General features: G+C 49.1%; 2 protein-coding genes across 4 annotated transcripts; one reads left to right on the top strand and one right to left on the bottom strand.

The window, feature by feature from the left end:
* Window positions 1-13488: 13488 nt before the first annotated feature.
* On the bottom strand, window positions 13489-46477 carry HEMK1 (HemK methyltransferase 1, mitochondrial release factors N(5)-glutamine). Of its 2 annotated transcripts, XM_088461430.1 has the most exons (13): window positions 46241-46477; window positions 46037-46147; window positions 42589-42792; window positions 35684-35775; window positions 34902-34995; window positions 32625-32747; window positions 32068-32132; window positions 30709-30758; window positions 29623-29728; window positions 29443-29538; window positions 29231-29344; window positions 16820-16897; window positions 13489-15314 (listed from the first exon to the last, which is right to left on the bottom strand). In XM_088461430.1, the coding sequence occupies exons 2-12, from the start codon at window positions 46091-46093 to the stop codon at window positions 16867-16869; spliced, it is 1032 nt and encodes a 343-aa protein (XP_088317556.1). In that variant the 5' UTR covers window positions 46094-46147; window positions 46241-46477; the 3' UTR covers window positions 13489-15314; window positions 16820-16866. The 2 variants fall into 2 exon arrangements, with proteins under 2 accessions (XP_088317556.1, XP_088317557.1); XM_088461431.1 differs by lacking the exon at window positions 46037-46147.
* CUNH3orf18 (chromosome unknown C3orf18 homolog) lies at window positions 43159-72448 on the top strand. Of its 2 annotated transcripts, none has more exons than XM_088461433.1 (5): window positions 43159-43215; window positions 57413-57639; window positions 58882-58907; window positions 60599-60716; window positions 69630-72448. In XM_088461433.1, exons 2-5 carry the CDS (start codon window positions 57466-57468, stop codon window positions 69708-69710), a joined length of 399 nt encoding a protein of 132 aa, XP_088317559.1. In that variant the 5' UTR covers window positions 43159-43215; window positions 57413-57465; the 3' UTR covers window positions 69711-72448. The 2 variants fall into 2 exon arrangements, with proteins under 2 accessions (XP_088317559.1, XP_088317558.1); XM_088461432.1 differs by lacking the exon at window positions 43159-43215 and adding an exon at window positions 46784-47008.
* The last annotated feature ends 62627 nt before the right edge of the window (window positions 72449-135075 follow it).

Below are 135075 nucleotides of genomic sequence, written 5' to 3'. Positions count from 1 at the left end.
GCACGCTCGTATAGCCTGTGGGTGGTGACCCACAGCTATACGAGCGTCCAGGAGGACGCTCCATGAAAATGGAGCCCGGCCCTCATTCAGAGCGTGCGCTCTGCTCAGAGCGTACGGCTCTGAATGAGAGCCATAATACTATATAATAACCAGCTTTACCCTGTAATGTATACAGCACATTAGTAGCACACAGTATATACAATACTATACAATATCCAACATTACCCTGTAAGGTATACAGCGCATTTATATCACACTGTATATATAATAACTAGTTACCCTGTGCATTAGTAGCACACTATACATACACTACATAATATCCAACATTACCCTGTGATGTATACAGTACATTAGTAGCACACAGTACATAAAGTATAATACTATATAATAACCATTGTTACCCTGAAGTATACAGTGCATTAGTAGAATAGAGTATATATATATAATACTGTATAATAACCAGCAATACCCAGTGATGTACACAGTATATATAATAACCAGCAATACCCAGTGATGTACACAGTATATATAATAACCAGCAATACCCAGTGATGTACACAGTATATATAATAACCAGCAATACCCAGTAATGTACACAGTATATATAATAACCAGCATTACCCAGTGATGTACACAGTATATATAATAACCAGCAGCACAGAAAGGAGACAATGGCCCTGATTCCATTAAAATGGAGCGTCCTCCTGGACGCTCGTATAGCTGTGGGTGACCACCCACAGCATATACGAGCGTCCAAAAAGATGGTCGCGATGGTCTTGACCATCGCACTTGCGACGGAAACCCTGCGGTAGGGTTTCCCAGCCACAAGCCCTGGAGTGATTTTGGCTCTATCAGAGCCAAAATCACTCCCACTGACATCACTAGTGATGGGAACGCCTCCGTCTGGCCGCCACGCCCACCAAAGGGGACGTGCTGTCAGTCACCATCGTCAGCACGCCCCCTTTGGTGCGAGACCCGGAGCGACAGCTTGGCTGTCGCAGTCCGGGTCTCGCGCATGCGCACGACGGACTCACCCTCCACCATACTACACCCCCCCCTCTCTCTCTCACCCTCCACCATACTGACCCCCACTCTCTCTCTCACCCTCCACCATACTGACCCCCACTCTCTCTCTCACCCTCCACCATACTGACCACCACTCTCTCTCTCACCCTCCACCATACTGACCACCACTCTCTCTCTCACCCTCCACCATACTGACCCCCCCTCTCTCTCACCCTCCACCATACTGACCCCCACTCTCTCTCTCACCCTCCACCATACTGACCACCACTCTCTCTCTCACCCTCCACCATACTGACCCCCACTCTCTCTCTCACCCTCCACCATACTGACCACCACTCTCTCTCTCACCCTCCACCATACTGACCCCCCCTCTCTCTCACCCTCCACCATACTGACCCCCCCCTTCACCATACTACACCCCCCCCTCTCTCTCTCACCCTCCACCATACTGACCCCCTCTCTCTCTCTTTCACCCTCCACCATACTGACCCCCACTCTCTCACCCTCCACGATACTGACCCCCACTCTCTCTCACCCTCCACCATCCTGACCCCCCCTCTCTCTCACACCCTTCACCATCCTGCCCCCTCTCTCTCTCTCCCCTCCACCATCCTGCCCCCCCTCTCTCTCTCACCCTCCTGCCCCCCTCTCTCTCCCCCTCCACCATCCTGCCCCCTCTCGCTCACCCTCCACCATCCTGCCCCCCTCTCTCACCCTCTACCATCCTGCCCCCCTTTCTCTCCCCCCTACACCATCTTGCCCCCCTCTCTCTCCCCCCTCCACCATCCTGCCCCCCTTTCTCTCTCCCCCCTCCACCATCCTGCCCCCTTTCTCTCCCCACTCCACCATCTTGCCCCCCTCTCTCCCCCTCCACCATCTTGCCCCCCTCTCTCTCCACCATCCTGCCCCCCCCCTCTCTCTCACCCTCCTCCCTCAATCTCTCACCATCCTGCCCCCCCTCTCTCTCTCCCCTCCACCATTCTGCCCCCCTCTCTCTCCCCCTCTCTCACCCCTCCACTCTCCTACCCCCCTCTCTCTCACCATCCTGCCCCCCTCTCTCCACCATCCTGCCCCCCATTCTCTCCCCCTCCACCATCTTGCCCCCCCTCCTGCCCCCCTTTCTCTCTCCCCCCTCCTGCCCCCTTTCTCTCCTCCCTCCACCATCTTGCCCCCCCCTCTCTCTCCCCCCTCCACCATCCTGTCCCCCCTCTCTCACCCTCCTCCCTCAATCTCTCTCACCCTCCTGCCCCCTCTCTCTCTCTCACCCTCCTGCCCCCCTCCACCATCCTGCCCCCCTTTCTCTCCCCCCTCCACCATCCTGCCCCCCTTTCTCTCCCCCCTCCACCATCCTGCCCCCCTTTCTCTCCCCCCTCCACCATCTTGCCCCCCCTCTCTCTCCCCCTTCCACCATCCTGCCCCCCTCTCTCTCTCCCCTCCACCATCCTGCCCCCCTTTCTCTCCCCCCTCCACCATCTTGCCCCCCTCCTACCCCCCCGCTCTCTCACCCTGCCCCCTCTCTCTCCCCCTCCACCATCCTACCCCACCTCCACTCTCCTACCCCCCTCTCTCTCACCATCCTGCCCCCCTCTCTCACCCTCCACCATCCTGCCCCCCTCTCTCACCCTCTACCATCCTGCCCCCTCCCTCATCCTGCCCCCCTTTCTCTCTCTCCCCTCCACCATCCTGTCCCCCTTTCTCTCCCCCTCCACCATCTTGCACCCCTCCCTCCCTCCACCATCCTGCCCCTCCTACCCCCTCTGTCTCCCCCTTCACCATCGTGCCTCCCTTTCTCTCCCCCCTCCACCATCCCGCCCCCCTTTCTCTCCCCCCTCCACCATCTTGCCCCCCTCTCTCTCACCCCTCCACCATCCTGCCCCCCCTCCCTCTCTCACCATCCTGCCCCCCTTCTCTCTCACCCTCCACCATCCTGCCCCCCTCTCTCACCCCTCCACTCTCCTACCCCCCTCTCTCACCATCCTGCCCCCTCTCTCTCCCCCTTCCACCATCCTGCCCCCCCTCTCTCTCTCCCCACTCCACCATCTTGCCCCCCTCTCTCTCACCCTCCCCCCTCCTGCCCCTCCACTCTCTTACCCCCCTCTCTCACCCTCCCCCCTCTCTCTCACCCCTCCACTCTCCTACCCCCCTCTCTCTCACCATCCTGCCCCCCTCTCTCTCCCCCCTCCTGCCCCCCTTTCTCTCCCCCCTCCACCATCCTGCCCCCCTTTCTCTCTCCCCCTCCTGCCCCCTTTCTCTCCTCCCTCCACCATCTTGCCCCCCCTCTCTCTCACCCTCCCTCAATCTCTCTCACCATCCTGCCTCCCTCTCCCCCCTCCACCATCTTGCCCCCCTCTCTCTCTCCGCCCTCCTGCCCCCCCTCTCCCCTCCTGCCCCCCTTTCTCTCTCCCCTCCACCATCCTGCCCCCCTTTCTCTCCCCCTCCACCATCTTGCACCCCTCCCACCCTCCCCCATCCTGCCCCCCCTCTCTCACCCTCCTCCCACAATCTCACCCCCCTCTCTCTCACCCTCCACCATCCTGCCCCCTCTATCTCCCCCTCCACCATCCTGCCCCCCTTTCTCTCCCCCCTCCACCATCCTGCCCCCCCCCTCTCTCACCATCCTCCCTCTCTCAACCCCCTCTCACCATCCTGCCTCCCCTCTCTCACCCCTCCACTCTCCTACCCCCCTCTCTCACCATCCTGCCCCCTCTCTCTTGCCCCCCTCTCTCCCCCCTCCACCATCCTGCCCCCCTCTCTCTCCCCACTCCACCATCTTGCCCCCTCTCTCTCTCACCATCCTGCCCCTCCCCCCTCCTGCCCCCCCTCTCTCTCACCCCTCCACTCCTACCCCCCTCTCTCTCACCCCTCCACTCCTACCCCCCTCTCTCTCACCCTCCTCCCTCTCACCCCCCCTCTCTCTCACCCCCCTCTCTCTTCCCCCTCCACCACCCTGCCCCCCCCCCTCTCTCTCTCTCTCCCTTCTCTGGAACTGGTCCCTTTCTAAGAAAACGCTGATAAAGCCGGGGGCGGGGCCTGGGTGGAGCTGCCAGCCAATCACCGCGCTCCCAGCTCCCGCTTCCCAGGAAGTGTGGAAATTCCCCGCAGTGTCCGAGTTCCCGGGAACTTGGGAAGTGACTGATGAGTGATACAATGTGGCGGCGGCAGCAGCAGCGCGGAGGGGGCCCGGCCCGGCCCCAGGGCGGTGTATCTCCGGGGAGCTGCACTGTACCGTCACCCGCCCGCAGTACTGCAGCGCTCCCGGGCACTGTGTGATACAATGTGGCGGTGACACTATGCCGTCACCCGCAGTACTGCAGCGCTCCCGGGTCCTGTCCAACAACATCCAGCCGGGAAGAGACTGATGATATTTACCTGCTGCTCTATACGATGACACACGGGTTATGGCTAATCATAATATTCATACATCGGAGCATGACATGGGGTTGATGATGGGGGGAGGACTTTTCCTATGCACACTAGCAGGGGCGCTAACAGGGTATTTGAAGGCCCCATAGAAAAAGTTTGTTATGACCCCCTATGTACCACCCACCAATGGTGAAAATGGATGGGACATCGAAAGAAAACATTGGAAGTACCAATGTTTTAAACATTAGTTAGAAAACATTGGCCCTCATTCAGAGCCGTACGCTCTGAGCAGAGCGCACGCTCTGAATGAGGGCCGGGCTCCATGAAAATGGAGCGTCCTTCTGGATGCTCGTATAGCTGTGGGTCACCACCCACAGGCTATACGAGCGTGCATTTTGATGGCCGCGATGGTCGAGACCATCGCGACCATCGAAATTGCGAGCCGGAGCCTGCGGTTGAGGTTTTCAACCGCAAGCTTCGGAGTGATTTTGGCTCTGACATCACTAGTGATGTCAGTGGGCCGGCTTTTGACGGGAGGCGTTCCCGTGGGAACGCCCCCGTCAGGGAGGCACGCCTACCAAAGGGGGCGTGCTGTCAATCAACATTGACAGCACGCCCCCTTTGATCGGACACAACGAGCGAAGGACTTTCCTTCGCTCGTCGCGTCTGGCGCATGCGCACAACGGAGCTCCCTCCGTCGTGCGCATGCTCAGTCCAGAACATCGACCCACTTGCGAGCGGACAGCACTAACATCTGGCAGCACTTACCGCTGCACACCGCCTCCCTGCTTATCACATATGCACTAACATCTCGCAGCACTTACCGCCGGACGCCGCCTCCCTGCTTATTACATATGCACTAACATCTGGCAGCACTTACCGCCGGACACCGCCTCCCTGCTGATCGCATATGCACTAACATCTGGCAGCACTTACCGCTGCACACCGCCTCCCTGCTTATCACATATGCACTAACATCTCGCAGCACTTACCGCCGGACACCGCCTCCCTGCTGATCCCATATGCACTAACATCTGGCAGCACTTACCGCCGGACACCGCCTCCCTGCTGATCCCATATGCACTAACATCTGGCAGCACTTACCGCCGGACACCGCCTCCCTGCTGATCACATATGCACTAACATCTGGCAGCACTTACCGCTGTACACCGCCTCCCTGCTTATCACATATGCACTAACATCTCGCAGCACTTACTGCAAGACACCGCCTCCCTGCTGATCACATATGCACTAACATCTCGCAGCACTTACCGCCGGACACCGCCTCCCTGCTGATCGCATATGTACTAACATCTCACAGCACTTACCGCCGGACGCCGCCTCCCTGCTGATCGCATATGCACTAACATCTGGCAGCACTTACCGCCGGACGCCGCCTCCCTGCTGATCGCATATGCACTAACATCTGGCAGCACTTACCGCCGGACGCCGCCTCCCTGCTGATCGCATATGCACTAACATCTGGCAGCACTTACCGCCGGACACCGCCTCCCTGCTGATCGCATATGCACTAACATCTCGCAGCACTTACCGCCGGACACCGCCTCCCTGCTGATCGCATATGCACTAACATATGCGATCAGTAGCACAAAGAACAGCTCTTCCGATCAGAGCTGTCCTTTGCGATCTGCCCTGCGCCGTGGACCGTTGCGGGTTTATGACCCGGGAGTCCATCTGCGCAGAGCAGCGCGATGCGGTAGAAGCCCATAGGCTTCTATAGGGTAACGCCAGCAAACGTTGGCGTTACCCTCCACATCGAAGCCCGGTGGCCAGGAGATTGATGCATACGGAAAAGGCGGTAAACGGGTTTTACCGCATTTTCCGTTTAGTGCATCCCGGCCCAAAACTTAAAAATTCACTAAAACTTCTGAAATCATTCTTATGTTATATTTATTTGATGGAGGGTAACAGTATATAGAGTTCAGCGGTTCATAAATAACAACAGCGGAACTCAGAGGATTTATAAAGGATGAAAAACTCCTTTATAAGGTCGGTAAAACCGATGATCATCCCTGTTATCTGAATGACTGGCCCGTGAGCCAATCAGAAAGTGGGGGCAGGGCTTTGTGTGTGCCAGGAGGCGGAGCTATGCTCAGAGTTCCGGCACCTTAAAAAAATAAAAAAAAATCGGTAATGCTTTGACATCGATGGGGGAGAACAATCTGGTTCTCCCCCATCGATGTCAGAGCATTTGACATCGGCCATAAACCATTGATGATTCTGAATCATCGATGGCCATCCGTAATCCTAGCAGCACATAAGCAGCCTGTGACTCACTGAGAGCAGGACCAGTGGCAGTGAGCTGGGGGCGGAGCTATGCTATGTGCTGCTGCTGATTGGCTGTCCAGAATGTCTTTCAGTCTGCCCCCAGCAGCATGTACGTACACAGCCGTGTGTATTTAAATGTCAGCATCACACGCAGTAACTGCAGCTGCCATACAGAGTTAAATAAAAATTGGAAAACATCGGGAGAAATCTAGCGATGGTGAGGGAAACATTGGATCCTCACCATTGCAGGGTTAACATCAAATATTGGAACCATCTGACCGAAACATCAAATGAATCCCATCCCTATAATTAACACATGTAACTTTGACAAGGAAGATGAGCCCCATAGCAGCTGCACCCCTTGCACCAATGGTAGTTATGCCCATGCACACCAGGCTGGGGGAGAGTGATCAGATTACCCCTGACTCTCCCTATAAAAAGACAAATAATCGGGCAGTCGCCATTTGTAGAAAATTGCTGTCATTACATATAGTGTACCATGTATAAAGGTGTTACTATATGGACCTTTATCAAGTTCCCAGCAGAGGGCCTGATTCATTACGGATCGCAACTGCGATTATTCACGCAATCGGACAATATCACAGTGTGCGATATGGACTGCGATTGCAGTGACCACACAGACCCATCGCAGAGTGATAGAAAGTGCCATTTGTGGGAGGGGACATGCAGGCGTGACTGCGTTTGTACGCAGATGCATGGATAGCAGTATGTAAAGGTAATGATAGGTGGCGGCACTGTACTTTGACTTCTTGGAAATGCCCAGATCTGCATCAGTTGGAATCTTACATCTCTTGAATCAGACTGAACACTGACTAGACTGCTTATGGCAAAGCGACGTGAATTACCGGCGTTGAACGGAGCATGACAGTGGGTGCCCCACGGTTAGGGCATTCCATTTCTGAAGTTGTGCGGACATTCAACATTCCTCGTTTTACGATGTCACGTGTGTACCCAGAATACCTCATGTAAGGCATTACCACCCACTGTGGACAGCGCAGTGGGCGATCACGGGTGCTTAATGACCGTGACCTGCGCGACGTCTGTCCAGAATTGTCTGGTAACACAGACAAGTGACACTGGCTCAAATCACATCCACATACAATGCAGGAGGTGCCAGCCGCATATCCAGCAGCTCAGTGCTGCGTTCTTTACCTTCCATGGAATATGGGAGCAGAAGACCCACCAGAGTGCCTGTGTTAATAGTACGACACCGGATGCAGCGCCTCACCTGGGCTTGTGATATCGCTAATTTGACCAAAGTAGGACTGGCGACATGTGGCGTGGTCTGTTGAGTCACAGTTCCGGTTGTTTCGGGCTGACGGTAGGGTTAGGGTGTGGTGCAGACCCCCAGTTGTCAATAAGGCACCGTGCAGGCTGGTGGTGGCTCCATAATGGTGTGGTGTGTGTTTACGTGGCATGGGTTGGGTCCGCTGGTCCGCCTGATCACATCATTCACTGGTAACCACTACATCCCTTGATGACCATGTACAGCCCTTCAAGGACTTCAAGTACCCTCGCAACGATGGAATATTCCGGCAGGATAATGTACCGTGTCATCTACTTCAAGTTGTCCAGAACTGGTTCAAGAAGCATTCTGGAGAGTTCCGACGAATGGTGTGGCCGTCTCGTTCACCCGACATGAACCCAATCGGGCATTTATGGGACTTGGTGGAGAGGTCCATTCGCACCTACAAATATCAGGGAGCTGTGGGAAGCTATCCAGACTCTGTGAGAAGCTATCCAGACTCTGTGAAAAGCTATCCAGACTCTGTGGGAAGCTATCCAGACTCTGTGGGAAGCTATCCAGACTCTGTGGGAAGCTATCCAGACTCTGTGGGAAGCTATCCAGACTCTGTGGGAAGCTATCCAGACTCTGTGGGAAGCTATCCGGACTCTGTGGGAAGCTATCCGGACTCTGTGGGAAGCTATCCGGACTCTGTGGGAAGCTATCCGGACTCTGTGGGAAGCTATCCGGACTCTGTGGGAAGCTATCAGGACTCTGTGGGAAGCTATCCAGACTGCATGGGTTCAGCATCTCCCAGAGGTTTTCCGTCCACTTTCCGTCAACGTTGAGTTGCTGAACTTCGCCGGGCTAGAGGCACCTATGCAATGACTTTTGGCACTGCAGTGTACAATCATTCATGTGTCAGTATGGTCTCTCTGGGGTTTGCGGAGATTCAGCGGTGAAAAATATCTTGTTTCATTTTCTAACAAAGGAACCCAAAAATTATCTCTATTTACAAAATGCCCTACAGATGCCGTGTGCTCACTGTGACTGACCGCGTATAAAATATAGTATTTTGTTCCTCTCCACTACCGACAACCCGCCAATAACTAGTAAAATAACGTTACCGTAACGTTATTTGTAGTCTGCAGGACGCCAGTGTACACGAAGCTGGCGAGTGCGGGCAGCGCTGTAAAACGGTCCTGGGGTAGTCACAGCCAAGCTTAGGGACATTTTGGTTACCTGAAAGTAGGGATGTGCAGGCTCGGATTTACTCGGTTCTTTTCGCCACTTTACCGCAAATTCGGATTTATTATATTGGCTATCCAAAACACATGATAGGCGATAGCCAATAAAATGCCGTTTTGAGATCCGAGTAAAACCGAGCCTGCACATCCCTACCTGAAAGCAATATGTTGTTGCCGGGTGTGGTACAAAACTATCAACATTCAGTATACTGACACAGTCATTATGTCGACATACAGTGTCAACATTCTACTGTGATAGCCCTAATGATACCCTAAACCTGTGATGTCAATATTGTGAGTCTTGACATTCTCAATGTCTACATAATGACCATGTCAACACGTTCACGGTCGACATGACATCTCGATGATGCCTACACGTGTGCTCCAGATGTACATACCTAACACTGCATGTCCTTGTTTGAGTACATAAATATAACTGAGCTATGACACGTTGGATAAGTACAAATCCTCTGCACAGGAAAACAGCGCAAAAAGGGAATGAAATCTATCATACACAGTACTGAGATAACTCGGCCTTGAGCATGAAGCTGACAATCTACAAAGCATCACCAGAGCTCATGGAGACTAGGATTCTGGAGCAGCGGTGATATCCCTGGAGACAGAGGCATTATGTGTATACACATGATGTAACCGGCGTATCTATATATAAGACATGAGAGAGGTGATGTGCAGGGTTTATTATTCTAGGGGCCGTCTGACAATTCCTGTTCTCATCACTCATTTCCGGATTCCTGGAAAGATCTCTCAGCACTAGAGGACTTTGTCACTGCGGCTTCTAGGAATCGACAATAGTACACAATTCTCTGATGGCAGAAGGGAGCGGGAGATACGGGAGGGGAATGGAGGAAGGGGAAAAGGTCTCTTGTAGAAATTATATTTATTGTTTAGTAGCTGTATAATGACCAGAGCTTTTATATGAGAAGTTGACGTCTCCAAGGATATATAGTGGTGTTACTGTTGTCAGGATGGCGCTTTGTTTAGCAGCAGCCCCTATAGTAGCAGGTATCAGGGGGCCGTGCTGTCATACACAGAGGATCAGCCGTAGCCCCCCCCCCCCCCCCCCCCCCACATTGATTATCATGGCACCTGATGAGCGGTGGGATATATTAGGCAGTAAGTGAACACTCAGCTCTTGAAGTCGATGTGTCGGTAGCAGGAACAATGGGCAGTGTAAGGATCTGAGTGACTATGACACACACACATATATATATGTATATACACACACACACACACACACACACACAATAGCTGGGTGTAAGGATCTGAATGACTATGACAAAGGTCACATGGTGACGGCGGGGTCAGATAGTCTCCATAACGGCAGCTCTTGTGGGGTGTTCCCGGTATGCAGTGCTTAGCACCTACCAAAACTGCTCCAAGGAAGGACACCCGGTGACCGGGACATGGGCACCCAAGGCTCAGTGATGTGTGAGGGGAGGGAAGACTATCCCGTATGGTCCTATCCCACAGAGGAGCTCCTGTAACACATATTGCTGGGAAATGTAATGCCGGCTATGATAGAGAGGTGACAGAACACGCAGAGCATCGCAGCTTGCCGAGTATGGGGCTGCTAAGCTGCAGACTGGTCACAGTGCCCATGCTGACCCCTTGTCCACCCCGAAAGCACCTACAATCGGGCATGTGAGTGTCAGAACTGGGCCATGGCGCAATGGAAGAACGTGGCCTGGTCTGATGAATCACGTTTTTTCTTACCTCATGTGGACGGCTGGGTGCGTGTGCGTCAGTTACCTGGGGAGGAGATGGCAGCAGGATGCACTATGGGAGGACGGCAGCTGGCGGAGGCAGTGTGATGCTCTTGGCAATGTTCTGCTGGGAAACCCCGGGTCCTGGCATTCATGTGGGTGTTACTGTGACACGTACCAGCTACCTAACCATTGTAGCAGACCACGTACCCCCCCTACATGGCAGCGCTATTCCCTGATGGCCGCGGCCTCTCAGCAGGATAATGCACCCGGCTGTCACACTGTAGATATTGCTCAGGAATGGATGAGGAACATGACAAAGATCAAGGTGTTGACTTGGCCTCCAGAGTCCCCAGATCTCAGTCTGATGGAGCATCTGTAGGACGTGCTGGAAAAGCGAATCCGAGCCATGAGGCCCCAACTCACACCTCACAGGACTTATAGGATCTGCTGCTAGCGTCTTGGTGTCAGATACCACAGGACACCTTCAGAGGTCTTGTGGAATCCATGCCTCGATGGGTTAGAGCTGCTTTGGAGGAACGAGGAGTACTTACACAATATCATGTAGGTGGTTTTAATGTTACGGCTGATTTTATATATATTATATACACTGAAGTGCCAAAAGTTATGGGATAGATGCCTAGTTTCATGTAGGACCCTCTCTAGGCCAGCGAATTGCAGGATTGATTCCACAAGTGGATGGAAGACCTCTGGGGAGACGTTGAACCCATGCCGTCTGGATAGCTTCCCACAGCTTCCTGCTATTTGTAGGTGCAGGATCTTGGGTGCGAATGGACCTCTCCACCACTTTCCATAAAGGCTCGATTGGGTTCATGTCGGACGAACGTAGCGGCCACACCATTCATCGGAACTCTCCAGGATGCTCCTCGAACCAATTCTGTACAACGTGGGACCGATGACACGGCACATTATCCTGAAGGGTTGCATATGGTCATCAAGCAATGCAACATGGCCGATACCGGTCAATGACGTGTTCAGGCAGACCCAGCCCATGCCACGTGAACACATTATGGAACCATCACCAGCCTGCACGGTGCCTTATTGACCGCTGGGGTCCATGGCCTCATGGGGTCTGCGCCACTCCCTAACTCTTCCATCAGCCCGAAACATCTGGAACCGTGACTCATCAGACCACGTCACATGTATCCAATCCTCCAGGGTACAATTAGCTACGTCACAAGCCCAGGTGAGGCGCTGAGTTCGGTGTCGTCGTGGTAACAGGGGCAGTCTGGTGGATCTTCTACTCCCATTTCACACCCTTTTCGAACTCCGATAATTCACTTCGCCTTGTAATGAGCAGTATACCCGGTGTTCAAACAGACTCACAAGATGTCAGATTACAACTAATGCAGGTCTGGGCATTTCCAATATGTCACAGTACAGTGATGCCACCTACCATTACCCTCATATACTGCTATCTTATGACTTTTGGCACTTTAATGTAAATATATATATATAAAAATAGATGGGTACAGCGCCAATATTTGTAAATTTATGATACAAAAATCGAATAATTTGAAATTAGATAGCACCTCGACCTATAAATATTTTATGTATCAGCTCTGGGTAAATAGGAAAATACTAGTGCAAGTATTTAGAAAACAAATAAGACAGAATTTGAATTGACCCTTAAGCGACAGGTATGCTCAGTAAAATAAAATAAATATTATTGCCATGTAAATAATACGTAGATCAGCAAGTGAATATAAAGTGTTTTGTGCAATCACAATAAATTAATAACGTGCAATAAATAACTTATCAGATAAACAATAGTGTTATGTAAAATGAATAAGTGCTTGTGCGTTACCAATATATATATATATTTATATATATAAATATGTAAACAATTAACGTTCTGTGAAATAGATAATATTGGCCCTGATTCAGAGCCGCTCGTTAGCGGCAGTACGCTCGTTCCGAGCGATGTTCGCACATCTGCGCATGCGTACGGTTTTTATTACGCATGCGCGAACCAGTCAGTGCGGCCGAAAATCGTTTGTACGCTATATAGCGAGTGCCTGCTATTTTGAGTGACAGAATGAGGCGTATGTGGGTGGTAACAGGGGAAGGTGCTTGAAAACAGGGAGTGGAGATCAGAACGCAGGCGTGCTTAAAGGTCAAAACGGGCGTTTTATGGGTGTGCATAATTAATACAGCAGCGTCATCGACCACGTCAGTTGGGTGTCTTTTAGCCAGAACTGCTCGCAATATAGCGGTTGAAAAAACCAACCCCAAGAATAGTGAGCAGTTCATACGCTGTTCGATGTACTCGATTAATCTAATAAATAGCGGACATGACGTATGGTGCGAGCGGCCAGGGGGCGTTTTTATCAAATAAACGAGCGTATGTTTTGCTCGCTCGTTCAGACTTAGAGGTGTGAACAGACCGCAATTAGCGAACGGTTCATTTGAATAGCCACCCCTTGTTTTAGAACGAACGACCGCAAATAGCGAGCGGCTCTGAATGAGGGCCATAGTCCTGTAAACTTAAGTCAATAGGAACAAAAAGTGCCAATGCAATGGAATAAATATAAAAGATTTATTTACTAAAATAAAGAATAAAGACGCCCATAGTTAGGCAGAGTTCCTAACCAACATATGAATCATCATACAAGTAAAAATCACTGTTACCTCATGAACTTTGAAGAAAACTAACTTTTCCATACACTCAGATAAGCTGCTATTATTTACAACTTGCTCATTCCTCTTCTAACTATTTCTACTGTACCTTGATTTACTTTTATTTATTTATTTATTACCAGTTATTTATATAGCGCACACATATTCCGCAGCGCTTTACAGAGAATATCTTACCATTCACATCTGTCCCTGCCCCAGTGGAGCTTACAATCTATATTCCCTACCACATGCTTGCAAACATACACACTATGGCCAATTTTTTGAGGGAAGCCAATTAACCTACCAGTATATATTTTTGGAGTGTGGGAGGAAACCGGAGTACACGGAGGAAACCCACGCAAGCACAGGGAGAATATACAAACTCCACACAGTTAGGGCCGTGGTGGGAATCAAACCCATGACCTCAGTGCTGTGAGGCAGTAACGCTAACCATTACACCGTCTGTGCTGCCCATTTATGATGGTAAAGGAGTAGAGGAACCTGTTATCAGACATCTTTGTGATTTTTAACACAGTTTACTTACAATTCGCATTCCCGCTGAGCTGTTTTAGCGTGGCGCCGCACCAGGCCCGATTTCTAAAGGGCAGAATGCGCCATGCCCTCTTGGCGAAGCCCCGCTAATCCAGCCTCCGGGTACCGTCCCCCACCTGCGGGTCGCAGTTTGCCGTGGGTGGGGAAAATAGCGGTGCAGCGGTCACCGCCGGTGAATCTATTCACTGAGATAGGAGCCATTCTGCGCGCGCAGGAGCGACACTTTCTGAACACTATATAATCCGCTATAAAATGACTGATTGGATCCCCCTGAATAGCCGAGGGTTAATAGAGCACGTTTCCTGTTACAGTATAAAACAACATTTACTAAAGTGAGAGTTTTTAGAAGAGATGTTGCCCATAGCAACCAATCAGAGTCTAGCTATTATCTTCTAGAAGGTACTAGATAAATGTTACGTAGAATCTGATTGGTTGCTATGAGCAACAAAAAAACAACAGAAAGGACTGCGCTTTCTTCTTCACCTGAGAGCGTTGCCGAATAATTAGATATATAAATATATTAAATATGTAAAAAGACACACAATATATTAATGCTGCTGTCCAAAAAAGTCAGAGGTCACCTGAGAGAAGTATAAAACAATAAGGATAAACAGCGCAAAATGCTGTGTGTAAAGTAAAGCACAAAGGTGATATATATATATATAAAACAGGACATTTATTCACATGAATCAATACTTTACCTCACAATAAAAACAGATAAAAAAAATAAGATCTGATATTAAAGAGGTATATAATATAAAGTCCTGGCAATGAGTATATGGTCAATTCTGGCGTCCAATGAAACAAAAGTACATTATATACACAAGTCCCAATGCTGGAAATATATGGTGAACTTCGCTGGAAAGATGGGTATAATGAGCTGGACCTGCAGGTAGGTATAATCAGGTGCGTTACCGTATCCAGGTCCGGCAGGTGAATGACACCATTGGGACTGATCTAAGCGGCACACAAGAATTGGACGCCCGGGGAATCCACCAGATGCTGTTTGGCGCCCCGGCCAGCTCCTATACAGCAGCTTGGTGCAAGATTTTTTAATGTGATTTGCTTCACTTAAATCGTCACCGCTCGGCTCCCTTTTGTCACAGATGAATGGTTCCTATACCTACATCTTCCACAACCAATGCTGCATAGGATAGTGATAGCCTCATCAAGATCCGTCCATTGGTTCAAGAGATAAGAGATTGGCTCCAACGAACACGCGGACCCCTAAAATCAGGGGGGAGGGAGAGAGAGAGAACTGTGGTATAATGTGACCTGGGGGCACTACAGTGTGTATAACACATTTGTGGTCTTGGCAGTGTGTGCACATGACATTTGTTATAACAGCAGCAGCATATATCTTCCTGACAACTGTATTATTAGGAGCCCCCCCACATATTGCAAGGGAATGTAGAAAGTATACTGCTAAATAACTTGCTACAAAACAAACATAACCCACAGGTACTGAGAGGGGCGGTGCCGCGGAACGCAGGTCACAGGTGCCGCGGATCGCAGGTCACAGGTGCCGCGGATCGCAGGTCACAGGTGCGCCGCGGAACGCAGGTCACAGGTGCGCCGCGGAACGCAGGTCACAGGTGCGCCGCGGAACGCAGGTCACAGGTGCGCCGCGGAACGCAGGTCACAGGTGCGCCGCGGAACGCAGGTCACAGGTGCGCCGCGGAACGCAGGTCACAGGTGCGCCGCGGAACGCAGGTCACAGGTGCGCCGCGGAACGCAGGTCACAGGTGCGCCGCGGAACGCAGGTCACAGGCGCCGCGGAACGCAGGTCACAGGCGCCGCGGATTGCAGGCCACAGGTGCTGCAGAGGCCCATGCTGGAGACGGCCACATCTGGAGGAGACAAGTACATCACAAATCATACATCATACATCACACATAGAACTAAGACAAATCCCCATAAATCACAGAAATATAACACAGTACGCAGGGTGGATGGTGAGAGTGAGAGGGAACATTATCCTGCCGTATACACTGACACATGTAAGTAGAGGAGGCATCTGCAGATGGGGAATGTGCTGCGAAGTGCAATGTCCTGCAGGAACAGGTTTTATAATACTTGGACAAAGAAATCCTCCTCATGTAACTGAATCGTTCATGACCAACCGCGCATACGCCGGTGCCCGCCATTTATCACAACACAGCACCGCCCAGGTTCTAACTCTTATCACCTTGCCCTGGAGACATGACACCCGGATTGTGGTGCAGAATGGACCAACACAAGGACAAGGGATATCCCAAAAAGACAGATTCCAGGACAGAGATATCCGAAGCCCAGGACAGTCCCATAGGAGGCGACAGAATGATCCCAGACCCACAGCTAGCGGCCCTCCCTTACCCTCAGTACACCCTGTATACAATCAGACTCGTCTGTATCCGGCACAGGATGTGGAATCTTTAGCCCCACTCCTCATCAGACACTACCCCAAATCCACTTCCCATTTAAGCCTAAGGGAGGGTATTGGGTATAACAGAGGGACATGGACATATAGGATAGAGATAGCTACACTGGAGCCAACGTTAGGGAGAAGCTTCAAATTGCTTTATAGGGGCTATAAAAGTTACTAGTGACGACCAAACTTCCCGTGCAAAGGAATTGTAATAATTATTGAGATACAGGCACCAGAGAGAAGTAACACACGTCATTCGTCATGGGATTAATACAGTAACGTGGGGAAGTGACCAGCATGTGACACAATCATAAGACAGCTGTACCTAAGGTATGAGGCACCGCTGTGACTGGGTCCTGGCCTCTCCCGGGATCATCGTCTCCGTATGTGAAGAAACCTCGACCTGAAGACAACAGATTATTCCGAAATCAGACAAATGCAACAGGTGCAGCAGCTACACCCCGGGTGTGATAAATAGATGCCACGTACAGATAGACACATAGCAGTTACACATGGGGGTGTGATAAATGGATGCCACGTACAGATAGTGACACACATAGCAGTTACACATGGGGGTGAGATAAATAGATACCACGTACAGATAGACACACATAGCAGTTACACATGGGGGTGTGATAAATAGATACCACGTACAGATAGTGACACACATAGCAGTTACACATGGGGGTGTGATAAATAGATACCACGTACAGATAGTGACACACATAGCAGTTACACATGGGGGTGTGATAAATGGATGCCACGTACAGATAGTGACACACATAGCAGTTACACATGGGGGTGTGATAAATGGATGCCACGTACAGATAGTGGCACACGTCAGTTACACACGGGTGGTGATAAATAGATGTCACATACAGATAAAGGGCACACAGCAGTTACACATGGGGGGGGTGATAAATAGATGCTACGTACAGATAGTGACACTCAGCAGTTACACATGGGGGGGTGATAAATAGATGCTACGTACAGATAGTGACACTCAGCAGTTACACATGGGGGGGTGATAAATAGATGCTACGTACAGATAGTGACACTCAGCAGCTACACATGGGGGGGGGGTGATAAATAGATGCCACGTACAGATAGTGACACTCAGCAGTTACACACAGGGGTGTGATAAATAGATGCCACGTACAGATAGTGACACAGCAGTTACACATGGGGGGGTGATAAATAGATGCCACGTACAGATAGTGACACACAGCAGTTACACATGGGGGGGTGATAAATAGATGCCACGTACAGACAGTGACACTCAGCAGGTACACATGGGGGGGTGATAAATGCTACGTACAGATAGTGACACACACACAGCAGTTACACATGGGGGGGTGATAAATAGATGCTACGTATAGATAGTGACACTCAGCAGGTACACATGGGGGGGGTGATAAATAGATGCCACGTACAGATAGTGACACACAGCAGTTACACACAGGGGTGTGATAAATAGATGCCACGTATAGATAGTGACACATAGCAGTTACACCCCGGGGTGTGATAAATAGATGCCACGTACAGATTGTGACACACAGGGGTGTGATAAATAGATGCTACGTACAGATAGTGACACTCAGCAGTTACACATTGCGGGGTGATAAATAGATGCTACGTACAGATAGTGACACAGAGCAGTTACACATCAGGGTGTGATAAATAGATGCCACGTACAGATAGTGACACACATAGCAGTTACACATGGGGGTGTGATAAATAGATGCTACGTATAGATAGTGACACATAGCAGTTACACATCAGGGTGTGATAAATAGATGCCACGTACAGATAGTGACACACATAGCAGTTACACATGGGGGTGTGATAAATAGATGCCACGTACAGATAGTGGCACATAGCAGTTACACATGGGGGGGTGATAAATAGATGCCACGTACAGACAGTGACACATAGCAGTTACACATCAGGGTGTGATAAATAGATGCCACGTACAGCTAGTGACACAGCAGTTACACATGGGGGGGGGGTGATAAATAGATGTCACATACAGATAGTGACACTCAGCAGTTACACATGGGGGGGTGATAAATAGATGCTACGTATAGATAGTGACACTCAGCAGGTACACATGGGGGGGGGTGATAAATAGATGCCACGTACAGATAGTGACACACAGCAGTTACACACAGGGGTGTGATAAATAGATGCCACGTATAGATAGTGAGTCGTGACACATAGCAGTTACACCCCGGGGTGTGATAAATAGGTGCCACGTACAGATAGTGACACACAGCAGTTACACACAGGGGTGTGATAAATAGATGCTACGTACAGATAGTGACACTCAGCAGTTACACATTGGGGGGTGATAAATAGATGCTACGTACAGATAGTGACACATAGCAGTTACACATCAGGGTGTGATAAAACAAGAGATATGGTAAGAACTTACCTTTGTTATCTCTGTTTCTACGAAGTCCATAGGGTCCACAGGGTTGACCTTGGGGTATAGGTTGGGAACCAAATCCGGGCACCACGCAGTTAAAGCTTTTAGCTCCCAGGATGCACTGGGTCCACTCTCCCTATAACCCCACCCCCAAGCCAGAGGCACCTCAGTTTGTAAGTAGCCAAAGGCCGGAGGAGGAGAGAAAAAGAGAGAGAAAACTGGAACACTCAATAACCATACTCACCGAAATGGGAGACGGAAAACCGGTGACCAGCCACACAGCCCATATGAAGCCAGGTGCGTCAGGGCGGGCGCCCTGTGGACCCTATGGACTTCGTAGAAACAGAGATAACAAAGGTAAGTTCTTACCATATCTCTTGTTTTCTACTTCAGGGTCCATAGGGGGTCCACAGGGTTGACCTTGGGGATGTCCCAAAGCAGTTCAACCAAGGGTGGGGACGCTCCTGTGCTGAGAGGAGAATCCGTCGCCAAAAAGGAAGCATCCTGAGAGGCAAAGGAAACCAATGCCTAGAACCTTAAAAAGGTGTGGACAGAAGACCACGTGGCCACCTAGTAAGGCAAAACAGCCGAGGTGCCACAGCGAGCCGCACACGAGGGTCACATGGCCCGAGAAAAAACAAGCATCAACAACAGGAAGGCCTACCCATGGGTAGGCCCCTGAGGAAGACCTACGAGGCCATCCAAGTCAACATTTGGTTATAGGCCGGCCATCCTTTCCTGTGAAAACCAGAAATCTCAGACCACCAATAAGGAGTCCGATTTCCGTAAGGAACCTGAACGGATCACATAAATCCAAAGAGGCCAGACCACAGTCAATGAGGCCACACCAGCCGAGAGGACTGGGGACAGAATGGCCGTACCATAAGTTCCAGAATAATATGGAACCTGAAAACCACTAAGAAGAAACACAGGGCGAGAGCAACTCCCACCCTGACATGATGCCCTCCAGAAGAGGGAGCTACATGAGAACGCTCCCAATTCAGACACTCTCCTGGTTGATATAAACACCCTGAGAGAAAGAGAGAGCCTAAGCAATAGACCATGTAATGGCTATCACAACCAGCGGTTCCATTGACTGTCCCCGGAGGTAACGAAGAACCACTACTTACTCCCAAGGAGTCCCTAGGGAGGACAAATGGAGGCATAATCAAGAAAACACTCCAAAGGATGAACTGGATACCAGAGTGAAGCAATTCCATATCTTAACCATACTGACAGTGTAGAGATCCGCACTGTCAGGAAGACCAGGCCAAGTGTGAAACCCAAGCCAGCCGGAAGGAATGCCAGAATATCTGGAAATCCTGGACACCGGAGGATTGTATCGACAGGTACAATACCATAAGATTTATGGCTGCCACAGTTTGTGGTAGGTCCCAGCAAAAGCTGATCCATGTGCTCTAATCATTCCAACGATGACAAAGCCAGGGAAGCCGTAAGACCACTGTAAGGACACAGTCAAAGACAAACGACCCAGGTCCAAGGCAAAACCAAGGACCCTGAGACAACAGGTCCGGGCAGTGAAGCATCAGGGATGGAGCATCGATGTAGAGACTCCGAAGATCCAAGTACCCCTGACATCTGGGGCAAGCAGGAACCACCAGCAGGAAAGCATCTCCGTCTCGATTGAAAACACTTCCAAAGACCTCGAGGAAGAAGGGAGACCGGAGAACACAGGTACACAAAGTGGAAGGACCACTTCACCGACAAAGAGTCGCTGAAGTTTGCTTCAGAATCCCCAGAGCTGAACTGTAACACCCTAGTGTGATAAAGTCAGAAGGCCATGAGGGTCACCTCAGGGGGGCCCCCCCTGCTCACCAGGAGATGAAACCTCTCTTGGGGAAGAGACTAGTCCCCGGGATGCACGTCGTGACGGCTGAGGACTCCCGCTTCCCAATGGAGAGCTCCTGAAATGAACGCTGCCGAGATGGTCGGGAGGAGACCCTCGGACTATGTCCGAATATGTGACATACCTGTCATTGCCACCCAACGAACAGTGTTGCTAAAAAGGAAGCCACTGTCCTGACTCTGTCGGACTGAACCTTTTCAGGTTCACCGGGAAACAAGAGTTATGCCAGAGTAAGTTAATTGACAGGGTGGAATCGACAGACGTCCAACTGCACTGAAAAGGATTCGGTCCAGACACTGTCCCTAGCAAAGAAAACCCTGGACGAGATGGCCATAGCCACCCGGACAGGGACCGACTTGCCTCCGGAGAGAGCATCATCGTTTGAACAGTTATCCGACAGAAAAAACTCATTCCATCTGGAGATGAGCCAATTATGGAAAGGCCTGGAATGGAACTGAGCCCATTCCACCATGCATCCCAGAGTGTAAAGACATCTGTCGACTGCGCAGACAACCATGTACTCCTAATGGAAGAGAGGAGATTCCGTCTTACGCCAGAAGAATTCTCAGATTCTGAGAACCCAGCAGGGATCCTAGATGAAGAATACCCAGAGAGGGATGCAGGGAGGACTCTTTCCCCGTTGATTAAACGTCTGCACCCTGAAGAAGCCACAGTCATCCTGACCTGGCCGTAAAGTACCCCGGTGATCCCGCTAAGAGCAGGAGGCCGTCCAGGTACAGGAGCATTGGGATATACTGAACAGAAGAACTGTCAGAAAATCCAAAACGCTGGTAAACCCCTGTGGGGCTGAGGACAGTCCCAACAGGCAGAGCCCGAAAAATTGTAAGTGTTGCTGTGATACAGCAAACCTCAGCCCATGCTGAGGAAAGGTCTCTGTAAGTACCCGTAGGCACGCGTCCTGTATATCCAGTGATACCCTAAAGTCCCCAGGTTCCAAACATCGTATGATGGAGCATAGGGATTTCCTCCTGAGCCCAGGTAGCTTTAGGAACTGGTTCAGGGAATTGAGACAGAGAACAGGCCAAAGAGGACCATTCAGCCACCGCACCAGAAAGAAAACAGAACAACCAGTCCCTCACTGAGATAGTGGGGATGGCCCAATTAGCTCCGCTTACCGCAACAACTGCATAGCTTTCTGGATCTGTAAGGCCCTTGTAAAGAGGGCGTACCCTCCTACCCACGTAGCCGCGGCAACTTGACACTAATACCGGGCGAACTGAGAAAATCGGTATCTCCCAGTTGTAGGCCTGTCCCGTCAGACTGAAGAGATATCCGTAGGTTCAGAAGCAGGATCGGCTGGCAGTCCAGGCCTGCTCGGTACTGGATATGTCGGCCCTTGTAGATGCCGACAGTCTACGAAGAAACAGACCTTTAGGCTGACCGAGAGGACAAAAAAGACTTAACAGACTTAGTCTGAGGCCTTGTAGTGTGCATAGCTGAAAGCGGTAAACTTGTCGTTAGTAATACTGCCAATGTTACTACAATCTTGTCAAGGTCAGGACCAAACAATATCAACCCTAAAGATGGTATCTGCACCTCTGCATTCTCAGAGCGCAGCCATAGGGTATTACGGAGGATACAGTCGCAGCCGGAACTCTGAAAGTTAGGAGACTGGTATCCAATATAGGCATGTCCACCTATGACAACTGCATATATTACATGAGCGACCAAATACATTTGAACCCCCGACGTGTTGGAGGGGAAAAAACGTTACAAATGCATCAACCCAATATGCAATAGTATTAACCAACCATGCTATAGCCATGGTAGGATGGGTAACAACTCCCGAAAGCAAGTATACTGATTTCAGGCAGAGTTACCACCTACGGATCCGAAGAATCCGACCACGCAGGAATGGGAGGCGTAGTAACGTCTGTAATCAGACGAGTAACACGCCCATCCCCCCCAGGAGGGGCTCGTGATGCCCTCAGGGAATTTGGGACAGGAGGCCAAACACTGTTGTAACACCTCCTATCTGGCAACAGCCAGAGTCCCGCTATGCGATCCACCCGCTAGTCAGCAACAGGTAACCCGAAGGCACGCAATACTGAGGGTGTATGATACAGGTGCAGGTCAACATTCACTCTAACCAGAATGGACCTGCTACCAGCCCTAAAGCAGGGATAATAATACCTGAAATAGGCTTCCCCCCGTGTAAGAGGGAAAGAGCCCCGAACAGTACCCAGTTCACGGCAGAGCCAACTGGGAAGTAACCACAGGGCGTCAACCACGCCAATTAGCGTTTCGTAGAAAACGACATCCACCCAGGGTGGCTGTTGTGGTAATCCCTGCAAGGGGAATGACAGACTATTGTGGCACCAGGGGGAATTCATATACTGCAAAAAACCCCTGCAGGGAGCGGTAGTCTGTGTCACAGGGGAAGAGTGCAAGAAGCTGCGAGATACCCTGAGATGAAAAGGGCAGTATGGTGAAGTAACCCCAAGTGAGGTACAACAATGGGGCCCGCCCGGCGATCCGCAATTGAGAGGATCCCGAGAAAACAAACCGCCCAAGGGGGTCGTGAAAGAGGCCGGCACCAGATGACGCCACATACAGAACCCTTTATGAGTCAAATCCTCCGCACTAACACCTGCAGCACATGACTTGCAGGATAGTAAAAATGGGTGCAGTATAACGCTCTATCTCCTGGTCAGACATATCTGACCCATCTTGGCGGAAATATTAAGCAGCACTATACTGGTCCTGACTGATGCCAAAAATAGCTGCAGGGACCCATTTTCAGCGTATGCAACACACAGTTCCATCTAAAATATGGCAACGTGCAGCACGCAACAGTATGTGACAAACCACACAAATATTAACAAGTATATAAATGTGAGGTCTCAGAACCACCCTAAGTACAGCTGTATTAGGGCAGATAAAGAAAAGGGATAGATATACACTGACAGGTGAGAGAATAAAGTACAGTCAGCACTAGCATAAGTCACATACAATGCAGATATATACATATATACATAAACATGTCATATAATATACTGCACTATTACACTGCATTCAACTGCCCAGATTCAGTGTCTGGGAAGGCTACAGCGCTGTGTACACTGACCTGATGGTGAGGTACGCAGGGGGACTGGACTCACTGCCATCTCCAGAGATTTCTGCTGCACCACAGAGATAAAATGGCCGCTGGAGACCTCAGAAGAAGCGTGGCCCGCGGAGGAAGCAGCTCAGCGACGCCAGACTATGGATACTGAAAGGCGCGCTGAGCTGAGGGGAGGAGCCGCTGTAACAGGGAAGGCTGCCTCCCCTGGCCGGCTATTAACCCCCGGGACGCCGGCTCCCTGCACCGATCGTTAAGTCCCTGGTGGTCTAGTGGACACACGGGGTATGGGGGGCCCGCCGCCACTGCCGGCGCCTCCGGTCTGTCCCCTGAGACCGGAGGCACAGGACTGCATTTGAAATGCGCGGATCACCGCAAGCGGTGATCCGCGACCTTACCTGCTCCCCGTGGATCCGGCAGCAGTCCTGGGCGCCCGCAGAGTCCGGCTAGTACAGACTCTGGGGTCCCGCTGAGATCCCCAGATCTGTACTGGCGTCTCAGCGCCAGCGGGGTGACGGAGCGGCAGCTTAGACGTCCTATGGACAGTCCGACGCTGCCGCTCTGAAGAGTCCAAAGTCTATGAAAAAACTTTGTCCCTAAAAAAATAAAATAAGCTTAGGGGCTGCTAATCAGCTCCCCCTGCGCTAACGGTGACCCGACTCCGGCCGGGCACCAACTTAAACTGAGGTGCCTCTGGCTTGGGGGTGGGGTTATAGGGAGAGTGGACCCAGTGCATCCTGGGAGCTAAAAGCTTTAACTGCGTGGTGCCCGGATTTGGTTCCCAACCTATACCCCAAGGTCAACCCTGTGGACCCCCTATGGACCCTGAAGTAGAAATAGATGCCACGTACAGATAGTGACACACATAGCAGTTACACATGGGGGTGTGATAAATAGATGCCACGTACAGATAGTGGCACATAGCACTTACACATGGGGGGGTGATAAATAGATGCCACGTACAGACAGTGACACATAGCAGTTACACATCAGGGTGTGATAAATAGATGCCACGTACAGATAGTAATACACAGCAGTTACACACAGGGGTGTGATAAATAGATACCACGTACAGATAGTGACACACATAGCAGTTACACATGGGGGTGTGATAAATGGATGCCACGTACAGATAGTGGCACACGTCAGTTACACATGGGGGGGTGATAAATAGATGTCACATACAGATAAAGGGCACATAGCAGTTACACACGGGGGGGGTGATAAATACATGCCACGTACAGATAGTGGCACATAGCAGTTACACACAAGGGGGTAATAAATAGATGCCACGTACAGATAGTGACACACATAGCAGTTACACATGGGGGTGTGATAAATAGATGCCACGTACAGATAGTGGCACATAGCAGTTACACATGGGGGTGTGATAAATAGATGCCACGTACAGATAGTGACACATAGCAGTTACACATGGGGGTGTGATAAATAGATGCCACGTACAGATAGTGGCACATAGCAGTTACACATGGGGGGGTGATAAATAGATGCTACGTACAGACAGTGACACATAGCAGTTACACATCAGGGTGTGATAAATAGATGCCACGTACAGATAGTGACACACACAGCAGTTACACATCAGGGTGTGATAAATAGATGCCACGTACAGATAGTGACACACAGCAGTTACACATTGGGGGGTAATAAATAGATGCTACGTACAGATAGTAACACTCAGCAGTTACACATGGGGGGGTGATAAATAGATGCTACGTACAGATAGTGACACACAGCAGTTACACATTCGGGGGGTGATAAATAGATGCTACGTACAGATAGTGACACTCAGCAGTTACACATGGGGGGGTGATAAATAGATGCCACGTACAGATAGTGACACACAGCAGTTACACATTGGGGTGTGATAAATAGATGCCACGTACAGATAGTGACACTCAGCAGTTACACATGGGGGGGTGATAAATAGATGCTACGTACAGATAGTGACACTCAGCAGTTACACATGGGGGTGCGTGATAAATAGATGCTACGTACAGATAGTGACACTCAGCAGTTACACATGGGGGGGTGATAAATAGATGCCACGTACAGATAGTGACACTCAGCAGTTACACATGGGGGGGTGATAAATAGATGCTACGTACAGATAGTGGCACTCAGCAGTTACACACAGGGGTGAGATAAATAGATGCTACACACAGATAGTGACACACAGCAGTTACACACAGGGGTGAGATAAATAGATGCCACGTACAGATAGTGACACACAGCAGTTACAAACAGGGGTGAGATAAATAGATGCTACGTACAGATAGTGACACTCAGCAGTTACACACAGGGGTGAGATAAATAGATGCTACATACAGATAGTGACACACAGGGGTGAGATAAATAGATGCCACGTATAGATAGTGACACACAGCAGTTACAAACAGGGGTGAGATAAATAGATGCTACGTACAGATAGTGACACATGGGGGGTGATAAATAGATGCCACGTACAGATAGTGACACTCAGCAGTTACACATGGGGGGGTGATAAATAGATGTCACGTACAGATAGTGACACACAGCAGTTACACATGGGGGGTGATAAATAGATGCTACGTACAGATAGTGACACTCAGCAGTTACACATGGGGGGGTGATAAATAGATGCCACGTACAGATAGTGACACTCAGCAGTTACACATGGGGGGGTGATAAATAGATGCCACGTACAGATAGTGACACACAGCAGTTACACATGGGGGGTGATAAATAGATGCTACATACAGATAGTGACACTCAGCAGGTACACATGGGGGGGTGATAAATAGATGCTACGTACAGATAGTGACACACAGAAGTTACACATGGGGGGTGATAAATAGATGCTACGTACAGATAGTGACACACAGAAGTTACACATGGGGGGTGATAAATAGATGCTACATACAGATAGTGACACTCAGCAGGTACACATGGGGGGGTGATAAATAGATGCCACGTACAGACAGTGACGCTCAGCAGTTACACATTGGGGGGTGATAAATAGATGCCACGTACAGATAGTGACACAGCAGTTATACTCAGGGGGTGATAAATAGATGCCACGTACAGATAGTGACACACAGCAGTTACACATGGGGGGTGATAAATAGATGCTACATACAGATAGTGACACTCAGCAGGTACACATGGGGGGGTGATAAATAGATGCCACGTACAGACAGTGACGCTCAGCAGTTACACATTGGGGGGTGATAAATAGATGCCACATACAGATAGTGACACACAGCAGTTACACATGGGAGGGGTGATAAATAGATGCCACGTACAGATAGTGACACTCAGCAGGTACACATGGGGGGGAGTGATAAATAGATGCCACGTACAGTGACACTCAGCAGTTACACATTGGGGGGGTGATAAATAGATGCTACGTACAGATAGTGACACACAGCAGGTACACATTGGGGGGGGTGATAAATAGATGCCACGTACAGACTGTGACACTCAGCAGTTACACATTGGGGGGGGTGATAAATAGATGCCACGTACAGATAGTGACACACAGCAGTTATACACAGGGGGGTGATAAATAGATGCCACGTACAGATAGTGACACACAGCAGGTACACATGGGGGGGGGTGATAAATAGATGCCACGTACAGATAGTGACACTCAGCAGTTACACATTGGGGGGGGTGATAAATAGATGCCACGTACAGACAGTGACACTCAGCAGTTACACATTGGGGGGGGTGATAAATAGATGCCACGTACAGATAGTGACACACAGCAGTTATACACAGGGGGGTGATAAATAGATGCCACGTACAGATAGTGACACACAGCAGTTACACATTGGGGGGGGTGATAAATAGATGCCACGTACAGATAGTGACACACAGCAGTTATACACGGGGGTGATAAATAGATGCCACGTACAGACAGTGACACTCAGCAGTTACACATTGGGGGGGGTGATAAATAGATGCCACGTACAGATAGTGACACACAGCAGTTACACATGGGGGGTAATAAATAGATGCCACGTACAGACAGTGACGCTCAGCAGTTACACATTGGGGGGTGATAAATAGATGCCACGTACAGACAGTGACACTCAGCAGTTACACACAGGGGTGTGATAAATAGATGCTACATACAGATAGTGACACTCAGCAGGTACACATGGGGGGGTGATAAATAGATGCCACGTACAGACAGTGACACTCAGCAGTTACACATGGGGGGGTGATAAATAGATGCCACGTACAGATAGTGACACACAGCAGTTACACATGGGAGGGGTGATAAATAGATGCCACGTACAGATAGTGACACTCAGCAGGTACACATGGGGGGGGAGTGATAAATAGATGCCACGTACAGTGACACTCAGCAGTTACACATTGGGGGGGTGATAAATAGATGCTACGTACAGATAGTGACATACAGCAGGTACACATGGGGGGGTGATAAATAGATGCCACGTACAGACAGTGACACTCAGCAGTTACACATGGGGGGGTGATAAATAGATGCCACGTACAGATAGTGACACACAGCAGTTACACATGGGAGGGGTGATAAATAGATGCCACGTACAGATAGTGACACTCAGCAGGTACACATGGGGGGGAGTGATAAATAGATGCCACGTACAGTGACACTCAGCAGTTACACATTGGGGGGGTGATAAATAGATGCTACGTACAGATAGTGACACTCAGCAGTTACACATGGGGGGGTGATAAATAGATGCCACGTACAGATAGTGACACTCAGCAGTTACACATTGGGGGGGGTGATAAATAGATGCCACGTACAGACAGTGACACTCAGCAGTTACACATTGGGGGGGGGTGATAAATAGATGCCACGTACAGACAGTGACACTCAGCAGTTACACATTGGGGGGGGTGATAAATAGATGCCACGTACAGACAGTGACACTCAGCAGTTACACATTGGGGGGGTGATAAATAGATGCCACGTACAGACAGTGACACATAGCAGTTACACATTGGGGGGGGGGTGATAAATAGATGCCACGTACAGATAGTGACACTCAGCAGTTACACATTGGGGGGGGTGATAAATAGATGCCACGTACAGACAGTGACACTCAGCAGTTACACATTGGGGGGGGTGATAAATAGATGCCACGTACAGATAGTGACACACAGCAGGTACACATTGGGGGGGGGTGATAAATAGATGCCACGTACAGATAGTGACACTCAGCAGTTACACATTGGGGGGGGTGATAAATAGATGCCACATACAGATAGTGACACACAGCAGTTATTTACAAGTATGTACATTTATTGCAACCTGTATGAGTTTTCCAGTGTCTGATGACAGTATTAGATACACACTTACTTGCCACAAAAGTCCCTGACACTATTGAGAAGCTGTAGCTGTTCCTCGGGGTGGTTACGCAGCCACGCATCCACCATGTCAGGGTGTCTTGGGTCCACCTCCAGGAAGATGTCCCTGTAAGTTGAGGAAAACAAGATGAGACCTAGAACCTCAATATCTTCTCCTCGCCTGCAGTGAGAACAGTTTGGGTGCATCACTGTAATGTCTCCTACCCATTAGGCATTAACAGGTGAGGTGCAAGTCTCAGGACCCCCTTAATAACATCCATCCCATCAGGACCCCCATCTAATGCTGAATGATCTTCATACCTAGGACCAAGAAGAGATTTGAGTTATTGCACAATATTACCCATCACGGTTACTGCAACAATCTCTATATTGTCGTCGCTTTACCTGAGGATCTCCGGCTCCAGCTGTGACAGATCAGCTGTAAATATGTAAGGGGGGTTACTGACCACCACATCTACGGGACCCAGTTCTAGGAGGCGCTCCGGGGGATCTGTGTGACGAAAGTCAGCGAGACAGCCGGAAAAGACGTTACAGAGAGGAAGAGAGCAGGTTATACTGTGCCAAACATACTGTAGCCAAAATTCGACCATATCTCACACAAGACACTGCAAAAACTCTAATCCATGCACTCATTATTTCCCGCATAGACTATTGCAATAGTCTCCTTACTGGTCCTCCCAAAACCAGACTCTTGCCACTACAATCCATTATGAATGCAGCTGCGAGGCTGATCTTCCTCGACAAACGTTCATTGTCTGCTGATCCACTGTCATCAGTCCCTCCATTGGTTACCGGTCTTCTACCGTATTCAATATAAAATACTTACACTCACACATAAGGCCATTAACCAAACCACACCAACATACATCTCTTCACTCATCTCAAAATATCTCCCAACCAGACCTCTCCGCTCTACACAAAAGCTGCGTCTCTCATCCCCACGCATTACTTGCTCCCATTGACGGTTGCAGGACTTTTTCCAGGCTGCACCCACCCTGTGGAATGCCCTCCCATGCACAATAAGACTTTCTTCTAGTCTCCAAACCTTCAAGCATTCCCTGAAAACCCACCTCTTCAGATCAGATTCCAGAACCGCCCACATAACCTTCATAGCTTCCCTATCTAATTACATCACCTCTCACAGTCCACACATAACCTCACACATAGTCTTTCATTCACATCATCCTGACCCTAGGCCAACTTTCCTGTGTGACTGGATCATACATCTCACCAAAGAACCTCTGCAATCTGGATGGACCAAAATACAATATATAGTACCTATCCTTGTGTATCACACCTATTTCCCTATATATTGTAAGCTTGCGAACAGGGCCCTCTAATCTTTTATGTCTGTCTCTTGCTACCCAGTCTTGTTCTATTAATGTTGTTTCAAATTGTAAGGCGCAACGGAATATGCTGCGCTATATAAGAACCTGTTCATAAATAAATAAGAGAGACTTTAAGTCTTACCCGATAATATGTCGTGCTGCAAAATATGAATCCGATGCTGAAGACCAAGTCTGAGGGTAGGACAAGAAGTTAGGATCGTGTAGACTAAGTATGGCCTGGCTTCATTATAGACAGCTAATGCACCATTTCCTCTAATACATCTTCATAGCACTAACTGGCTGCTTTGTGGTTCTCCATATAATAACTGGCTGCTTTGTGGTTCTCCATATAATAACTGGCTGCTTTGTGGTTCTCCATATAATAACTGGCTGCTTTGTGGTTCTCCATATAATAACTGGCTGCTTTGTGGTTCCCCATATAATAATATCAGGCTGCTTTGTGGTTCCCCATATAATAATAACAGGCTGCTTTGTGGTTCCCCATATAATAATAACAGGCTGCTTTGTGGTTTCCCATATAATAATATCAGGCTGCTTTGTGGTTCCCCATATAATAATATCAGGCTGCTTTGTGGTTCCCCATATAATAATAACAGGCTGCTTTGTGGTTCCCCATATAATAATAACAGGCTGCTTTGTGGTTCCCCATATAATAATAACAGGCTGCTTTGTGGTTTCCCATATAATAACAGGTTACTTCGTGGCTCTCCATATAATAGGCTGCTTTGTGGTACTCCATAAAATATCAGGCTGCTTTGTGGCTCTCCATATAATAATAACCCCTGCATTTTGGTTCTCCATATAATATTAATCGGCTGCTTTGTGGAACTCCATATAATAATAACAGGCTGCTTTGTGCCTCTCCATATAAATAATAACCGGCTGATTTGTGGCTCTCCATATAATAATAACCGGCTGATTTGTGACTATCCATATAATAACCGGCTGATTTGTGGCTATCCATATAATAACCGGCTGATTTGTGTCTGTCCATATAATAATAACCGGCTGATTTGTGGCTATCCATATAATAACCGGCTGATTTGTGTCTCTCCATATAATAACCGGCTGATTGCTCTCCAAATAATAATAACCAGCTGATTTGTGTCTCTCCATATAATAATAACCGGCTGATTTGTGTCTCTCCATATAATAATAACCGGCTGATTGCTCTCCATTAAATAATAACCAGCTGATTTGTGGCTCTCCATATAATAACAACAACCGGCTGCTTTGTGGCTCCCCATATAATAATAATCAGCTGCTTTGTGGTTCCCGATCTAATAATAACAGGATGTTTTATGGTTCCCTATATAATAACAGGCTGCTTTGTGGCTCCCCATATAATAATAATCAGCTGCTTTGTGGTTCCCGATCTAATAATAACAGGATGTTTTATGGTTCCCTATATAATAACAGGCTGCTTTGTGGCTCCCCATATAATAATTACTGGCCGGTTTGTGGTTACACAGTCACTCACCTCTCTGCGTTATCCCGGGTCAGCTTCACAGCAGCTTCCGTCTTATCAATGGCAATGACACGCGCCTAGAATACAGACATGGGACGCTATTCATATGAGCGGGGTGTACGGGCAGGTTCCCTGGCAATGCCATCCTCCCCTCTCTCCCATACACACCTGGGATCTACAGGGGACATCTCAGGGTTTATTTATGAAGTGTCGGGTTGTAAAAAGCGACATCTGTTCCTGTTAATGCCAGATATTTAACAGGTCAGTGCTGTTACTAGCCGTGTCTTGCTAGTAAAGTCACTGTCCTTTTAGATATCGGGCACAAACAGGAACAGAAGTGATGGGTTTTACAACCCGACACTATGTAAATAAACCCCCCCATCTCTACTAGCGAGACAATGATGAATATACCGCTGTCCTGGAGATTTTGCTACTTTCTGAATATGGCTCTTCATTTTTACCGCTATGGTGGAGAGGACTCTGTTGATAAATAGGTGTTTCCTATCTTCCCAGGCAGCTCTTAGGGGCATATTTACTAAAGTAAGACAGGCAGCGGCACGCGGTCATACCTGGGGGGTGCTCCGGAGTAGCGCCAAAGATACAGCTCCTGATCCACAGCCAACCTCTAGTATCGCGGCCTCTGCAGAACGGCGCAGCTCTGCGCAATCAGCCGCAACCAATCCCACCAGTTCCTGAATAGGACACACAAGGGGCTCATGGTCAGGCATTGACATGAATCTGGTTGTTACAATGGTTAGATTGGAAAGAATACAGCAGAATTAGGGGGGAATTCAATTATAGCAGCTGTAAATTACCGCGGTCTTATTCCCCGAGACTATTCACTTAGCCCCAAGCCAGCTCGCAGACTGCAGTTATGGGGGTCTGAAAAGAAATCCCTGGTAAATGGCCTGTTAACGGGGGCCGCGACTATGTGTTAACGGCCGTTACCAGGGTAATTTAACGGGTGAGAAAAAAGGCTCTAAGTTAACAGCCCCAGACGTTAAAGCCCCAGGCTACAACCCTTTGTCACACCCGTTAAATTAACGGGGATAACTGAATCCCCCCCATAGTGTTACTAAAAGTTGACATTAATAGTTTCCAGGGTGGATGTTTTCCTTTGTGTGTTAAGTGAGGACAGTTTGGGTGGTCACTGTAAGACAATCAGTAACTCGGTTGTGATGATGTCATCGCTGTGACTGGAACGAACTTTGCACGGATTGCATCACACGTCCGTACATTGTGTGTACCACAAGGTACTATGGGCCGGATTCAGGTTACTCAGTAAGTCGGCAAAATCACGCAGCCCGTGCCAATGAAGCTGCCTTCGAGGAAGCATCCAATGGCTTCGGTACGCCCAGAAACGCCATCATTTTCTGGAACGCTCCCTGTCGACGCCCCCATGTCAATCACTGCAGCTTTTGGGGAACTGCGACCGACGTCACATGACCAGATATGCACGTGCACAGGTCATTAAAGGTCAGAGATTTACGTATCTCTGAATCAGGCGCTTTGCACCAAAATATTGTCCCTCTGAAGTACTCGGGGGCGCCAGCTGCTCTTAAACTGGACTAACCCTAAACTAAAGACAAATACCCCCAAAACAAACTCAATTTAATATATATATATTTTTTTATAGCCATCTATCAATACAGATATAAAGATATATATTCTACCTAATACTTCAGTGGTTCTCAAACTCGGTCCTCAATACCCCCCACACAGTTCATGTTTTCCAGGTTACCTAGCAGGTGCACAGGTGTATTCATTACTCACTGACATATTTTATAAGATCGACAGGTGGAGTCCTTATTTCACCAGTGATTCTGTGAGGAGACCTGGAAAACATGTACTGTTTGGGGTCCTGAGGATCGAGTTTGAGAACCTGTGTACTACTTTATGTACCAAGAGTTCCTCACACCAGGGACTAGAACAGTGCTTCCCAAACCCGGTCCTCAAGGCACACTAACAGTCCAGGTTTTAAGGATATCCCAGCTTGAGTACAGGAGGCTTAATTAGTACCTCAATCAATCTGATTTACCCTGTGTGCTCAAGTATGGATATCCTGAAACCTGGACTGCTAGGGTGTCTTGAGGACCGGGTTGGGGAACCTCTGGATAGACAATTTTTGGAACTTAAAAACGATGCAGAGAACATCCAATGTCGCGGGTGCACTGAACACATTTATGGAGCTGAGAAGAGGCGCATCATTGCTGAATACAAACGCCGATAAAGGTGGAGTTTTAACTTGAATTATCGTCAGGAATCGTAGCCTGACGGACGGAATTCCATACACACTACATTTCCAGACCGATAATTTACCCTCGGTGTGCAGCACTCCTCGTATCGGGACCCCAGGCCACTGGGATTGGTCCGATGGTCTAGCAAAAATCAGATAGACCACATCCCGCAAAGGAATAAGTATAATATTTACAAGTTGTATATGACACTCGATGTCCTATAATATATTATAATGCTTAATGGCGTCAGCTCCTGGTGTTGCGCACCTATCTGCCAGTGACGGTTGGCAAGTTCTGCTCGCACCTCCACAGACTGACAGCAGAATCTACTGAGGGTAACGCGCTGAAGATCCCGGAACGGGTCTCTTTGACTTCCGCGCTTAATTGAATCAGCCCCATAATACTACGTAATAATTATACTGTTTTCACTGGTTGCGATTTAGCGTCTTCTGCGTCAGTTTATGCAGCAGAATCTGATCCGCAGGCAGCTGACGCGGCTCCTGATCCCTGCAGTGTTGTCTATCCCGCGAGTTATACGCCGAGAACACCCAGATGATGGCCTGCACTCTCCGAGTAAGGTAACATATCTCCTGTACCACCTTCTCTTACCTCGGTCTCCGGCCGGGGGATGAACACGGGAGGCCTCATGTGTAACGTCATGTCCAAGAAATCCCACTCTCCAATAATGTACTGAACAGGGACCCTGTAACGGGCAGGGGGGGGGGGGGGGATAGCATTACTGTACAGTGGTAGAATCATGTATTAACCCCTGATAGACAAGAACACATCTATCATATTTTTTCTGATTTGGAAACTGCGCCGGGGGCTCAAAATATAAACCCCAGACATGGGCGTAATTTCACTACTCAGGTGTCAGCGAAGTGGCAGGACGGCAGAACGTGGAACCCTCCTGTGCATGTCACATGGCAGATGGTGACTCGGTGGTTACATACCCAGGGGGCAGATGGTGACTCGGTGGTTACATACCCAGGGGGCAGATGGTGACTCGGTGGTTACATACCCAGGGGGCAGATGGTGACTCGGTGGTTACATACCCAGGGGGCAGATGGTGACTCGGTGGTTACATACCCAGGGGGCAGATGGTGACTCAGTGGTTACATACCCAGGGGGCAGATGGTGACTCGGTGGTTACATACCCAGGGGGCAGATGGTGACTCGGTGGTTACATACCCAGGGGGCAGATGGTGACTCGGTGGTTACATACCCAGGGGGCAGATGGTGACTCGGTGGTTACATGCCCCAGCACACGGGCAGGGAACCTTGTTATTCTGTCGCCCCTTATGGCACTGTCACACACAGTCACCGGGTAAGAAAGGAGCGAGCATTTACAGCGCTGTGTCACTGCCCTGTGTGGCCGGGAGTGTAATTACCTTCTAAGGCGCTCCTGTGCCATTCTCTCTATGAGTGTCAGCTCTTCTGCCGAGATGTGAGAACGGGCCATGTGCGAAGTCATGCTGTGAAACTGTGGGTGACATAAAGAACAACACAAGAGCCATTTAGGTGGTCGGGGGGGAACATATTCATTATAGTACACAGCACAACAGCTCTATACTTTATATATATATATATATTACTCAGCGCCACGCCGGGAGGGAATCTCATATTGTGCTCTGCACAGCGCTGTTCACTGCCCCATCTCTCCGACAAGCATGACATTGCAGAGCACAGCGCAGCCTCCATCTCTCTGACAAGCATGACACTGCAGAGCACAGCGCAGTCTCCATCTCTCCGACAAGCATGACATTGCAGAGCACAGCGCACCGCCTCCATCTCTCCGACAAGCATGACATTGCAGAGCACACTGCCGCCATCTCTCCAACAAGCATGACATTGCAGAGCACAGTGCCTCCATCTCTCTGACAAGCATGACATTGCAGAGCACAGCGCCTCCATCTCTCTGACAAGCATGACATTGCAGAGCACACTGCCTCCATCCCTCTGACAAGCATGACATTGCAGAGCACAGCGCAGCCTCCATCTCTCCGACAAGCATGACATTGCAGAGCACACTGCCTCCATCCCTCTGACAAGCATGACATTGCAGAGCACAGCGCAGCCTCCATCTCTCCGACAAGCATGACATTGCAGAGCACACTGCCTCCATCTCTCCGACAAGCATGACATTGCAGAGCACGCTGCTACCATCTCTCCGACAAGCATGACATTGCATAGCACTCTGCCTCCATCTCTCCGACAAGCATGACATTGCAGAGCACAGCGCCTCCATCTCTCTGACAAGCATGACATTGCAGAGCACAGTGCAGTCTCCATCTCTCTGACAAGCATGACATTGCAGAGCACACTGCCCCCATCTCTCTGACAAGCATGACATTGCAGAGCACACTGCCTCCATCTCTCCGACAAGCATGACATTGCAGAGCACAGCGCAGTCTCCATCTCTCCGACAAGCATGACATTGCAAAGCACACTGCTCCCATCTCTCCGACAAGCATGACATTGCAGAGCACACTGCCTCCATCTCTCCGACAAGCATGACATTGCAGAGCACAGCCCAGTCTCCATCTCTCCGACAAGCATGACATTGCAGAGCACACTGCCTCCATCTCTCCGACAAGCATGACATTGCAGAGCACAGTGCCCCATCTCTCCGACAAGCATGATATTGCAGAGCAAACTGCCCCCATCTCTCTGACAAGCATGACATTGCAGAGCACAGTGCCTCCATCTCTCCGACAAGCATGACATTGCAGAGCACACTGCCCCCATCTATCTGACAAGCATGACATTGCAGAGCACACTGCCCCCATCTCTCCGACAAGCATGACATTGCAGAGCACAGCACCTCCATCTCTCTGACAAGCATGACATTGCAGAGTACACTGCCTCCATCTCTCCGACAAGCATGACATTGCAGAGCACACTGCCTCCATCTCTCTGACAAGCATGACATTGCAGAGCACAGTGCAGTCTCCATCTCTCTGACAAGCATGACATTGCAGAGCACACTGCCCCCATCTCTCTGACAAGCATGACATTGCAGAGCACACTGCCTCCATCTCTCCGACAAGCATGACATTGCAGAGCACACTGCCTCCATCTCTCTGACAAGCATGACATTGCAGAGCACACTGCCTCCATCTCTCCGACAAGCATGACATTGCAGAGCACACTGCCTCCATCTCTCCGACAAGCATGACATTGCAGAGCACAGCGCACTGCCTCCATCTCTGACAAGCATGACATTGCAGAGCACAGCGCACACTGCCTCCATCTCTCCGACAAGCATGACATTGCAGAGCACAGCGCAGCCTCCATCTCTCCGACAAGCATGACATTGCAGAGCACACTGCCTCCATCTCTCCGACAAGCATGACATTGCAGAGCACAGTGCCCCCATCTCTCCGAAAAGCATGACATTGCACAGCACACTGCCCCCATCTCTCTGACAAGCATGACATTGCAGAGCGTACTGCTCCCATCTCTCCGACAAGCATGACATTGCAGAGCACACTGCTCCCATCTCTCCGACAAGCATGACTTTGCAGAGCACACTGCCCCATCTCTCCGACAAGCATGACATTGCAGAGCACAGCGCAGTCTCCATCTCTCCGACAAGCATGACATTGCAGAGCACAGCGCAGCCTCCATCTCTCCGACAAGCATGACATTGCAGAGCACACTGCCTCCATCTCTCCGACAAGCATGACATTGCAATGCACACTGCCTCCATCTCTCCGACAAGCATGACATTGCAGAGCACAGCGCACTGCCTCCATCTCTGACAAGCATAACATTGCAGAGCACAGCGCAGTCTCCATCTCTCCGACAAGCATGACATTGCAGAGCACAGCGCAGCCTCCATCTCTCCGACAAGCATGACATTGCAGAGCACACTGCCTCCATCTCTCCGACAAGCATGACATTGCAGAGCACAGTGCCCCCATCTCTCCGACAAGCATGACATTGCAGAGCACACTGCCCCCATCTCTCCGACAAGCATGACATTGCAGAGCACAGTGCCTCCATCTCTCCGACAAGCATGACATTGCAGAGCACAGTGCCCCCATCTCTCCGACAAGCATGACATTGCAGAGCACACTGGCCCCATCTCTCTGACAAGCATGACATTGCAGAGCGTACTGCTCCCATCTCTCCGACAAGCATTACATTGCAGAGCACACTGCTCCCATCTCTCCGACAAGCATGACATTGCAGAGCACAGCGCAGCCTCCATCTCTCTGACAAGCATGACATTGCAGAGCACAGCGCAGCCTCCATCTCTCCGACAAGCATGACATTGCAGAGCACACTGCCTCCATCTCTCCGACAAGCATGACATTGCAGAGCACACTGCTCCCATCTCTCCGACAAGCATGACATTGCAGAGCACACTGCTCCCATCTCTCCGACAAGCATGACATTGCAGAGCACAGCGCAGCCTCCATCTCTCTGACAAGCATGACATTGCAGAGCACAGTGCCCCATCTCTCTGACAAGCATGACATTGCAGAGCACACTGCTCCCATCTCTCCAACAAGCATGACATTGCAGAGCACAGCGCAGCCTCCATCTCTCCGACAAGCATGACATTGCAGAGCACACTGCCTCCATCTCTCCGACAAGCATGACACTGCAGAGCACACTGCCCCCATCTCTCTGACAAGCATGACATTGCAGAGCACAGTGCCCCATCTCTCTGACAAGCATGACATTGCAGAGCACACTGCCTCCATCTCTCCGACAAGCATGACATTGCAGAGCACAGCGCAGCCTCCATCTCTCCGACAAGTATGACATTGCAGAGCACACTGCCTCCATCTCTCCGACAAGCATGACATTGCAGAGCACACTGCTCCCATCTCTCCGACAAGCATGACATTGCAGAGCACACTGCTCCCATCTCTCCGACAAGCATGACATTGCAGAGCACAGCGCAGACTCCATCTCTCTGACAAGCATGACATTGCAGAGCACAGTGCCCCATCTCTCTGACAAGCATGACATTGCAGAGCACACTGCTCCCATCTCTCCGACAAGCATGACATTGCAGAGCACACTGCCCCATCTCTCTGACAAGCATGACATTGCAGAGCACAGTGCCCCATCTCTCCGACAAGCATGACATTGCAGAGCACAGCGCACTGCCTCCATCTCTGACAAGCATAACATTGCAGAGCACAGCGCAGTCTCCATCTCTCCGACAAGCATGACATTGCAGAGCACAGCGCAGCCTCCATCTCTCCGACAAGCATGACATTGCAGAGCACACTGCCTCCATCTCTCCGACAAGCATGACATTGCAGAGCACAGTGCCCCCATCTCTCCGACAAGCATGACATTGCAGAGCACACTGCCCCCATCTCTCCGACAAGCATGACATTGCAGAGCACAGTGCCTCCATCTCTCCGACAAGCATGACATTGCAGAGCACAGTGCCCCCATCTCTCCGACAAGCATGACATTGCAGAGCACACTGGCCCCATCTCTCTGACAAGCATGACATTGCAGAGCGTACTGCTCCCATCTCTCCGACAAGCATTACATTGCAGAGCACACTGCTCCCATCTCCGACAAGCATGACATTGCAGAGCACAGCGCAGCCTCCATCTCTCTGACAAGCATGACATTGCAGAGCACAGCGCAGCCTCCATCTCTCCGACAAGCATGACATTGCAGAGCACACTGCCTCCATCTCTCCGACAAGCATGACATTGCAGAGCACACTGCTCCCATCTCTCCGACAAGCATGACATTGCAGAGCACACTGCTCCCATCTCTCCGACAAGCATGACATTGCAGAGCACAGCGCAGCCTCCATCTCTCTGACAAGCATGACATTGCAGAGCACAGTGCCCCATCTCTCTGACAAGCATGACATTGCAGAGCACACTGCTCCCATCTCTCCAACAAGCATGACATTGCAGAGCACAGCGCAGCCTCCATCTCTCCGACAAGCATGACATTGCAGAGCACACTGCCTCCATCTCTCCGACAAGCATGACACTGCAGAGCACACTGCCCCCATCTCTCTGACAAGCATGACATTGCAGAGCACAGTGCCCCATCTCTCTGACAAGCATGACATTGCAGAGCACACTGCCTCCATCTCTCCGACAAGCATGACATTGCAGAGCACAGCGCAGCCTCCATCTCTCCGACAAGTATGACATTGCAGAGCACACTGCCTCCATCTCTCCGACAAGCATGACATTGCAGAGCACACTGCTCCCATCTCTCCGACAAGCATGACATTGCAGAGCACACTGCTCCCATCTCTCCGACAAGCATGACATTGCAGAGCACAGCGCAGACTCCATCTCTCTGACAAGCATGACATTGCAGAGCACAGTGCCCCATCTCTCTGACAAGCATGACATTGCAGAGCACACTGCTCCCATCTCTCCGACAAGCATGACATTGCAGAGCACACTGCCCCATCTCTCTGACAAGCATGACATTGCAGAGCACAGTGCCCCATCTCTCCGACAAGCATGATATTGCAGAGCACACTGCCCCCATCTCTCCGACAAGCATGACATTGCAGAGCACACTGCTCCCATCTCTCCGACAAGCATGACACTGCAGAGCACAGTGCCCCCATCTCTCCAACAAGCATGACATTGCAGAGCACACTGCCTCCATCTCTCCGACAAGCATGACATTGCAGAGCACACTGCCCCATCTCTCCGACAAGCATGACATTGCAGAGCACAGCGCAGTCTCCAACTCTCTGACAAGCATGACATTGCAGAGCACAGTGCCCCATCTCTCTGACAAGCATGACATTGCAGAGCACAGCGCAGCCTCCATCTCTCTGACAAGCATGACATTGCAGAGCACAGCGCAGCCTCCATCTCTCTGACAAGCATGACATTGCAGAGCACACTGCCTCCATCTCTCCGACAAGCATGACATTGCAGAGCACACTGCTCCCATCTCTCCGACAAGCATGACATTGCAGAGCACAGCGCAGCCTCCATCTCTCTGACAAGCATGACATTGCAGAGCACAGTGCCCCATCTCTCTGACAAGCATGACATTGCAGAGCACACTGCTCCCATCTCTCCAACAAGCATGACATTGCAGAGCACAGCGCAGCCTCCATCTCTCCGACAAGCATGACATTGCAGAGCACACTGCCTCCATCTCTCCGACAAGCATGACATTGCAGAGCACACTGCCCCCATCTCTCTGACAAGCATGACATTGCAGAGCACACTGCCTCCATCTCTCCGACAAGCATGACATTGCAGAGCACAGCGCAGCCTCCATCTCTCCGACAAGCATGACATTGCAGAGCACACTGCCTCCATCTCTCCGACAAGCATGACATTGCAGAGCACACTGCTCCCATCTCTCCGACAAGCATGACATTGCAGAGCACACTGCTCCCATCTCTCCGACAAGCATGACATTGCAGAGCACAGCGCACTGCCTCCATCTCTCTGACAAGCATGACATTGCAGAGCACAGCGCAGTCTCCATCTCTCTGACAAGCATGACATTGCAGAGCACAGTGCCCCATCTCTCTGACAAGCATGACATTGCAGAGCACAGTGCCCCATCTCTCTGACAAGCATGACATTGCAGAGCACAGTGCCCCATCTCTCTGACAAGAATGACATTGCAGAGCACAGTGCACTGTCTCCATCTCTCTGACAAGCATGACATTGCAGAGCACAGCGCACTGCCTCCATCTGTCTGACAAGCATGACATTGCAGAGCACAGCGCACCGTCTCCATCTCTCTGACAAGCATGACACTGCAGAGCACAGCGCACTGCCCCCATCTCTCTGACAAGCATGACATTGCAGAGCACAGTGCCCCCATCTCTCTGACAAGCATGACATTGCAGAGCACAGCGCACCGTCTCCATCTCTCTGACAAGCATGACATTGCAGAGCACAGCGCACTGCCTCCATCTCTCCGATAAGCATGACATTGCACTGCCTCCATCTCTCCGACAAGCATGACATTGCAGAGCACAGCGCACTGCCTCCATCTCTCTGACAAGCATGACATTGCAGAGCACAGCGCAGTCTCCATCTCTCTGACAAGCATGACATTGCAGAGCACAGTGCACTGTCTCCATCTCTCTGACAAGCATGACATTGCAGAGCACAGCGCACTGTCTCCATCTCTCTGACAAGCATGACATTGCAGAGCACACTGCACCCATCTCTCTGACAAGCATGACATTGCAGAGCACAGCGCACTGCCTCCATCTCTCTAACAAGCATGGAATTGCAGAGCACAGCGCACCCTCTCCATCTCTCTAACAAGCATGGCATTGCGGAGCATGGTGTATACTTACAGTCTTGGCTCCGAGTGCATGAGCTATAAGTATCTCGCTGGATTCGACAGGCTCTGGGATTCCATGATCCTGAAAGACTTTCTGCCAATGCAAAGCTAGGTGCTCCGCAGTAACTGCTCCAGCTGCCATCCTTCTGCAGAGCTCTGGAGCGCGGGCGGCTTTGGGAAAGAGTCGGCGCAGGATATGAGGTAAAATCGCCATGGCCTGTAACAAAAGGCACAAAGCAGACTCAGAGGAATCACCTTAGATAGATGGAGATAATAAGGAGGTAACAGGTCAGGGCCCGGGGCCTCAGAGACTGAGCAATGTTCAAGGCTGTTTGCAGAATGGAAATACAGAGGGAAATCCCTAAACGGAGGAGGATGGGGATGAGCTGCAGGAGCTATGACGATGACTATTTTGGCCTTTAGTGTCTCTCAAACCACCTATTAGTAAGAAATAATGACAGGTCCGTGGCTTTTAGCACTTCTTGGCTTTTCAGCCTATCAGAAATGACAGATCAGTCACATGGGATCACGTAACCTAAAGTGACCCAGAGTCCGGAAAAGTTTTCAACTCTTTATTGCAGCCATTTTACCTCACCATTTCCAGGAATACCGGGCGGGGACGTGCGCACATCGTTACCAGGTACTTTATAAATATGTAATCAGTAAAAAAAAAAATCTGACAATTTAATGAGAAGTGACAGATGAGATTTTTACTGACTCATTATTATGTAATACCGGTTTTGTGTGTACTATTATAATGTCAGGAGAAGGGCAGGTTTTTACCTACTGACAGATGAACCCTCAGAGACATTTACAGAAAATCATCCAGGAATCAGGAGTCCACACTAATGGCGGGTATCCACTAGGCGATTTTGACAGGTGATTGCACAATAATGACGGCGTTATCGTGCAATCGCCCACAAATAGGGCATGTAAATGACAAAAACGACCAGCGATGCGCATGCCCGCTGGTCGTTTTTGACACCCATCATCCCCGTACATGCTGGTCAACCTGACGTTCCCGTCAGGTTCAGCATGTGCGGGGATGATGGATGCGCCTGGACTAAATGAGTGACCGTACAATGTAGGCACATCACTAGATATACAAACGAGAGCATGACTGCAATGTCGTAATCGTGCTCTCGTTTGTACGTCTATAAGTGGATACGCGGGATTACACGCATTTGTACCTCACTCGTGGATTACTGCACTGCTCTCTACCCGGGTCTTCCAGCCAATAACGTGCACTATGAATGGACATTGAAAGCTGATGGTTGGTAATCATCAACGTTCCCAACTCAATGGAAATGGTTTTTAATTTGATACATGGATTGCAGTGGTTACTAAAACAGACAAATCTCAGGTGCACAACTCCTAATTATTAATAATATATATAAATGCAATAACATTTTGCAGTGAATAGAGGTTTTTAGCATAATCATGGCCAAGGTTATGGGCCTACTCACCATATCCAGGTAACCTCTTTCGGGTAGGTCCCTAACATATTAAGGTTCAAATCCAGAGCGCAGGACCCCCCAAAACTGGCCCAGCCAAGCTGCCCCAGGGCACAAGTAATGTGCTTTATTGCACTTCTGAGGGAAAGGAGACGCCCACATTCTGGACTAGCACCCTACCTTATTGGTGTAAAAGCATGTAGTATGGTAATGTATATGCACACTGTATTAGGCACAATTCTAGGTAAGTCCTACAGGTTATATACTGTAGTGCAATTTTGGTTCATTTTTGGGGTGTGGGTCCCCCTGGATTGCGTTGGTTAATCTGTCTCAGGGCACCGCATTATAACACATTTTCCTTTATAACACATTTTAACCCTTCACTGTGTGTTTAATATACATGTACTTCACTTTTTTATTTTCATTCTTTATATGCAGCTGTAGCTGCTCCTAACTATCTCTTTACACTGCACTTTTCTTACTATGGCGGTGCCCTGGGGCGGCTTGGCTGGGCTAGTTTTGGGGGGTCCTGCGCTCTGGATTTGAACCCTAGTATGTTAGGGACCTACCCGAAAGAGGTTACCTGGATATGGTGGGTAGGCCCATAACCTTGGCCATGATTATGCTAAAAACCTCTATTGATTGCAACATTTTATTGCATTTATATATTATCAATAATTTGTAGTTGTGCACCTGAGATTTGTCTGTTTCTGTGCCTGCAATTAGTCTCATCAGGTAGCACCTCCCATTATATATATAGTCAGGGTGTGCAGTCCAGAAATCTTTCCCATATATTGCAGTGGTTACTACTATTACATGCTTATGGAGCGTACACACGGTCAGATTTGTCAGATGAACGACTGAACGATTTGGACGATTTGAACGATTTTTGACTGCATTAAAATGAATGGAATCGTCCAAGTCTGACTGCAAACCCATCAGATGTCAGATATCGTTATCTGACAAACGGGAACGCGCATCGTTGATCGTCCATCGTTCAGGCATGTCAGATATGAACGATTTTCCATCAGATATGAACGACTGAACGATTTTTAAATCGTTATCGTCCATATCTGAAGAAAAAATCTGATCGTGTGTATGCACCATTAGTAGTAGATGGCTATCCAATGTGTATAACATCAATACAGCCTCAGACACCCCAAAGTGGTGTCCACAGAACAGTACCATTGTGCATGCACAAATGTATGGAGTCGATTACGCACTTGCACACAATAACCCTCAATGCTTACCTTGCAATGGCTGTACGCCATTGCAAGGTTTGTTGGGATGGTGGCACCGCCATCACTATTGGATGGCCATCCCTAACTGTTTCCTTACCAGCCCGTTCCTGTCGCCTATCACCCATTCTCTACTCCATTCATTGACTCCCTATAATCTATTTCATGACTGGCGTACTGATTTTTATAGCCCACATAACCAGGGCCTAAGGTACCGTAGGAAGCTTCTGATCCCTTACTGCCCCGGCTCGCTTACTGCCATCTGCAGATGAAGGGCCATTAGTGATACCGAGAGTCTCCCTTACTCATACTTGCCTACTTTCCTGTAATGGCCGGGAGCCTCCCGAAAATCGAGGGGTGCTCCTGGCACCCCGGGAGATTGGGCACGTCTCCTGGCCAGCTCCCCGCCGCCGAGCGTCTGCTTCCCCCTTGTAAGTAGGCGGTCTGAGGGAGCCGATGACGTGATTCGCGCTGAATCGGGTAATCTTGACCCCGTCCCTGGCTGCACAATGCCGGTAATCTCGCCATTGTGTGGTGGAGGCGTTGGCTCGATGAAGCAATCGCACAGTCAAGCTCCTGATCTGCCACAAAATTAGTGCCACGAACCCCCCTGCTATGCCGATCTGACCGCCTCCCCCCGAAGTATGCGCTAACTTCATATGGGGGATGAGCTTTTAGCTTTCCAGCTCCGTCTGTCTGGAAGTCGCTTCCCCGCGCCGTACCAGAGGCCTCCGCTCCAGAGACCTTCAAAAACAGACGCAGGACTAACCTGGGTGCTCACACGTTTCGCCAATGCCACTTTTTCCCCTTTCTGTAGTCTGTTCATTGAAACTTTAATTATTTTGGGGGAAAAATGAGCAAATATAAAGCACTTTGAGACCTAGTGGGAGAAAAATTATACAAAAATTACATTATTATTATTTCTATCCCCAGTGACTCTCAGATAACATCATATAACATGTGCTGCTCCTACCTGGCACCAGAGGGGTTAATCATAGAGCGTTTAAAGGTCACAGGACAGCGCACTTCCGGTGTCCCGCAGCAACAGACACAGGTAACTTTAGTTCCTAACTAGAACACAGGCTTATAGCCCCTTCATCTCAGGGTAGTATCTCAGGTAGTTCTGTAGGTCCTCATGCTAAACACACGTGTATGTCCCAATACTGTCATATGATGAGCGGTAAATATGAAGGCACAATCTGATTTTCAGCCAATTAAGGGATAGAGCGTCACTTCCGTCTCCAGTACCGGAGCCATTTTGGATGCGTCAGTTGGCTGTTCCGCAATGAAGGTGGTCTTCCCCAGAATGCCCTGCGATCAGCCTCACCTCTGAGTCACTGATGAATGAATAGTCTTCGCCTGCTCACAGCTTTCAGCTGTGCCGGTGCTGTGCGGCAGGCGCATGCGCAGAGGCGAGGTGACTCTCCCGGCGCCATCTTCCCGCCTCTCTGCCTGCTGAGTGACAGCTGTGGGAGCCAATCACACGGAGGCACGGGCTGACAGTGGGTGTGGCTGAGCATCCAAGCAGCAGCGCAGGAGGGACCCTGATCCCTGGGAGTCTGCTCGTTGCCTGGGCAATTCTCTGGCCCTGGGGCAGATACAGCAGCGTTGGCACCTCAGGGCAGAACCACAGTTGAGCGGGGCTGGGTCAAGTACAGGCTGCCTGTGGCCCACCACCTGTTGTGGCACTACAAATCCCAGCATACCATGTACGCCTGGGAGAGGCACTTCTGGTGGACAGGTTGGTATGGATGGAGTGACATGTGGTGAGCATGGCATTACATGTTAGCCCATATTACATGTATGTACATATGTAACATAGGCTTGGTAAGTGTGCCCAGTGGGTATGTGGTTAGTGCATGAAGATTTCCACCCACAATGTATCATTATACTGTAATCCTGTATCCAGCAGGGATGTCACAATGTATCATTATACTGTAATGCTGTATCCAGCAGGGATGTCACAATGTATCATTATACTGTAATGCTGTATCCAGCAGGGATGTCACAATGTATCATTATACTGTAATGCTGTATCCAGCAGGGATGTCACAATGTATCATTATACTGTAATGCTGTATCCAGCAGGGATGTCACAATGTATCATTATACTGTAATGCTGTATCCAGCAGGGATGTCACAATGTATCATTATACTGTAATCCTGTATCCAGCAGGGATGTCACAATGTATCATTATACTGTAATCCTGTATCCAGCAGGGATGTCACAATGTATCATTATACTGTAATGCTGTATCCAGCAGGGATGTCACAATGTATCATTATACTGTAATGCTGTATCCAGCAGGGATGTCACAATGTATCATTATACTGTAATCCTGTATCCAGCAGGGATGTCACAATGTATCATTATACTGTAATGCTGTATCCAGCAGGGATGTCACAATGTATCATTATACTGTAATCCTGTATCCAGCAGGGATGTCACAATGTATCATTATACTGTAATGCTGTATCCAGCAGGGATGTCACAATGTATCATTATACTGTAATGCTGTATCCAGCAGGGATGTCACAATGTATCATTATACTGTAATCCTGTATCCAGCAGGGATGTCACAATGTATCATTATACTGTAATCCTGTATCCAGCAGGGATGTCACAATGTATCATTATACTGTAATCCTGTATCCAGCAGGGATGTCACAATGTATCATTATACTGTAATGCTGTATCCAGCAGGGATGTCACAATGTATCATTATACTGTAATCCTGTATCCAGCAGGGATGTCACAATGTATCATTATACTGTAATGCTGTATCCAGCAGGGATGTCACAATGTATCATTATACTGTAATGCTGTATCCAGCAGGGATGTCACAATGTATCATTATACTGTAATCCTGTATCCAGCAGGGATGTCACAATGTATCATTATACTGTAATGCTGTATCCAGCAGGGATGTCACAATGTATCATTATACTGTAATCCTGTATCCAGCAGGGATGTCACAATGTATCATTATACTGTAATGCTGTATCCAGCAGGGATGTCACAATGTATCATTATACTGTAATGCTGTATCCAGCAGGGATGTCACAATGTATCATTATACTGTAATGCTGTATCCAGCAGGGATGTCACAATGTATCATTATACTGTAATCCTGTATCCAGCAGGGATGTCACAATGTATCATTATACTGTAATCCTGCATCCAGCAGGGATGTCACAATGTATCATTATACTGTAATGCTGCATCCAGCAGGGATGTCACAATGTATCATTATACTGTAATGCTGTATCCAGCAGGGATGTCACAATGTATCATTATACTGTAATCCTGTATCCAGCAGGGATGTCACAATGTATCATTATACTGTAATCCTGTATCCAGCAGGGATGTCACAATGTATCATTATACTGTAATGCTGTATCCAGCAGGGATGTCACAATGTATCATTATACTGTAATGCTGTATCCAGCAGGGATGTCACAATGTATCATTATACTGTAATCCTGTATCCAGCAGGGATGTCACAATGTATCATTATACTGTAATGCTGTATCCAGCAGGGATGTCACAATGTATCATTATACTGTAATCCTGTATCCAGCAGGGATGTCACAATGTATCATTATACTGTAATGCTGTATCCAGCAGGGATGTCACAATGTATCATTATACTGTAATGCTGTATCCAGCAGGGATGTCACAATGTATCATTATACTGTAATGCTGTATCCAGCAGGGATGTCACAATGTATCATTATACTGTAATCCTGTATCCAGCAGGGATGTCACAATGTATCATTATACTGTAATCCTGCATCCAGCAGGGATGTCACAATGTATCATTATACTGTAATGCTGTATCCAGCAGGGATGTCACAATGTATCATTATACTGTAATGCTGTATCCAGCAGGGATGTCACAATGTATCATTATACTGTAATGCTGTATCCAGCAGGGATGTCACAATGTATCATTATACTGTAATCCTGTATCCAGCAGGGATGTCACAATGTATCATTATACTGTAATCCTGTATCCAGCAGGGATGTCACAATGTATCATTATACTGTAATGCTGTATCCAGCAGGGATGTCACAATGTATCATTATACTGTAATGCTGCATCCAGCAGGGATGTCACAATGTATCATTATACTGTAATCCTGTATCCAGCAGGGATGTCACAATGTATCATTATACTGTAATGCTGTATCCAGCAGGGATGTCACAATGTATCATTATACTGTAATGCTGTATCCAGCAGGGATGTCACAATGTATCATTATACTGTAATCCTGTATCCAGCAGGGATGTCACAATGTATCATTATACTGTAATCCTGTATCCAGCAGGGATGTCACAATGTATCATTATACTGTAATGCTGTATCCAGCAGGGATGTCACAATGTATCATTATACTGTAATGCTGTATCCAGCAGGGATGTCACAATGTATCATTATACTGTAATGCTGTATCCAGCAGGGATGTCACAATGTATCATTATACTGTAATGCTGTATCCAGCAGGGATGTCACAATGTATCATTATACTGTAATGCTGTATCCAGCAGGGATGTCACAATGTATCATTATACTGTAATGCTGTATCCAGCAGGGATGTCACAATGTATCATTATACTGTAATGCTGTATCCAGCAGGGATGTCACAATGTATCATTATACTGTAATGCTGTATCCAGCAGGGATGTCACAATGTATCATTATACTGTAATGCTGTATCCAGCAGGGATGTCACAATGTATCATTATACTGTAATCCTGTATCCAGCAGGGATGTCACAATGTATCATTATACTGTAATCCTGTATCCAGCAGGGATGTCACAATGTATCATTATACTGTAATCCTGTATCCAGCAGGGATGTCACAATGTATCATTATACTGTAATGCTGTATCCAGCAGGGATGTCACAATGTATCATTATACTGTAATCCTGTATCCAGCAGGGATGTCACAATGTATCATTATACTGTAATGCTGTATCCAGCAGGGATGTCACAATGTATCATTATACTGTAATGCTGTATCCAGCAGGGATGTCACAATGTATCATTATACTGTAATGCTGTATCCAGCAGGGATGTCACAATGTATCATTATACTGTAATGCTGTATCCAGCAGGGATGTCACAATGTATCATTATACTGTAATCCTGTATCCAGCAGGGATGTCACAATGTATCATTATACTGTAATCCTGTATCCAGCAGGGATGTCACAATGTATCATTATACTGTAATGCTGCATCCAGCAGGGATGTCACAATGTATCATTATACTGTAATGCTGCATCCAGCAGGGATGTCACAATGTATCATTATACTGTAATGCTGCATCCAGCAGGGATGTCACAATGTATCATTATACTGTAATGCTGCATCCAGCAGGGATGTCACAATGTTTCATTATACTGTAATGCTGTATCCAACAGGGATGTCACAATGTATCATTATACTGTAATCCTGTATCCAGCAGGGATGTCACAATGTATCATTATACTGTAATCCTGTATCCAGCAGGGATGTCACAATGTATCATTATACTGTAATCCTGTATCCAGCAGGGATGTCACAATGTATCATTATACTGTAATGCTGTATCCAGCAGGGATGTCACAATGTATCATTATACTGTAATCCTGTATCCAGCAGGGATGTCACAATGTATCATTATACTGTAATCCTGTATCCAGCAGGGATGTCACAATGTATCATTATACTGTAATGCTGTATCCAGCAGGGATGTCACAATGTATCATTATACTGTAATGCTGTATCCAGCAGGTAACAAGGTGACTTGTGAATAAGTAAGTAAGTGGTGTTTTCCTGCAGGTTTTTCTTAATACATTTAAGTGTCAGAAAAGAGATAAATGTGTCTCAGGGACGTCACAATGTATCAGCAGCGCAGAGATAAATGTGTATCAGGGACGTCACAATGTATCAGCAGTGCAGAGATAAATGTGTCTCTGGGACGCCACAATGTATCAGCAGCGCAGAGATAAATGTGTATCAGCAGCGCAGAGATAAATGTGTCTCTGGGACGTCACAATGTATCAGCAGCACAGAGATAAATGTGTATCAGGGACGTCACAGTGTATCAGCAGCGCAGAGATAAATGTGTCTCTGGGACGTCACAGTGTATCAGCAGCAAAGAGATAAATGTGTCTCAGGGACGTCACAGTGTATCAGCAGCGCAGAGATAAATGTGTCTCAGGGACGTCACAGTGTATCAGCAGCAAAGAGATAAATGTGTCTCAGGGACGTCACAGTGTATCAGCAGCGCAGAGATAAATGTGTCTCTGGGACGTCACAGTGTATCAGCAGCGCAGAGATAAATGTGTATCAGGGACGTCACAATGTATCAGCAGCGCAGAGATAAATGTGCCTCTGGGACGTCACAGTGTATCAGCAGCGCAGAGATAAATGTGTCTCTGGGACGTCACAGTGTATCAGCAGCGCAGAGTTAAATGTGTATCAGGGACGTCACAATGTATCAGCAGCGCAGAGATAAATGTGTCTCTGGGACGTCACAGTGTATCAGCAGCGCAGAGATAAATGTGTCTCTGGGACGCCACAATGTATCAGCAGCGCAGAGATAAATGTGTATCAGCAGCGCAGAGATAAATGTGTCTCTGGGACGTCACAATGTATCAGCAGCACAGAGATAAATGTGTATCAGGGACGTCACAATGTATCAGCAGCACAGAGATAAATGTGCCTCTGGGACGTCACAGTGTATCAGCAGCGCAGAGATAAATGTGTCTCTGGGACGTCACAATGTATCAGCAGCGCAGAGATAAATGTGTCTCTGGGACGCCACAATGTATCAGCAGCGCAGAGATAAATGTGTATCAGCAGCGCAGAGATAAATGTGTCTCAGGGACGTCACAGTGTATCAGCAGCGCAGAGATAAATGTGCCTCTGGGACGTCACAATGTATCAGCAGCGCAGAGATAAATGTTTATCAGGGACGTCACAGTGTATCAGCAGCGCAGAGATAAATGTGTCTCTGGGAAGTCACAATGTATCAGCAGCGCAGAGATAAATGTGTATCAGGGACGTCACAGTGTATCAGCAGCAAAGAGATAAATGTGTCTCAGGGACGTCACAGTGTATCAGCAGCGCAGAGATAAATGTGTATCAGGGACGTCACAGTGTATCAGCAGCGCAGAGATAAATGTGTCTCTGGGACGTCACAATGTATCAGCAGCGCAGAGATAAATGTGTCTCTGGGACGTCACAGTGTATCAGCAGCGCAGAGATAAATGTGTCTCTGGGACGTCACAATGTATCAGCAGCGCAGAGACATTGTGACGTCCCAGAGACACATTTATTTCTGCACTGCTGATACATTGTGACGTCCCAGAGACACATTTATCTCTGCGCTGCTGATACATTGTGACGTCCCAGAGACACATTTATATCAGCAGCGCAGAGATAAATGTGTGTCAGGGACATCACAGTGTATCAGCAGCGCAGAGATAAATGTGTATCAGGGACGTCACAGTGTATCAGCAGCGCAGAGATAAATGTGTCTCAGGGACGTCACAATGTATCAGCAGCGCAGAGATAAATGTGTCTCAGGGACGTCACAATGTATCAGCAGCACAGAGATAAATGTGTCTCTGGGACGTCACAATGTATCAGCAGCGCAGAGATAAATGTGTATCAGGGACGTCACAGTGTATCAGCAGCGCAGAGTTAAATGTGTCTCAGGGACGTCACAGTGTATCAGCAGCGCAGAGATAAATGTGTCTCTGGGACGTCACAATGTATCAGCAGCGCAGAGATAAATGTGTATCAGCAGCGCAGAGATAAATGTGTATCAGGGACGTCACAATGTATCAGCAGCGCAGAGATATATGTGTATCAGGGACGTCACAGTGTATCAGCAGCGCAGAGATAAATGTGTCTCTGGGACGTCACAATGTATCAGCAGCGCAGAGATAAATGTGTATCAGGGACGTCACAATGTATCAGCAGCGCAGAGATAAATGTGTATCAGGGACGTCACAGTGTATCAGCAGCGCAGAGATAAATGTGTCTCTGGGACGCCACAATGTATCAGCAGCGCAGAGATAAATGTGTATCAGCAGCGCAGAGATAAATGTGTCTCTGGGACGTCACAATGTATCAGCAGCACAGAGATAAATGTGTATCAGGGACGTCACAATGTATCAGCAGCACAGAGATAAATGTGCCTCTGGGACGTCACAGTGTATCAGCAGCGCAGAGATAAATGTGTCTCTGGGACGTCACAATGTATCAGCAGCGCAGAGATAAATGTGTCTCTGGGACGCCACAATGTATCAGCAGCGCAGAGATAAATGTGTATCAGCAGCGCAGAGATAAATGTGTCTCAGGGACGTCACAGTGTATCAGCAGCGCAGAGATAAATGTGCCTCTGGGACGTCACAATGTATCAGCAGCGCAGAGATAAATGTTTATCAGGGACGTCACAGTGTATCAGCAGCGCAGAGATAAATGTGTCTCTGGGAAGTCACAATGTATCAGCAGCGCAGAGATAAATGTGTATCAGGGACGTCACAGTGTATCAGCAGCAAAGAGATAAATGTGTCTCAGGGACGTCACAGTGTATCAGCAGCGCAGAGATAAATGTGTATCAGGGACGTCACAGTGTATCAGCAGCGCAGAGATAAATGTGTCTCTGGGACGTCACAATGTATCAGCAGCGCAGAGATAAATGTGTCTCTGGGACGTCACAGTGTATCAGCAGCGCAGAGATAAATGTGTCTCTGGGACGTCACAATGTATCAGCAGCGCAGAGACATTGTGACGTCCCAGAGACACATTTATTTCTGCACTGCTGATACATTGTGACGTCCCAGAGACACATTTATCTCTGCGCTGCTGATACATTGTGACGTCCCAGAGACACATTTATATCAGCAGCGCAGAGATAAATGTGTGTCAGGGACATCACAGTGTATCAGCAGCGCAGAGATAAATGTGTATCAGGGACGTCACAGTGTATCAGCAGCGCAGAGATAAATGTGTCTCAGGGACGTCACAATGTATCAGCAGCGCAGAGATAAATGTGTCTCAGGGACGTCACAATGTATCAGCAGCACAGAGATAAATGTGTCTCTGGGACGTCACAATGTATCAGCAGCGCAGAGATAAATGTGTATCAGGGACGTCACAGTGTATCAGCAGCGCAGAGTTAAATGTGTATCAGGGACGTCACAATGTATCAGCAGCGCAGAGATAAATGTGTATCAGGGACGTCACAGTGTATCAGCAGCGCAGAGATAAATGTGTATCAGGGACGTCACAATGTATGAGCAGCGCAAAGATAAATGTGTCTCTGGGACGTCACAGTGTATCAGCAGCGCAGAGATAAATGTGTCTCTGGGACGTCACAATGTATCAGCAGCGCAGAGATAAATGTGTATCAGCAGCGCAGAGATAAATGTGTATCAGGGACGTCACAATGTATCAGCAGCGCAGAGATATATGTGTATCAGGGACGTCACAGTGTATCAGCAGCGCAGAGATAAATGTGTCTCTGGGACGTCACAATGTATCAGCAGCGCAGAGATAAATGTGTATCAGGGACGTCACAATGTATCAGCAGCGCAGAGATAAATGTGTATCAGGGACGTCACAGTGTATCAGCAGCGCAGAGATAAATGTGTCTCTGGGACGTCACAGTGTATCAGCAGCGCAGAGATAAATGTGTATCAGGGACGTCAGTGTATCAGCAGCACAGAGATAAATGTGTCTCAGGGACGTCACAATGTATCAGCAGCGCAGAGATAAATGTGTCTCAGCAGCGCAGAGATAAATGTGTCTCAGGGACGTCACAATGTATCAGCAGCGCAGAGATAAATGTGTATCAGCAGCGCAGAGATAAATGTGTATCAGCAGCGCAGAGATAAATGTGTCACTGGGACGTCACAGTGTATCAGCAGCGCAGAGATAAATGTGTATCAGCAGCGCAGAGATAAATGTGTCTGAGGGACGTCACAATGTATCAGCAGCGCAGAGATAAATGTGTATCAGGGACGTCACAATGTATCAGCAGCGCAGAGATAAATGTGTATCAGGGACGTCACAATGTATCAGCAGCGCAGAGATAAATGTGTATCAGGGACGTCACAATGTATCAGCAGCGCAGAGATAAATGTGTATCAGGGACGTCACAATGTATCAGCAGCGCAGAGATAAATGTGTATCAGGGACGTCACAGTGTATCAGCAGCGCAGAGATAAATGTGTATCAGGGACGTCACAGTGTATCAGCAGCGCAGAGATAAATGTGTATCAGGGACGTCACAATGTATCAGCAGCGCAGAGATAAATGTGTATCAGGGACGTCACAATGTATCAGCAGCGCAGAGATAAATGTGTCTCAGGGACATCACAGTGTATCAGCAGCGCAGAGATAAATGTGTATCAGGGACGTCACAATGTATCAGCAGCGCAGAGATAAATGTGTATCAGGGACGTCACAATGTATCAGCAGCGCAGAGATAAATGTGTATCAGGGACGTCACAATGTATCAGCAGCACAGAGATAAATGTGTATCAGGGACGTCACAGTGTATCAGCAGCGCAGAGATAAATGTGTCTCTGGGACGTCACAGTGTATCAGCAGCACAGAGATAAATGTGTCTCTGGGACGTCACAATGTATCAGCAGCGCAGAGATAAATGTGTATCAGGGACGTCACAATGTATCAGCAGCGCAGAGATAAATGTGTCTCAGGGACGTCACAGTGTATCAGCAGCGCAGAGATAAATGTGTCTCTGGGACGTCACAGTGTATCAGCAGCGCAGAGATAAATGTGTCTCAGGGACGTCACAGTGTATCAGCAGCGCAGAGATAAATGTGTATCAGGGACGTCACAATGTATCAGCAGCGCAGAGATAAATGTGTATCAGCAGCGCAGAGATAAATGTGTCTCTGGGACGTCACAATGTATCAGCAGCGCAGAGATAAATGTGTCTCTGGGACGTCACAATGTATCAGCAGCGCAGAGATAAATGTGTCTCTGGGACGTCACAGTGTATCAGCAGCGCAGAGATAAATTAGTCTCAGGGACGTCACAATGTATCAGCAGCGCAGAGATATATGTGTATCAGGGACGTCACAGTGTATCAGCAGCGCAGAGATAAATGTGTCTCTGGGACGTCACAATGTATCAGCAGCGCAGAGATAAATGTGTATCAGGGACGTCACAATGTATCAGCAGCGCAGAGATAAATGTGTATCAGGGACGTCACAGTGTATCAGCAGCGCAGAGATAAATGTGTATCAGGGACGTCACAGTGTATCAGCAGCGCAGAGATAAATGTGTATCAGGGACGTCACAGTGTATCAGCAGCGCAGAGATAAATGTGTCTCTGGGACGTCACAATGTATCAGCAGCGCAGAGATAAATGTCAGGAATGCTTATAAGAGCTGACTCCCCACTGTTGTGTGCCAACCAGTATATTATACATCACGTAATGTTACAATAGGGAATAATGATCCCACTAATGGGCATTACACAGCAGTGACTCGCTGTGACAGAACGCTGCATCCTTGCTGGCTGGATAGACAGCAGACTGTAGCCGCTCTGTTACCGTGGGTGGAAGATGGAGCACTTGTGTGCACATGACGTAGAGGGGGCTCCCGGATTCTCCTGAAGATGGAGCACTTGTGTGCACATGACGTAGAGGGGGCTCCCGGATTCTCCTGAAGATGGAGCACTTGTGTGCACATGACATAGAGGGGGCTCCTGGATTCTCCTGAAGACGGAGCACTTGTGTGCACATGACTTAGAGGGGGCTCCCGGATTCTCCTGTAGATGGAGCACTTGTGTGCACATGACGTAGAGGGGGCTCCCAGATTCTCCTGTAGATGGAGCACTTTTGTGCACATGACTTAAAGGGGGCTCCCGGATTCTCCTGTAGACACACAGGTGCATGAAAAGTTGTAATATGTGCTTTGCTTCCAGCATAAGGCGGCTACAGCAAATCTAGCAAATGGTTTATTAATAACTGAGTGATGTGACTATAGAAATGACAATGTCTCTCCCTGTAGCCTGGACAGACATTTGCTTTGAGTGACGGTTACACGGCGTTCCATGGGTGGTGCTGTGATACATTAATGTGCATTGGAGGTCTCTTTATTCACAGGTGGTCTGCGGCATGTGTGACCTGGTGCGCTGGTTGCCGCTGACGACACAATCATGAGCAATCGCAGTGTGCCCACTCCGCTGTATGCAGGGGTCACCGTAGAACCATCCACTGCCACTCCACCCTACAATGGCACTAAAGGGGTAGATACCGGTGGGACCTCTACTATGGGTACTTGGCTTCTCTCCCTTGGCATCGTGACTGTGATCGGACTAGCTGTGGCAATGGTGTGTGCCCCTGATGTTATTATGCCAAGTGCTATGTTTGATTTATAAATGCTTTCACCTACACAATGTACCACTATAGTATAGTCAGCCTATCTGTGTATTAGTAACTGGTGCCTCAGTGATGTTGCTGGTTCCTACTAAACTGATAGGCTGCCTACTTGGGAATATTACAGAGAATATTATTAGTTGGCAGCCTCCTAATATTAATGCCATGTACACAATGCACAATGGACAGGCCCCTCTGCATACATAGAAACACAAGGAATACATGGAAGCATACCCTGGTGCAGGTGATGGAATCCGCTCTAAAGAGCTACAGTAAAAAGGACGACAATGTCTAGATAGACACCAGATGTTAGACAGTCAGTAGGTCTAAAGGTACAAATGGTCGACAGGGTCAAAAGGTCGACTCAAAAAATGGTCGATCTTTTTTCAGGGTTAGGCACCAGGAGGGACAGTTATGATCATTCACCTACCCATATGGTTAGGGTTATGGTGCATACACACGGTCAGATCTGTCAGATGAACTATTTTAACGAATTTACCAATGATTTGAACGATTTCAGACAGTATTAAAATGAATGGAATCATCCAAATCTGACTGCAAACACATCAGATGTCAGATATCGCTATCTGACATACGAGAACGCGCATCGTTCATCGTTGCAGGCTCACATGTCAGATTTTCTATCAGATATGAACGATTGAACCATTTTTAAAATCGTTATCGTTCAGAACTCACAGAAAATCTGACCGTGTGTATGCACCATAAGGCACCAGGAGGGAGGGGTTAGGGTTAGGCTCCAAGGGCAGGGTTAGGGTGAAGATTAGGTTTAGAAAACCACAAAAAAGGCGACCTTTTGACCCTGTCGACCATTTGTACATGTCGACCTTCTTACATGTTGACCTTTTGCCCCTGTCAACCATTTGTACACGTCAAACTTCTTACATGTCGACCTTTAGTGTCGACCATTTGTACATGGCGATCTTCTTACATGTCGACCTTTAGCCTGTCAACCTTTTGTCCCTGTCGACCTATTGCCTGTCCAACATCTGGTGTCTATCTCTAGACTTTGTATACCATTTTACTTTAGATCTTTCAGTCTACACCCGCAGGTGATGTCACATTATGACATAATTCTATCTAGCTCTAGTGATGTCGTTTTCCGTCTCTTTCCTCTGCAGGTCTCTGTCTGTCTCATTCTCTCTCTTTCTCTTTCTCTCGTTCCTACGTCTCTCCAGGTTCTGTACATCAGAAAGCAGAAGAGGTGAGTGCTCACTCTGTCCTGTGCCTCCTGCTCCCCCTCTGTCCTGTGCCTCCTGCTCCCCCTCTGTCCTGTGCCTCCTGCTCCCCCTCTGTCCTGTGCCTCCTGCTCCCCCTCTGTCCTGTGCCTCCTGCTCCCCCTCTGTCCTGTGCCTCCTGCCCCCCCTCTGTCCTGTGCCTCCTGCTCCCCCTCTGTCCAGTGCCTCCTGCTCCCCCTCTGTCCAGTGCCTCCTGCTCCCCCTCTGTCCAGTGCCTCCTGCTCCCCCTCTGTCTTGTGCCTCCTGCTCCCCCTCTGTCTTGTGCCTCCTGCTCCCCCTCTGTCTTGTGCCTCCTGCTCCCCCTCTGTCTTGTGCCTCCTGCTCCCCCTCTGTCTTGTGCCTCCTGCTTCCCCTCTGTCTTGTGCCTCCTGCTCCCCCTCTGTCTTGTGCCTCCTGCTCCCCCTCTGTCTTGTGCCTCCTGCTCCCCCTCTGTCTTGTGCCTCCTGCTCCCCCTCTGTCCTGTGCCTCCTGCTCCCCCTCTGTCCAGTGCCTCCTGCTCCCCCTCTGTCCAGTGCCTCCTGCTCCCCCTGTCCAGTGCCTCCTGCTCCCCCTCTGTCCAGTGCCTCCTGCTCCCCCTCTGTCCTGTGCCTCCTGCTCCCCCTCTGTCTTGTGCCTCCTGCTCCCCCTCTGTCTTGTGCCTCCTGCTCCCCCTCTGTCTTGTGCCTCCTGCTCCCCCTGTCTTGTGCATCCTGCTCCCCCTCTGTCTTGTGCCTCCTGCTCCCCCTCTGTCCTGTGCCTCCTGCTCCCCCTCTGTCCTGTGCCTCCTGCTCCCCCTCTGTCCTGTGTCTGCCGTCTTCTGGCTCTTCTCAGGCAGAATAAAGGGGAACCAAACAGGACATTTGTGACATTTGCACTTACGTAAATGTGTTCAGCATTAAAGGGAACTCACTCAGCAAACTCTTCTCACTTGTGGTCTAGCTTGCAGATTGGGGAATCCCCCTTCTGTCCTCAGGGTGCAGCCCCCTACCCACAAAATTATTCATTCTCCGTAAAAGGACATTTTGAAGTCTCATATGGAGTATATGTCACAATGGCCGCTCCCACTTACCACTCATTATACTCTGGGCTGAAAATCAGTTGTTATGTAATAATGTTTCCAGGGTAATTAGCAACCGTGTCAGAAAAGCAGAAGCAATTCATGGTCATGTAATATATCCTCAGAAGTAAGCATGGTGTGTGTGTGTGTGTGTGTGTCTGTGTGTGTGTGTGTGTGTGTGTGTGTCTATGTGTGTGTGTGTGTGTATGTGTGTCTGTCTATCTGTGTGTGTGTGTGTGTCTTCATTTTAAGAAGTTTACATGCACCACACACAAAAAATTAAGCTGAAATTCAACATTTAGAAAATATGACCATATACGGTGTAGGTAATCATAATTAATGCTTAGAAGCAGAGAAAAATGTACACTCTTAGTAGTTACATTGTATTTATATGCGTGACTCATGTTACATCAGAATGGACATAGGAACTGAGGGGACTTATATATTGGCTGGGCGGGGATGGTCAGGCTCAGATTGATGCTCTATACACTTAGGCTGATGGCGAGATCTGTAGTCACCAACATGGCTGGTAATGCTTCCCTTATTACCGGGCATCCTCGTAGACTGCGGCCAGCCTTACACTTCATGCTATTAATCCACCACCTCTTCCTTTTGTGCCAGGCTGGAAAAGCTCCGCCACCAGCTGATGCCCATGTATAACTTCGATGCCGCTGAGGAACAGGAAGATTTGGAGCAAGAACTGCTGGAGCCAAACCGAGAACTACAGCCCCAGGGAAAGGTGAATGTGCCTGTGCTGTACATGGAGCTCAGCCTGTGTTACCGCGGACCTGTCCTCTATACAGAGTGAAGGCGGCCATTTTCTGGGGTCAACCAAATACTGTCAGGAACGTAGCCTGCCAGATCCTCGCAGCCCTCAAAATGGCCGCCTTCATTCTTCCCAAATAGTGAGTCAAAACAGTAACTGAGATCAGTTGTGTATACGTCCTACTTTGTTACTGAATGAAATCTCCTGTTACTATTATTATTACCAGTTCTTTATATAGTGCGTCTTACAAAGACTGCGTCAGAAAGTCGCATCAGTCCCTATCCCAGTGAAGCTTACAATCTACATTCCCTACCACATGGACACACACACTGGTAGGTTATTTGGTCTCAATGACATCAAACAAGATGCGATGGTACGAGTCCTGGTGTATAGGGGGTTAATAGTGCAGTGTCTCTCACACGCTGATACTGTATTCCAGTAGGTATCACCAGTGGATGATGTGAAATATACATGCACGAATGGCAAAACTACCACACACAAGATGGCTACCGACATGTATCATTGAAACCACTACCAAGATGGCGGACATTATGATCACCCTATAAAAAGCCCTGCACTGTGATGAACACTATTCCCTGATGAAGGCTCAAACAGCCGATACGCGTTGGAAGAAAGTCACCATCCCACACCCACAATACATCGGATCCCCCCTCATAGTCTCCTCGCGGTGCCGAGCCGAGGCACTGCGTGGACCTGCTGAGCCCAGAACGCTGCGCGCTCTCGCGAGAGCACAGTGTCCCGGAAGTCTCGCAAAATACCGGCGAGGACGTCTCGTCCCAGCCAGCGCGTGGATCTCACACGCACTGACACCCATAGCGGAGCAGAAGACCAAGGACCGCGCCAAGACTAAGAAGTGGAGGCAGAGGGTAAGTATGTGCCCCTGGGGGATACGGGCTGCCACCCCACCAGACACATACTGACACACCCCGCGTACAGAGACACATACTGACACACCCCGCGTACAGAGACACCTACTGACACACCCCGCGTACAGACACCTACTGACACACCCCGCGTACAGAGACACCTACTGACACACCCCGCGTACAGAGACACATACTGACACACCCCGCGTACAGAGACACCTACTGACACACCCCGCGTACAGAGACACCTACTGACACACCCCGCGTACAGAGACACCTACTGACACACCCCGCGTACAGAGACTCATACTGACACACCCGCGTACAGAGACACCTACTGACACACCCCGCGTACAGAGACACCTACTGACACACCCCGCGTACAGAGACACCTACTGACACACCCCGCGTACAGAGACACCTACTGACACACCCCGCGTACAGAGACACCTACTGACACACCCCGCGTACAGAGACACCTACTGACACACCCCGCGTACAGAGACACCTACTGACACACCCCGCGTACAGAGACTCATACTGACACACCCGCGTACAGAGACTCATACTGACACACCCCCCGTACAGAGACACCTACTGACACACCCCGCGTACAGAGACTCATACTGACACACCCCGCGTACAGAGACTCATACTGACACACCCCCCGTACAGAGACACCTACTGACACACCCCGCGTACAGAGACACCTACTGACACACCCCGCGTACAGAGACACCTACTGACACACCCCGCGTACAGAGACACCTACTGACACACCCCGCGTACAGAGACACCTACTGACACACCCCGCGTACAGAGACACCTACTGACACACCCCGCGTACAGAGACACCTACTGACACACCCCGCGTACAGAGACACCTACTGACACACCCCGCGTACAGAGACACCTACTGACACACCCCGCGTACAGAGACACCTACTGACACACCCCGCGTACAGAGACACCTACTGACACACCCCGCGTACAGAGACACCTACTGACACACCCCGCGTACAGAGACACCTACTGACACACCCCGCGTACAGAGACACCTACTGACACACCCCGCGTACAGAGACACCTACTGACACACCCCGCGTACAGAGACACCTACTGACACACCCCGCGTACAGAGACTCATACTGACACACCCCGCGTACAGAGACACCTACTGACACACCCCGCGTACAGAGACTCATACTGACACACCCCGCGTACAGAGACACATACTGACACACCCGCGTACAGAGACACATACTGACACACCCCGCGTACAGAGACTCATACTGACACACCCGCGTACAGAGACACATACTGACACACCCCGCGTACAGAGACTCATACTGACACACCCCACGTACAGAGACTCATACTGACACACCCGCGTACAGAGACTCATACTGACACACCCCGCGTACAGAGACACATACTGACACACCCCGCGTACAGAGACACATACTGACACACCCCGCGTACAGAGACTCATACTGACACACCCGCGTACAGAGACACATACTGACACACCCCGCGTACAGAGACTCATACTGACACACCCCGCGTACAGAGACTCATACTGACACACCCCGCGTACAGAGACACATACTGACACACCCCGCGTACAGAGACTCATACTGACACACCCGCGTACAGAGACACATACTGACACACCCCGCGTACAGAGACTCATACTGACACACCCCGCGTACAGAGACTCATACTGACACACCCGCGTACAGAGACTCATACTGACACACCCCGCGTACAGAGACACATACTGACACGCCCCGCGTACAGAGACACATACTGACACGCCCCGCGTACAGAGACACCTACTGACACACCCCGCGTACAGAGACTCATACTGACACACCCCCCGTACAGAGACACATACTGACACACCCCGCGTACAGAGACACCTACTGACACACCCTGCGTACAGAGACTCATACTGACACACCCCGCGTACAGAGACACCTACTGACACACCCCGCGTACAGAGACACCTACTGACACACCCCGCGTACAGAGACACCTACTGACACACCCCGCGTACAGAGGCTCATAGACCTATACTGGTGGATCTCACATCATTCACTGGTGTTACCTAACGGAATACAGTATCCGGCGTGTGAGAGACACTGAACTACTCACCCCCTATACACCAGGACTCGTACTATCGCATCGTGAGTGATGTAATTGGGTCACACAATAATATAAGTACATACTGATCATACTGCACTTTTTTATATATTGTGCCTTTATCCAACAAAATAAAAACACTATCTTTCGTATCTACCTTTGCATAATGTGTACGTGTGTAGCGCTTACCTCCACCAATATAATTTATGCTTATGATTGGGCTGGGTACCCATATAGAGTTTACCAGCAAGCACCAAACTCTCTACATAACCCATTTACCTGAAGCGCAGTATTTGGTAAATTAGCCTGACTGTGTATGACTTTGGAGTGTCTAAGGAAATGGGAGCACCCAAAGAAAACAAACGCATACACTGGGAGAACATATAAACTCCACACAGAGCCTTAGTTGGAACTGAACTCATTACCTCAGTGCTGTGTGGGAGTAATGCTAACCTCTACGCCACTGTGCTGCCCAACAATTTGCATGCATTTCAACTAGTGGTTTTAAACGTGAAGGCAGCGCCAGTATGAGAGGTAATGGAACCGGACCTGGATCCACTGGCAACACCAGCCACTGACTTGGCACCAACGTGTAAGAGCGAGGTCTTGTTGTCCTTGAGGAGATTATTTCAGTCCGATGAAGAAGTTGCGTTTAGCAGTGATGTTCCCTGTTTTGACAGAGGGCGCAAAACGCCCCGAGAGTTGGCAGAGACCAGTCTTTGTCCTGGAGTTTAATGAGAGTTTTCCTGCATCTTCCAGTTATAGATAAGACAATTACTAAGGGCATTCCTGCCAATGTCATAAACCTCAGAAATTACTCCTGTTATACGTCCCCTCAATCTCATGATATGAATCAGACTGAACAGAGCAGCATCTAAGGAGAAACGCAGAAATGAATGAAGAGTGCCACTAGGTGCCAGTGACATCACTGAGAGTGCAGCCTATCCAGTCACTAGGAGCCAGTGACATCACTGAGAGTGCAGCCTATCCAGTCACTAGGTGCCAGTGACATCACTGACAGTGCAGCCTATCCAGTCACTAGGTGCCAGTGACATCACTGAGAGTGCAGCCTATCCAGTCACTAGGTGCCAGTGACATCACTGAGAGTGCAGCCTATCCAGTCACTAGGAGCCAGTGACATCACTGAGAGTGCAGCCTATCCAGTCACTAGGTGCCAGTGACATCACTGACAGTGCAGCCTAGGCAGTTACTAGGTGCCAGTGACATCACTGAGAGTGCAGCCTATCCAGTCACTAGGTGCCAGTGACATCACTGAGAGTGCAGCCTATCCAGTCACTAGGAGCCAGTGACATCACTGAGAGTGCAGCCTATCCAGTCACTAGGTGCCAGTGACATCACTGAGAGTGCAGCCTATCCAGTCACTAGGTGCCAGTGACATCACTGGGAGTGCAGCCTATCCAGCCACTAGGTGCCAGTGACATCACTGAGAGTGCAGCCTATCCAGTCACTAGGAGCCAGTGACATCACTGAGAGTGCAGCCTATCCAGTCACTAGGTGCCAGTGACATCACTGAGAGTGCAGCCTATCCAGTCACTTGGAGCCAGTGACATCACTGAGAGTGCAGCCTATCCAGTCACTAGGTGCCAGTGACCTCACTGACAGTGCAGCCTAGGCAGTCACTAGGTGCCAGTGACCTCACTGAGAGTGCAGCCTATCCAGTCACTAGGTGCCAGTGACCTCACTGAGAGTGCAGCCTATCCAGTCGCTAGGTGCCAGTGACCTCACTGAGAGTGCAGCCTATCCAGTCGCTAGGTGCCAGTGACCTCACTGAGAGTGCAGCCTATCCAGTCGCTAGGTGCCAGTGACATCACTGAGAGTGCAGCCTATCCAGTCACTAGGTGCCAGTGACATCACTGGGAGTGCAGCCTATCCAGCCACTAGGTGCCAGTGACATCACTGGGAGTGCAGCCTATCCAGCCACTAGGTGCCAGTGACATCACTGAGAGTGCAGCCTATCCAGTCACTAGGAGCCAGTGACATCACTGAGAGTGCAGCCTATCCAGTCACTAGGTGCCAGTGACATCACTGAGAGTGCAGCCTATCCAGTCACTAGGTGCCAGTGACCTCACTGAGAGTGCAGCCTATCCAGTCGCTAGGTGCCAGTGACATCACTGAGAGTGCAGCCTATCCAGTCGCTAGGTGCCAGTGACATCACTGAGAGTGCAGCCTATCCAGTCAGTAGGTGCCAGTGACATCACTGAGAGTGCAGCCTATCCAGTCACTAGGTGCCAGTGACATCACTGAGAGTGCAGCCTATCCAGTCACTAGGTGCCAGTGACATCACTGGGAGTGCAGCCTATCCAGCCACTAGGTGCCAGTGACATCACTGGGAGTGCAGCCTATCCAGCCACTAGGTGCCAGTGACATCACTGAGAGTGCAGCCTATCCAGTCACTAGGAGCCAGTGACATCACTGAGAGTGCAGCCTATCCAGTCACTAGGTGCCAGTGACATCACTGAGAGTGCAGCCTATCCAGTCACTAGGTGCCAGTGACCTCACTGAGAGTGCAGCCTATCCAGTCGCTAGGTGCCAGTGACATCACTGAGAGTGCAGCCTATCCAGTCGCTAGGTGCCAGTGACATCACTGAGAGTGCAGCCTATCCAGTCAGTAGGTGCCAGTGACATCACTGAGAGTGCAGCCTATCCAGTCACTAGGTGCCAGTGACATCACTGAGAGTGCAGCCTATCCAGCCACTAGGTGCCAGTGACATCACTGAGAGTGCAGCCTATCCAGCCACTAGGTGCCAGTGGCATCACTGAGAGTGCAGCCTATCCAGTCACTAGGTGCCAGTGACATCACTGAGAGTGCAGCCTATCCAGTCACTAGGTGCCAGTGACATCACTGAGAGTGCAGCCTATGCAGTCACTAGGTGCCAGTGACATCACTGAGAGTGCAGCCTATCCAGTCACTAGGTGCCAGTGACATCACTGAGAGTGCAGCCTATCCAGCCACTAGGTGCCAGTGACATCACTGAGAGTGCAGCCTATCCAGCCACTAGGTGCCAGTGACATCACTGAGAGTGCAGCCTATCCAGCCACTAGGTGCCAGTGATATCACTGAGAGTGCAGCCTATCCAGCCACTAGGTGCCAGTGACCTCACTGAGAGTGCAGCCTATCCAGTCACTAGGTGCCAGTGACCTCACTGAGAGTGCAGCCTATCCAGTCACTAGGAGCCAGTGACATCACTGAGAGTGCAGCCTATCCAGTCACTAGGTGCCAGTGACATCACTGGGAGTGCAGCCTATCCAGTCACTAGGTGCCAGTGACATCACTGGGAGTGCAGCCTATCCAGCCACTAGGTGCCAGTGACATCACTGAGAGTGCAGCCTATCCAGTCAGTAGGTGCCAGTGACATCACTGAGAGTGCAGCCTATCCAGTCAGTAGGTGCCAGTGACATCACTGAGAGTGCAGCCTATGCAGTCACTAGGTGCCAGTGACATCACTGGGAGTGCAGCCTATCCAGCCACTAGGTGCCAGTGACATCACTGAGAGTGCAGCCTATCCAGTCAGTAGGAGCCAGTGACATCACTGAGAGTGCAGCCTATCCAGTCACTAGGAGCCAGTGACATCACTGAGAGTGCAGCCTATCCAGTCACTAGGAGCCAGTGACATCACTGAGAGTGCAGCCTATCCAGTCACTAGGAGCCAGTGACATCACTGAGAGTGCAGCCTATCCAGTCACTAGGAGCCAGTGACATCACTGAGAGTGCAGCCTATCCAGTCACTAGGTGCCAGTGACATCACTGAGAGTGCAGCCTATCCAGCCACTAGGTGCCAGTGACATCACTGAGAGTGCAGCCTATCCAGCCACTAGGTGCCAGTGACATCACTGACAGTGCAGCCTAGGCAGTTACTAGGTGCCAGTGACATCACTGAGAGTGCAGCCTATCCAGTCACTAGGTGCCAGTGACATCACTGAGAGTGCAGCCTATCCAGTCACTTGGAGCCAGTGACATCACTGAGAGTGCAGCCTATCCAGTCACTAGGTGCCAGTGACCTCACTGACAGTGCAGCCTAGGCAGTCACTAGGTGCCAGTGACCTCACTGAGAGTGCAGCCTATCCAGTCACTAGGTGCCAGTGACCTCACTGAGAGTGCAGCCTATCCAGTCGCTAGGTGCCAGTGACCTCACTGAGAGTGCAGCCTATCCAGTCGCTAGGTGCCAGTGACCTCACTGAGAGTGCAGCCTATCCAGTCGCTAGGTGCCAGTGACATCACTGAGAGTGCAGCCTATCCAGTCACTAGGTGCCAGTGACATCACTGGGAGTGCAGCCTATCCAGCCACTAGGTGCCAGTGACATCACTGGGAGTGCAGCCTATCCAGTCACTAGGTGCCAGTGACATCACTGAGAGTGCAGCCTATCCAGTCACTAGGTGCCAGTGACATCACTGGGAGTGCAGCCTATCCAGTCACTAGGTGCCAGTGACATCACTGAGAGTGCAGCCTATCCAGTCACTAGGTGCCAGTGACATCACTGAGAGTGCAGCCTATCCAGTCACTAGGTGCCAGTGACATCACTGGGAGTGCAGCCTATCCAGTCACTAGGTGCCAGTGACATCACTGGGAGTGCAGCCTATCCAGTCACTAGGTGCCAGTGACATCACTGGGAGTGCAGCCTATCCAGCCACTAGGTGCCAGTGACATCACTGAGAGTGCAGCCTATCCAGTCACTAGGTGCCAGTGACATCACTGGGAGTGCAGCCTATCCAGCCACTAGGTGCCAGTGACATCACTGGGAGTGCAGCCTATCCAGTCACTAGGTGCCAGTGACATCACTGAGAGTGCAGCCTATCCAGCCACTAGGTGCCAGTGACATCACTGAGAGTGCAGCCTATCCAGCCACTAGGTGCCAGTGACATCACTGAGAGTGCAGCCTATCCAGTCACTAGGTGCCAGTGACATCACTGAGAGTGCAGCCTATCCAGTCAGTAGGTGCCAGTGACATCACTGGGAGTGCAGCCTATCCAGTCACTAGGTGCCAGTGACATCACTGAGAGTGCAGCCTATCCAGTCAGTAGGTGCCAGTGACATCACTGGGAGTGCAGCCTATCCAGTCACTAGGTGCCAGTGACATCACTGAGAGTGCAGCCTATCCAGTCAGTAGGTGCCAGTGACATCACTGGGAGTGCAGCCTATCCAGTCACTAGGTGCCAGTGACATCACTGAGAGTGCAGCCTATCCAGTCACTAGGAGCCAGTGACATCACTGGGAGTGCAGCCTATCCAGTCACTAGGAGCCAGTGACATCACTGAGAGTGCAGCCTATCCAGTCACTAGGTGCCAGTGACATCACTGAGAGTGCAGCCTATCCAGTCACTAGGAGCCAGTGACATCACTGAGCCTATCATATCTGTCTGGCGTATGGTCGCTTTCTCTGCATTGTTACCTACGTACATTATATGGATAACGCAAATCATAGGACGAGGTGTTTAGTTTGTGACTCTGCGCTATTCTCAGCTATGACCTTCTATGCTGTATATCACAAGTGGCAACCTGTCTCTCTCATTATTGTGGGACTTGTAGTTCCACAATAGGTGGAAAGGCATCAGACAGTTACCTACGTCCATTCTAAATTCATCACATTGGGTGAAAATCATCCTAATTCCATATCTAGGATTCATGTTCAGTGATTTATTTTATGTCTGTTTACTAATGAGATTATGCAAAGTTCCTGGTGTTGCGGGATCCTACGCCTGTGTCTTATGGCTGTTGTGTCTGCACCTCTGTGCGTAGGTGAGATACACTTTGTGCTATTGTACTGATAGCGAATAGTTATATACACACATGTTCTGTGCCCCGCATGACCCTTGTCCTCTGTGTTGGCATTCTTAGGTCCTTCTCACCAGCCTGTGCCCACTGCAGAGACCCACCCGCCTGGTTTTCACCGATGTTGCCAACTCAATCAGCGCCTGAGGAGGATTCGGCGTGATACAGGGTGACATCTAGAATTGGGCGAGATCAGTGTCACTGTGACTCACCGTGTTTTCTGTGTCACCGTGCCCTGGGAGATAACTTGGGCGGTGGGGGCACTACCTCCTGCCAGTCACTGCTGCAGGGTCCAACAATGTCACACTGCTCTGCTATAGTGCTCCGCTCACACTGCTAGCCTCCTGTATTTGTCCTGGTAACCGCACAGATGGTTGTGATTCTCTGAGGCATAACTATATTATATCTATCTGTACAGTACGCTTCACGGTGTGACCTACTGGGAGACTTACACAGCGCCACGAGGTGCCCTACTGGGAGACTTACATAGCCCACAAGATGCCCTGAAAAGAGACGTACACAGCATCACAGGGTGCCCTACCGGGACACTTCTTACACAGAGCCGCGTGGTACCCTACCGGGAGATTCAAACAGTACTGCGTGGTGCCCTACAGGGAGACACGCAGCGGTACGTGATGCCCTACCAGGAGACTTACACAGCCCCACGTGGTGCCCTAAAGGGAGACTTGCACAGTGCCACGTGGTGCCCTACTGAGAGACCTACACAGTGTCAACTGATACGGTGTCATGCGGTGCCCTGTCTGAAGACTTGCACCATGGTAACATGGTGCCCTGTCGTGAGAATTACACATCGTAACGTGGTGCCCTGTCGTGAGAATTGCACAGCGTAAGGTGGTACCCTGTCATGAGAATTGCACAGCGTAACGTGGTGCCCTGTCGTGAGAATTACACATCGTAACGTGGTACCCTGTTGTGAGAATTACACCGCATAACATGGTGCCCTGTCGTGAGAATTACACAGCGTAAGGTGGTACCCTGTCGTGAGAATTACACAGCATAACGTGGTGCCCTGTCGTGAGAATTACACAGCGTAACGTGGTGCCCTGTCGTGAGAATTACACAGCGTAAGGTGGTGCCCTGTCGTGAGAATTACACAGCATAACGTGGTGCCCTGTCGTGAGAATTACACAGCAACAGTAATTTATGTACCACAAAAGTGTAACCCGCATCTTGAGTGATCAGCTTTGTGCAGTGCCATCTGGCTATAAGGGGGTTTTAGAGTTTATGGGCCAAACACGTCAGCATCTGCGGCACTGCCTTAGTTAGCCCTAGCCGATGGAAATGGTTTGGGGGCGTTGAGGGAGTTATGTGAGGGCATCTGGTCTCTGCATTCTGGTATAAATGGCGGTACTCTCTGGCGAGCGGGTTTAGCACATGTAAATGTTATGTCCTAAGTTCCCTCTCAGCAAAAAGGAATTTGGGGATCCTGATGCTACTCTCCCCTTTTCTGTATCATAGGATGCGGTTTTCCCCTTGACGGAGAAGTTTTTCTTAGAGCGGCGCAACCAATGAACAAACCGCTTCACGCACGTGAAGTGCTGCATGCAACGGTCGCTTTCCCAGCATCTCCTGATTCAAGAGTTTAAAGAGCAAAGTTTTACGGAGATGTTGAAATGAATGAGGGGGTGGTTCTAACCTGATAGTAGGTTCGGTTCCCTGTGACGTTTTTACGACTTCCCCTGTGCGCATTTTCCATAGCGTCTGATAAACCACAAATCTTGGTGAAAGCGGTTTTACAGCTCTATTTGCGGGGTCTCTAAATTGTGATCTCCTAGAAATATAGGACTGTTAGAGGCACTTGTGCGCATAACAATACGGCGCCGTCCGCAAACTTTTCGGTTCATATATGGCGAATTAGTGGCGCAGAATGCTGCCTGTACAGTTACGCAGCATGACACCCTGTCTGTCTCTCTGTGTAATCCTGTATGACTGCTCCCTGGCCAGGTCACACCACTGAACGCTGACTATAATACTTACACTCCCTGAGTAGTGAGACCACCGAGGGGACACGACCACGCTGACACTACACCGCTGAGCACTAGGACCCCTTCCTCGGCATACGCCTTAATAATGCTAGAATACACCTTCCTGTCCATCCTGGGGTGTCCGGTGCCATCAGTGCCCCGATTCCTGGCCCCTCAGCAGTGCGCACACAGTGCCATCAGTGCCCCGATTCCTGGCCCCTCAGCAGTGCACACACAGGTGCCATCAGTGCCCCGATTCCTGGCCCCTCAGCAGTGCACACACAGTGCCATCAGTGCCCCGATTCCTGGCCCCTCAGCAGTGCGCACACAGTGCCATCAGTGCCCCGATTCCTGGCCCCTCAGCAGTGCGCACACAGTGCCATCAGTGCCCCGATTCCTGGCCCCTCAGCAGTGCACACACAGTGCCATCAGTGCCCCGATTCCTGGCCCCTCAGCAGTGCACACACAGTGCCATCAGTGCCCCGATTCCTGGCTCCTCAGCAGTGCGCACACAGTGCCATCAGTGCCCCGATTCCTGGCCCCTCAGCAGTGCACACACAGTGCCATCAGTGCCCCGATTCCTGGCCCCTCAGCAGTGCACACACAGTGCCATCAGTGCCCCGATTCCTGGCCCCTCAGCAGTGCACACACAGGACTGTCGCAGCCTTGTACATGTTCCCTGTCATGTGAGTCTATGTCGGTAGGTTCTGTTTGGACACAACAGAAAAGTAAATATGTTCATTGGAAGACGAGATTTTTAACTCATTCATTGCTGCAGTTTTGGTATCAAACCAAGAAGAAGATGGTCTGCCAACCCGGATCCTCTGGCAGCGCCGATTTGTACTATTTATTGGCAGAATAATTATTTCATATTTGTTTGTAACTATATTAAAATTCCGCAAACCCTACAGATCTTTATTGCCGGCCTTGTGAATAACCAAATCCAGGTTGCAGGGCTACAAGCTTGTGGATGTAGCAGCAAGTGCCCGATCAGTGTCTGAGACCTTCATGTCAAATATTTTATTCACAATGAAGGAAACTGTTTACACAATAAGCCGATGTTCCGGAAGGGTAATGAGAAATTCTGTTATCACCACAGAGCAGCATTGTGGGGGAAATGCTGAACTGCGCAGATCTATTACATTATCTCCTACAGCAGCTGCAATGAGGCCTCGGCCCCTTCCCTCCCCTCCCCTCACTGGCTGGCAGTAGGGATGGCCATCGACTGATCTCCCATCGATGGTCTCCACCTGTCCTGCCATCAGTGGTTTACATCAATGGCAGCAGGGAATCATCGATGATATACACCATTAACAAACATCGGGGGAGGCAGGACTTGGCGAGCCAAGCTCCGTGCTTTCAGTGTCAGGAACGGAAGGTAAGGGCCCGATTCAGCAAGGAACGCACGTTAGCAGACGCACGCACCCAGCCGCTGCGAGAATATGCTAATCAATGCATACGCACGGAGACCGCAGTACAAGAGGCAGACGCCCAGCCCCATACTAAGCCGCCTATCTCCCTTTACTCAGCCTGATCAGCACGCAAGATAGCGGCAACATCGGTAACATCGAGAACCATCGGACTCATTAGCATAATAGTGGGTGACCTGACCTGCCGCAGGATTTTGGCCGCTTCCTCTGTGCAGCTTACGGTATATCTGCATATGTCGCCGCACTGCTTTAATTATGCATGCCCCTATGACGGCGTTTTAACGCCTACGATCGCCTGACCTCCCCCCTTCACCACCCACAAACGGCATTACCTGTCAATATCGGAGGGGTCTCCGTACACACTGTGTGTAGTCTGCGTACCATAACCCGATCGCACTGGCTACTTCACACGCGCGCAGTGCGATGCATGCGCAGTGCAAAAACATCGTTCGCGTGCGTTCTCTCCTGTGTGTTCCTTGCTGAATCAGGCCCTAAGCCCATTGCCAGTCTCTGTGCCATTGATGACAGAGACCCATCGGATCTTCATCATCAATGTCAAAACCATCGGTGGCAAGCCATCGATGATCAATAGCAGTCCCTAGCTGGCCGAGATCCAGGCTCAGCCTCACTTCTGTCTTCTCCCCCCAGCGCTGTTAGGACAGTATCATTATTTCCTGTCAGGGCCTTCAGCCACAGCACCCCTCAGTGTCTCTCCATAGCACCCCTTAGTGTCTCTCCATGTCACCCCTTAGTGTCTCTCCATGGCACCTCTCAGTGTCTCTCCATAGCACCCCTCAGTGTCTCTCCATAGCACCCCTCAGTCTCTCTCTATAGCACCCCTCAGTCTCTCTCCATAGCACCCCTTAGTGTCTCTCCATGGCACCCCTCAGTGTCTCTCCATGGCACCCCTCAGTGTCTCTCCATGGCACCCCTCAGTGTCTCTCCATAGCACCCCTCAGTCTCTCTCCATAGGGGAGGGCAGGGACAGACAGGAGAGACTGACATCAGGGTCAGATCTGATAGGGAGGACATAGAAGAGGGGGTCAGATGGAGGCGGAGGGACAATTACACAGGAGTGAGAGATAAACATTTGTGGGGAGGTGACAGACGGGTGAGCGGTAGCTGGAAGCAGCGCATGGACACTCTCTGTACTTTTTGCGAGAAGTGTGGGGAGGGTATTCGCAGGGACGGAGCTTTCTCGCACGCTCTGCCCCTACATGTGCTATGTCGTACATTCCTGGAATGTATTCAAATATCGCATTGCGAAACTTGGCGCGTGTCTCATCCCTTCCGCATAAATATGCCGCATAGTGTGCAGGTGACGGTTACACCGCTAATAGCGCATAGAATAGACTGGACCTTTCCTCCGCGACATGTCTGCTGTTAATGAGGAGACGATGTTCTGCCTATTGGGTATATTATAAACGGCCGCAGTTACTGGCGCTGATGTCAGGAAACGGTCTCCAATGATTCCACGTCACTGACTCTGAGATTGATGGTGACATTCAGGGAGCGTATAAGTGGTTTCCTAACGAGGCCGCTGTCCTGACGCCATAGGGAGGTGAGAGATGGACGGTGCAATAAGTGTATCTGTTACTGGTAAATTAGCGTGTCACGCTGGTTACACACTATACAGTTATTAGGCCGATTTTCCAATAATCGGGGGATCTGCCTGATTTATTGTATAGTGTGTACGAACGATCGTTTTAGTGTTTCGCTGTTAAAACGGTTAGAAAACCGTCCACAAATGCATTCTTTTGATTATCTGTTCGATCGGCCAATAATGGAAATTGCGGCCTTGATTTCCCCATATCGAGCAGTGTGTGCGCATTCGCCCAAATCTGCTGATATTTCCTGTTTTCCTGTCGCTATGTCGTCCTCCTTGTGAGCGTACTTATGCAAAATGAGTGTGGTGAAAATCGGTAGCTTCTAATAGAAAATTGTATAATGTACAGAACAGATATAGGGGCCAGCGATTTGCTGAACAATCGACCCGTTTCTCGTCTCGATAAAAACAATCTGACAGTGTGTAGCCAGAGTAACACGCCACAGGGCAGGATGGTACAGAGTAACATGCCACAGGGCAGGATGGTACAGAGTAACACGCCACAGGGCAGGATGGTACAGAGTAACACGCCACCGAGCAGAAAGGTACAGAGTAACACACCACAGGGCAGGATGGTACAGAGTAACACGCCACAGGGCAGGATGGTACAGAGTAACACGCCACCGAGCAGAAAGGTACAGAGTAACACGCCACAGGACAGGATGGTACAGAGTAACACGCCACAGGACAGGACGGTACAGGGTAATGCTACAGGGCAGGATGGTACAGAGTAACACGCCACCGAGCAGAAAGGTACAGAGTAACACGCCACAGGGCAGGATGGTACAGAGTAACACGCCACCGAGCAGAAAGGTACAGAGTAACACGCCACAGGACAGGATGGTACAGAGTAACACACCACAGGGCAGGACGGTACAGGGTAATGCTACAGGGCAGGATGGTACAGAGTAACACGCCACAGGACAGGATGGTACAGGGTAATGCCACAGGACAGGATGGTACAGAGTAACACGCCACTGAGCAGAAAGGTACAGAGTAACACGCCACAGGGCAGGATGGTACAGAGTAACACGCCACCGAGCAGAAAGGTACAGAGTAATACGCCACAGGGCAGGATGGTACAGAGTAACACGCCACCGAGCAGAAAGGTACAGAGTAATACGCCACAGGGCAGGATGGTACAGAGTAACACGCCACCGAGCAGGATGGTACAGAGTAACACGCCACAGGGCAGGATGGTACAGAGTAACACGCCACAGGGCAGGATGGTACAGAGTAACACGCCACCGAGCAGAAAGGTACAGAGTAACACGCCACAGGGCAGGATGGTACAGAGTAACACGCCACAGGACAGGATGGTACAGGGTAACACGCCACCGGGCAGGATGGTACAGGGTAACACGCCACCGGGCAGGATGGTACAGAGTAACACGCCACAGTACAGGATGGTACAGAGTAACACGCCACAGGACAGGATGGTACAAGGTAACGCTACAGGGCAGGATGGTACAGAGTAACACGCCACAGGACAGACAGGTACAGGGTAATGCACCACAGGGCAGGAGGGTACAGGGCAGAGCCGTAACTAGACTTTATGGTGCCCCCCTCATTTTTCAAAGGGACATAGGGTCTCATTCAGAGCCGCTCGTAAGCGCCCGCTCGTTCGTTCGAACCGATGTTCGCTCAACTGTGCATGCGTACGGATTTTAATACGCATGCGCGAACCAGTCAGTGCGGCCGAAAATCGTGTGCTCGTTAAATAGCGAATGCCTGCTATTTTGAGTGACAGGATGAGGCATTTGTGGGTGGTAACAGGGGAAGGTGCTTGAAAACAGGGAGTGGAGATCCGAACGCAGGCGTGCTTAAAGGTCAAAACGGGCGTTTTAAGGGTGTGCATAATTACTAAAGCAGCGTCATCAACCACGTCACTTGGTTGTTTTATAGTCAGAACTACTCGCATGATTGTGGTAGGAAAGCCAACCACAAGAATAGCGAGCAGTTCATACGCCGTCCGATGTACTCGATTAATCTAATAAATAGCGGACATGACGTATGATGCGAGCGGCCAGGGGGCGTTTTTTTCAAAATTACGTTCGCATGTTTTGTTCGCTCGTTCAGACATAGAGGCGTGAACAGACCGCAAAGAGCGAACGGTTAATTTACATAGCCAGCCCCTTTTTCTGAACGAGCGAGCGCAAATAGCGTCCGGCTCTGAACCAGACCCATAATGCACCCAAAAAAGGGCCATGGCTTCATGGGGAAGGGCCAGGGAAGAGATAGGGGAGGCCAGGAGATGCTGGGGATAAATAGGGACATAATATAGTGCACCTGAGAGAGGGCCATGGCCTCATGGGGAAGGGCCTGGGAAGAGATAGGGGAGGCCAGGAGATGCTGGGGATAAATAGGGACATAATATAGTGCACCTGAGAGAGGGCCATGGCCTCATGGGGAAGGGCCAGGGAAGAGATAGGGGAGGCCAGGAGATGCTGGGGATAAATAGGGACATAATATAGTGCACCTGAGAGAGGGCCATGGCCTCATGGGGAAGGGCCAGGGAAGAGATAGGAGAGGCCAGGAGATGCCAGGGATAAATAGGGACATAATATAGTGCACCTGAGAGAGGGCCATGGCCTCATGGGGAAGGGCCAGCGAAGAGATAGGGGAGGCCAGGAGATGCTGGGGATAAATAGGGACATAATATAGTGCACCTGAGAGAGGGCCATGGCCTCATGGGGAAGGGCCAGGGAAGAGATAGGAGAGGCCAGGAGATGCTGGGGATAAATAGGGACATAATATAGTGCACCTGAGAGAGGGCCATGGCCTCATGGGGAAGGGCCAGGGAAGAGATAGGGGAGGCCAGGAGATGCCAGGGATAAATAGGGACATAATATAGTGCACCTGAGAGAGGGCCATGACCTCATGGGGAAGGGCCAGGGAAGAGATAGGGGAGGCCAGGAGATGCTGGGGATAAATAGGGACATAATATAGTGCACCTGAGAGAGGGCCATGACCTCATGGGGAAGGGCAAGGGAAGAGATAGGGGAGGCCAGGAGATGCTGGGGATGAAATAAGAGGAAGCTACAAGCAAGAATGATAATAAACAGAAATTTGACAGGACCAAACAGCGCCCCCTGATCTGTGGTGCCCTTTGCGATGGCACCGGCTGCACTACCCTAGCTACGGCCCTGGTACAGGGTAATGCTACAGGGCAGGATGGTACAGGGTAATGCACCACTGGACATAAAGGTACAGAGTAACACGCCACCGGGCAGGATGGTACATAGTAACACGCCACAGGGCAGGATGGTACAGGGTAACATGCCACAGGACAGAAAGGTACAGAGTAACACGCCACAGAGCAGGATGGTACAGGGTAATGCTACAGGGCAGGATGGTACAGGGTACCATGCCACAGGACAGGATGGTACTGGGTAACATGCCACAGGGCAGGATGGTACATAGTAACACGCCACAGGGCAGGATGGTACAGGGTAACATGCCACAGGACAGGATGGTACAGGGTAACATGCCACAGGACAGGATGGTACAGGGTAACACGCCACAGGGCAGGATGGTACAGGGTAACATGCCACAGGGCAGAAATCCCAATCTGTCGTTTACACATTTTATGGCAATGCATATCAAATGGGACCATACTTACCTACTCACCCGGAAGGTGTGGGATACTCTAGATTTTTTGGATAGTCCCCCGCACCTCTGAAAGAGTCGGTGGTTCTGGAGAGATAATACTGGAATCACGAGTCCACCTAGAGGGCATCAAGTTAAAATTGCACCGTCCCATCCCCCCACGGAGGCACCATTTATCTAATGACGCAAAGAGTCATGGCCCCGCCCCCAGTGTGGTCAGCTGCGTCTCCTCTCCAAGGCGGTGTTGTGACGTTCTCTGAACACCATACAGGGTCGTTCCACACCAAATCGGCACAGGGATTCAATCTGACCGTTTCAGGTGGTAATGACACTTGGTATAATAATTGATGCCTTGGGTGTGAAGATACATTCAGGATCTTAGGCGATATGTACACTGGGTTTCAAGTTGGATGGATGGATGTTGCTACTTGATGGGTTGGAACTGGCTGAAGACTTTTTTTAGTTTTAGTATTTCCATTACAGAGAGGGTATATATTCCACCTGTTACCAGATTCACCTTACACAGAACATCTACCACAGGAATCCATAAAACATCCGGCTGGTGATGGACCAGCTGGATGGAGGAATATCACTTCATCAATGTTTTCATCTTCCTCCAGAATAAATGTGAACCACTATTTGTTGTCATAGACCCTGATTCAGAGGCGCTTGCTATTTGCGTGCATTCGCTCTGAATCAGGGCGTTTTTTTTTTTTTTTTTAAACCCGGCCTCAAGGCCGCTCGCTGAGCTGTGGGTGACAACTTTAGCGGGCGGCCTGGCGATGGTCGTGATTATTGCAACCAGCTTGCGAGGGGACCCTTGTGGTAGGGTCTCAGGTCTCGCAAGCCCGAGTGGACTTCCTGCTCTAATAGAGCAGGAAGTCCACTACTGACATCACGAGTGATGTCAGTAGGGCCGCCCACAAACGGCAGGCGTTCCTTCGGGAACGCCTCCTTTTGTCCAGCCACCCTCCCCGCCTACAAAAAAGGGCGAGCTGTCGATCAACATCGACAGCCGCCCCGTCTTGTAGCGAGCTCCGGAGCGTGAAGTTCTCACTCCGGGACTCTTGCAGGCGCGGTGCGCATGCTGCGCGTATGCAATGGCCCTCCATCGACTCGCTTGCGAGCGCTATGCGCTCGCGAGCCGGTCTGAATCAGGCCCATATATAGCAGTTACTCCCATTGGTCTCTATGGGACTATGGCGACAGCGTTGGCCACTTAATCGGAGTGCAAGGTGCAGTGCAGCTGCGACGTCCTCACGGCTGATTTGACTGTCTCTGCAGCAGGTGGCTGGAGGGTTATTAGGGTCCAGCAGTTACTGGGGCAATGTGCTGCATTACAGGGGGCGTGTGCTGCATTACAGGGGGCGTGTGCTGCATTACAGGGGATGTGTGCTGCATTACAGGGGATGTGTGCTGCATTACAGGGGATGTGTGCTGCATTACAGGGGGTGTGTGCTGCATTACAGGGGATGGGTGCTGTATTACAGGGGATGGGTGCTGCATTACAGGAGGGATGTGTGCTGCATTACAGGGGATGGGTGCTGCATTACAGGGGATGGGTGCTGCATTACAGGGGATGGGTGCTGCATTACAGGGGATGGGTGCTGCATTACTGGAGGGATGTGTGCTGCATTACAGGGGATGTGTGCTGCATTACAGGGGATGTGTGCTACATTACCGGGGATGTGTGCTGCATTACAAGGGATGTGTGCTACATTACAGGGGATGTGTGCTGCATTACAGGGGATGTGTGCTGCATTACAGGAGATGTGTGCTGCATTACAGGGGATGTGTGCTGCATTACAGGGGATGGTGCTGCATTACAGGAGGGATGTGTGCTGCATTACAGGGGATGTGTGCTGCGTTACAGGGGATGTGTGCTGCATTATAGGGGATGTGTGCTGCATTACAGGAGATGGGTGCTGCATTACAGGAGATGGGTGCTGTATTACAAGGGATGTGTGCTGCATTAGAGGGGGTGTGTGCTACATTACAGGAGATGTGTGCTACATTACAGGAGATGTGTGCTGCATTACAGGAGATGTGTGCTGCATTACAGGAGATGGGTGCTGCATTACAGGGGATGGGTGCTGCATTACAGGGGATGGGTGATGGATTACAGGGGATGTGTGCTGCATTACAGGGGATGGGTGCTGCATTACAGGGGATGGGTGCTACATTACAGGGGATGTGTGCTGCATTACAGGGGGTGTGTGCTGCATTACAGGGGATGTGTGATGGATTACAGGGGATGGGTGCTGCATTACAGGGGATGCATGCTGCATTACAGGGGGTGTGTGATGGATTACAGGGGATGTGTGTTACATTACAGGGGATGTGTGCTGCATTACAGGGGATGGGTGCTGCATTACAGGGGATGTGTGCTGTATTACAGGGGGTGTGTGCTGCATTACAGGGGATGTGTGATGGATTACAGGGGGTGTGTGCTGCATTACAGGGGATGGGTGCTGCATTACAGGGGATGTGTGATGGATTACAGGCAGGGCCGGTTCTCCCATTATGCATGGTAAGCAGCTGCGTAGGGCGCCACATAGTGGAGGGCGCCTCAGCTGCGTACCATGCAGGCCACGGGCAGTCTGTGTCTCTGTGACACAGCTGCACCGCGTGTGTAGCGCTGACCGGACGGAGTTCGGTCAGCACAAACACACCGTTGTCGGCGCCCAGCTGCTGGGGGGGGATTACTACTGGGGGCACTACAAGGGGGGATTACTACTGGGGGCACTACAATGAGGGGCTACTACTGGGGGCTCTACAAGGGGGGGCTACTACTGGGAGCACTACAGGAGGGCTACTACTGGGAGCACTACAAGGGGGGTCTACTACTGGGGCAATACAAGGGGGGCAATACAAGGGGGGACTGCTGTGGGCACTACAAGGGGGGACTACTACTGGGGGAACTACAAGGGGGATTACTACTGGGCGCACTACAAGGGGGGATTACTACTGGGGGCACTACAAGGGGGGGCTACTACTGGGGGCACTACAAGGGGGGGCTACTAATGGGGGCACTGCATAGGGGGGGAACCTCCACTGGGGGGACTACTACAAGGGGGGCTTGCTACTGGGGGGCACTGCACAGGGGAGACCACTACCGGGTGCACTGTAAAAGGGGCACTGCATAGGGGGGCGCCAAAAAATATACTTGCTTACCAAAAAATTTGGGCCCTGATTACAGGAGATGTGTGCTACATTACAGGGAATGTATGCTACATTACAGGAGGGATGTGTGCTGCATTACAGGGGATGTGTGCTGCATTACAGGGGATGGGTGCTGCATTACAGGAGGGATGTGTGCTGCATTACAGGGGATGTGTGCTGCATTACAGGGGATGTGTGCTGCATTACAGGAGGGATGTGTGCTGCATTACAGGGGATGTGTGCTGCATTACAGGGGATGTGTGCTGTATTACAGGGGATGTGTGATGGATTACAGGGGATGTGTGCTGCATTACAGGGATGTGTGCTGCATTACAGGGGGGTGCTGTATTACAGGGGATGTGTGCTGCATTACAGGGGGCGTGTGATGGATTACAGGGGACGTGTGATGCATTACAGGGGACGGGTGCTGCATTACAGGGGACGGGTGCTGCATTACAGGGGGTGTGTGCTGCATTACAGGGTGTGTGTGCTGCATTACAGGGGATGGGTGCTGCATTACAGGGGATGGGTGCTGCATTACAGGGGATGGGTGCTGCATTACAGGGGATGGGTGATGGATTACAGGGGATGTGTGCTGCATTACTGGAGGGATGTGTGCTGCATTACCGGGGATGTGTGCTGCATTACAGGGGATGTGTGCTGCATTACAGGAGGTGTGTGCTGCATTACAGGGGATGTGTGCTGCATTACAGGGGATGTGTGCTGCATTACAGAGGGTGTGTGCTGCATTACAGGGGATGTGTGCTGCATTACAGGGGATGTGTGCTGCATTACAGGGGATGGGTGCTGCATTACAGGGGATGGGTGCTGCATTACAGGGGGTGTGTGCTGCATTACAGGGGGTGTGTGCTGCATTACAGGGGATGTGTGATGCATTACAGGGGGTGTGTGCTGCATTACAGGGGATGGGTGCTGCATTACAGGGGATGGGTGCTGCATTACAGGGGGTGTGTGCTGCATTACAGGGGATGTGTGATGCATTACAGGGGGTGTGTGTTGTATTACAGGGTGTGTGTGTGCTGCATTACAGGGGATGGGTGCTCCATTACAGGGTGATGGGTGCTGCATTACAGGGGATGTGTGCTGCATTACAGGGGATGTGTGATGCATTACAGGGGGTGTGTGCTGTATTACAGGGGGTGTGAGCTGTATTACAGGGAATGTGTGCTACATTACAGGAGATGTGTGCTGCATTACAGGGGATGTGTGATGGATTACAGGAGATGTGTGCTGCATTACAGGGGATGTGTGCTGCATTACAGGGGATGTGTGATGGATTACAGGGGATGTGTGCTGGATTACAGGGGATGTGTGCTGCATTACAGGGGGTGTGTGCTACATTACAGGGGATGTGTGATGGATTACAGGGGATGTGTGCTGTATTACTGGGGATGGGTGCTGCATTACAGGGGATGGGTGCTGCATTACAGGGGATGTGTGATGGATTATAGGGGATGGGTGCTGCATTACAGGGGATGTGTGATGGATTACAGGAGATGGGTGCTGCATTACAGGGGATGTGTGATGGATTACAGGGGATGGGTGCTGCTTTACAGGGGATGTGTGATGGATTACAGGGGATGGGTGCTGCATTACAGGGGGATGTGTGCTGCATTACAGGGGGTGTGTGCTGTATTACAGGGGGTGTGTGCTGCATTACAGGGGATGGGTGCTGCATTACAGGGGATGTGTGATGGAGTACAGGGGATGGGTGCTGCATTATAGGAGATGTGTGCTGCATTACAGGGGATGTGTGCTGCATTACAGGGGGCGTGTGCTGCATTACAGGGGGCGTGTGCTGCATTACAGGGGGCGTGTGCTGCATTACAGGGGGCGTGTGCTGCATTACAGGGGATGGGTGCTGCATTGCAGGAGATGTGTGCTGTATTACAGGGTGTGTGCTGTATTACAGGGTGTGTGCTACATTAAAGGGGATGTGTGCTGCATTACAGGGGATGTGTGCTGCATTACAGGGGATGTGTGCTGCATTACAGGGGATGTGTGCTGCATTACAGGGGATGTGTGCTGTATTACAGGGGATGGGTGATACATTAGGGGGGGTTTGTTGGCTTTACAGGAAGGGGGGGCTCGGTTATAGCTGGTGTGGGGTATGTGGTGTATTACAGGGGCAGCATTCCTATGGTAAAACATCTTCCATGTATACTTAATGTGCCAAGCTGTGTACCTGCTGTGGGGCTCACTTATTGCTGGACGTGATTTTATGACACGCTTCCCAGCCGCAGACGCCGTATACTGCACCACACGCGTCGCACATGCGTTACTTTCGCAATCTCTCTCAAATTAATTTTGAGGATGAGTCTATGACAGTTACACAGAACAGTTACACAGAACAGCACATACATGTCATATGGTTTAGATCAGGGCGGCCGAAAAGTTTCTTACATGTAACCCCGCTGGTGTGTTAGGTGTTGTCTCCCGAGAGAATGATTAGCCTGTGCTAGAGGGACGTACACAACGGGATAGTGTGTTTAAGGCTCAGCCTGGGACATCAGCAGTCACATGGAAGCCTGTATGTACCCGGAATGACCACATGATGGCGCTGGTGGATCAGACACAATGTCTGCTGCAGGATTAATGTACATTCAGCATGTTTACCAATTACAGTTATTTTTCAAGTGTTGGAGAATCGGGAGGCAGAGAGCAGTAAATTAGCTATTTCAAGATGGATGATGGTTAGGAGAGCTCTTAAATTAAATGCACCTGTAGCTGGCATACAATGGATGCCGCCATTTTATGGGAGGAAGTAATATTCATTAGAATGCAGCTAATTCCCAGGAACTGTTCTGGGCTTTACAGATTGCTCCTGGAAATGTCAGTGTTCTTCAGAAATGGTCAATTACCCAATAAACTGCCTCTATATTTGCAGACAGGATGCAATTCTTACCCCTTATCCGTATCGCTGGGTTTCCTCCGTTAATATTTATTGAGTTTTTCAAATGCAGAAGTGTTTGTAACATATGGCAAGGTGGGAGGTGTGCAGAGGGGTCTCCCTGACACGGCTATGGGCTAACACCATCTGATGGGGCAATGCTGCGGAAAGCACACCTTCCTATATCTGTACTAATGGAATGAGAATGTTGTGTCTGTTCCATTCTGCTGCAAACAATGACTGAACCAATTCTCATGAAAACTGCATCATTTTGTAGCGGAAACTCCTAGAAATAACCTGCCCCTTGTTTCATCTCCATCTCCATCTCCATCTTAAAGCTGAGCAATAACAAAATTTATTGACATCATCAATGTAAGAGACAGGTGGCACCATGTGTGTGGCTGGTAAGGGCTGGGGGGAGAGGGGCTTTGGGCCTGTGGTCACATGAATAGGATAGGCTACATAGCAGTCTGTGCACAGGGCATACAGTGACATTGGTGAGATAGGTGTGGCACCATGTGTGTGGCTGGTAAGGGGTGGGGGGAGAGGGGCTTTGGGCCTGTGGTCACATGAATAGGATAGGCTACATAGCAGTCTCTGCACAGGGCACACAGTGACATTGGTGAGATAGGTGTGGCACCACGTGTGGCTGGTAAGGGGTGGGGGGAGAGGGGCTTTGGGCCCGAGGTCACATGAATAGGATAGGTTACATAGCAGTCTGTGCACAGGGCATACAGTGACATTGGTGAGATAGGTGTGGCACCATGTGTGTGGCCAGTAAGGGGTGGGGGGAGAGGGGCTTTGGGCCTGTGGTCACATGAATAGGATAGGCTACATAGCAGTCTCTGCACAGGGCACACAGTGACATTGGTGAGATAGGTGTGGAACCATACGCACGGCCGGTAAGGGGTAGGGGGAGAGGTACTTTGGGCCTGTGGTCACATGAAAAGGATAGACGTGTGTTATAGGGAGGTGTAGTGGCAAGTAGCTGTGTGTTATAGTGAGGTAGTGGAAGGTTGCTGTGTGTTACAGTGAGGTGTAGTGGCAGGTCACTGTGTGTTGTAGTGAGGTAGTGGCAGGTCGCTGTGTGTTATAGTGAGGTGTAGTGGCAGGTAGCTGTGTGTTATAGTGAGGTGTAGTGGCAGGTTGCTGTGTGTTATAGTGAGGTGTAGGGGCAGGTAGCTGTGTGTTATAGTGAGGTGTAGTGGCAGGTAGCTGTGTGTTATAGTGAGGTATAGTGGCAGGTCGCTGTGTGTTATAGTGAGGTGTAGTGGCAGGTAGCTGTGTGTTATAGTGAGGTGTAGTGGCAGGTCGCTGTGTGTTGTAGAGAGGTGTAGAGGCAGGTAGCTGTGTGTTGTAGTGAGGTGTAGTGGCAGATCGCTGTGTGTTGTAGTGAGGTGTAGTGGCAGGTCGCTGTGTGTTATAGTGAGGTGTAGTGGCAGGTCGCCGTGTGTTATAGTGAGGTAGTGGCAGGTCGCCGTGTGTTATAGTGAGGTAGTGGCAGGTCGCCGTGTGTTATAGTGAGGTAGTGGCAGGTCGCCGTGTGTTATAGTGAGGTGTAGTGGCAGGTCGCCGTGTGTTATAGTGAGGTGTAGTGGCAGGTCGCCGTGTGTTATAGTGAGGTGTAGTGGCAGGTCGCCGTGTATTATAGTGAGGTGTAGTGGCAGGTCGCCGTGTGTTATAGTGAGGTAGTGGCAGATCGCCGTGTGTTATAGTGAGGTGTAGTGGCAGGTAGCCGTGTCTTCTAGTGAGGTGTAGTGGCAGGTAGCCGTGTGTTATAGTGAGGTGTAGTGGCAGGTAGCCGTGTCTTCTAGTAAGGTGTAGTGGCAGGTAGCCGTGTGTTATAGTGAGGTGTAGTGGCAGGTAGCCGTGTGTTATAGTGAGGTGTAGTGGCAGGTCGCTGTATGTTATAGTGAGGTGTAGTGGCAGGTCACTGTGTGTTATAGTGAGGTAGTGGCAGGTAGCTGTGTGTTATAGTGAGGTGTAGTGGCAGGTAGCTGTGTGTTATAGTGAGGTGTAGTGGTAGGTCGCTGTGTGTTATAGTGAGGTGTAGTGGCAGGTCGCTGTGTGTTATAGTGAGGTGTAGTGGCAGGTCGCTGTGTGTTATAGTGAGGTGTAGTGGTAGGTCGCTGTGTGTTGGCAGGTCGCTGTGTGTTATAGTGAGGTAGTGGCAGGTAGCTGTGTGTTATAGTGAGGTGTAGTGGCAGGTCGCTGTGTGTTATAGTGAGGTGTAGTGGCAGGTCGCTGTGTGTTATAGTGAGGTGTAGTGGTAGGTCGCTGTGTGTTGGCAGGTAGCTGTGTGTTATAGTGAAGTGTAGTGGCAGGTAGCTGTGTGTTATAGCGAGGTGTAGTGGCAGGTCGCCGTGTGTTATAGTGAGGTGTAGTAGCAGGTCGCCGTGTGTTATAGTGAGGTGTAGTGGCAGGTCGCCGTGTGTTATAGTGAGGTGTAGTGTTAGGTCGCCGTGTGCTATAGGGAGGTGTAGTGGCAGGTCGCCGTGTGCTATAGGGAGGTGTAGTGGCAGGTCGCCGTGTGTTATAGTGAGGTAGTGGCAGGTCGCCGTGTGTTATAGTGAGGTAGTGGCAGGTCGCTGTGTGTTATAGTGAGGTAGTGGCAGGTCGCCGTGTGTTATAGTGAGGTGTAGTGGCAGGTCGCCGTGTGTTATAGTGAGGTGTAGTGGCAGGTCGCCGTGTGTTATAGTGAGGTGTAGTGGCGGGTCGCCGTGTGTTATAGTGAGGTGTAGTGGCGGGTCGCCGTGTGTTATAGCGAGGTGTAAGGGAAGGTAGCTGTGTGTTATAGTGAGGTGTAGTGGCAGGTAGCTGTGTGTTATAGTGAGGTAGTGGCAGGCCGCTGTGTGTTATAGTGAGGTAGTGGCAGGTCACCGTGTGTTATAGTGAGGTGTAGTGGCAGGTCGCCGTGTGTTATAGTGAGGTAGTGGCAGGTCGCTGTGTGTTATAGTGAGGTGTAGTGGCAGGTAGCTGTGTGTTATAGTGAGGTAGTGGCAGGTCGCTGTGTGTTATAGTGAGGTAGTGGCAGGTCGCTGTGTGTTATAGTGAGGTAGTGGCAGGTCGCTGTGTGTTATAGTGAGGTGTAGTGGCAGGTTGCTGTGTGTTATAGTGAGGTAGTGGCAGGTAGCCGTGTGTTATAGTGAGGTAGTGGCAGGTCGCTGTGTGTTATAGTGAGGTATTGGCAGGTCGCTGTGTGTTATAGTGAGGTAGTGGCAGGTCGCTGTGTGTTATAGTGAGGTAGTGGCAGGTCGCTGTGTGTTATAGTGAGGTGTAGTGGCAGGTCGCTGTGTGTTATAGTGAGGTAGTGGAAGGTAGCCGTGTGTTATAGTGAGGTAGTGGCAGGTCGCTGTGTGTTATATAGAGGTAGTGGCAGGTCGCTGTGTGTTATATAGAGGTTGTGGCAGGTCGCTGTGTGTTATAGTGAGGTAGTGGTAGGTCGCTGTGTGTTATAGTGAGGTAGTGGTAGGTCGCTGTGTGTTATAGTGAGGTAGTGGTAGGTCGCTGTATGTTATAGTAAGGTAGTGGCAGGTCGCTGTGTGTTATAGTGAGGTGTAGTGGCAGGTCGCTGTGTGTTATAGTGAGGTAGTGGTAGGTCGCTGTATGTTATAGTAAGGTAGTGGCAGGTCGCTGTGTGTTATATAGAGGTAGTGGCAGGTCGCTGTGCTTCGGATGAGCAGTGGGTGATCGCTTTGCACCTGATACTTCATCCTCTGAAAAGCGCTAATTATTCCCCTCATTAAATGTGACAAATGTTGATGCCTCCTGTTGGCCTCTTATGAGATACCCAGATAATTAGTTGTCATTACACGTCACTAATTGCCACTAGAGCACTTTATTAGAGAGGACAGTCAGGTTGTCACAGTGTACGCACAGGGGGGAGTCTGAGTGTTTATGTAGAACTGACCTCATCTCACTTCCTTATTAACTCTCCACGTTCTGCAGATCGTCTCTCATATCTCTATATCCAGTCATTGTGACAGTTCTGCAGATCGTCTCTCATATCTCTATATCCAGCCATTGTGACAGTGCTGCAGATCGTCTCTCATATCTCTATATCCAGCCATTGTGACAGTGCTGCAGATCGTCTCTCATATCTCTATATCCAGCCATTGTGACAGTGCTGCAGATCGTCTCTCATATCTCTCTATATCCTGTCATTGTGACAGTGCTGCAGATCATCTCTCATATCTCTATATCCAGCCATTGTGACAGTGCTGCAGATCATCTCTCATATCTCTATATCCAGTCATTGTGACAGTGCTGCAGATCGTCTCTCATATCTCTATATCCAGCCATTGTGACAGTGCTGCAGATCATCTCTCATATCTCTCTATATCCAGTCATTGTGACAGTGCTGCAGATCGTCTCTCATATCTCTATATCCAGTCATTGTGACAGTGCTGCAGATCGTCTCTCATATCTCTATATCCAGCCCTTGTGACAGTGCTGCAGATCGTCTCTCATATCTCTATATCCAGCCATTGTGACAATGCTGCAGATCATCTCTCATATCTCTCTATATCCAGTCATTGTGACAGTGCTGCAGATCGTCTCTCATATCTCTATATCCAGCCATTGTGACAGTGCTGCAGATCGTCTCTCATATCTCTATATCCAGTCATTGTGACAGTGCTGCAGATCGTCTCTCATATCTCTATATCCAGTCATTGTGACAGTGCTGCAGATCGTCTCTCATATCTCTATATCCAGTCATTGTGACAGTGCTGCAGATCGTCTCTCATATCTCTCTATATCCAGCCATTGTGACAGTGCTGCAGATCGTCTCTCATATCTCTATATCCTGTCATTGTGACAGTGCTGCAGATCATCTCTCATATCTCTCTATATCCAGTCATTGTGACAGTGCTGCAGATCGTCTCTCATATCTCTCTATATCCAGTAATTGTGACAGTGCTGCAGATCATCTCTCATATCTCTATATCCAGTCATTGTGACAGTGCTGCAGATCGTCTCTCATATCTCTCTATATCCAGTCATTGTGACAGTGCTGCAGATCATCTCTCATATCTCTATATCCAGCCATTGTGACAGTGCTGCAGATCGTCTCTCATATCTCTATATCCAGCCATTGTGACAGTGCTGCAGATCGTCTCTCATATCTCTATATCCAGCCATTGTGACAGTGCTGCAGATCGTCTCTCATATCTCTATATCCAGTCATTGTGACAGTGCTGCAGATCGTCTCTCATATCTCTATATCCAGTCATTGTGACAGTGCTGCAGATCGTCTCTCATATCTCTATATCCAGTCATTGTGACAGTGCTGCAGATCGTCTCTCATATCTCTCTATATCCAGTCATTGTGACAGTGCTGCAGATCGTCTCTCATATCTCTCTATATCCAGCCATTGTGACAGTGCTGCAGATCGTCTCTCATATCTCTCTATATCCTGTCATTGTGACAGTGCTGCAGATCATCTCTCATATCTCTATATCCAGTCATTGTGACAGTGCTGCAGATCATCTCTCATATCTCTATATCCAGTCATTGTGACAGTGCTGCAGATCGTCTCTCATATCTCTCTATATCCAGTCATTGTGACAGTGCTGCAGATCGTCTCTCATATCTCTCTATCCAGTCATTGTGACAGTGCTGCAGATCGTCTCTCATATCTCTATATCCAGTCATTGTGACAGTGCTGCAGATCGTCTCTCATATCTCTCTATATCCAGCCATTGTGACAGTGCTGCAGATCGTCTCTCATATCTCTCTATATCCAGCCATTGTGACAGTGCTGCAGATCGTCTCTCATATCTCTATATCCAGTCATTGTGACAGTGCTGCAGATCGTCTCTCATATCTCTATATCCAGTCATTGTGACAGTGCTGCAGATCGTCTCTCATATCTCTCTATATCCAGCCATTGTGACAGTGCTGCAGATCGTCTCTCATATCTCTCTATCCAGTCATTGTGACAGTGCTGCAGATCGTCTCTCATATCTCTATATCCAGCCATTGTGACAGTGCTGCAGATCATCTCTCATATCTCTCTATATCCAGCCATTGTGACAGTGCTGCAGATCGTCTCTCATATCTCTATATCCAGTCATTGTGACAGTGCTGCAGATCGTCTCTCATATCTCTCTATATCCAGTCATTGTGACAGTGCTGCAGATCGTCTCTCATATCTCTATATCCAGTCATTGTGACAGTGCTGCAGATCGTCTCTCATATCTCTATATCCAGTCATTGTGACAGTGCTGCAGATCTTCTCTCATATCTCTATATCCAGTCATTGTGACAGTGCTGCAGATCGTCTCTCATATCTCTCTATATCCAGTCATTGTGACAGTGCTGCAGATCGTCTCTCATATCTCTCTATATCCAGCCATTGTGACAGTGCTGCAGATCGTCTCTCATATCTCTTTATCCAGTAATTGTGACAGTGCTGCAGATCATCTCTCATATCTCTATATCCAGTCATTGTGACAGTGCTGCAGATCGTCTCTCATATCTCTATATCCAGTCATTGTGACAGTGCTGCAGATCGTCTCTCATATCTCTATATCCAGTCATTGTGACAGTGCTGCAGATCGTCTCTCATATCTCTATATCCAGTCATTGTGACAGTGCTGCAGATCGTCTCTCATATCTCTATATCCAGTCATTGTGACAGTGCTGCAGATCGTCTCTCATATCTCTCTATATCCAGTCATTGTGACAGTGCTGCAGATCGTCTCTCATATCTCTATATCCAGTCATTGTGACAGTGCTGCAGATCGTCTCTCATATCTCTCTTTATCCAGTCATTGTGACAGTGCTGCAGATCGTCTCTCATATCTCTCTTTATCCAGCCATTGTGACAGTGCTGCAGATCGTCTCTCATATCTCTATATCCAGCCATTGTGACAGTGCTGCAGATCGTCTCTCATATCTCTATATCCAGTCATTGTGACAGTGCTGCAGATCATCTCTCATATCTCTATATCCAGCCATTGTGACAGTGCTGCAGATCGTCTCTCATATCTCTATATCCAGCCTTTGTGACAGTGCTGCAGATCGTCTCTCATATCTCTATATCCAGTCATTGTGACAGTGCTGCAGATCGTCTCTCATATCTCTATATCCAGCCATTGTGACAGTGCTGCAGATCGTCTCTCATATCTCTATATCCAGCCTTTGTGACAGTGCTGCAGATCGTCTCTCATATCTCTATATCCAGCCATTGTGACAGTGCTGCAGATCGTCTCTCATATCTCTCTATATCCAGTCATTGTGACAGTGCTGCAGATCGTCTCTCATATCTCTCTATATCCGTGCTGGCTGTCAGACATCCCCTGCTCTCATGTTACCTGATACCGCTTTTATACCTAAATTCCGCGTCTGACCTGGAGGTTGAAACAGGGTTCCAATCCGGATCAGACCCGGAATTTAGCCGGCGCCGTTCACACCGGAGCCTTGTCTGCAGTGACCCGGCTCTTCCGGCGTGGAATTGGAAGCACCTCTAAAGCAGGCCAATCGGTCGGCATGCGGCGCGCTCCAGGTCGTGATTCGGATCGCGTCGTTTACACTGCAGGGTTTCACAAGTCATTCCCGTGTTAAACCCTGCAAGTTACCTGGGTTAGATTGCCGGGACACTCCACCCAGGAATCCAACCCTGTCCCCATTTACACCAAGGAGCTACCCAGCTTACCCCTGCAATAACCCAGGTTTTAGCTCTGGTGTATAAGCGGTATGACTCTCTCTCTGGCCGCCATTTATTAATGATCGCTTTTGCAATGCAATGTCAGTAACGCCCATGATCACATTGCAAAATGCGATCATATCAGCCGGATGTATCATTCGCGACATGCAGAGACACGGCCCCGAAATGATCCCGTCCCTGCGGTGTGCCTAGAGAGTTGCCGGCCAGTGCTGCCATAGCCGGGAGGGTTCCGGCTAATTATGCGCGGTGTAGCCCATAGGCTACAGCAGCTAATGCCATCTTCAGATGACGATAGCTGCCGGGGCGAATATCTGGATGCATCACACTGCGGATGTTGGTTAAATCTGGCAGCATCGCATCCCCCATAGAAACCTATGAATGAGGCAGCTGCCAGCGGTAATAGTGGGATCACAGCAGGTATCGGAGATACCTTCTGCGTTCCCTCCTTCGGGGGATACTTAGTATTTGAGGCAAACCCCCGAAAACGTGGATAAATGGGCACCATGTCTGTACTGTTCCTCATATCCCACCTACAGTGGATGTTTCCAGTAATCTGCCCATAGGTCATAGAGAATATACGAGAGATGTGCGCTGACGCCCGGGTTTTGGTTGTGGATCTGGATTTATTAAATCACCCTCAAGTGCTTGAGTTATAGTTTTGGAAGTTTTTAAAAAAAAATAAATTCATGGAAAGTTTTTATAAACAACTAAAGAATGTAATTTTTGCCAACCATAAACCCGAAATTTGGATTAAAATCTGAATCCCGAACCGCGGGAAGATCAGAACCACTAATCGCTAATTCATTCAATAAGTAATCAATAAAAAGAAAGCAGTTTCAACATGATATACATATATATATATAAAACATCAAAAACATATTAGTATAAGACGTCTATAGATATCAATATTTAATTCGTATAGCATAGACTTGTAGATAAAGTACACATTGGAGACACTGAGTGTTAATCGTTTGTTTCAATCGTTATCCTTCCTAATTAATGCACATAGGACCTCATTCAGAGCCGGACGCTATTTGCGCTCTCTCGTTCAGAAAATACTGGTGGCTATTCAAATGAACCGTTCGCTCTTTGCGGTCTGTTCACGCCTCTAGGTCTGAACGAGCGAACCAAACTTGCGGTCGTTTTTTGGAAAACTACGCCCCCTGGCCGCTCGCATCCTACGTCATGTCCGCTATTTATTAGATTAATCGAGTACATCGACCAGCGTATGAGCTGCTCGCTATTCTTGTGGTTGTCTTTTCCTACCACAATCTTGCGAGCAGTTCTGACTATAAAATAACCCAGTGACGTGGTCAATGACGCTGCTGTATTAATTATGCACACCCATAAAACGCCCGTTCTGACCTTTAAGCACGCCTGCGATCGGAACTCCACTCCCCGTTTTCAAGCACCTTCCCCTGTTACCACCCACATACGCCTCCTCCTGTCGCTCAAAATATCAGGCATTCGCTATTTAGCGAACAAACGATTTTCAGCCGCACTGACTGGTTCGAACATGCGTATTACGATCCGTACACATTCGCAGTTGTGCAAACATCGCTCGGAACGAACGAGCGGCCGCTTACGAGCGGCTCTGAATCAGGCCCATAGACCACACATGTAGTCTCTCAGGGAAGGGTCATATAATAATCTCCCAATCAAGTTAAGTCTTAGTTGGTTAGTATAGTATCCGCATTCCTGCCGATTGGCCGGCTTCAGTGGCTCTTGGAGATGACGGAATCTCCATGCGTCCACTTCCACGCCGGAAGAGCCGGGACACTGCAGAAGCGGCTCCGGTGTGAACGGCGCCGACTCGGGAATGTCCTGGGTCCGACCTCCGGGTCAGACCCGGAATTTAGGTATCAAAGCGGTATTACAGACGGGGGAAGAGGAAGCAACACTATTGGCTCCTTTTGCTTTGCCCCCTGCACTATTCACGGAATAAGTAACCGGCGAGCTAAGTACTTTATATACACACAGCCGTGCACCGCCCATGTTTTCTTCTGATTGCAGGAATCAGTCTCAATACATTTGTCTGCCTTTTATCTTTGATGAATGTCTGTACAACTAAAACCCCTTTTACACCGGAGCTAAAATCCGGGTTTTTGAAGGGTTAACCCGGGCAGCTCCCTGGTGTAAAAGGCGAGAGGGTTGGATTGCTGACCCAACTCCGGTGTGAGCGGCGCCAACTCGGGAATATCCCATGTCGGCATCGGCAAAATTCCGGGTCTGATCCGGGTAGGAACTTTGGCCCTCATTCAGAGCCGTTCGCTATTTGCGTTCGTTCGTTCAAAAACAAGGGGTGGCTATGCAAATGATCCGTTCGCACATTGCAGTCTGTTCACACCTCTAAGTCTGAACGAGCGAGCGAAACATACGCTCGTTTATTTGATAAAAACGCCCCCTGGCCGCTCGCACCATACGTCATGTCCGCTATTTATTAGATTAATCGAGTACATCGAACAGGATAAGAACTGCTCGCTATTCTTGTGGTTGGTTTTTTCAACCGCTATTTTGCGAGCAGTTCAGAGTTAAAAAGAAACAAGTGACGAGGTCATTGACGCTGCTGTATTAATTATGCACACCCATAAAACGCCCGTTTTGACCTTTAAGCACGCCTGCGTTCGGATCTCCACTCCCCGTTTTCAAGCACCTTCCCCTGTTACCACCCACATACGCCTCATTCTGTCACTCAAAATAGCAGGCACTCGCTATATTGCGTACAAATGATTTTCGGCTGCACTGACTGGTTCGCGCATGCGTACTAAAAACCGTACGCATGTGCAGATGTGCGAACATCGCTCGGAACAAGCGTACTGCCGCTAGCGAGTGGCTCTGAATGAGGGCCTTTGTTCCAACTCCGGGTTAGGGGGTTAGGGGTATTACTAACATTACTGGAGGAAAGTGATTTACTAACAACTGGATACTAATTATCAGCCTACTGACAGACTAGTTTTTTTGTTTCGCATATCCAGGAAAACGGATACAATATTAATCAACTGTATTCAATTAGAAGCGAGATCCACGAAAAAGTATGGCGGATTGCGACTTTTCGCCTGTCGGAATCTTATCTCCGTATTCAATTCCATCCACTTTTCGTGTACGCGGAAAGTCAAGGCAATGTAATAGGCACAAAAGATTCGCCTCTGAATAGCAGGAGAAAAGAAGTGCATTATTTTTATTTTGGGGTGCAAAGGCGGGGAAACCGCTCAGAACCCTGGGGACAGCCCCCCAAAGGACAACTGCGTCAAAAAATTTCTATAAAAAAAAAAAAGAAAAACTTAAGAACACCCCAAAAAAAGTACTTTGAATTTGGGGGTGAAAAAGCACAAAGTGGGGGGACAAGTTCACAAACTAGCGAAATAAGGTTCTGGGGGTGCTCTAAGAAGGGGCCAAGTGTTTTTGGGATTTCAGGTGCTTTTATGACAGAGGAATTTCGCATTTATTAAAACTCCACTTTAGAGACAGTAAAAGATACTAGCACCTATTTTCAGGTTCCCCATATGTGCCAGGACTACTTATTGTCTCCTAAAAATCCTGCTTTATGCCATTCTTCACCACTTGTGCAAAGACGCTAATTAGAGGCAATTGCGCAAACTTAAGTACCCCAAACAGTTTTATTAGGGCTAATCGGGCACTGCTACATTGATCCCCAATGTTTCTGCATCTTTTAGGCGGGTTCAGACTGATATCCCCGATTCTGACACCACTTTCTGCTTGTTCTGACTTTGCGTGTTGCCGTTTTCGCTTCTTTTGGAATTGAATAGGGCGAATAGCGGGTACGATAAGTTTCCACGGCTAAAATACGCAATGTAGGCGATAAGTACGGCATGCGAAACTTTACCGTGTATGCACAACTAATTCAATACGGCCCGGGAGATTATTATATGACCCTTCCCTGAGAGACTTCATGTGTGGTCTATGGCCCTGATTCACACCTGCTCGCTGCCGGAGGCAGCTCGCAGGTCTGAAGGGCATTTTTTTTTTTTTCGTGACCGGCCTCCTGGCCGCTCGCTAAGCTGTGAGTGACCACCCACAGCTTTAGCGAGCGGCCAGGTGATGGTCGCGATGATCGCGACCATCAGGGCTTGCGACGAGACCCTTGTGATAGGGTCTCATCTGCCGCAAGCCCCAGAGAGCTATTAGAGCCGGAAGCTCACCACTGACATCACTCCGGGAACGCCTCCGTTTGGCCAGCCATCGACAGCCGCCCCTTTTGGATGCGAGCGCTTGAGTGACTGATTTCTCGCTCGCTCCGGGGATCACGCATGTGCAGTGCGCACTGCCCGGCCATCGACCCGCTTGCGAGTGGGTCTGAATCAGGCCCTATGTGCATTAAATAGGAAGGATAACAATTGATACAATCGATTAACACTCGGTGGGGGAGATGTACGAAGCCCAGAAACGGTATCAGCGCACGTTATGTGCGCTGATACCGCTTCTCCCCGATGTATGATCGGGGGTCTGGGCGGTAAATGACAGGGGCGCTGTGCGCCTCTGTCATTATCAGCGCTGCTATCTATAAGATAGCAGGGCCATGTACGAACGGTCATAACGCATGACCGTTCGGCCGGCTGACGTTATCGACAGCTACAGCCTGGCGTTAGCCTATCCCCACAGCAGGGACAGCGCTTTCCCTGCTGTGGCGGCTACCGGCTCCACGCGGGGATCTCGCGATACTTGCGAGATCCCGCGCATGCTCAGTGGAGCCGGCCGGGAGAGAGACACAGCGCATCAGCACTAGGCTGATGCGCTGCTGTCTCTAGCGGGTAGCGCCGGAGGGGGGAGTTAACGCTCCCCCTCTCCGGCCGATGAGATGTTTATACATCTCATCGGTAGTGCTTCCTGCTTCGCCACGGTAAAGAGGCGAAGCGGGAAGCGTTATAGTGGCACATTAAGTGCCGCTATAATACATCTACCCCAGTGTCTCTAATGTGCGCTCTATCTACAAGTTTATGCTATACGACGTCTTATACATTTAATCACGTTGAACTGCTTTCTTTTTATTAATTACTTATTGAATGAATTAGTGATTAATTGCTATTTTGGGACAGCGCTTTTTATTTTGTTGAATTCTGTGTTTTTGGAGGAAGTTCCGGCTCTTCGTCATTAGGTCGGTGCCGTTCACGATAGCATTATACATTGTGTGAGGATTATTAGTGCCACTAGCGCCTGTTATTCATTATATATTTCTCCAGATATCCTCAGGACATCAGAACCACGAGTCTGGATTCACGAAATTCGGGTGGTTTCAGATTTCTGGAGAACAGAACCGCACCTCATGAATATACCGCCACTTTTCTAATAGCCGCAGCCATTGTGCGCCTTCTCTGAACCTTCTGTCATTCATGTGCCCAGATTCTAGGTAACCTTGTATTTTCCGCCCCCATCACACCCTCTGCGTGCCGTCTCCTGATCCTTCTCTGTTCCCCTCTCTTCCCCCCGCCCCCATCACACCCTCTGCGTGCCGTCTCCTGATCCTATTCTGTTCCCCTCTCTTCCCCCCCGCACCCATCACACCCTCTGCGTGCCGTCTCCTGATCCTATTCTGTTCCCCTCTCTTCCCCCCGCACCCATCACACCCCTCTGCGTGCCGTCTCCTGATCCTATTCTGTTCCCCTCTCTTCCCCCCGCCCCATCACACCCTCTGCGTGCCGTCTCCTGATCCTATTCTGTTCCCCTCTCTTCCCCCCGCCCCCATCACACCCTCTGCGTGCCGTCTCCTGATCCTATTCTGTTCCCCTCTCTTCCCCCCGCCCCCATCACACCCTCTGCGTGCCGTCTCCTGATCCTATTCTGTTCCCCTCTCTTCCCCCCGCCCCCATCACACCCTCTGCGTGCGTCTCCTGATTCTATTCTGTTCCCCTCTCTTCCCCCCGCCCCCATCACACCCTCTGCGTGCCGTCTCCTGATCCTATTCTGTTCCCCTCTCCTCCCCGCACCCATCACACCCTCTGCGTGCCGTCTCCTGATCCTATTCTGTTCCCCTCTCTTCCTCCCGCACCCATCACACCCTCTGCGTGCCCGTCTCCTGCTCCTATTCTGTTCCCTTCTCTTCCCCCCGCCCCCATCACACCCTCTGCGTGCCGTCTCCTGATCCTATTCTGTTCCCCTCTCTTTCCCCCGCCCCATCACACCCTCTGCGTGCCGTCTCCTGATCCTATTCTGTTCCCCTCTCTTCCCCCCGCCCCCATCACACCCTCTGCGTGCCGTCTCCTGATAATATTCTGTTCCCCTCTCTTCCCCCCGCCCCCATCACACCCTCTGCGTGCCGTCTCCTGATCCTATTCTGTTCCCCTCTCTTTCCCCCGCACCCATCACCACCCTCTGCGTGCCATCTCCTGATCCTATTCTGTTCCCCTCTCTTCCCCCCGCCCCCATCACACCCTCTGCGTGCATCTCCTGATTCTATTCTGTTCCCCTCTCTTCCCCCACCCCCATCACACCCTCTGCGTGCCGTCTCCTGATAATATTCTGTTCCCCTCTCTTCCCCCCGCCCCCATCACACCCTCTGCGTGCCGTCTCCTGATCCTATTCTGTTCCCCTCTCTTTCCCCCGCACCCATCACACCCTCTGCGTGCCATCTCCTGATCCTATTCTGTTCCCCTCTCTTCCCCCCGCCCCCATCACACCCTCTGCGTGCATCTCCTGATTCTATTCTGTTCCCCTCTCTTCCCCCCACCCCCATCACACCCTCTGCGTGCCGTCTCCTGATCCTATTCTGTTCCCCTCTCCTCCCGCACCCATCACACCCTCTGCGTGCCGTCTCCTGATCCTATTCTGTTCCCCTCTCTTCCTCCCGCACCCATCACACCCTCTGCGTGCCGTCTCCTGATCCTATTCTGTTCCCTTCTCTTCCCCCCGCCCCCATCACACCCTCTGCGTGCCGTCTCCTGATCCTATTCTGTTCCCCTCTCTTTCCCCCCGCCCCCATCACACCCTCTGCGTGCCGTCTCCTGATCCTATTCTGTTCCCCTCTCTTCCCCCCGCCCCCATCACACCCTCTGCGTGCCGTCTCCTGATAATATTCTGTTCCCCTCTCTTCCCCCCACCCCCATCACACCCTCTGCGTGCCGTCTCCTGATCCTATTCTGTTCCCCTCTCTTTCCCCCGCACACCCATCACACCCTCTGCGTGCCGTCTCCTGATCCTATTCTGTTCCCCTCTCTTCCCCCCGCCCCCATCACACCCTCTGCGTGCCGTCTCCTGATCCTATTCTGTTCCCCTCTCTTTCCCCCGCACCCATCACACCCTCTGCGTGCCGTCTCCTGATCCTATTCTGTTCCCCTCTCTTCCCACCGCACCCATCACACCCTCTGCGTGCCGTCTCCTGATCCTATTCTGTTCCCCTCTCTTCTCCCCGCCCCCATCACACCCTCTGCGTGCCGTCTCCTGATCCTATTCTGTTCCCCTCTCTTCCCACCGCACCCATCACACCCTCTGCGTGCCGTCTCCTGATCCTATTCTGTTCCCCTCTCTTCCCCCCGCACCCATGCGTCTATCCCTCTCGTCTCCATCCCTCTCTCCCGACAGCTCACACCTTCCACATTCAGACAAAAGACTCGTGAAACGCGCAGTAAATTGCTGCTTCCTCTGTGCCAGCTCTGAGTGATGCATTTAACACTTAATCAAAATGGTTTGACAATATAAAAATGAGGTTGTGAAATGTCATTATTGTTCCATATTGTTCTCCATTTGCAGCAGACTCTTTTTCTATAACATATTCCCTGATTATTTTATGGGCTTTTTAACTCATTTCCTTGATATTTGTATAACTGTAGTTTTCTCACGTTTTGGGTTTTTTTTTAGATTATTTTAGGATATCTGTTCTGCCAACAGTTCAGATCAAACTTCCCCCAAACTGTACATCCATCATGGTAAGCGACAGAGCTGGACAATGTGTGGGCTGAGGGCTTCTGCTTTTATCCCTCTGAAAATGATTAGTGAAATCCTGGGAACATCAAACGACTGTCCTGTAATAGTTTCCTATATTGGTGCACGTGAGAGGTTAATTCATGCAAAACAGCAGGGTTTTCTTTGCAGTTTTTGAACTCCTCCTCTGGAATATTAATTTAGCAGAAGCTGAGATAAATTGCGTAATAATGATATTTCCAGGAGAGCGTCTCCGTGTCCTACCAGCTGAGAGATGCTGGTTATGTATGACGATTCAGCATTGCATCCTGTACTCCGTGTCTTCTGATCGATAGAACCAAAGCTCTGACGTTACTTTCTGGATCCAGAGATAAAACCGCTAAGGCAGTGGTTCCCAAAGTTTTTTGAATCACGGTGCCCTAGTGTATCAGCATTGTTTTCACGGCACCCCTAAGCCAAAAGTTTGTTATTGAGATTTTCTGGAAAAAAAAGTAGTACGGTAGTAAAGTGAAGTACATTGTGCTGACCTGTCATCCTTAGGTTTAGTTATGTGGTGGGGGACAGGTTTACGCTTCTGTTTGTCCACATATTTACATTACACTGACCATTAATAATTTGATTTGGTGCCAGACCACCAACCTGAGGCACCCCTGCAAATGTCCTGAGGCACCCCAGGGTGCCACGGCGCAGTTTGGGAACCACTGGTCTATGGACTTGTTCACACGTCAGTACTACAGTTTGCTGTGATGGGATGCGGCTTGCTTATGGTCTGATGGCGATGACTGCGCGCACCACGTACCAAGAATAAAGCAGCTGTGGGGTTCATTGATCCTAAGGCTAGCTCACGTCCTCTGTACCCTTACTAGCGAGCCATAAAGAGCACCGTGCTGGGATCCCTGAGATATATGCAACTTTATAATGCTCTTGTCATTCATCATTATGTAGAGAATGTTACTGCTCTTTTCTGGGTGATGACTCTTCGTTTCCCAATGGGAAGACATACCCAAATGTCACCTTTGGCCTCCAATATCATCTCTATGCTGATGACATTTAGGTTTATCTACTCTATTTCCTCTCTTGTATTTCCAGTTGTCTCTCTGCTATTTCCTCCTGGTTGTCCCAGACTTAATATATCTAAGCCTGAGCTCATCATCTTCCCACCCTGCCGAGTCCCCTCTCCTCCCTCCTAATCACTATTCATTTACATCATTACAATATCTTCTGCCCCACAAGTTATACCCAACTCTTGCCACTTCTACCTTTATGCAATCTCTAGGGTCAGACCCTTTCTTACCGTGGAGGCAAGGAAGACCCTCAACGTCTCACTGATCATTTCCCAACTAGACTATTGCAACTTCCTCTTATCTTCCCAACTCACTCCAATCTCCAGTCCAATCCCCAATGCTTCTGCTCAGCTCATCTTTCTCTCAGGCTGCTCTGCATCTGCCTCCCCTCTCTACCAGGCTCTTCACGGTCCCCCCGTCCCTTACCCAATTCACACTCCTCACTCTCACCTATAAATCCCTCACCCAGTCCTCCCCCCCGCTACATCTCTGACCTCATCTCCCTCCACACTCCAGCCCTTCCATTTCGCTCTGCTAATGATTACCGCCTCTCTTCCCACTCCCGCCTCACCCATGCTATTCCGCCTCTCTTCCCACTCCCGCCTCACCCATGCTATTCCCTACCACTGGAACTCACTCCCTATCAGACTATCCACCTCCCTGCAGAGATTCAAACAGGATCTCATATTCCTTTATAAAAGCCTTCCAGCTCTCATCCTAAGGGGCAGACTAGATGGGCCAAATGGTTATTTTCTGCCGTCAAATTCAGTTTCTATGTAACCCACCCCTTTGTCCTAGAAGACTAACTCTGTGTCACTCATGTCTCTCTCTACCTCCCTTATAGGTTGTAAGCTCTCATGAGCAGTTACCTTTCCCTCGTGTACTCTTCCAATTCTAGCTTATCTCCTTCCAGTGGCGTACCAATGGTGGAGCCGGAGGAGTTCATGCCTCAGACACCTGCTTCTGACCAGGTCGCCGAAGATCAGTTGTCTGATGGAGCTGTCTGGTGGGCCACCGGGAGCACAGGAGAGATTCTGCTAGTCTGGTCCTATACTCCCCTCAGTGGCGCTACAGTCGTTGCCCCCCTCCTTGGTCCAATTCATACTGGCTGCTGTGTTTCTGGGATTTGCGTTCTGTGGAATGCAAACCGGAAGCAGTCATCTGCTCCGTCTAACAGGCACTTCTGGGTGCCATTAGCCGGGAGATGTCTGGACCACCCTGGAGCCCTGCTGTTGCTTCCTTGACTTTGGCATGTGCACAGTACTTACAAGGATTATCACCAAGTGTCTCTGAACAGGCTAGTCTGCCTGCTCTCCCAGGTGTGAGACACTCAGCCACAAACAAACCATGCTTATATTAGCCATTTCCAGCTGCAAGCCCTAATGAGCCTGTTACCAGGCTGAAAGGCCCAAAACCTGGAGTGGCCTGTGGATGGAGCCCTCCCTCTCCTCACATCCACATCCCCAGCACCCAAACTAGCTTTTCCAAAAGCCAATACTCTGGTCTGCTTACAAAACAGACGTCTCCTGGGGTTTTTTAGAACACATAGGCCAAAAACCTAGGCCAAATGTACCTGCCACTGACCACTTTACCAGTGCTTCTATCACAATATATATATATATATATATATATATATATATATTAGCTGTAGTACCCGGCGTTGCCTGGGTTTAAATCTTCAAATTGTTACGTTTCATTATGTGATGTCATCCAAATCCATCCAGTGGAAGGCCCAGAACAGGCTCCCTGAGTCAAAGTTCTGCCCGGCTCACTCTGTCGTGAGGTCCAACCAGGAACCCAACCACTCCAATTGCCACCCCTCTGTGAAGTTTTCATCCATATCTATCCAGTGGAAGGCCCAGAACAGGCTCCCCGGGTCAAAATTCTGCCCAGCGTACACCAATGGGAAGTCCGAGTGGGACCTTAACCCCCTAGTATGTCTTCAGGGATCCAATGTTACCACTCTGTGAAGTTTTCATCCGAATTATGTGATGTCGTCCAAATCCATCCAGTGGAAGGCCCAGAATAGGCTCCCTGGGTCAAAGTTCTACAGATCAGAGTTCATAGAAGAAACCATGGAACCTTCAAGATTTGAAGACTGTGTGGAAGAATGGGCCAAATCACACCTGAGCAATGCATGCAACTAGTGTCTCCATACAGGAGACCTGGGTCATAAGAGCTTTCCTTAGTGATTTTAATCGCAATCCTAGGTACATACCGGTGTTATTAGCGCTTTGTACCCGATAAGTGGCAGAATGTACCGCATCCATAATGCCATACTGAGTACACCCTACCAATGTCTGTAAAATGACAGTTGGGAGCTGATTAGTTGGTACTTAGGGCATGATTCAGACCTGCTCACTATCTGCGTACTCTCGCTGGAAGCGTATGCAAATTTGTCAAAGTGATGCCACGGGAAGTGAACGCTCGCCAAGGCATAAGCACGCCCACCATGTCTTAGCGAGCGGCCACTTTGTCTGAGTGTACGCCCAATCGCACAGGCAGAGCCGCCCACCAGCACACGTCATCTCCAGGAAGCGTATTAAAACATTGGTACATCGAGCACCATCGGATGTGAACGCAGTGCTTGAGGTAGCTTTACCCTACCGCAAGCATTGCGAGGAAATCAGTGTAAAAAAAGGCAAGTGTCATGTACTATGACGCTGCGTGTTAATTATGCACGCCTCTTAAACAGCGTTGAAACACTCAGGTACGCCTGCGTTCACATCTCCAACCCCCCGTTATTAGTGTCCTGCCCCTGTTACCACCCACAAACGGCCTCTCCTGTCACTCATTACCCTGGGCTGTCTTTGCTGGGCGAGCGAGAGGGTTGCGATCGCATGCGCGCAGAACGAAGTGTGCGCATGCCCGTACGCAGAACATCGGGCCACTTGCGAACGCACAGCACAAGCGTGCGGCTTCGTATCAGGCTCTTAATCTCGTTCCACTTTCTCTCTGTACAAGGCTTAGTACATCTCCCCTCAGTAACGGTCTCCCCTGGGAGAAGTCTGCGTTACATGGCTGCAGTTTCGCTTGTAAATGTGCGCACGGTTGTTGGGAATTGAAATATAAATAAATAATTAGCCACCACAGAATCCCAGCAAAAGTTACACATAAATTTCGACATTTAGTTCCATTGCATCGACAAATCTGCCAGAGCCAGCGGAGCGGCGTTATAAATCCTATTGCTTGTTTTGCCTTTGTGTGCGTTAATTGCTGGCGTGCTGTGCGACAGAGCTAAAGTGCTGCTGACAGGAGCGGGCGGTGAGAGGAGGAGGCCGGGCCTGGGAGGAAGGCGATCGTCCCCCCACATTCCCTCTATTCTCCCCCCATCTCTACCCTGTCCCTCCTGCCGGTGCACCGTACATTGCCCTAATAAATATCTTTATTGTCTCCCGGTTATAGTGACATGATTGATGTGTATCGTTGAGTGGTTTGAAGTGTTAATGGTTCAATATATTAACAAATAAGTAAAGCTGCTATGTGTTATTAATACAGCTATAATGCTGTGTATTACTGGGCTGAGTATTTATACATAACTAAATATGCCACCATGCTCTCTGCAGATGGGGCCTTCTCTAACAAGCAGGTAGAGAGTGAGTGACACCTTGGAAGACTTGCTTCCTGCACTGTGTGTAGGTGACGGGTGCACTATAATAGTTCTGCCGTTTATATTAATGGCTAATTCTAGAATTTGTTGATGCTAACAGTGTATATAACACCTATATTACCAAAATTCTATAACCCCTAATGACCAATCGGAATCTGTCTTTTTTTCAGAGTGGACGTCTGATTGGGTAACATGGATAACGGCATAGTCCTGTCATTTTCTCCGCGTTAATAAGTGAGAAGGGTACAGGATGGGCTGCTTTTGTCTGTATACGGTAATTGTGACTAATTGCAGGAGAGTCTGTGGGCTGCACTAATGGAGGTTTTCTGTCATAACATCATCAGTTATAAGACGATGTCATTTATGCCTACAATAAAGACACCATTTGCATATACAGAAAAGCTTCTGGTGCCTGTCACTGGTAATGAGCTAATATCATTCTGGTGTCTGCTGCACAAGATTCCATGCTAATACAGACAGTCACTGGGGGATGCACGTTAAGGTCCGTCTACTGTTTGTCACCGGATGTAGTTATAATCGCGATAGTCAGTATGCCGGCGCTTACAATGCAGGCGCCGGAATCCCAACACCTGTCAGAATCGCGGCGCTACGTACTGGGGATAGGGTTAGGCACTAAGGAGAAGGGTTAGGGACTAATAAGGGAGGACGGTTAGGGTTAGGCACTAAGGAGAAAGGTTAGGGACTAATAAGGGAGGAGGGTTAGGGTTAGGCACTAAGGAGGAGGGTTAGGGTTAGGCACTAAGGAAAAGGGTTAGGGACTAATAAGGGAGGAGGGTTAGGGTTAGGCAGCGGGGAGGGAGGGTTAGGCTGCGGCACTAAGGAGGGAGGTTTAGGATTAGGCACTAGGGGGGGAGGGATAGAAACTAAATGAGGAGCGTTAAGGTTAGATACTAAAGGAGGAGGGTTATGGTTAGGTACTAGGGGGGAGGTTAGGAATAGGTACTAAAGGAGGAGGGTTAGGGTTATACACTATGGGGAGGATTAGGGTTAGGCACTAAAGGAGGAGGGTTAGGTTTAGTCACTAGGTGGAGGGTTAGGGTTAGGCACTAGGGGGGAGGGTTAGATTTAGGCACTAAGGGAGGAGGGTTAGGCACTGGGGGAGGGTTAGGGTTAGGCATTGGGGGGGAGGGGGAGGGTTAGGCATTAGGGGTGGAGAGTTACGCACTAGGGGGAGTGTTAGAGTTAGGCACTAGGGAGGCAGAGTTAGGGTTAGGCACTAGGGGGGGAGGATTAGGGTTAGGCACTAGGGGGGGTTAGGGTTAGGCACTAGGGAGGGGAGGGTTGGGGTTAGGCACTAGGGTGGGAGGGTTGGTGTTAGGCACTAGAGGGGAAGGGTTAGGGTTAGGCACTGGGGGGGGGGGAGGGTTAGGGTTAGGCACTAAAGGAGGAGGGTTAGGGTTAGGCACTAAAGGAGGAGGGTTAGGGTTAGGCACTAAAGGAGGAGGGTTATGGTTAGGTACTAGGGAGGAGGGTTAGGGTTAGGCACTGGGGGGGAGGGTTAGGGTTATACTCTATGGGGAGGGTTAGGGTTAGGCACTAAAGGAGGGTGGTTAGGGTTAGGCACTAAAGGATGAGGGTTAGGCACTGGGGGGGTTAGAGTTAGGCACTAGGGAGGGAGGTTAGGTTTAGGCACTAAGGGAGGAGGGTTAGGGTTAGGCTCTAGTGGGAGAGGGTTAGGCACTAGGGGGGGAGGGTTAGGGTTAGGCACTAGGGGGGGAGGGTTAGGCACTAAGGGAGGAGGGTTAGGCACTGGGGGGGAGGTTTAGGGTTAGGCACTAGGGGAAGAGGGTTAGGCACTGGGGGGGAGGGTTAGGCATTAGGGGGGGAGGGTTAGAGTTAGGTACTAGGGAGGGAGGTTAGGTTTAGGCACTAGGGGGAGGGTTAGGGTTAGGCACTAGGGTGGGAGGGTTGGTGTTAGGCACTAGAGGGGAAGGGTTAGGGTTAGGAACTAGGGGGGGAGGATTAGGGTTAGGCACTAGGGGGGGGAGGGTTAGGGTTAGGCACTAAAGGAGGAGGGTTAGGGTTAGGCACTAGAGGGGGAGGGTTAGGGTTAGGCACTAAAGGAGGAGGGTTAGGTTTAGTCACTAGGTGGAGGGTTAGGGTTAGGCACTAGGGGGGGAGGGTTAGGCACTGGGGGATGGTTAGGGTTAGGCATTGGGGGGAGGGGGAGGGTTAGGCATTAGGGGTGGAGAGCTACGCACTAGGGGGAGTGTTAGAGTTAGGCACTAGGGAGGGAGAGTTAGGGTTAGGCACTAGGGGGGGAGGATTAGGGTTAGGCACTAGGGGGGTTAGGGTTAGGCACTAAGGAGGGGAGGGTTGGGGTTAGGCACTAGGGTGGGAGGGTTGGTGTTAGGCACTAGAGGGGAAGGGTTAGGGTTAGGCACTAGGGGGGGAGGATTAGGGTTAGGCACTAGGGGGGGGAAGGGTTAGGGTTAGGCACTAGAGGGTTAGGGTTAGGCACTAAAGGAGGAGGGTTATGGTTAGGTACTAGGGAGGAGGGTTAGGGTTAGGCACTGGGGGGAGGGTTAGGGTTATACACTATGGGGAGGGTTAGGGTTAGGCACTAAAGGAGGGTGGTTAGGGTTAGGCACTAAAGGATGAGGGTTAGGCACTGGGGGGGTTAGAGTTAGGCACTAGGGAGGGAGGTTAGGTTTAGGCACTAAGGGAGGAGGGTTAGGGTTAGGCTCTAGTGGGAGAGGGTTAGGCACTAGGGGGGAAGGGTTAGGGTTAGGCACTAGGGGGGGAGGGTTAGGCACTGGGGGGGAGGTTTAGGGTTAGGCACTAGGGGAAGAGGTAGGCACTGGGGGGGCGGGTTAGGCATTAGGGGGGGAGGGTTAGAGTTAGGTACTAGGGAGGGAGGTTAGGTTTAGGCACTAGGGGGAGGGTTAGGGTTAGACACTAGGGGGGGAGGGTTAGGGTTAGGCACTAGAGGGGGAGGGTTAGGCAGGGCCGAAACTAGGATATCTGTCACCCGGTGCAAGGTAGCAATTTTGCGCCCCCTCCCTTCCCGTACCTGGATTTTGTCCTTGCTCCTCCATAAGAGAGTGCACTAGTCAAAAGTCCCTGGTATAGTGACTTACATTATTCCACACACAATAATGCCCATTACACATTATGCCACACATTGTAATGCCTATTACCAAAGTGCCACTTACATATTTGCCCGACACCATTGTATGCCCCACAGTAAGGCTTCTAATTACTTTAAAATTACCTGCTCATTGTCGGGGGTTTCATGCTCGTTGCCAGGGGGATTCATGCTCGTTGCTATGGGGTTTATGCTCATTGCCCGGGGTTACATGCTCGTTGCCATGGGGTTTATGCTCGTTGCCAGGGGGTTTCATGGGAGAAGATGCAGGTTTCAGCATCTTCTCCCGGCACTTGCGCTGGCTTAAAAGACACTAGAGGTCCAGTAAGGACCTCTAGCATCTGTCTCCTCCTTGGCGGTGACCATTTTTGGATGGCCATTTTGTGACTCTCCAGCCCCCAAGCCACCGTGAGTCATCCCTTTTTCACCCCCTGCATTCCGGCACCCGGTGCACGTGCACCTCTAGCCCCCCCTAGTTGCGGCCCTGGGTTAGGGTTAGGCACTAGAGGGTTAGGGTTAGGCACTAAAGGAGGAGGGTTATGGTTAGGTACTAGGGAGGAGGGTTAGGGTTAGGCACTGGGGGGGAGGGTTAGGGTTATACACTATGGGGAGGGTTAGGGTTAGGCACTAAAGGAGGGTGGTTAGGGTTAGGCACTAAAGGATGAGGGTTAGGCACTGGGGGGGTTAGAGTTAGGCACTAGGGAGGGAGGTTAGGTTTAGGCACTAAGGGAGGAGGGTTAGGGTTAGGCTCTAGTGGGAGAGGGTTAGGCACTAGGGGGGGAGGGTTAGGCACTAAGGGAGGAGGGTTAGGCACTGGGGGGGAGGTTTAGAGTTAGGCACTAGGGGAAGAGGGTTAGGCACTGGGGGGGGGAGGGTTAGGCATTAGGGGGGGAGGGTTAGAGTTAGGTACTAGGGAGGGAGGTTAGGTTTAGGCACTAGGGGGAGGGTTAGGGTTAGGCACTAGGGGGGGAGGGTTAGGGTTAGGCACTAGAGGGGGAGGGTTAGGGTTAGGCACTAGAGGGGGAGGGTTAGGGTTAGGCACTAGAGGGGGAGGGTTAGGCACTAGGGGAGGAGGGTTAGGGTTAGACACTAGGGGGGGAGGGCTAGAGTTAGGCACTAGGGAGGGAGGTTAGGTTTAGGCACTAGGGGGAGGGTTAGGGTTAGGCACTAGGGAGGGAGGGTTAGGGTTAGGAACTGGGGGGGAGGGTTAGGGTTAGGCACTAGAGGGGGAGGCACTAGGGGAGGAGGGTTAGGGTTAGACACTAGGGGGGGAGGGTTAGGGTTAGGCAGCGGAGAGGGAGGGTTTCGGGTACTGGGAGGATTAGGATACTGACCGACAAGTGTCGATAACCTAACCTTGTCGGGATGCCAGTGTCGGGATTCTGACCACCAGGATCACGAGCGCTGGCATCCTGTACCCAACCCGTTTGGCACATATGCGCTCAGACAAATACAAAATAAATAATGTTAATTTATCGGATGCATCTCAATGTATGTCCAGCTCTAGAGCAGGGGTGTACCAGGTATATATCAGGCACTCCAAGCATACGCACTTAAGCCCCCTGATAGGGCTGAAACTACAGTGTTAGTAGTAAATGCTACAATTCCATTACCCTATTTGTACACAGTATAATAATATTTGATGAGGTGTCATAGACCTCAAAAAACAAAAGTAATTGGAATAACTAATCATCGGTATAGTGATTTTTTCATGGGGCACTCTTTTATATGATTAGATTTGTATTAATTAAAAATTTACTTTTAATATTATTCCTATAAAAGAAAAGGGATTTATTTTACTTACAATGTGAAAATATCTGAGTAAGCTCCCTTAAATAAACTTAATAGTAATGTTTTTTATATTGAATAATGCTTTCATCTAACTAAAAAAAATGTTGCATAGAAAATGTGGTGACTATGCTTATATGATATTATATCTTCATACAACTGATAATGGGTATATAGTAGCAGGATCAGACACAAGGCCTGATTCAGACCCACTCGCGAGCGGCTGTCCGCTCGCAAGTGGGTCGATGTTATGGACTGAGCATGCGCACGACGGAGGGAGCTCCGTCGTGCGCATGCGCCAGACGCAACGAGCAAAGGAAAGTCCTTCGCTCGTTGTGTCCGATCAAAGGGGGCGTGCTGTCAATGTTGATTGACAGCACGCCCCCTTTGGTGGGCGTGCCGGGGGCGTGCCTCCCTGACGGGGGCGTTCCTAAGGGAACGCCTCCCGTCAGAAGCCGGCCCACTGACATCACTAGTGATGTCAGTGGGAGTGATTTTGGCTCTGATAGAGCCAAAATCACTCCGGAGCTTGCGGTTGAAAACCTCAACCGCAGGCTCCCGCTCGCAAATTCGATGGTCGCGATGGTCTCGACCATCGCGACCATCACAATGCACGCTCGTATAGCCTGTGGGTGGTGACCCACAGCTATACGAGCGTCCAGGAGGACGCTCCATGAAAATGGAGCCCGGCCCTCATTCAGAGCGTGCGCTCTGCTCAGAGCGTACAGCTCTGAATGAGGGCCAATATGTCTAATCAGTATCATGCATAGATACACACCATGGATAATATATCTTTCTTTATATGCAACTACTATATGATGTGTCACAAATCCCCTGCGATTCCATAGACAAAAATAAGTCTTGTACACAGAGTGTAACCGTAATGTGTCAAATACGTATCAGGTACTCCGCATTTTGTAACAATAAGTATCCTATTACCAACATTAGAGATACAATGATCATAAATGGATATTTTATGAGTTCTCGACAGATGAACAAAATCCCTGCAAATATAAATAATATCACTGGTGGTATATACTTAGAATAGAATAACCGTTCAGCAATTTGTATGTTAAATCACATGGTCACCTGTACTAACAGGATAGAAAATAGTAAGTACGAAGTATAAGTGCCTGGTCCCCTCTGCTGTCCAGGGTCTTCTGTGAGCGGACCCCGAGATGAGAGAGGGAGCAAACAAGACTCCGATGGAAATAGAAGGTAGAGGGTGAGGGATGCCGCTCCGTAAGTGGGGTTAGGCAGTGTCTGTTTCTGGAAGCATTGCAGTCATCTGGATGCGCCACCGGACCAGGTCGCTGCCCGCCTGAACGAGAGTACCTGAAGTGTGTGACCAAGGGAAAGTCTGACACCCTGCTAGCGTGCTGCTTCCTCCTGCAGTGGGGAGTAGCTGACTGGACGCGCGTTTCACCACACCGAGCTTGTTCACCTTACAGCCTCACTTCATATCCGGGTCTATCTTAAATAGGATTCCCCGTATTAGACTGTTTGCTGCACATGAAAACAGTCTTATTGATTGACACATAATTAAAGTGAATTTGAAATAGAGGCCCTGATTCAGAGCGCTCGCTCTGAATCAGGGCCGTCCTTCTCTTTTTTTTAGAACGGCCTCCTGGTCGCTCGCATAGCTGTGGGTGACCACCCACAGCTATAGCGAGCGGCCAGGAAGATGGTCGCGATGCTCAAGACCATCGCGACCATCGGGCTTGCGACGAGACCCTTGCGGTAGGGTTTCATTGCCGCAAGCCCAAGAGTGCTTTTGGCTCTGACAGAGTCAAAAACACACCCACTGATATCACTCGTGATGTCAGTGGGGCCAGCCCTAGATGGTAGGTGTTCCGTCTGGGCAGCCATGCCCCCGGCCCGGCCACCAAAGGGGGCGTGCTGTCAATCAACATTGACAGCACGCCCCCTTTGTAGCGTGACCCGGAGCGATGGCATGCCCGTCGCTATCCGGGTCTCGCGCATGTGCACGATGGAGCCGGCTCCGTCGTTCGCATGTGCTCTGGGCCAACATGGACACGCTTATGCGCTCGCCAACAGGTCTGAATCAGGCCCAGAGTACATTGTATCGGCAATTGTTCCTATATTATCATATATAACAAATGTAACATTGTCCCCATACACTAGTATCACAGATGTATCCTGCTTACCTTTCTCTCCCGGAATGACCCGCTGTCTCCATACACTAGTATCACAGATATCTCCTGCTTACCTTCCTCTCCCGGAATGGCCCGCTGTCCCCATACACTAGTATCACAGATATCTCCTGCATACCTTTCTCTCACAGTATTGCCCGCTGTCCCCATACACTAGTATCACAGATATCTCCTGCTTTACTTCCTCTCCCGGAATGGCCGCTGTCCCCATACACTAGTATCACAGATATCTCCTGCTTACCTTTCTCTCCCGGAATGGCCGCTGTCCCCATACACTAGTATCACAGATATCTCCTGCTTACCTTTCTCTCCCGGAATGACCCGCTGTCCCCATACACTAGTACCACAGATATCTCCTGCTTACCTTTCTCTCCCGGAATGACCCGCTGTCCCCATACACTAGTATCACAGATATCTCCTGCTTACCTTCCTCTCCCGTAATGGCCCGCTGTCCCCATACACTGCTATCACAGATATCTCCTGCTTACCTTTCTCTCCCGGAATGACCGCTGTCCCCATACACTAGTATCACAGATATCTCCTGCTTACCTTTCTCTCCCGGAATGGCTCGCTGTCCCCATACACTAGTATCACAGATATCTCCTGCTTACCTTCCTCTCCCGGAATGGCCGCTGTCCTCATACACTAATATCACAGATATCTCCTGCTTACCTTCCTCTCCCGGAATGGCCGCTGTCCTCATACACTAGTATCACAGATATCTCCTGCTTACCTTTCTCTCCCGGAATGTCCGCTGTCCCCATACACTAGTATCATAGATATCGTCTGCTTACCTTCCTCTCCCGGAATGGCCCGCTGTCCCCATACACTAGTATCACAGATATCTCCTGGTTACCTTCCTCTCCCGGAATGTCGCGCTGTCCTCATACACTAGTATCACAGATATCTCCTGCTTACCTTCCTCTCCCGGAATGGACTGCTGTCCCCATACACTAGTATCACAGATATCTCCTGCTTACCTTCCTCTCCCGGAATGGCCGCTGTCCCCATACACTAGTATCACAGATATCTCCTGCTTACCTTCCTCTCCCGGAATGGCCGCTGTCCCCATACACTAGTATCACAGATATCTCCTGCTTACCTTCCTCTCCCGGAATGGCCCTCTGTCCCCATACACTAGTATCACAGATATCTCCTGCTTACCTTCCTCTCCCGGAATGGCCGCTGTCCCCATACACTAGTATCACAGATATCTCCTGCTTACCTTCCTCTCCCGGAATGTCCCGCTGTCCCCATACACTAATATCACAGATATCTCCTACTTACCTTCCTCTCCCGGAATGGCCGCTGTCCCCATACACTAGTATCACAGATATCTCCTGCTTACCTTCCTCTCCCGGAATGGCCCGCTGTCCCCATACACTAGTATCACAGATATCTCCTGCTTACCTTCCTCTCCCGGAATGGCTGCTGTCCTCATACACTAATATCACAGTTATCTCCTACTTACCTTCCTCTCCCGGAATGGCCGCTGTCCCCATACACTAGTATCACAGATATCTCCTGCTTACCTTCCTCTCCCAGAATGTTCCGCTGTCCCCATACACTAATATCACAGATATCTCCTACTTACCTTCCTCTCCCAGAATGGCCGCTGTCCACATACACTAGTATCACAGATATCTCCTGCTTACCTTCCTCTCCCGGAATGGCTGCTGTCCTCATACACTAATATCACAGATATCTCCTACTTACCTTCCTCTCCCGGAATGGCCGCTGTCCCCATACACTAGTATCACAGATATCTCCTGCTTACCTTCCTCTCCCGGAATGGCCCGCTGTCCCCATACACTAGTATCACAGATATCTCCTGCTTACCTTCCTCTCCCGGAATGGCCGCTGTCCCCATACACTAGTATCACAGATATCTCCTGCTTACCTTCCTCTCCCGGAATGGCCGCTGTCCCCATACACTAGTATCACAGATATCTCCTGCTTACCTTCCTCTCCCGAAATGGCCCGCTGTCCCCATACACTAGTATCACAGATATCTCCTGCTTACCTTCCTCTCCCGAAATGGCCCGCTGTCCCCATACACTAGTATCACAGATATCTCCTGCTTACCTTCCTCTCCCGGAATGGCCTGCTGTCGCCATACACTAGTATCACAGATATCTCCTGCTTACCTTCCTCTCCCAGAATGGCCGCTGTCCCCATACACTAGTATCACAGATATCTCCTGCTTACCTTCCTCTCCCGGAATGGCCTGCTGTCGCCATACACTAGTATCACAGATATCTCCTGCTTACCTTCCTCTCCCGGAATGTCCCGCTGTCCCCATACACTAATATCACAGATATCTCCTACTTACCTTCCTCTCCCGGAATGGCCGCTGTCCCCATACACTAGTATCACAGATATCTCCTGCTTACCTTCCTCTCCCGGAATGGCCCGCTGTCCCCATACACTAGTATCACAGATATCTCCTGCTTACCTTCCTCTCCCGGAATGGCTGCTGTCCTCATACACTAATATCACAGTTATCTCCTACTTACCTTCCTCTCCCGGAATGGCCGCTGTCCCCATACACTAGTATCACAGATATCTCCTGCTTACCTTCCTCTCCCAGAATGTTCCGCTGTCCCCATACACTAATATCACAGATATCTCCTACTTACCTTCCTCTCCCAGAATGGCCGCTGTCCACATACACTAGTATCACAGATATCTCCTGCTTACCTTCCTCTCCCGGAATGGCTGCTGTCCTCATACACTAATATCACAGATATCTCCTACTTACCTTCCTCTCCCGGAATGGCCGCTGTCCCCATACACTAGTATCACAGATATCTCCTGCTTACCTTCCTCTCCCGGAATGGCCCGCTGTCCCCATACACTAGTATCACAGATATCTCCTGCTTACCTTCCTCTCCCGGAATGGCCGCTGTCCCCATACACTAGTATCACAGATATCTCCTGCTTACCTTCCTCTCCCGGAATGGCCGCTGTCCCCATACACTAGTATCACAGATATCTCCTGCTTACCTTCCTCTCCCGAAATGGCCCGCTGTCCCCATACACTAGTATCACAGATATCTCCTGCTTACCTTCCTCTCCCGAAATGGCCCGCTGTCCCCATACACTAGTATCACAGATATCTCCTGCTTACCTTCCTCTCCCGGAATGGCCTGCTGTCGCCATACACTAGTATCACAGATATCTCCTGCTTACCTTCCTCTCCCAGAATGGCCGCTGTCCCCATACACTAGTATCACAGATATCTCCTGCTTACCTTCCTCTCCCGGAATGGCCTGCTGTCGCCATACACTAGTATCACAGATATCTCCTGCTTACCTTCCTCTCCCGGAATGTCCCGCTGTCCCCATACACTAGTATCACAGATATCTCCTGCTTACCTTCCTCTCACGGAATGGCCGCTGTCCCCTTACACTAGTATCACAGATATCTCCTGCTTACCTTCCTCTCCCAGAATGGCCGCTGTCCCCATACACTAGTATCACAGATATCTCCTGCTTACCTTCCTCTCCCAGAATGGCCCGCTGTCCCCATACACTAGTATCACAGATATCTCCTGCTTACCTTCCTCTCCCGGAATGGCCCGCTGTCCCCATACACTAGTATCACAGATATCTCCTGCTTACCTTCCTCTCCCGGAATGGCCCGCTGTCCCCATACACTAGTATCACAGATATCTCCTGCTTACCTTCCTCTCCCGGAATGCCCCGATGGACTCTTGTACGCAAGCGTGACCTGACCAAATGGAGCAGTAAAGCCGCTGGTGTAGACAGCTGAATTTCGGATTCATTTCTCTGGCGCTCGCTGCGCATTAGTATGCTAATTATCCGTTCGGACCCCGATAATGAATAGATGACCCACTAGTGTGGTCCCCAATTAACACATCTAGGGGATACTAAATTAATGCTGAATTAATTCAGTTTTCGGAGGACTTTTTGGAAAAAATAAAAAGAGATTCATAAATTAACCTTAATAAGAAGGGGGGTGGGGGCACCAATTGCCAGGGGGATCATATCTGCCCATAGGGCCATGAAAATATATGATTTGCAGCCCTGGTTCTTTCACAGAAACAACATAATCACATTCATATGGACACTCAGAAGATATTTGGAGTTTTTGATAAATCCATTGTTTATTTTGCATTGACAGTGATTTTTGTGACTCTGAGGCCCTGACGTGTCCCCAGAATGCTTCACTCCCTCTGCACAGCGACAGGAGGGGGATGGATATTTTGGGGCCAGTTACCACTGATGTTATTTGGTCTCTGCAAGGACGTGATTTAAAAACAAGACCGAGATGCAGTTAAGAGGCAATTTCTATTCTCTATTAACCCAAATCAATGGAAGGTTCCCAGGAAGCATTAGCCCGAGAGGGCAGCAGCTTCGGGGTTAGATAAAGATGTCTGTGGGTTTATTAGCACTGACAGCTACAGGAAGGGGGAGAGAGGAAGATGTGATCTGAAAACAAGTTTACAAAGTTCTATTCCTCTCTTATCTGCGAACATAGAAAATAGAGCTAGCGTGAGACAGACACAAGGTATTCACCAATGTACAGATACAGGAGCTAGTCACAGAGGGAAACATATACTGTGTACACATGGGCAGGTAATCACCAACATACAGATATAGAGGGAGGATCAGGAGCTAGTCACAAAGGGAAACATATACCGTGTACACATGGGCAGGTAATCACCAATATACAGATACAGAGAGGATCAAGAGCTAGTCACAGAGGGAAACATATACTGCGTTCACAGGGGCAGGTAATCACCAATATACAGAGGGAGGATCAGGAGCTAGTCACAGAGGGAAACATAAACTATGTACACATGGGCAGGTAATCACCAATATACAGATACAGAGAGGATCAAGAGCTAGTCACAGAGGGAAACATATACTGCGTACACATGGGCAGGTAATCACCAATATACAGAGGGAGGATCAGGAGCTAGTCACAGAGGGAAACATATACTGTGTACACATGGGCAGGTAATCACCAATATACAGATACAGAGGGAGGATCAGGAGCTAGTCACAGAGGGAAACATATACTGTGTACACATGGGCAGGTAATCACCAATATACAGATACAGAGGGAGGATCAGGAGCTAGTCACAGAGGGAAACATATACTGTGTACACATGGGCAGGTAATCACCAACATACAGATATAGAGGGAGGATCAGGAGCTAGTCACAAAGGGAAACATATACCGTGTACACAAGGGCAGGTAATCACCAATATACAGATACAGAGGGAGGATCAGGAGCTAGTCACAGAGGAAAACATATACTGTGTACACATGGGCAGGTAATCACCAACATACAGATATAGAGGGAGGATCAGGAGCTAGTCACAAAGGGAAACATATACCGTGTACACATGGGCAGGTAATCACCAATATACAGATACAGAGAGGATCAAGAGCTAGTCACAGAGGGAAACATATACTGCGTACACATGGGCAGGTAATCACCAATATACAGAGGGAGGATCAGGAGCTAGTCACAGAGGGAAACATATACTGTGAACACATGGGCAGGTAATCACCCATATACAGAGGGAGGATCACAAGCTAGTCACAGAGGGAAACATATACTGTGTACACATGGGCAGGTAATCACCAATATACAGATACAGAGGGAGGATCAGGAGCTAGTCACAGAGGGAAACATAAACTATGTACACATGGGCAGGTAATCACCAATATACAGATACAGAGAGGATCAAGAGCTAGTCACAGAGGGAAATATATACTGCGTACACATGGGCAGGTAATCACCAATATACAGAGGGAGGATCAGGAGCTAGTCACAGAGGGAAACATATACTGTGTACACATGGGCAGGTAATCACCAATATACAGATACAGAGGGAGGATCAGGAGCTAGTCACAGAGGGAAACATATACTGTGTACACATGGGCAGGTAATTAATCACCAATATACAGATACAGAGGGAGGATCAGGAGCTAGTCACAGAGGGAAACATATACTGTGTACACATGGGCAGGTAATCACCAACATACAGATATAGAGGGAGGATCAGGAGCTAGTCACAAAGGGAAACATTTACCGTGTACACATGGGCAGGTAATCACCTATATACAGATACAGAGAGGATCAAGAGCTAGTCACAGAGGGAAACATATACTGCGTACACATGGGCAGGTAATCACCAATATACAGAGGGAGGATCAGGAGCTAGTCACAGAAGGAAACATATACTGTGTAAACATGGGCAGGTAATCACCAATATACAGATACAGAGGGAGGATCAGGAGCTAGTCACAGAGGGAAACATATACTGTGTACACATGGGCAGGTAATCACCAATATACAGATACAGAGGGAGGATCAGGAGCTAGTCACAGAGGGAAACATATACTGTGTACACATGGGCAGGTAATCACCAACATACAGATATAGAGGGAGGATCAGGAGCTAGTCACAAAGGGAAACATATACCGTGTACACATAGGCAGGTAATCACCAATATACAGATACAGAGAGGATCAAGAGCTAGTCACAGAGGGAAACATATACTGAGTTCACAGGGGCAGGTAATCACCAATATACAGAGGGAGGATCAGGAGCTAGTCACAGAGGGAAACATAAACTATGTACACATGGGCAGGTAATCACCAATATACAGATACAGAGAGGATCAAGAGCTAGTCACAGAGGGAAACATATACTGCGTACACATGGGCAGGAAATCAGCAATATACAGAGGGAGGATCAGGAGCTAGTCACAGAGGGAAACATATACTGTGTACACATGGGCAGGTAATCACCAATATACAGATACAGAGAGGATCAAGAGCGAGTCACAGAGGGAAACATATACTGCGTACACATGGGCAGGTAATCACCAATATACAGAGGGAGGATCAGGAGCTAGTCACAGAGGGAAACATATACTGTGTACACATGGGCAGGTAATCACCAATATACAGATACAGAGGGAGGATCAGGAGCTAGTCACAGAGGGAAACATATACTGTGTACACATGGGCAGGTAATCACCAATATACAGATACAGAGGGAGGATCAAGAGCTAGTCACAGAGGGAAACATATACTGTGTACACATGGGCAGGTAATCACCAACATACAGATATAGAGGGAGGATCAGGAGCTAGTCACAAAGGGAAACATATACCGTGTACACAAGGGCAGGTAATCACCAATATACAGATACAGAGGGAGGATCAGGAGCTAGTCACAGAGGGAAACATATACTGTGTACACATGGGCAGGTAATCACCAACATACAGATATAGAGGGAGGATCAGGAGCTAGTCACAAAGGGAAACATATACCGTGTACACATGGGCAGGTAATCACCAATATACAGATACAGAGAGGATCAAGAGCTAGTCACAGAGGGAAACATATACTGCGTACACATGGGCAGGTAATCACCAATATACAGAGGGAGGATCAGGAGCTAGTCACAGAGGGAAACATATACTGTGAACACATGGGCAGGTAATCACCCATATACAGAGGGAGGATCACAAGCTAGTCACAGAGGGAAACATATACTGTGTACACATGGGCAGGTAATCACCAATATACAGATACAGAGGGAGGATCAGGAGCTAGTCACAGAGGGAAACATAAACTATGTACACATGGGCAGGTAATCACCAATATACAGATACAGAGAGGATCAAGAGCTAGTCACAGAGGGAAATATATACTGCGTACACATGGGCAGGTAATCACCAATATACAGAGGGAGGATCAGGAGCTAGTCACAGAGGGAAACATATACTGTGTACACATGGGCAGGTAATCACCAATATACAGATACAGAGGGAGGATCAGGAGCTAGTCACAGAGGGAAACATATACTGTGTACACATGGGCAGGTAATCACCAATATACAGATACAGAGGGAGGATCAGGAGCTAGTCACAGAGGGAAACATATACTGTGTACACATGGGCAGGTAATCACCAACATACAGATATAGAGGGAGGATCAGGAGCTAGTCACAAAGGGAAACATTTACCGTGTACACATGGGCAGGTAATCACCTATATACAGATACAGAGAGGATCAAGAGCTAGTCACAGAGGGAAACATATACTGCGTACACATGGGCAGGTAATCACCAATATACAGAGGGAGGATCAGGAGCTAGTCACAGAGGGAAACATATACTGTGTAAACATGGGCAGGTAATCACCAATATACAGATACAGAGGGAGGATCAGGAGCTAGTAACAGAGGGAAACATATACTGTGTACACATGGGCAGGTAATCACCAATATACAGATACAGAGGGAGGATCAGGAGCTAGTCACAGAGGGAAACATATACTGTGTACACATGGGCAGGTAATCACCAACATACAGATATAGAGGGAGGATCAGGAGCTAGTCACAAAGGGAAACATATACCGTGTACACATGGGCAGGTAATCACCAATATACAGATACAGAGGGAGGATCAGGAGCTAGTCACAGAGGGAAACATATACTGTGTACACATGGGCAGGTAATCACCAACATACAGATATAGAGGGAGGATCAGGAGCTAGTCACAAAGGGAAACATATACCGTGTACACATGGGCAGGTAATCACCAATATACAGATACAGAGAGGATCAAGAGCTAGTCACAGAGGGAAACATATACTGCGTACACATGGGCAGGTAATCACCAATATACAGAGGGAGGATCAGGAGCTAGTCACAGAGGGAAACATATACTGTGAACACATGGGCAGGTAATCACCAATATACAGAGGGAGGATCACGAGCTAGTCACAGAGGGAAACATATACTGTGTACACATGGGCAGGTAATCACCAATATACAGATACAGAGGGAGGATCAGGAGCTAGTCACAGAGGGAAACATAAACTATGTACACATGGGCAGGTAATCACCAATATACAGATACAGAGAGGATCAAGAGCTAGTCTCAGAGGGAAACATATACTGCGTACACATGGGCAGGTAATCACCAATATACAGAGGGAGGATCAGGAGCTAGTCACAGAGGGAAACATATACTGTGTACATATGGGCAGGTAATCACCAATATACAGATACAGAGGGAGGATCAGGAGCTAGTCACAGAGGGAAACATATACTGTGTACACATGGGCAGGTAATCACCAATATACAGATACAGAGGGAGGATCAGGAGCTAGTCACAGAGGGAAACATATACTGTGTACACATGGGCAGGTAATCACCAACATACAGATATAGAGGGAGGATCAGGAGCTAGTCACAAAGGGAAACATTTACCGTGTACACATGGGCAGGTAATCACCTATATACAGATACAGAGAGGATCAGGAGCTAGTCACAGAGGGAAACATATACTGTGTACTCATGGGCAGGTAATCATCAACATACAGATACAGAGGGAGGATCAGGAGCTAGTCACAGAGAGAAACATATACTGTGTACACATGGGCAGTAATCACCAATATACAGATACAGAGGGAGGATCAGGAGCTAGTCACAGAGGGAAACCTATACTGTGTACACATGGGCAAGTAATAACCAATATACAGGTACAGAGGGAGGATCAGGAGCTAGTCCCAGAGAGAAACATATACTGTGTACACATGGGCAAGTAATATCCAATATACAGGTACAGAGGGAGGATCAGGAGCTAGTCACAGAGAGAAACATATACTGTGTACACATGGGCAGGTAATCACCAATATACAGATACAGAGGGAGGATCAGGAGCTAGTCACAGAGAGAAACATATAATGTGTACACATGGGCAGGTAATCACCAATATACAGATACAGGAAGATGATCAAGAGCTAGTCACAGAGGGAAACATATACTGTGTACACATGGGCAGGTAATCACCAATATACAGATACAGAGGGAGCATCAGGAGCTAGTCACAGAGGGAAACCTATACTGTGTACACATGGGCAGGTAATCACTAATATACATATACAGAGGGAGGATCAGGAGCTAGTCACAGAGGGAAACATATACTGTGTACACCTGGGCAGGTAATCACCAATATACAGAAGGGGGATCAGGAGCTAGTCACAGAGGGAAACATATACTGTGTACACATGGGCAGGCAATCACCAATATACAGATACTGAGGGAGGATCAGGAGCTAGTCACAGAGGGAAACCTATACTGTGTACATATGGGCAGGAAATCACCAATATACAGATACAGGCAGAGGATCAGGAGCTAGTCACAGAGGGAAACCTATACTGTGTACACAAGGGCAGGTAATCACCAATATACAGATACAGGCGGAGGATCAGGAGATAGTTACAGAGTCAAACCTATACTGTGTACACATGGGCAAGTAATAACCAATATACAGGTACAGAGGGAGGATCAAGAGCTAGTCACAGAGAGAAACATATACTGTGTACACATGGGTAAGTAATAACCAATATACAGGTACAGAGGAAGGATCAGGAGCTAGTCACAGAGAGAAACATATACTGTATACACATGGGCAGGTAATCACCAATATACAGATACAGGCGGAGGATCAGGAGCTAGTCACAGAGGGAAACCTATACTGTGTACACATGGGCAGGAAATCACCAATATACAGATACAGGCAGAGGATCAGGAGCTAGTCACAGAGGGAAACCTATACTGTGTACACAAGGGCAGGTAATCACCAATATACAGATACAGGCGGAGGATCAGGAGATAGTTACAGAGTCAAACCTATACTGTGTACACATGGGTAAGTAATAACCAATATACAGGTACAGAGGGAGGATCAGGAGCTAGTCACAGAGAGAAACATATACTGTGTACACATGGGCAGGTAATCACCAATATACAGGTACAGAGGGAGGATCAGGAGCTAGTCACAGAGAGAAACATATACTGTGTACACATGGGCAGGCAATCACCAATATACAGATACAGAGGGAGGATCAGGAGCTAGTCACAGAGGGAAACATATACTGTGTACACATGGGCAGGTAATCACCAATATACAGATACAGAGGGAGGATCAGGAGCTAATCACAGAGGGAAACATATACTGTGTACAGATGGGCAGGAAATCACCAATATACAGATACAGGCGGAGGATCAGGAGCTAGTCACAGAGGGAAACCTATACTGTGTACAGATGGGCAGGAAATCACCAATATACAGATACAGGCGGAGGATCAGGAGCTAGTCACAGAGGGAAACCTATACTGTGTACACATGGGCAAGTAATAACCAATATAAAGGTACAGAGGGAGGATCAGGAGCTAGTCACAGAGAGAAACATATACTGTGTACACATGGGCAAGTAATAACCAATATACAGGTACAGAGGGAGGATCAGGAGCTAGTCACAGAGAGAAACATATACTGTGTACACATGGGCAGTAATCACCAATATACAGATACAGGCGGAGGATCAGGAGCTAGTCACAGAGGGAAACCTATACTGTGTACACATGGGCAAGTAATAACCAATATACAGGTACAGAGGGAGGATCAGGAGCTAGTCCCAGAGAGAAACATATACTGTGTACACATTGGCAAGTAATATCCAATATACAGGTACAGAGGGAGGATCAGGAGCTAGTCACAGAGAGAAACATATACTGTGTACACATGGGCAGGTAATCACCAATATACAGATACAGAGGGAGGATCAGGAGCTAGTCACAGAGAGAAACATATAATGTGTACACATGGGCAGGTAATCACCAATATACAGATACAGGCGGATGATCAAGAGCTAGTCACAGAGGGAAACATATACTGTGTACACATGGGCAGGTAATCACCAATATACAGATACAGAGGGAGCATCAGGAGCTAGTCACAGAGGGAAACCTATACTGTGTACACATGGGCAGGTAATCACTAATATACATATACAGAGGGAGGATCACGAGCTAGTCACAGAAGGAAACATATACTGTGTACACATGGGCAGGTAATCACCAATATACAGATACAGAGGGAGGATCAGGAGCTAGTCACAGAGGGAAACATAAACTATGTACACATGGGTAGGTAATCACCAATATACAGATACAGAGAGGATCAAGAGCAAGTCACAGAGGGAAACATATACTGCGTACACATGGGCAGGTAATCACCAATATACAGAGGGAGGAACAGGAGCTAGTCACAGAGGGAAACATATACTGTGTACACATGGGCAGGTAATCACCAATATACAGATACAGAGGGAGGATCAGGAGCTAGTCACAGAGGGAAACATATACTGTGTACACATGGGCAGGTAATCACCAATATACAGATACAGAGGGAGGATCAGGAGCTAGTCACAGAGGGAAACATATACTGTGTACACATGGGCAGGTAATCACCAACATACAGATAGAGAGGGAGGATCAGGAGCTAGTCACAAAGGGAAACATTTACCGTGTACACATGGGCAGGTAATCACCTATATACAGATACAGAGAGGATCAGGAGCTAGTCACAGAGGGAAACATATACTGTGTACACATGGGCAAGTAATCATCAACATACAGATACAGAGGGAGGATCAGGAGCTAGTCACAGAGAGAAACATATACTGTGTACACATGGGCAGTAATCACCAATATACAGATACAGAGGGAGGATCAGGAGCTAGTCACAGAGGGAAACCTATACTGTGTACACCTGGGCAAGTAATAACCAATATACAGGTACAGAGGGAGGATCAGGAGCTAGTCCCAGAGAGAAACCTATACTGTGTACACATGGGCAAGTAATAACCAATATACAGGTACAGAGGGAGGATCAGGAGCTAGTCACAGAGGGAAACATATACTGTGTACACATGGGCAGGTAATCACCAATATACAGATACAGAGGGAGGATCAGGAGCTAATCACAGAGGGAAACATATACTGTGTACAGATGGGCAGGAAATCACCAACATACAGATACAGGCGGAGGATCAGGAGCTATTCACAGAGGGAAACCTATACTGTGTACAGATGGGCAGGAAATCACCAATATACAGATACAGGCGGAAGATCAGGAGCTAGTCACAGAGGGAAACCTATACTGTGTACACATGGGCAAGTAATAACCAATATAAAGGTACAGAGGGAGGATCAGGAGCTAGTCACAGAGAGAAGCATACTGTGTACACATGGGCAAGTAATAACCAATATTCAGGTACAGAGGGAGGATCAGGAGCTAGTCACAGAGAGAAACATATACTGTGTACACATGGGCAGTAATCACCAATATACAGATACAGAGGGAGGATCAGGAGCTAGTCACAGAGGGAAACCTATACTGTGTACACATGGGCAAGTAATAACCAATATACAGGTACAGAGGGAGGATCAGGAGCTAGTCCCAGAGAGAAACATATACTGTGCACACATGGGCAAGTAATATCCAATATACAGGTACAGAGGGAGGATCAGGAGCTAGTCACAGAGAGAAACATATACTGTGTACACATGGGCAGGTAATCACCAATATACAGATACAGAGGGAGGATCAGGAGCTAGTCACAGAGAGAAACATATAATGTGTACACATGGGCAGGTAATCACCAATATACAGATACAGGCGGATGATCAAGAGCTAGTCACAGAGGGAAACATATACTGTGTACACATGGGCAGGTAATCACCAATATACAGATACAGAGGGAGCATCAGGAGCTAGTCACAGAGGGAAACCTATACTGTGTACACATGGGCAGGTAATCACTAATATACATATACAGAGGGAGGATCAGGAGCTAGTCACAGAGGGAAACATATACTGTGTACACCTGGGCAGGTAATCACCAATATACAGAAGCGGGATCAGGAGCTAGTCACAGAGGGAAACATATACTGTGTACACATGGGCAGGCAATCACCAATATACAGATACAGAGGGAGGATCAGGAGCTAATCACAGAGAGAAACATATACTGTGTACACATGGGCAGGTAATCACCAATATACAGATACAGAGGGAGCATCAGGAGCTAGTCATAGAGGGAAACCTAAACTGTGTACACATGGGCAGGTAATCACTAATATACATATACAGAGGGAGGATCACGAGCTAGTCACAGAAGGAAACATATACTGTGTACACATGGGCAGGTAATCACCAATATACAGATACAGAGGGAGGATCAGGAGCTAGTCACAGAGGGAAACATAAACTATGTACACATGGGCAGGTAATCACCAATATACAGATACAGAGAGGATCAAGAGCAAGTCACAGAGGGAAACATATACTGCGTACACATGGGCAGGTAATCACCAATATACAGAGGGAGGAACAGGAGCTAGTCACAGAGGGAAACATATACTGTGTACACAAGGGCAGGTAATCACCAATATACAGATACAGAGGGAGGATCAGGAGCTAGTCACAGAGGGAAACATATACTGTGTACACATGGGCAGGTAATCACCAATATACAGATACAGAGGGAGGATCAGGAGCTAGTCACAGAGGGAAACATATACTGTGTACACATGGGCAGGTAATCACCAACATACAGATAGAGAGGGAGGATCAGGAGCTAGTCACAAAGGGAAACATTTACCGTGTACACATGGGCAGGTAATCACCTATATACAGATACAGAGAGGATCAGGAGCTAGTCACAGAGGGAAACATATACTGTGTACACATGGGCAAGTAATCATCAACATACAGATACAGAGGGAGGATCAGGAGCTAGTCACAGAGAGAAACATATACTGTGTACACATGGGCAGTAATCACCAATATACAGATACAGAGGGAGGATCAGGAGCTAGTCACAGAGGGAAACCTATACTGTGTACACCTGGGCAAGTAATAACCAATATACAGGTACAGAGGGAGGATCAGGAGCTAGTCCCAGAGAGAAACCTATACTGTGTACACATGGGCAAGTAATAACCAATATACAGGTACAGAGGGAGGATCAGGAGCTAGTCACAGAGGGAAACATATACTGTGTACACATGGGCAGGTAATCACCAATATACAGATACAGAGGGAGGATCAGGAGCTAATCACAGAGGGAAACATATACTGTGTACAGATGGGCAGGAAATCACCAACATACAGATACAGGCGGAGGATCAGGAGCTATTCACAGAGGGAAACCTATACTGTGTACAGATGGGCAGGAAATCACCAATATACAGATACAGGCGGAAGATCAGGAGCTAGTCACAGAGGGAAACCTATACTGTGTACACATGGGCAAGTAATAACCAATATAAAGGTACAGAGGGAGGATCAGGAGCTAGTCACAGAGAGAAGCATACTGTGTACACATGGGCAAGTAATAACCAATATTCAGGTACAGAGGGAGGATCAGGAGCTAGTCACAGAGAGAAACATATACTGTGTACACATGGGCAGTAATCACCAATATACAGATACAGAGGGAGGATCAGGAGCTAGTCACAGAGGGAAACCTATACTGTGTACACATGGGCAAGTAATAACCAATATACAGGTACAGAGGGAGGATCAGGAGCTAGTCCCAGAGAGAAACATATACTGTGCACACATGGGCAAGTAATATCCAATATACAGGTACAGAGGGAGGATCAGGAGCTAGTCACAGAGAGAAACATATACTGTGTACACATGGGCAGGTAATCACCAATATACAGATACAGAGGGAGGATCAGGAGCTAGTCACAGAGAGAAACATATAATGTGTACACATGGGCAGGTAATCACCAATATACAGATACAGGCGGATGATCAAGAGCTAGTCACAGAGGGAAACATATACTGTGTACACATGGGCAGGTAATCACCAATATACAGATACAGAGGGAGCATCAGGAGCTAGTCACAGAGGGAAACCTATACTGTGTACACATGGGCAGGTAATCACTAATATACATATACAGAGGGAGGATCAGGAGCTAGTCACAGAGGGAAACATATACTGTGTACACCTGGGCAGGTATCACCAATATACAGAAGCGGGATCAGGAGCTAGTCACAGAGGGAAACATATACTGTGTACACATGGGCAGGCAATCACCAATATACAGATACAGAGGGAGGATCAGGAGCTAATCACAGAGAGAAACATATACTGTGTACACATGGGCAGGTAATCACCAATATACAGATACAGATGGAGGATCAGGAGCTAATCACAGAGGGAAACATATACTGTGTACAGATGGGCAGGAAATCACCAATATACAGATACAGGCGGAGGATCAGGAGCTAGTCACAGAGGGAAACCTATACTGTGTACACATGGGCAGGAAATCACCAATATACAGATACAGGCAGAGGATCAGGAGCTAGTCACAGAGGGAAACCTATACTGTGTACACAAGGGCAGGTAATCACCAATATACAGATACAGGCGGAGGATCAGGAGATAGTTACAGAGTCAAACCTATACTGTGTACAAATGGGCAAGTAATAACCAATATAGAGGTACAGAGGGAGGATCAGGAGCTAGTCACAGAGAGAAACATATACTGTGTACACATGGGTAAGTAATAACCAATATACAGGTACAGAGGGAGGATCAGGAGCTAGTCACAGAGAGAAACATATACTGTGTACACATGGGCAGGTAATCACCCATATACAGGTACAGAGGGAGGATCAGGAGCTAGTCACAGAGAGAAACATATACTGTGTACACATGGGCAGGCAATCACCAATATACAGATACAGAGGGAGGATCAGGAGCTAGTCACAGAGGGAAACATATACTGTGTACAGATGGGCAGGAAATCACCAATATACAGATACAGGCGGAGGATCAGGAGCTAGTCACAGAGGGAAACCTATACTGTGTACAGATGGGCAGGAAATCACCAATATACAGATACAGGCGGAGGATCAGGAGCTAGTCACAGAGGGAAACCTATACTGTGTACACATGGGCAAGTTATAACCAATATAAAGGTACAGAGGGAGGATCAGGAGCTAGTCACAGAGAGAAACATATACTGTGTACACATGGGCAAGTAATAACCAATATACAGGTACAGAGGGAGGATCAGGAGCTAGTCACAGAGAGAAACATATACTGTGTACACATGGGCAGTAATCACCAATATACAGATACAGGCGGAGGATCAGGAGCTAGTCACAGAGGGAAACCTATACTGTGTACACATGGGCAAGTAATAACCAATATACAGGTACAGAGGGAGGATCAGGAGCTAGTCCCAGAGAGAAACATATACTGTGTACACATATGCAAGTAATATCCAATATACAGGTACAGAGGGAGGATCAGGAGCTAGTCACAGAGAGAAACATATACTGTGTACACATGGGCAGGTAATCACCAATATACAGATACAGAGGGAGGATCAGGAGCTAGTCACAGAGAGAAACATATAATGTGTACACATGGGCAGGTAATCACCAATATACAGATATAGGCGGATGATCAAGAGCTAGTCACAGAGGGAAACATATACTGTGTATACATGGGCAGGTAATCACCAATATACAGATACAGAGGGAGCATCAGGAGCTAGTCACAGAGGGAAACCTATACTGTGTACACATGGGCAGGTAATCACTAATATACATATACAGAGGGAGGATCACGAGCTAGTCACAGAGGGAAACATATACTGTGTACACATGGGCAGGTATTCACCAATATACAGATACAGAGGGAGGATCAGGAGCTAGTCACAGAGGGAAACATAAACTATGTACACATGTACAGGTAATCACCAATATACAGATACAGAGAGGATCAAGAGCTAGTCACAGAGGGAAACATATACTGCGTACACATGGGCAGGTAATCACCAATATACAGAGGGAGATCAGGAGCTAGTCACACAGGGAAACATATACTGTGTACACATGGGCAGGTAATCACCAATATACAGATACAGAGGGAGGATCAGGAGCTAGTCACAGAGGGAAACATATACTGTGTACACATGGGCAGGTAATCACCAATATACAGATACAGAGGGAGGATCAGGAGCTAGTCACAGAGGGAAACATATACTGTGTACACATGGGCAGGTAATCACCAACATACAGATATAGAGGGAGGATCAGGAGCTAGTCACAAAGGGAAACATTTACCGTGTACACATGGGCAGGTAATCACCTATATACAGATACAGAGAGGATCAGGAGCTAGTCACAGAGGGAAACATATACTGTGTACACATGGGCAGGTAATCATCGACATACAGATACAGAGGGAGGATCAGGAGCTAGTCACAGAGAGAAACATATACTGTGTACACATGGGCAGTAATCACCAATATACAGATATAGAGGGAGGATCAGGAGCTATTCACAGAGGGAAACCTATACTGTGTACACATGGGCAAGTAATAACCAATATACAGGTACAGAGGGAGGATCAGGAGCTAGTCACAGAGAGAAACATATACTGTGTACACATGGGCAGTAATCACCAATATACAGATACAGAGGGAGGATCAGGAGCTAGTCACAGAGGGAAACCTATACTGTGTACACATGGGCAAGTAATAACCAATATACAGGTACAGAGGGAGGATCAGGAGCTAGTCCCAGAGAGAAACATATACTGTGCACACATGGGCAAGTAATATCCAATATACAGGTACAGAGGGAGGATCAGGAGCTAGTCACAGAGAGAAACATATACTGTGTACACATGGGCAGGTAATCACCAATATACAGATACAGAGGGAGGATCAGGAGCTAGTCACAGAGAGAAACATATAATGTGTACACATGGGCAGGTAATCACCAATATACAGATACAGGCGGATGATCAAGAGCTAGTCACAGAGGGAAACATATACTGTGTACACATGGGCAGGTAATCACCAATATACAGATACAGAGGGAGCATCAGGAGCTAGTCACAGAGGGAAACCTATACTGTGTACACATGGGCAGGTAATCACTAATATACATATACAGAGGGAGGATCAGGAGCTAGTCACAGAGGGAAACATATACTGTGTACACCTGGGCAGGTAATCACCAATATACAGAAGCGGGATCAGGAGCTAGTCACAGAGGGAAACATATACTGTGTACACATGGGCAGGCAATCACCAATATACAGATACAGAGGGAGGATCAGGAGCTAATCACAGAGAGAAACATATACTGTGTACACATGGGCAGGTAATCACCAATATACAGATACAGATGGAGGATCAGGAGCTAATCACAGAGGGAAACATATACTGTGTACAGATGGGCAGGAAATCACCAATATACAGATACAGGCGGAGGATCAGGAGCTAGTCACAGAGGGAAACCTATACTGTGTACACATGGGCAGGAAATCACCAATATACAGATACAGGCAGAGGATCAGGAGCTAGTCACAGAGGGAAACCTATACTGTGTACACAAGGGCAGGTAATCACCAATATACAGATACAGGCGGAGGATCAGGAGATAGTTACAGAGTCAAACCTATACTGTGTACAAATGGGCAAGTAATAACCAATATAGAGGTACAGAGGGAGGATCAGGAGCTAGTCACAGAGAGAAACATATACTGTGTACACATGGGTAAGTAATAACCAATATACAGGTACAGAGGGAGGATCAGGAGCTAGTCACAGAGAGAAACATATACTGTGTACACATGGGCAGGTAATCACCAATATACAGGTACAGAGGGAGGATCAGGAGCTAGTCACAGAGAGAAACATATACTGTGTACACATGGGCAGGCAATCACCAATATACATATACAGAGGGAGGATCAGGAGCTAGTCACAGAGGGAAACATATACTGTGTACACATGGGCAGGTAATCACCAATATACAGATACAGAGGGAGGATCAGGAGCTAATCACAGAGGGAAACATATACTGTGTACAGATGGGCAGGAAATCACCAATATACAGATACAGGCGGAGGATCAGGAGCTAGTCACAGAGGGAAACCTATACTGTGTACAGATGGGCAGGAAATCACCAATATACAGATACAGGCGGAGGATCAGGAGCTAGTCACAGAGGGAAACCTATACTGTGTACACATGGGCAAGTTATAACCAATATAAAGGTACAGAGGGAGGATCAGGAGCTAGTCACAGAGAGAAACATATACTGTGTACACATGGGCAAGTAATAACCAATATACAGGTACAGAGGGAGGATCAGGAGCTAGTCACAGAGAGAAACATATACTGTGTACACATGGGCAGTAATCACCAATATACAGATACAGGCGGAGGATCAGGAGCTAGTCACAGAGGGAAACCTATACTGTGTACACATGGGCAAGTAATAACCAATATACAGGTACAGAGGAAGGATCAGGAGCTAGTCCCAGAGAGAAACATATACTGTGTACACATATGCAAGTAATATCCAATATACAGGTACAGAGGGAGGATCAGGAGCTAGTCACAGAGAGAAACATATACTGTGTACACATGGGCAGGTAATCACCAATATACAGATACAGAGGGAGGATCAGGAGCTAGTCACAGAGAGAAACATATAATGTGTACACATGGGCAGGTAATCACCAATCTACAGATACAGGCGGATGATCAAGAGCTAGTCACAGAGGGAAACATATACTGTGTATACATGGGCAGGTAATCACCAATATACAGATACAGAGGGAGCATCAGGAGCTAGTCACAGAGGGAAACCTATACTGTGTACACATGGGCAGGTAATCACTAATATACATACACAGAGGGAGGATCACGAGCTAGTCACAGAGGGAAACATATACTGTGTACACATGGGCAGGTATTCACCAATATACAGATACAGAGGGAGGATCAGGAGCTAGTCACAGAGGGAAACATAAACTATGTACACATGTACAGGTAATCACCAATATACAGATACAGAGAGGATCAAGAGCTAGTCACAGAGGGAAACATATACTGCGTACACATGGGCAGGTAATCACCAATATACAGAGGGAGATCAGGAGCTAGTCACAGAGGGAAACATATACTGTGTACACATGGGCAGGTAATCACCAATATACAGATACAGAGGGAGGATCAGGAGCTAGTCACAGAGGGAAACATATACTGTGTACACATGGGCAGGTAATCACCAATATACAGATACAGAGGGAGGATCAGGAGCTAGTCACAGAGGGAAACATATACTGTGTACACATGGGCAGGTAATCACCAACATACAGATATAGAGGGAGGATCAGGAGCTAGTCACAAAGGGAAACATTTACCGTGTACACATGGGCAGGTAATCACCTATATACAGATACAGAGAGGATCAGGAGCTAGTCACAGAGGGAAACATATACTGTGTACACATGGGCAGGTAATCATCGACATACAGATACAGAGGGAGGATCAGGAGCTAGTCACAGAGAGAAACATATACTGTGTACACATGGGCAGTAATCACCAATATACAGATATAGAGGGAGGATCAGGAGCTATTCACAGAGGGAAACCTATACTGTGTACACATGGGCAAGTAATAACCAATATACAGGTACAGAGGGAGGATCAGGAGCTAGTCCCAGAGAGAAACATATACTGTGTACACATGGGCAAGTAATATCCAATATACAGGTACAGAGGGAGGATCAGGAGCTAGTCACAGAGAGAAACATATACTGTGTACACATGGGCAGGTAATCACCAATATACAGATACAGAGGGAGGATCAGGAGCTAGTCACAGAGAGAAACATATAATGTGTACACATGGGCAGGTAATCACCAATATACAGATACAGGAAGATGATCAAGAGCTAGTCACAGAGGGAAACATATACTGTGTACACATGGGCAGGTAATCACCAATATACAGATACAGAGGGAGCATCAGGAGCTAGTCACAGAGGGAAACCTATACTGTGTACACATGGGCAGGTAATCACTAATATACATATACAGAGGGAGGATCAGGAGCTAGTCACAGAGGGAAACATATACTGTGTACACCTGGGCAGGTAATCACCAATATACAGAAGGGGGATCAGGAGCTAGTCACAGAGGGAAACATATACTGTGTACACATGGGCAGGCAATCACCAATATACAGATACAGAGGGAGGATCAGGAGCTAGTCACAGAGGGAAACATATACTGTGTACACATGGGCAGGTAATCACCAATATACAGATACAGAGGGAGGATCAGGAGCTAATCACAGAGGGAAACATATACTGTGTACAGATGGGCAGGAAATCACCAATATACAGATACAGGCGGAGGATCAGGAGCTAGTCACAGAGGGAAACCTATACTGTGTACACATGGGCAGGAAATCACCAATATACAGATACAGGCAGAGGATCAGGAGCTAGTCACAGAGGGAAACCTATACTGTGTACACAAGGGCAGGTAATCACCAATATACAGATACAGGCGGAGGATCAGGAGATAGTTACAGAGTCAAACCTATACTGTGTACAAATGGGCAAGTAATAACCAATATACAGGTACAGAGGGAGGATCAGGAGCTAGTCACAGAGAGAAACATATACTGTGTACACATGGGTAAGTAATAACCAATATACAGGTACAGAGGGAGGATCAGGAGTTAGTCACAGAGAGAAACATATACTGTGTACACATGGGCAGGTAATCACCAATATACAGGTACAGAGGGAGGATCAGGAGCTAGTCACAGAGAGAAACATATACTGTGTACACATGGGCAGGCAATCACCAATATACAGATACAGAGGGAGGATCAGGAGCTAGTCACAGAGGGAAACATATACTGTGTACACATGGGCAGGTAATCACCAATATACAGATACAGAGGGAGGATCAGGAGCTAATCACAGAGGGAAACATATACTGTGTACAGATGGGCAGGAAATCACCAATATACAGATACAGGCGGAGGATCAGGAGCTAGTCACAGAGGGAAACCTATACTGTGTACAGATGGGCAGGAAATCACCAATATACAGATACAGGCGGAGGATCAGGAGCTAGTCACAGAGGGAAACCTATACTGTGTACACATGGGCAAGTAATAACCAATATAAAGGTACAGAGGGAGGATCAGGAGCTAGTCACAGAGAGAAACATATACTGTGTACACATGGGCAAGTAATAACCAATATACAGGTACAGAGGGAGGATCAGGAGCTAGTCACAGAGAGAAACATATACTGCGTACACATGGGCAGTAATCACCAATATACAGATACAGGCGGAGGATCAGGAGCTAGTCACAGAGGGAAACCTATACTGTGTACACATGGGCAAGTAATAACCAATATACAGGTACAGAGGGAGGATCAGGAGCTAGTCCCAGAGAGAAACATATACTGTGTACACATATGCAAGTAATATCCAATATACAGGTACAGAGGGAGGATCAGGAGCTAGTCACAGAGAGAAACATATACTGTGTACACATGGGCAGGTAATCACCAATATACAGATACAGAGGGAGGATCAGGAGCTAGTCACAGAGAGAAACATATAATGTGTACACATGGGCAGGTAATCACCAATATACAGATACAGGCGGATGATCAAGAGCTAGTCACAGAGGGAAACATATACTGTGTACACATGGGCAGGTAATCACCAATATACAGATACAGAGGGAGCATCAGGAGCTAGTCACAGAGGGAAACCTATACTGTGTACACATGGGCAGGTAATCA

Source organism: Taudactylus pleione, unplaced genomic scaffold (assembly GCF_031769625.1).
Source record: "Taudactylus pleione unplaced genomic scaffold, aTauple2 ptg001046l, whole genome shotgun sequence".
In the NCBI taxonomy this organism is placed as follows: Eukaryota; Metazoa; Chordata; class Amphibia; order Anura; family Myobatrachidae; genus Taudactylus; species Taudactylus pleione.
Note: the sequence above shows the minus strand (reverse complement) of the source record. Positions and strands in the feature narration are given on the sequence as shown.

Bases quoted from the DNA above. Each gene is read 5' to 3' on its own strand.
- HEMK1 (XM_088461430.1), bottom strand. From the start codon at position 46,093: ATGAACAGACTACAGAAAGGGGAAAAAGTGGCATTGGCGAAACGTGTG. The intron at 30,759-32,067 runs GTGAGTGACTGT...TCCTACCCTCAG, and splicing joins ACCCGGGATAACGCAGAGAG to ACTTGGTCTTCAGCATCGGA. The intron at 29,345-29,442 runs GTAGGAGACATT...CTCAACTTACAG, and splicing joins CACCTGTTAATGCCTAATGG to GGACATCTTCCTGGAGGTGG.
- CUNH3orf18 (XM_088461433.1), top strand. From the start codon at position 57,466: ATGAGCAATCGCAGTGTGCCCACTCCGCTGTATGCAGGGGTCACCGTA. The intron at 57,640-58,881 runs GTGTGTGCCCCT...ACGTCTCTCCAG, and splicing joins TCGGACTAGCTGTGGCAATG to GTTCTGTACATCAGAAAGCA. The intron at 58,908-60,598 runs GTGAGTGCTCAC...CTTTTGTGCCAG, and splicing joins TACATCAGAAAGCAGAAGAG to GCTGGAAAAGCTCCGCCACC.